This window comes from Vitis riparia, chromosome 5 (assembly GCF_004353265.1).
Source record: "Vitis riparia cultivar Riparia Gloire de Montpellier isolate 1030 chromosome 5, EGFV_Vit.rip_1.0, whole genome shotgun sequence".
NCBI classification, from domain to species: Eukaryota; Viridiplantae; Streptophyta; class Magnoliopsida; order Vitales; family Vitaceae; genus Vitis; species Vitis riparia.
In genome coordinates this window covers 4,539,525-4,683,703 of record NC_048435.1, presented here as the reverse complement: position 1 = coordinate 4,683,703, position 144,179 = coordinate 4,539,525, and the positions used below count along the sequence as shown (strand labels likewise).

At 32.6% G+C, this 144,179-nt stretch overlaps 13 protein-coding genes and 1 pseudogene across 14 annotated transcripts in view; 9 read left to right on the top strand and 5 right to left on the bottom strand.

The window, feature by feature from the left end:
- Positions 1-11,877, top strand: part of LOC117915457 (G-type lectin S-receptor-like serine/threonine-protein kinase LECRK4) — a 13,340-nt gene extending 1,463 nt beyond the window's left edge. The window contains exons 3-5 of the mRNA XM_034831052.1: positions 62-606; positions 699-845; positions 9,348-11,877. Coding sequence (XP_034686943.1) covers positions 62-606; positions 699-845; positions 9,348-11,655 — 3,000 coding nt within the window. The 3' untranslated portion in view covers positions 11,656-11,877. The remainder of the gene's footprint in view (positions 1-61; positions 607-698; positions 846-9,347) is intronic.
- Positions 11,878-13,185: 1,308 nt separating this feature from the next.
- Positions 13,186-15,779, top strand: LOC117914192 (annotated as a pseudogene).
- Positions 15,780-16,568: 789 nt separating this feature from the next.
- Positions 16,569-20,094, bottom strand: LOC117914474 (primary amine oxidase 2-like). Its single transcript, XM_034829821.1, has 5 exons — positions 19,313-20,094; positions 17,945-18,329; positions 17,726-17,839; positions 17,031-17,569; positions 16,569-16,933 (listed from the first exon to the last, which is right to left on the bottom strand). Exons 1-5 carry the CDS (start codon positions 20,092-20,094, stop codon positions 16,729-16,731), a joined length of 2,025 nt encoding a protein of 674 aa, XP_034685712.1. The 3' UTR covers positions 16,569-16,728.
- Positions 20,095-26,419: 6,325 nt separating this feature from the next.
- LOC117913983 (G-type lectin S-receptor-like serine/threonine-protein kinase LECRK2) lies at positions 26,420-28,617 on the top strand. The gene has a single exon (XM_034829129.1). It carries the CDS (start codon positions 26,565-26,567, stop codon positions 28,557-28,559), a length of 1,995 nt encoding a protein of 664 aa, XP_034685020.1. The 5' UTR covers positions 26,420-26,564; the 3' UTR covers positions 28,560-28,617.
- Positions 28,618-32,363: 3,746 nt separating this feature from the next.
- On the bottom strand, positions 32,364-35,911 carry LOC117915022 (primary amine oxidase-like). 2 transcript variants are annotated; one of them, XM_034830566.1, is made up of 5 exons: positions 35,102-35,911; positions 33,755-34,139; positions 33,555-33,668; positions 32,806-33,344; positions 32,364-32,701 (listed from the first exon to the last, which is right to left on the bottom strand). In XM_034830566.1, exons 1-5 carry the CDS (start codon positions 35,866-35,868, stop codon positions 32,503-32,505), a joined length of 2,004 nt encoding a protein of 667 aa, XP_034686457.1. In that variant the 5' UTR covers positions 35,869-35,911; the 3' UTR covers positions 32,364-32,502. The 2 variants fall into 2 exon arrangements, with proteins under 2 accessions (XP_034686457.1, XP_034686458.1); XM_034830567.1 differs by lacking the exon at positions 33,555-33,668.
- A 19,873-nt stretch (positions 35,912-55,784) lies between these two features.
- LOC117913799 (G-type lectin S-receptor-like serine/threonine-protein kinase LECRK4) lies at positions 55,785-58,451 on the top strand. The gene has a single exon (XM_034828843.1). It carries the CDS (start codon positions 55,906-55,908, stop codon positions 58,267-58,269), a length of 2,364 nt encoding a protein of 787 aa, XP_034684734.1. The 5' UTR covers positions 55,785-55,905; the 3' UTR covers positions 58,270-58,451.
- A 3,391-nt stretch (positions 58,452-61,842) lies between these two features.
- Positions 61,843-65,230, bottom strand: LOC117915096 (primary amine oxidase-like). Its single transcript, XM_034830662.1, has 5 exons — positions 64,460-65,230; positions 63,096-63,480; positions 62,896-63,009; positions 62,146-62,684; positions 61,843-62,041 (listed from the first exon to the last, which is right to left on the bottom strand). The coding sequence occupies exons 1-5, from the start codon at positions 65,224-65,226 to the stop codon at positions 61,843-61,845; spliced, it is 2,004 nt and encodes a 667-aa protein (XP_034686553.1). The 5' UTR covers positions 65,227-65,230.
- Positions 65,231-76,562: 11,332 nt separating this feature from the next.
- On the top strand, positions 76,563-79,100 carry LOC117914019 (G-type lectin S-receptor-like serine/threonine-protein kinase LECRK1). The gene has a single exon (XM_034829173.1). It carries the CDS (start codon positions 76,639-76,641, stop codon positions 78,985-78,987), a length of 2,349 nt encoding a protein of 782 aa, XP_034685064.1. The 5' UTR covers positions 76,563-76,638; the 3' UTR covers positions 78,988-79,100.
- A 16,895-nt stretch (positions 79,101-95,995) lies between these two features.
- LOC117914952 (G-type lectin S-receptor-like serine/threonine-protein kinase LECRK1) lies at positions 95,996-98,628 on the top strand. The gene has a single exon (XM_034830480.1). It carries the CDS (start codon positions 96,014-96,016, stop codon positions 98,372-98,374), a length of 2,361 nt encoding a protein of 786 aa, XP_034686371.1. The 5' UTR covers positions 95,996-96,013; the 3' UTR covers positions 98,375-98,628.
- Positions 98,629-99,732: 1,104 nt separating this feature from the next.
- On the top strand, positions 99,733-102,225 carry LOC117914473 (G-type lectin S-receptor-like serine/threonine-protein kinase LECRK4). The gene has a single exon (XM_034829819.1). The coding sequence runs from the start codon at positions 99,733-99,735 to the stop codon at positions 102,085-102,087; it is 2,355 nt and encodes a 784-aa protein (XP_034685710.1). The 3' UTR covers positions 102,088-102,225.
- A 6,365-nt stretch (positions 102,226-108,590) lies between these two features.
- LOC117913986 (thermospermine synthase ACAULIS5-like) lies at positions 108,591-111,945 on the top strand. The gene is made up of 10 exons (XM_034829133.1): positions 108,591-108,909; positions 109,622-109,688; positions 109,782-109,876; positions 109,997-110,099; positions 110,531-110,619; positions 110,714-110,870; positions 110,951-111,026; positions 111,122-111,180; positions 111,408-111,544; positions 111,628-111,945. Exons 1-10 carry the CDS (start codon positions 108,617-108,619, stop codon positions 111,701-111,703), a joined length of 1,152 nt encoding a protein of 383 aa, XP_034685024.1. The 5' UTR covers positions 108,591-108,616; the 3' UTR covers positions 111,704-111,945.
- A 9,985-nt stretch (positions 111,946-121,930) lies between these two features.
- On the top strand, positions 121,931-124,014 carry LOC117913851. Its single transcript, XM_034828927.1, has 8 exons — positions 121,931-122,070; positions 122,154-122,219; positions 122,318-122,415; positions 122,517-122,554; positions 122,654-122,741; positions 122,825-123,034; positions 123,160-123,225; positions 123,647-124,014. The coding sequence occupies exons 1-8, from the start codon at positions 122,010-122,012 to the stop codon at positions 123,818-123,820; spliced, it is 801 nt and encodes a 266-aa protein (XP_034684818.1). The 5' UTR covers positions 121,931-122,009; the 3' UTR covers positions 123,821-124,014.
- Positions 124,015-128,498: 4,484 nt separating this feature from the next.
- On the bottom strand, positions 128,499-129,340 carry LOC117913753 (photosystem I reaction center subunit II, chloroplastic-like). The gene has a single exon (XM_034828777.1). The coding sequence runs from the start codon at positions 129,267-129,269 to the stop codon at positions 128,655-128,657; it is 615 nt and encodes a 204-aa protein (XP_034684668.1). The 5' UTR covers positions 129,270-129,340; the 3' UTR covers positions 128,499-128,654.
- Positions 129,341-133,356: 4,016 nt separating this feature from the next.
- LOC117914704 (probable linoleate 9S-lipoxygenase 5) lies at positions 133,357-137,983 on the bottom strand. Its single transcript, XM_034830150.1, has 9 exons — positions 137,395-137,983; positions 136,808-137,094; positions 136,009-136,249; positions 135,541-135,876; positions 135,336-135,421; positions 135,149-135,256; positions 134,746-135,050; positions 134,386-134,649; positions 133,357-134,298 (listed from the first exon to the last, which is right to left on the bottom strand). The coding sequence occupies exons 1-9, from the start codon at positions 137,627-137,629 to the stop codon at positions 133,530-133,532; spliced, it is 2,631 nt and encodes an 876-aa protein (XP_034686041.1). The 5' UTR covers positions 137,630-137,983; the 3' UTR covers positions 133,357-133,529.
- Positions 137,984-144,179: the final 6,196 nt, after the last annotated feature.

Here is a 144,179-nt window from a genome sequence, read left to right as displayed (position 1 = left end):
TACCCACATCCATGTCATTAATTTTTCTGAAGTAAAACATGGATGCCCTTTATACTGTCAGGTTGGGCTCACTGGTGTTCTGGAAATGAAGGCCACCTCATACACAAATACAGATCAGATACGGAAGGACGTGTTTGGTACGTTACTGGCAGATGATATCGTTGCCGTCAACCATGACCACTTTCTCACCTACTACCTCGACCTTGATGTTGACGGAATGGATAACTCTTTCATCAAAGCTAAGTTAGGAACAAGAACGACAACAAGCGTTGGCATCAAATCTCCAAGGAAGAGTTACTGGTCGGTAGTCAAGAAAATGGCCAAGACGGAAGCTGAGGGTAGGATTCGACTGGGCTCGAAACCAGTGGAGTTGTTAGTAGTGAATACCAATAAAAAGACAAAAACAGGGAATTATGTGGGTTACCGATTGATTGCTGGACAGCCGGTTTACTCCCTCTTATCCGATGACGATTATCCCCAAATTCGTGTGGCTTACACCAAGTATCAAATGTGGGTGACTGCTTATAACAAGTCAGAGAGGTGGGCTGGTGGGTTTTATGCTGATAGGAGTCGAGGAGATGATGAGCTGGCTGTTTGGAGCAACAGGTAAATTGGAAATTCGATAAATAGTATCAGTAACAGATGATGACAGAATATATTTTAAGCCAATTCTTTTTAACATTTGTTGTTGTGTGCAGGAATAGAAGCATCGCAAACAAAGATGTAGTAGTATGGTACACAGTAGGGTTCCATCACATTCCCTACCAGGAAGATTACCCGGCAATGCCCACACTTCACGACGGATTCCAACTCCGGCCGGCTAACTTTTTTGAACGCAACCCATTGCTCCGATGATTTTCTTTAATAAAGTTGTAGTAGGGCTATGATGGGCCTGCTCTATGTTGTATTTTCAACTGACCACGGTTCAAGGCCTGGTCATATCAGGGGGCTCTTACCCAGTTCTGGGTCAGCAACAAATTGGGCTTCAGTTGATTCACTCCTTCATCTAGATGATGATACTAGTCTCATTTAAGTATTAGTTAATTTTAAAACTGATGCTACAAAAATGGAATTCTTAAATTAGTTAATTTATAAATTGATGTCACAAAAATGAAATTCTTATATTAAAATGTTTATCCAAGAATGGAATTCTTATAAATATATTGTATGATATGTTGTGGAGAAGAATTAAATATTTTTAGATTTTGAATATTAGAACATTTTGGGGAACAAACATGATATTTTATATGAGAAATGTTGTAAAAGCAAGTATTTTGGGGTTGTCATAACCAAGTGACACTTGACATTTTGAGAAGTAAAAGACAAGGTCATAGCCACAACACTTAATGCAATATAGTAGATTTTAAATTCGACTGACTCCACCCTTGTAATTTCAAAGTGCATAAAGCTTTACTCTCAAACCAAGGATCCCATAATAATTGTTTAATGATATATTAATGAAGTATGTGATAACATGTGTCTTTCAACAAGAAGTATGATAAAATTTACCAAATGGGTCAAACCAAGACACCATAAAAAACCTAATATTAGAGTGGGCTAAGGCATGTGTAATATCTAAGTATTTATTCATCTTACACTACCTTTATTTGTTTGTCTTTTTATTAACTGCCCATAACTCACTTGACCATTGACGAGAGGTCGGCCAAATTGGCCACCCAGCTTTAACTAGTTTTCTTTTGTATCAAGGAGGTTGGATTCTAAGATGAACCCACAATTTTTTTATAAGAGTGTAATAGATTAGTATCATTAGTAGAAACCAATGGTCATGGTGCAAACTTATACAAATGGTAGATAGTTATAGGATGACTTTGCACCTTCCATACAACTCTAATAGTGGATAAATATAATAGAAAAATAGATGAACAAAGAAAGGGAGGAAACCTCTGGAAAATAGAGAAATTGTCCAAAAAAATGAGGTGTTGGCTCAAGAAAATGTAAGGCTTAACTTACTCCACAGTCATCCATGAAAAATTGCATGCAAGAGAACAAGCAACGCAAGAGAGGGAGTAAGGAAAGATTTCACCAATCGTAAGCAATTAAGGCAAGCTAGAGACCATGACAACCTTGCTATCCTCAAGGTAGGCCTGTTTTAGGCAACCAAATGCAGGCTTGACAAAGGCCCTTGCTCATACAAGGAAGGATATGGAACCCATTCTTCATGCCATGCAATAAATCGCTTCGACACCTTTTATTGATCCTTAAAAGATTTGTTGTTCCCAAATTCAACATGTTTAGTAGGATTGGAGACCTCCTTGAGCCTATAAATGATGGTATTGATACATGATAAGTCTTAAGCACTTATCCTATCATACTCATATGAGGATTCATCGTGCTCCTATCAAATAACTTTTCCTTTATCCTAAATAGGGATGACAACATGGTGGATTCAAGATGGGTCGCTTTCATTCCAACCTTGCCCATTTTATTTTAAATAATTCTTATCCCAATCTTGTTAAAGAAATTAAATAGGATGGAATGGAAAAACCAATGTAAGAAATTCTCATGCTTGTCCAACGCCACACATTTAATTTTTTTTTTAGGAAAATTTTTATTTTTATTTTTAAAAATCATTTAAAAAATTTTAAATTATATATATTTGTGATAAATAATTAAATAATTATATTTTTTATAACTTATTTTATTAAAAAGTATTTTATTATTTTATTATTATCTATATATTAAAAATAGGAAAATAAAAATTAATTTAATTTTTAAAATTAATTTTATATATAATTAGAGCAGAACGAGACAATATTTGAACATATCTTAAACCTGTCACAAGTTTAAAAAAAAAAAAAAAATCTCAAATTCATTTATTTAAATTTCAAACTTGTCCCATTAAGGATCGGATGAAACCGAAAAAACCCATCCATTTTACTCATCAACAATATTATAAAAAGGAAAATAGATTTCATTTGAATAGTGTAAACATTAATTCAATTCATTACCCAAGATATTCATGAAAATACCTAAGCTAAATTCGAAAACTAAAACTAAAACTAGTCACGTTATGACTTCAATTAATTTTTTTTTTTTTAAAAAAAAAAAACCCAAAAACAATGCAAGATTAAATTATCTCAAGTTCATTCTTGATGCCTTCATTGTTAAGCCTATTTTTTTTAGAAAACATGTGAATAGGTATCCACATTCCTTTAACTACAGCACAATGTCGCCTAAGCATAAATGTAGTATAAACTACAACAATCCAATTTTAAGACAATGTATAAGTCATTTTTCCATCATGAAAGCCAGCCCAAATACTCACGTGTGTGTAAATAAGTGTTAGGAAATTGCCTAAGTTTCCAAAAAAATAAAAAAAAAGAAAGCATCAAATGGGTTTTAAAAAAACCAAAGGTTTCCATTGAAATCCAAAACACTTCAATAGAGAAAAACAACATGTAATGCATCCAAGAGAAATTTTAATAACCTAAACAAGCATGATTAAAGTAAAAAATTTCTCCCTAAGATGTTTCGTAGGAATCCCAACACTTGGGAATCCAACAAATGATATAGACCTAAATTTGAACGGTGGAAATCAAGTGGGAAGGTTAGAAACATGTCTTGGATGTGATAAGTAATGGGACCATTTAAGAACTGGTCAGACTTGTTAAAAATCAAAGTGGAAGAAGTGGGTACATGGGAACCACTGGGCCGCAAGACTCATTTGTGGGTAATCAAGAAAGAAATGGACCAGGGCCCAATCAAAGCCCAATATTATTTGTGACATGACTTGATGCAATATATCATTCTTTCCGTTACGGGTTCCTGATGTGGGATTGCTTTTTCAAAGCTAAATAGAAAAAAACTCCTACACATGTGGTGCCATGATCTCCTTCTGCCACTCCACCAAACATGCTTTACTACATATTTGTTTCATTGATATATTGTGTCAAAATTTTTATAAAAATTTTCTGAAATTTCCGTAAAATCTAGTTACCTATATATTCATAAAAATTGATATTTTTATTTTTGATTTGTAATAAGTTTGAAATTTGAAATAAAACCTATGAATTCAAGATATTTGAATTTAGCCACTAACTTTTCAAATTTGTAGTTTGCTTGAGTTGAAATCAAGTTTATGAATCCAAAAATTTTGAGTTTGAGCATTACCTTCTTCAATTTTCATCCTAGTCAATCTAAAATTGAAGTTTATACTCTTTCAAACTTAGGTATCAAACAAATGCTCAAGGCAATGCCCATTTACTTTGAATTTGTATGTTGTCTATGAACGGGGAAGACTTTTTTCGTGACATAAAGGCCATTGGAAAGAAAGATGTGAAACTTGGAGTCATAAAGTAGCACCTCGCTCTCCCTGCAAGATAAGTTTATTATGATAGAATTTGCTCTTCTTCCTTGCATGCCTTATAAGTTATAACTATCACAAAATTCCTTTTTATTTTTATTTTTATGTCTCTAATTCATTCAGATTATATTTCCTCTCTACCCCAACTATGTCATTAGATTTATTATAAATCTTATGTAGTTTTTTATTTTAAAAATTAAGTACTTGAGTGAAATTTATATATTTTATTATAAAGATTAAAAGTATTTTATAATTCAAACATTAAATAAAATAATAAACAAGTGTAAAATTTCAATTTACTTTCTATATTATAATAAAAATTAAATAATTAAATAATTAAATAATTTAGATTTAAAAAATTAAAGTAATTAAAAAGTACTTTAAAATAGTACATTTATAAATTTAAATTGTAAATAATTCAAATGGATTACAATCATGTTAACAAGATAGATGAGTTAGAATAGTTTAATAAATTTAACGTATTAGAATTATATTTACAAGTTATTCATCTCAATTTATATGTAATTCAACTTAATCCATTTACTGAATAAGTTATATTATGTTCAGTATTTGAAATATTGAAAAATTTTGGCTATATTTTGTTTATTGGTCGACTCTAACACAAATAATTTTAGTATTTTTATGAAAATATCATCGATATTTATTTTGCACGCCCACTACGCATCATTATTTATTTTGCAAGCCAAAAGGTTTAAGTCCAATCCCTAGTTACCATTGGACTAAGATACTCTTTGCAAATATATGTTCAATGTAAATTTGTTAAGGTTGATCATTAAAAATAACCTAATTTAAAAATCACATGTGTATCATCATTTATTTCACATTATTAAATGTATTTGAATGAAATAAATTATAGTTTTAATATTAAATGTATTATCATTTATCTTGTTAATCATATTTTAAAAAATTATTATCACTTCACTTTTAAATTTTTTATATTTACCATTTTTATTTTGAATGTTTTTATTTTAAAATATTAAAAATATAAATTTATTTTTTAAAAAAACTAAAATATAAATTATAATGATAATAATAAATTTCTAATATTTTTTAAATTAAAATTAATTTGATAAAATAAATAATAAATTATATATTAAGACCAATATATCTTTACATATAGATATTTTTCTTCATAGTAATATTTATGTCAATTATATTTATAAAATAACTTTAATATATATATATATTTATTTATTTTATAATTTTTTTCAAATATTTTTTTATGAATTTTAAATAACTTTTACTTCACGGATATTTTTGTCAAAATATTCACGATATTTCTCTTATATTTTTTTATATATACATAAAATCTATCTGTATTTACCGATGTTTCAAACCTTGAATATGTTATCCTATAATAAAATGAGAGGGTTGGCAAACTTTTATTTGCAGTGCTTTTGAAAACCTTCAATGGTTTTTTGGTAGTGTCTTGATCTGTGCTGGGGATTAGGCGCTTTATTCAAGTTGGGTAAGTCATATCGTCTCTTTTATATAGGATGTGAGCCAGGTTATAACGGAAAGGTAATAGTTCCTTATAGGGTGTCTCTATTTTTGCCTATTCACATACATAGAAAATGCATCAAACTGTGTTGAATTTCTTTTTGTTGAGATATCAAAATGAATTGTATTTGCTTTGTATTCAATTGTTTCCACTGCCCAGCCCCACATCAGGGCCTGTGAGTTTTCCAATAGGGCCAACCCCAGGCGGCCGTCCAACTTCTTCAAGGTTTGATAGTGCCTCTAACTCAAATTAGACACGTACTCTCCAATATGGGGGATGTTTTGGATTGGGTCCAAGGACAATAATGTTACCATTGACTAAAATGTTGGCATCCTAACCATTTGTCGTTGTGTCGTAAAGGCTGACTCTGTACCGTAAATGCTTAGAATTGACCTGAGGAAATTTCCACAACCACTTTCATGACCAGATGCCATGGAAAATGGCAAACGGTCCCATCCTTGTCATACCAATTAAAATTAGCGAAGGATCAAATTATATCGAAGTGGTGCTGTAGAGTTGGCCCTAGCATTGGATAAGCTCCTATTTGACCATCTAAAATGTTGGCATCCTAACCATTTGACTCTGTGCCGTAAATGCTGACTCTGTGTCGTAAGTGCTTAGAATTGGCTTGAGGAAATTTCCACAACCACTTTCATGACCAGATGCCGTGGAAAATGGTGAACGGCCTCATCCTTGTCAGACCAATTAAAATTAGGGAAGGATCAAATCATATCGAAGTGGTGTTGTAGAGTTGGCCCAACACTAGATAAGTTCCTATTTAACTATCTAAAATATTGGCATCCTAACCATTTGACTCTGTGCCATAAATGCTTACTATCTAAAATACTGACATCTTAACCATTTGACTCTTTGCCGTAAATGCTTAGAATTGACCTAAGGAAATTTCCACGACCACTTCCATGACCAGATGCCATGAAAGATGGCGAATAGCCCCATCCTTATCAGACCAATTAAAATTAGATAAGGATCAAATCATATCGAAGTGGTGCTTAGCACCGGATAAGCTCCTATTTGACTATTCTGGTACTCTGAGCCATTCCACTTGCCTTCTCTTCCTTCCTTCAAATGATTCAAATATCGACAGCTCAACAAACAAGAATTAGGATTAATTGTAACGAATGGTTTTGCTCTTATCAGAATATGTGGTAAGGGGCGTGTTTTAGATTCAAGGCTGGCAGTTGTCCAGGAAACTGGACCCACTGGATTTTCAGTTAAAAGCAATGGCGTCCATTATTCAACTTCTTCATTGAAAAAAAGGGCCTTACTGGGTTTCTCTGAATACATAATTTGAGAATATGTGGTAATTGCATCTATATGTATAATAGTCAACATCTTGCAACTTACGTATTTGTTTTTTATTTTTACAAGTTTCTTTTAAAGTCGTATTAGATTTTTCCTTATTTTGGATTTTAGTTTATGTTTGATTTTTAAAAAATTTGAGGAAAAATAAAATAGAGAAAAAAAAATAAATAAAAGAATAAATTTAAATTTAATAAATTATATTTTATATATTTTTTAAATTCATTTTTTTATTATAATAAAATTAAATATTTTAATTTTTTTTTAAATTTAATTATATTTATTTATTTTTAATAATAAAATTAGATACAAGAAAACCACATTCTTTAACAATATTTTTTCTTTCCATAATTTAAGGTAACCAAAGTCTTTTAGTCATTTAAAATCAATATCTTTTAAAGAAATCCAAGCATCTAGAGGAGTCAACACCCCTTACACGTTATAAATCACATCAGTTAGAGTTGGGGTGCTCCCTTTGAAAGGAAAAATCAATACCCCTCACACATTATAAATCACATCAGTCAGAGATGGGGTGCTGCCTTTTGAAAGGAAAAATCAAAATAAAAATCAAGGAAAGTTATGGGCCAAAATAATCTTTTTATAGAAAAAATATAAAGTTTAGCCTCTTTGTAAAATTTATATTTAAATTAGTCACTTTATTTTTTATATAAGAGTAATGTCTTAATTTTTTTTTTTAAATTTTAGTTGAAGGCACAATTGCAAAAGTCTAAGACTTTTTATTTATTAATTTTTTTTTATTGAAGTTGTAATTGATAATTAAGATTTCATTTTTTAATTGAAATCTCAATTGTCAATTGAAGTTTTTGTTAATTTTTTTTATTTTAAAATTTAATTAAAAATATTATATTATAAATTATTGTTAAAATTAAAAATATATACTTAAATAATAACAATTTTATATATTTAAACTTAAGGATATGATATTAATTTAATAAAGATAAATTGATAAATATAATAATAAATGAATATTTTATTTATCAATAAATTAATAATATTAAAATAATAAATTTATATGACAAATAAATAAGATATAAAACTATATAGTTTATTAATTTAAGATATTTAATTTATTGTATTTTGAAGATATAAAATTATATAATGTATTAATTTAAATTATATCACATATAGTACTTGCCATAGTTAGAAGAATGCGAAGGTAAGCTTGTTTTTCGAGTTTAAGGTCAAAATAATACTTTGAAAGAAAAACTAATGGCAGTGGTCTCCCCTCCCAAAATATTTATCTTTTAATTTTTTCTAACCACGTAATCATCTCCATGACTTTTTATTTTTAATTGTAAAAAACCATTGATGGTATATTTAAAATCCTAATAACAATAAAATCACAATTACTAACCTTAATTTAAAAAAGATGTTTTTATAAATTTTTTTTAAAATCATAGTTAATAATTATGATTTTAAAATTATTTTTACAAACTAGTATTATGATCTTAAAATTATTTTTAAATTTTTCTTTAAAATCACATATGGTTTCAAAAATATCTTTAAACCATAGTCGGTTGCAATTTTTCATAATCGACATTGTAATTTTAAAATTATTTTTAAAATATTCTTTATAACCACAATTATGGTTTTAAAAATATTTTCAAAATTCTCTTTGAAACCACAGTTAATAAGTGTAGTTTCCAAAATATCCTTAAACCACAATTCATTACAATTTTTCATGGTATTGTAATTTTAAAATTATCTTAAAAATCTTTTTTAGAACTACAATTAATAACTATAGTTTTAAAAATGCTTTTATAATTTTCTTTAAAATTATTTACTCCTTATCTTTCCACTAAATGCTTAATTATCGAATTATTTACTCCTTATCTTAGTTTCTTTTTTTAATACTTTCACATTTGTTTCGTTCCTTTAGATTAAAATTTTGGTGTCAGACCTAAATTTTGTCTTTGGTGAATGACGGATGTTTTGGTGAACAGTTATTCGTAAAATGTAGACACTGTTAACTAATTTGTAGACCGTGGGAAGTGGTGAGCTCCTTGTTTTTAATGTATATGGCTTTGATGCAATCACATACAACTTCCCGCAATCTTTTCTCTGCTATTTCCCTAGTTTTCTCTCGTCCCTAGAGGCAATGGTTGCTACCGGAGTTCTGGTTTGCTCTCTAGTTTTTGCTCTCTCCCTTTTTGTTTCTTCAGCTCAGACTACTTCCAATAAAAACCTGGGTTCAGGCATCACTGCCGGTACCAATTCTTCATGGAAATCTCCCTCTGGTCATTTTGCTTTTGGCTTCTACCCCCTTGCCAGTGGTCGCTTCCTTGTCGGGATTTGGTTCGACAAGATCCAGGCGAAAACACTGGTCTGGTCAGCCAATCGTGATGATGCAGCTCGAATTGGATCGGCCGTCAACCTCACACTCGGTGGCCAGCTTGTACTGACACACTCAAATGGAACTAAACTTTTAATATACAATGGCACGCTCGCAAGGTCGGCTTCCATGGAAGATAATGGAAATTTTGTGTTGAGAAACTCTTCCTCCAAAATTATCTGGCAGAGCTTTGATTTTCCAACTGACACGATCTTACCAGGCCAAGTTCTGGTTATGGGCCAGAAGCTCTACTCCAATATCAATGGAACGGTAGATTACTCGACGGGAAGGTTCATGTTGGAGCTTCAGATGGATGGAAACGTGGTTATTTCGTCATTTCAGTTTGCAGATCCAGGTTATTGGTTCACCTTAACTGAGCGAGATAAGAATATAAGCCTAGTTTTCAACGCCAGTACTGCTTTTATGTATGTGATGAATACAACTTCTATCCGATACCGTATGGGTATGGAAAGAGAAGTGCCGACTCCAATCACAGATTACTACCACCGAGCAGTGATCAATGACTATGGGAATCTCCAGCAGATGGTTTACAAGAAAGGAAGTGTCGGCCGGTGGAAGGTCGTGTGGGAGGCTGTCACGGAGCCTTGCATTGTGTATAATATTTGTGGGGTGTATGGCTTTTGCACTTCGCCTGATAACAAGACAGTGACATGTACCTGTTTGCCGGGTTATTCACCATGGGATCCAAATGTGCCCTCAAAAGGATGCTACCCCAATGAGATGGTGGATTTTTGTGCCCCAAATTCTTTGGCTTCAGATTTAATCCTTGAAGAGATGGATAATACGGATTTCCCCAATGGAGCATTTGGAGATATGGCGAAAAGCGCACCGTCAGATTTGGTTAGCTGCCGGAAGGCAGTGATGGATGACTGTTCCTGCATGGCTGGTGTTTGGGTGGAATCAGTTTGCTACAAGAAGAGGATGCCTTTGTTGAATGCTAGAAGAAGCAACTCTTCTAATAACATAGTTGCATTTCTTAAAGTTCCCAAGGTGAACAACAGTTTGGGGATTTATGACCACAATGAAAGCCGCGCCCCATCCCGGGCTGTCCTGCTTGCAGGTCTTTTATCCTGCTCCATACTTGCTGTACTGTTTGCGGCGTCCGCCATCTATCATCATCCTCTTGCTCAGCCCTACATACGAAAACACCCTCCTCCAACTTTAAAAGTGCCGGTGGAGATAAATTTGAAAGCCTTTTCATTCCAGGAGTTGCGGGACGGGACAAATGGGTTCAAAAACAAGCTAGGTGGCGGAGCTTTTGGTACTGTTTATGGGGGGGTTCTTACCATAGAGGATGAAGAGGTTGAAATTGCTGTGAAGCAGCTAGATAAGGTGATTGATCAACAAGGTGAGAAGGAGTTCATGAATGAAGTTCGAGTAATTGGTCTGACCCATCACAAGAATCTGGTTCGGCTGTTGGGTTTCTGCAATCAGCACAATCATCGACTTCTGGTTTATGAGCTGATGAAGAATGGGGCTCTATCTAGTTTCCTATTTGATGAAGGGAAGAAACCCAGTTGGGATCAAAGAGCTCAAATCGTGCTTGGAATCTCAAGGGGTCTGTTATATTTGCATGAAGAATGCGAGACACAGATCATTCATTGCGACATAAAGCCACAGAATGTTCTTCTTGACAGTAACTATACTGCCAAGATAGCAGATTTTGGTCTGGCAAAGCTTCTAAAGAAAGACCAAACACGGACCAGCACCAATGTGAGAGGCACAATGGGATACATGGCACCGGAATGGCTCAAGAATGCACCAGTAACCACAAAAGTTGACGTCTATAGCTATGGGGTTATGTTGCTTGAGATTATATTTTGCAGAAAGCACTTAGAGTTGCACCGAATTGAGGATGAAGAGACTGGAGGGGATGACATGATTTTAGTTGATTGGGTTCTATGTTGCGTTAGAGATGGGAAATTAGAAGCTGTTGTTAGTCATGATACTGAGCTTTTATGTGATTATAAGAGGTTCGAGAGGATGGCCATGGTTGGTTTATGGTGCGTATGTCCTAACCCAACCCTTCGGCCCTCTATGAAGATGGTGATGCAAATGTTAGAAGGAAGTATTGATGTTGGTATTCCTCCCCTGATCGAAACACTCATGTTTTAAGATAATTTGTGTTATTATGGGTTAATCCTTTCAAGAGACCAATTTGACATTTAAAGAGGCGTTTTGGTCGTAACTATTTCCTCTTCATTCTTTGGCAATTCTAATACTCCACTAGGTTATTCTGTAATTTGCCCTTGTCACTATCACTATTTTGTGTTGATATATATTCCATTTTCTAGCAGAGTTTACGTGTTTGAGTAACTTCATATTAGAAGAAAGATGATCCCCTTGTGGAATTATTTCATGGACAAATGCAATGCATTAGTATTGATTGATTTATGCTTCCGTTTGATACAAGAATTTTTTTCTGACTTACTTTCACGAGATCATTTTTGAAAGCTGTATTTTGAATATTGCAATCTTACTCAAGTCTTATAATCAAAAGGAAAATGGCGAAAAGAAAATCAGATTCTTGTTACATAAATCACACACAAAGTGCAGTTTTTCAAATTGGTTGATAACCATGATTTTCCTTCATAATTAATTTTGTATCGTATGAGTCGATTTTAATTTGACCTACAACTCAATTAATCAATTTCACCGGTTGGCATTTGCCAGTGGTCAATGATTTCAATTATCACGATCTCTATGTGAGGTGCTTAATTTCTTCTAATCTCGCCGCCTGCCTTGACTAAATAAAAACGCAAATATTTTTCTATCTTTTATGTTGAGATAATGGTGCAATAGCCCCAATATTTAATTCGTATGCCCGCGACTTAGGTGGTATATCCAAATTAATACAAGGCAATAAATCCAGACCAAATTTCAAGGAGATTGAAATGTCTTCTTAACCTTTCTACGGGGCATGACGTATGCTGGCTGGGAGAAACCTGGTGCAGCCTCCACCCATGTGTCTTCAACTGTTCCACAAATGGAGCTGATAAAGCGTCATCAATTCAAAGTTTTATGGGGTGGTGAGGCCTCCACTCACCGCTCTGCCCAATACACGGTATTGCTTGGTCATTCTAAATATGGCAGCCTCCATCCACGACTTGTAGTATGAGTCTATGAATTGGAGTATGACTTGTCCAATTTACTGGACCTATCTCTTAAGTCAATCCACTGCAAGCCCACCACCCACAAACTAGTTGTCCAGTTGCCTTCATGATGTAGACCAGAAAATGATCATTTACGGGTTTTTGGTCTATTCTAATATTCCATTGAATTTTCCCAGTTTTCTTGGCTCATGCTTGGTTGTTTGGGAAATTGGATTGGTGATGCTATGAATTATTTTTAATTTAATTAATTTATTTAATTATTATATATAAAGATTATATAATTAATTTGAAAATTTATAATTTTTTAATTAGTTATAGTAATTATTATTTTTTTTTGTATTTTATATTATAAAATTAAATATTAGAAAATCATTTTCTTACTTTCCCGAGCCAAACTTAATATAATATTAAAAAATATAATTTCCTTAACCTTTTTCTTGAGTTTTCCAAACCAAATCCTAAACTAATGGTTTTTTTTTTTTGTTGATAAAATATAAGTTCTACATCTTTCTCCTCCTCAGGGCAATCTGCACTTTGTTTGAATCTTTACCCAGTTGGAAATGGCCGTTGCTTTAATTTCCTGGTTTCTAGTACTGTTTTCAAGCTTCCATGGTTGCTACGCCCAAATTCCTCCAAATATAAGCTTGGGTTCTAGCATTGTTGCTGGGTCCAATGCATCTTGGCGCTCCCTCTCTGCGGATTTTGCATTTGGTTTCTATCCTCTCGCCAGTGGATTGTACCTTGTTGGAATATGGTTCGATAAAATCTCAGAAAGAACACTAGTTTGGTCAGCCAACCGTGATAATCCAGCAGAACGAGGATCCACTGTCCGGCTGACTTTGCCTGGCCAGCTTGAGCTCAGATACGTCAATGGCAGCACTCAACTTATATACGCCGGAGCCGCTGCAAGTTTGGGGTTCATGGGAAATGATGGCAATTTTGTCCTGAGAGACGCCAATTCAGTGGTCATGTGGCAGAGCTTCGACTTCCCAACAGACACTCTCTTGCCAGGACAAGTTGTGGACGAACTCACAAAGCTATATTCCAATGAAAAAGGAACTGTCGATTACTCAACTGGGAATTTCATGTTGGAAATGCAAAAGGATGGGAATTTGGTGCTCTCTGCCTATCGCTTCTCAGATCCTGGGTACTGGTATACCGGAACATTAGTCACGAATGTAAGTCTGTATTTTGATCCGAAGACTGCTCTCATGTACCTTGTCAATGGGTCCAATGTTAATATTCACGCTTTGACAAAAAATATTTCCATCCCAGTTGAAGATTACTACCACCGAGCAACCATCGATGATCATGGCAATTTCCAACAGTATGTTTACCCGAAAGTGAACGGCAGAAACTGGGAAAGGGTGTGGAGAGCCGTTGAGGAGCCTTGCTCCGTGAATTCAATTTGCGGTGTTTACGGCTTCTGCACTTCCCCTGATAATGAAACAGTTTCCTGTTCTTGCCTGCCAGGTTATATTCCATTCGATCCAAACGATCTGTCAAAAGGGTGTCATCCAGAAATCGTGCTGAATTATTGTGTAGATCCATCCATTAGGAATTTTACAGTGGAGGTGATTGATGACGCTGACTTCCCATTCGAAGGCTATGCGGATTTGGCACGAGTGAGGAACGTGGATGTGGAGGGATGCAAGAAGGCTGTCATGGATGATTGTTACACCATGGCTGCTTCCCTGGTGGATTCTAGATGTATCAAGAAGAAGACGCCTTTGTTGAATGCCAGAAAGAGTGTTTCTACCAAAGGAATCAAGGCACTTATCAAGGTGCCCATGAAGATTAATGATCCCGGTATTCTTCCAAAGAAGAAGAATTCCAACGATCGGGTTTATCTGGCAGTGGGTTTTATAACCAGCGGAGTACTAGCAGTTCTGTCTGCAGCTTTTGCCGTCTACTACCATCCTGTAGCTCGAAGATTAGTAAAAAGAAAGCACTTCCAGAACGCAAATGCCATAGGCATTAACTTCCGGCAGTTCACATTTCAGGAGCTGCATGAAGCAACCAATGGCTTCAGCAAGACGATCGGACGGGGTCTTCAGGGAAGGTGTACAGTGGGGTTCTAAGCTCAAAGGACATACATATTGAAATTGCGGTAAAGAAGCTAGAGAAAGCGATTGAGAAAGGAGAGAAGGAATTCGTGACGGAGCTCAAAATAATTGGCCGGACCCATCATAAAAATCTGGTAAGGCTGTTGGGCTTTTGCATTGAAGACGGTCATCAGCTTCTGGTGTATGAGTTAATGAAGAATGGGACACTATCTGACTTTCTGTTCGGAAAGGAAGAGAAGCCAATCTGGATTCAGCGGGCTGAAATGGCTCTTGGGATCGCAAGAGGCCTGCTATACTTGCATGAAGAATGTGAGACCCAGATCATTCATTGCGACATAAAGCCCCAGAATGTGCTGCTAGATGCCAACTACACTGCAAAAATTGCAGATTTTGGGCTTTCCAAGCTTTTAAACAAAGACCAAACCAAAACCATCACCAATATAAGAGGAACAATGGGATACATGGCACCCGAATGGTTGAGGAATGCAGCCGTAACAGCCAAAGTGGATATCTACAGTTTTGGTGTAATGCTGCTGGAGATTATTTGTGCTAGAAGGCATATAGAATTGAGCCGGGTTGAGGAAGAAACTGAAGACGATGACTTAGTAATCATTGATTGGGTTCTCAGTTGTCTGATTTCAGGGAAACTAGAGAAGCTGGTGGGGCATGAGTCAGAGGTATTGGATGATTTCAAGAGGTTTGAGAGAATGGCATTAGTTGGGTTATGGTGCGTCCACCCAGACCCAATTCTTAGGCCGTCGATGAAAAAGGTGACACAAATGCTGGAAGGGACAGTTGAAGTTGGGATCCCACCTCTGCTCATGAAAGGCTAAGTTTTTGTGTGTTGTATATTTTGGCTTTTGATAATGTACTTTTGCTCATGGCATGGTAAATCTGCCTTTTTAAACCGAAAATAAACATTGTAATTTTGCTTTATAACTGCCCACCCGAAAAGAAATTTCTGTCCTTATTTTCATCATATATCATAAATAGTATTACCGGGGTCTGGACCTCTGGTGATACCATGATACGTATTTCCAATAAAAATAATAATAAATAAAAACACGATATTCTTAGGTGTGCTTATTTTCATAGTCTATTGTAATTTACAGTACTAGGAATAATGATATATATTACCCAGAAGAAAGGATTCTCGTACTTATTTTCATTATTCATTATTATAAAAGTAAATTTTACTAATCTCCTATGATGTTTTAGTTAAATAGAACTGATTACTATGGATTTGAAATTTTATCAAATACTTCTTTTATTTTGATAAAAAAGATAATGAAAACAACAAACGAAAAAGGTATAAAAGGTATTTAATGAAATTTTAAATTAATGATAATTATATGTTTTTTGTCTAAATGACAAAGAAAATGGGTGAAATTAAATCTTATTATAAATAATATTACTGTGGTTCGGTGGTACAGCTAGGCTAGTGGAGAGGCCTGAAAGGTATTGTTTTCAGCCCTGTATTACTATCAAAGAAATTGGTGGGTGGGAGGATACCTCAAATTGGCCAAATCAATGCTGTCATTGTTGGAAATCTCTTGATAAGGAATATGGTAACCATAAACGAGTTTGCATCTCTTTCCCTCAATCTCTTAATCTCTTTTGTTTACTCCTTGCTTTACTTGTTATTTTTGGTTTCAATTGATTAATTTGAAAAAGTTTTTAAAACCTAATTCAACTCCCCTTTCCTTTTGATGATTTACTTAATCGAATTAGCTATTTTTCATACTTACGATAACTTAAAGTGAACTAATGAGAGATTTTCTAAAATAAATGTCAAAAAAAAAAAAAAGGTTTATGATGTATGAGAAAAGAAATAATTAGGAAAGGGAATTATACTATAGTTGTATTTATTCAAAATGATAAAGGAACCATAATTACACACAATCTAAAACATTTTTCAAAAGTCAAAATAATGATTGAAAAATACATATGGCCAACAAGAATATATAGCATTCTTATACTTATTCCATCATCTGTTACAAATAGTAAAACTAGGGTTTGGTGGTGCAATTAGGCCAGTGCCCATACGTAGGAGGTTTTGTTTTCAACACAGGATTTCTCTCAAAGAAATTGGTGGGTCGCAGCTCAAATCCACCGCTCAGTGTTGGCATCACTGGAAAGTCTTCTTGGCAAGGAACATGATGAAACCCTATTGTGTACCATAACACAATGTCCTTGTTTTCAATCTCCCTATTCCTGTACATATTAGCAAGAAGTTTGAAAATAATTCATAACGACCAACTTCTTAAAATGTTATTCGCACAGTTAACATATTGAATCAGAAAATATATACCTCTGGCTCCAAACGGCTAAGGTGTCATCTCCTCGACTCTGGTCCATATACAACCCTCCTGCCCATTTTTCAGACTTGTTATATGGAGTGATCCAAACATCATACTTCGTGAAGGCACCACGAATTTGTGGGTAATCATCATCTGACAGAAGGGGACTAGATAATGACCCTGGAATCAGACGATAACCAACATAGTTGCCAAGTTTGGTCTTCTTATTAGGATTCACCACTATTAACTCAGCTGGCTTCAGTCCCAGCTGAATTTGTGCATCAGATTCAGTTTTAGCAGTCTCACTCACAACTGTCCAGTAACTCTTCCTTGGTGAAATATTATCCTTTACTCGCTTTGTTTCCAGATTGGCCTTAACAAAGGAGTTGGCATCACCATCTACATCAAGGTCAAGATGGTATGTCAAGAAGTGATCATGGTTTACGCCAATAGTGTTATGTGCCAACAATGTGCCATAAACATCCTCCTTTATTTGACTTGTGTGAGTGTATGACACCCCCTTCACTTCTAGGATACCAGTTAACCCCACCTGTGAAAACCACAAAATGACATACCATTAAAACCATAGTCGACCAAATGTTAATAGTTTAATAGTTTTTCTATCAAGCTTTAATTTTTTTGTTACTGTATTTCACAACCATATCAATATCTGAGACAATGGCATAGTATGTGTGGACAAATATACCCCAAGTTTGATGGAGCCACTTGGCTTGAATTCCCAATCAAGTACGTAGTCATAGTTGCCCACTGTTGCAACCATCCTCACTACTAGGCTCACTTCTGGCCTCACCTCCCTTATCTGCAAAAAAATAAAATAAAATAAAATTATCCATATGCAACTCACATTCAACGTAAATTATAATTACATGTTAAAACCATTCAAATGTGTCAGGAAATTGCTTACCTCTTCTCCTGGAATCTCAACCTCGGTGTGACGCCACATGATTCTTCCTGCTTGTTGTTCAAATATGCAGAAAGCATTTGATATTTTCACTGGTTTGCCATCTTGGCCAGCATAGTACCCATCCATGAACGCCGCATTGGATGGGCAATCTGCTAATGGTTGAAGTGGGACTGTGCAAAGACCAAACCCAAATTCACCTAAATCGAAAAAGGTTTTATAGTACCATTCCTCAGTTGGATCCATATATGGTACAAAGAGCTCAGACAAGTATCCTCTGTATAACACTCGACGAAATGTGCGTTTTTGAAGATCATAAATTGATGCGAGTGATATGATTAGACCGGCTCGTGCATCAAAGCTTACATGGAAGTCCCAATTAGCCCACCTACGCATATAATCAAAATCAAATATTCTTGCACCAAGATGTAGAAATATAAGAGGGTAAGATCCTGCTAGAAGCCCCAGACCCAAAAGAAATATAGCTTTGTTTGATGAGCACTCTCGAAAGAGAATATCTGTGGTTTATTTACAAGGGCAGAAATTCGAACCTCTTAAATTTACTTCTAAAAAAATCGATTGTCTAACAGTATACCCAACCCAAAATATGAAGTTTTGGCTGGGTTGGGATTTAGCCCAAACTAAGGACGACCAAATACATACTCTTTCTCAGAATTGAGCCCAACCCACGGACACTGGTTCAAGCTGGCCAAGTTATTCAGGCTGCCCTGTACAACATTGGGCTAACCCAGCCCATTATCACTGCAAAACTCTCCCTACGACCAATGTTTCAACAAGGGCGAAGGCCGCAGGGGTTGACGGTCAGAACACCCATGCATGGAAAAAGCGTAGAGTCAGAAGATGTGCTTGAATTTAATCCTACATGCACCACAACCATCAATAGACCACCACCGACTACATGATGGTTACATTCTCTGTCCATCTTAACTGAACCACTGTGATGTGATTATGTTGGTATGACTTTTCACATAAAATTTGGAATTGTGGATGGTCACCTCTAATATTAATTTCTAGTTTAAAATTTTTCTGATATATCATATGACTAAACAAGACAATGTGATAGGCCTTTTGGACTTTGAGTTGCATTGCTCCTGGAATTTAATAATGATTCGTCAACAGCGGGTACCAAGCTTAACAACCAATGAATCAGTTTTTGGTAAAATAATTATAAAGTTCTTGCTTCGTTTACCTAAAAAAAATAATAATAAATTAAAGAAAAGAATAATATTGTTTAATTTATTTGATTAACGTGATATAATATAGAATATGATTTTTTTTCTCTTCTATTCGTAGTTTTTTCACAGAAGGTGCCGACCCAAAAACAAGAAACAATGAACAAGCTACACGAACCTGATATTGTGCCCATCGATCTTGAATCCAGGTCCATCTGGTTGCATGCTAGACACACCATTTAGACGAGGACCAAATGGGGGCTTCTGCTTCGACAATCGGTACTCCGTTCCTTCCGCTTCCGGCATCGGAACCGTTAATCTGTCATGGTATTCAGTTATCTTCATCTCATCGAGGTCAACTACTATTGTTACCCCTTCTATTGGCCTCATGTATAAATTAGCTGTCCCATCAGTGTAAAAACACAGTATCTTCAACACTCTTCTGCTCTTTTCTTCTCCAAACCACCCCACTGTAAAGGTAGAACAAACCACATCGGATAACTTGAGCTTTCTCTTCCTGATTGAAGCTATAAATGGTGGATAAGTTAGAGGCAGCTCAGATGCAGCCGTTTGTTCCTCGCTAGTCAGCAAAGGGTAGCCGTGTCCACTGTACACCTTGTCGGAGACGATGGACTGAGTTGATAAGTCGACAATGATTTCGTGGGTTTGACTGTGGAGTCGAGTGATAACAAAGGCTCGGCGAGGTGGAGGTAGGGTTGTAGAGTTGGGGTTCGAGAGCCATGAGAGGAGGGCGGGCTTGTCTGGCTCGTCCAACCCAACATACTGGAAGGTTACGTTGTGGCTGGAGCCAGGGTTCGACCCGTTGACAATGGCTTGAACTTGGCGGAACTCAGATGGGGTTAGAGAGTCTAGTGGGTGGTGGTGGCTGTGACAAGAGACTAGTGACAAGGGGACGAAGAAGAGCAAGAAGAGCCCCAGATGCTGTACCAGAGAAGCCATGGCTTTGTGCTTAGCTATTGCTTCTTTGTACCATTTCTAGTAGAGATTTATAGGGAAATTAATTGAATATTTGATCGAGGTGTCCCTAGGCACGCGGATTTAGAAAATTATAGTTTTGAAAGAATTTTCTTGAAACTAAACTCTTTTTACGTTTACTAAGAAAACTCATAAATAACACGTGTCACTTACAATTTTTTTTTTTTTTTTTTAAGATCCAAGAAATTTCAGGCTACCTTGTTTTATAATATAATACCCTTTAATCTTTTTATTTTTAATTGACATAGACCAAATCATCTAAAAAAATGAGGATGATGTATCGGGAATAGTCGAGGATAGTTCAACTGGTAGAACGGAGGACTGAAAATCCTCATGTCACCAGTTCAAATCTGATTCCTGATACATAATTAAATCACTTTAGTTCCAACCTCTATGATGATCGAGAATAACACCTTCTTTGACTCTTTATTTCTCAGTCATATATATATATACTAATAAGTAATAAATAACATTAAATTACAAAGAAAATCATTTTATTATTTTCATTTTTAATTTAAATTTATTTTTTTATTTTTTTCGCATATAAGAAAATTAAATATTAAAAAAAAAATAAAGGGAAGACTGAAATTGTAATATTTCATGGTGAGAGTGTGTCACACGTTTGAGGAACTTAAGGTAGAACAATGTAGCAGCGATTTTTCCAGGGACCAAGATAAGCTAAATATTCAAAGAATGAGGCGTGACTTTTGCAGTTGAAATACAAGGCACTCTCGTACTGGATGCCAAGTTCATGGCTGAATTTCTCCACATGTTTTCCTTTTTGGGTATTAAATATATGGTTCACTTAGCATATATAAGACAAGCTTAATTTTGTATCTTCCCTTACTCCTCTTTTTGTGCTTTCTTATCCTCTTTGTTTGTTCATTTATTTATTTATTTTAATTTTTTACTAATATATTTTATTTCAAATTTGTTTTTCTTTAATTTATTCAGCCTAATTAAGTAATATTAAAACTCCGGTATCAATGGAAAGAATAAATTAATTTAAAGGCAGGAGTAGGAATTGCTCTTCCTCAGTTGAAAAGTACTCAGTTATACGCTTCCAACAGTCGAACATTAATATTATGTTTGGTTCTCAAAAAATTTGAGGAAAAAATGTGAGGGAAAGAAAATAAAGAGGAAAAGTGGAAAGAAAGAAAAATAAAAAAAAAAATTTTAAAAAATTTAAATTAATAAATTATTTTTATATGTTTTTTTAAACTCATTTCACTTCATTTCCTTCATTATATAAAGATTAAATAATTTTAAAATACATAATTTTTAACTAATTTTAATTATATTTTATTTTAAAAAAAAATATAATGAAACTAAATATAAGAAAACCATTTTCCTTTTCATTTATTTTCTTTCCTTGTTACTTTTTGGGAACAAACATAACCTAATTGATTAAATGAAATAAAATACATTTTTTTTCCTTTTCAATGCTAACGACTGCATGATAGTGTTTCAACTGGGCAAGGTTGCATGTACCTACAAGGTCTTCTTTTCAGCACTCAACTTGAGAACTTAGAAAATCTATGGATCCTCTCTCCACTTTATACGCAATGCAACCCAATTCACATAGAAAGGAGAAGTACAACTGAAATTTGAGTTGCTTTTGCTTCCTCACTGACATGGTAACACTTGGAGACAAAGATTTTGGAAAGTAGCTTTGAAAAAATAGTTGTGATTATAGTTTTTAAAAATTATTCTCTAAAGAAAATAAGGAGTAGGTCACAATCATAAATTTTGTCATGGTATAATCTATAGACTAATTGTCCATACGTGAAAGACTTTATCTCCTTTTATTCAGAATATGCTAATACAATTATAAGATGAATCATTCAAAACCTATTCAATTGTTTACATCAAGCACCCAAAGGCAAGGACTTTCTGGCGTCTGTGACCTTTCTTCCGCAATATTTTATCACGCAACGAATTATCACTGCTCCACCATCATATCAGTATCGGACCGAGTTCACATTCATCCCATTTCTCATTCCATTACTGGACCTAGTACCTCGAAGCCATTCCTCTCCTCCTCAGATTTCACCAAGAGCAAATTCAAAAAATTCCTTATGAGGGTTGGGTGGGTTCCAATGTTTGATATCTGACCGATGGTCTCTAAGATCTATCCCTATGTTGAAGGACTCAATTGGCCAAGCAAACTACGACTACTTTCGTGTAATAAGGTGGGCAGGGGCTTTTTAACTTTTGCAGCAATTTTAAAAAATAATTATTAAAAAATGGTAGTTGAAAAAAAATTGATAGATTTATGACAGTTTTTACCATGTGAAAAGTGTCTTTTAAAGAGATACTTTTCACAATTTTCAAAATCATGATACATATTTAAAAAAAATTGAATTTAAGATGAAGGTGTTTCTTCTACAATTAAAAAAAAAAAAATTTATACAAAAGGTGTCTCTTGAAAAGACATTTTTCACAATTCCATAAAATCAAATATGCATTATAGGTGTCTTTTAAAGAGACACCTTCCATAATTTGATAAATTTGAATGTCTCATGAATTTGATTTTAAAGTTAAAGATGACTTTTGAAGAGACATATTTTACAATTCAAAAATTTTTTAATTTATATAAAAGGTGTCGTTTGAAGAGACACCTTTCACAATTCCCCAAATTTCAATATATATTAAAGGTATATCTTCAAGAAACACATTTTACAATTGAAGAAAATTGAATTTATACTAAAGGTGTCTCTTGAAAAGACACTTTCTACAATTCCACAAAATCCTATATGTATTAAAAATTGTGGAAATGATTTTAAGGGTAAAAATGTCTCATGAAGAGACACCTTCAGCATAAATTCGAAATTTTTCAGTGTGTATGGAAATTGTGAAAAGTGTCTCTTGAAGAGACACTTTCCACAATTCCTAAAAAATGGAATCATACTAAAGGTGTCTCTTCAAGAGACACTTTCCATAATTTTAAAAAAATTGAGTTTATATTGAAAGTGTCTCTTAAAAAAACACTTTCTACAATTTCCATATACAGTGAAAAATTTCAAATTTATCCTAAAGGTGTCTCTTGAAGAGACACCTTCCACAATTCCCAAAGAAAAATGGAATTATACTCAGGCACCTTTCATATTTTTTAAAAAATTGAGTCACTTTCCACAATTTCCATACACAATGGAAAATTTTGAATTTTGAAAAGACACCTTCCACAATTCCCAAAAAATGGAATTATACTAAAGGTGTCTTTTGTCTCCTTCCATAATTTAAAAAAAAAAAAAAAGAGTTTATATTGAAAAGATACATTTCACAATTCCCAAAAAATGGAATTATATTAAAAGTGTCTCTTGAAGAGACATTCCATAATTTTAAAAAAATTGGGTTTATACTGAAGGTGTCTCTTCAAGAGACACTTTTTACAATTTTCATACATAGTGAAAAATTTTTAATTTATGCTCAAGAGACACCTTCCACAAAAGAAAAAAAAAATACTATCACTTAATTGGTATTACCTTCTATATGACCAAATGTTTAAAGTTTATCACTTGTGTACATTATAATCAATATTTTAACATTCAATCCAAAACCAATGAAAACAAGTAAACCAAATGTCAATTAAGTCAACACCTTTCCAAAATAGTAACAATACTACTTTGTGTAAGATAAGTCCATAATAGATAGAATACTATAGAACTTATGTTAATAAAAAGTTAGTTAATCCAAAATATAACAAGTATAAATATACATCTTGAGTATTTGTCCAAAATAATGATATGCAAAATACTAACAGTATCCAAAATACAAGTCATATATAGTAACATCCTCAATGTGTACCGCACAAAGGAAATTTCCTCTTCCGTTGTGGATGTCCATGATATGCATGCTCCACTATTGGCTCTATGGGGCTAACATGTACCCCTCTATGAGTTTGACAACCACATCTCCTACCACATCCTTGACCACGATTATTCTTTTGTCTTTATTGATCATCATTTGTTATATGAACTAACTCCTCATCAACCAATGTAGCCTTTATCGATTATGGTGATGATGCAACAAGTGGTACTATAGGTGGGGTGGATGACACCTCCATAGGTGTAATAGGAGTCTCCTTAACAAGTGGCAAACTAATGTCAGTCGATGGTGCATCTCTAAGAACCTATGTATGCCTAGTCCATTCATGTACCTAAAAAGAATCAAATAAAAGATATATAAGACTGAATCAAATGAAATTTATTTTAATTTATCTAATTCAATTTAATGTATTAATTTAATACAAGATAAACTATTTAATTTTAACAAATAAAAAGATAGTATATCCATTTTTATATATGATAAATGATTTGAATATTAATTAAATATTTAAAATTCATTAAATTTAAATATCGCTAATTAAATATAATAATAATAATTTTTTAATTAAAATGATCCAATACTTCATTATGTCGCGGCCAAATCTAACCCATATTCGATTGGGTTAGTTTCATTGTTTTCTAAACCCAACCCAAGTTACACCATCCATAATCTCCAAAATCTTGTTGGATTTGGTTCCAAGTTGCAGCTCAGTGAAGAATCCTATTTTGCCCCATGAAATTGAATTTTCCACTGCTGGTAGCATTTCCTTCACTACATTGGCAACAAGCTTTACCCAATGAAGAATCCCATTTTACCCTCATGAAAAAGGCCCTATTTTCCTCTGCCACTCTCAATCGTACTAATCTAATCGGGTTATTATTATTATTATTTTTTTTTTGCAACTCCTGTTTGATTCCCAAGAAAATCCATCACTCATTCGATTTCCGGGGAAATTCATCCCTATTTGATTTTAGAGAAAATCCATGCAAAACCCCCAAGGAAAACAAAAAAAAATTGCCTTTTTTTTTTTTTGCTCCATGTGCTATCTGGATCTGTTTTAGGGGGTCTCTTTGCTTTTGTGCCATTGGATTTAAATTTCACGAACCCTAAATCCACGATTTTTGGCCCAGGCTAAAAAACACAACCTTTCCTTGCAAATCATGATCAGATTACCAAATAGCATATGTTTTTTTATATATAAAAAAAAAATTGGACAAATTTTGTATCCTATGCACGGTTGGACTGTTAAAAAATATCGGACAATTTCCCAAAAATTATCGAAATTCCCTTTGACTGATAATTGATGACGAATATTGTGTCGGAACCGGCCGATAAAAAAATGAAAACAAAATTTTCAATTTTCCCACACTTTCTTGACAACCAAACAGAATCACAAGAAGTCGAACCACAAAAAAAAAAAAAAAATGAAACCTCTCCATAATTTTTAGTCTACTAAATTTCATTGTAAAAAAAAAAACAAAAACTTTATTTTTTTTTCAATTTTCCCACACTTCCTCGATGATCAACACAATCACACCATTAAATATAACCACAGAACTTATAGAAAACACTCAGGAGTAATGGTGATTCAGATCTGTACTTCACTTCCTTTTTATTTTTGTTGAGGTAAGGATCTGCACTCCATGATCAGCGCGCGGGAAAATAGGTTTTCGGGTAAAGGACAAAATGAGTTTTGAGGTAGAAAAGAAAATAAGCTAGGGGGAAATGGGTTTCACGTCTTTTCAAATATAAAATATTATTATTATTTTTTTCCACTTTCATCCTACGTATTGAAAAGTGATGTAAAATTAGAACTATTTTTCAAGCATTTTAAAAATTACTTTCCCAATAGCAGTACATTTATCAAAAATCAAGGTGGGCAGTGGGAAAATCTAGGTGGGCAGTGGGGAACCTGCAATTAAAGGTCAACCCAACTTTTTGGTTTTGGTTCTTATCTAACCAATACCTACCCAAAAGAAAAAGGATTCTCAAGGGACCCAGAGACGGGATGATCAACATCAATACAAAGTTTCCAGGCAATTGCGCTACCATCACGACGAACTTTCATTTTCTGTGGAGACCAAGACTTCTAATTTACTTGGATATTATATTTGGGTCCCGAGAACGATGGATACCCATTCTTTCTCTACAAGTATCCATGAATTAATCAATTTCCCTTGTGATAATCATCCTTCCTTTCTGTTGTTTCAAAATTTGTCCATCTCTCCCAGGCTCAGCATGACAGTGGCAGCTACCATTCTTCTTTTGTTGTCTCTTCTACTGTTATACTCCTTGCTTGGTTCCCATGCCCAAACACCTGAAAACATATCCTTGGGATCTGGCCTCACCACCACCACTGATTCAACTTGGCTCTCACCTTCAGGGGATTTTGCATTTGGATTCTATCTCCTTGATAGCGGCCTCTTCCTTCTTGGAATTTGGTTCAATAAAATCCCTGAAAAACCCTCGTTTGGTCAGCTAATCGAGATAATCCCGCTCCAGAGGGATCCACTATCAACTTAACAGCATCTGGCTATCTCTTGCTGACATACCCCAATGGATCAGTACATCAAATCTACGCGGACGCTGCTGCAAGCTCAGCTTCCATGTTAGACAACGGCAACTTCGTCTTATGGAGCTCTGTTTCGAGGGTCCTCTGGCAGAGCTTCGAACATCCAACGGACACCCTCTTACCAGGACAAGCGATTCCTGCTGGAGACACCAGGCTTTTCTCCAACGCGAATGGAACCGTGGACTACTCAGTGGGAAATTTCCAGCTGGAGGTGCAGTCTGTCGATGGAAATATGGGGCTGTTTGCATTCCGATTCTCAGATAGTGGGTACTGGTGGTCTGGTACAACTCAACAGACAAACGTCAGTCTTGTTTTTAACGAGACTACCGCGTCAATGTATATGACCAATTTAACTTCAATCATCTTCCGGATGACTGGAGATGTGCCTACACCAGTTAACATCTACTACCACCGAGCAACCATTGAAGATACTGGGAATTTCCAGCAATACGTTTACAATAAGGTAAATGGCACAGGGTGGAGAAGCATCTGGAGAGCGATTGAAGAACCTTGCACGGTTAATGGTATTTGCGGTGTTTATGGATACTGCACTTCTCCCCGTAATCAAAACGCTACTTGCAGCTGCCTTCCGGGTTATTCTCTTATTGATCCCAATATCCCTTCCAAAGGATGCCGCCCAGATGTTCCTGTGGAACAGTGCGCAAACACCCCATCTGAGACAGAGTATCGTGTAGAAGTGATCGATGATGCTGATATTAAAAACGATATATTTGCAGAGTTGACTCGATTGTATGGTTATGATTTAGATGGATGCATAAAGGCAGTCCAGGATGATTGCTATTGCATGGCAGCTACGTATACAACCGACAATGTTTGTCGCAAGAAAAGGATTCCTTTCATGAATGCCAGAAAGAGCATCCCTTCTACTACAGGGATAAAGGCCATCATCAAGGTGCCAGTGAAGAAAGAGGATCCAATGAAGGGGACAAACAATTCAAGGCCTCAGGTTGTTGTGTTAGTATGCCTTTCAGTAGGCTCCTTTCTAGCTCTACTATTCGCTACAATTATCATCTATCAGAACCTTGTAGTGCCACGATTCAGATTAAGCAAACTAGCTCCAAGAACACAATCAGCAGACATCAACTTGAGGACATTCACATACCAGGAGCTGCATAAAGCGACAGATGGATTCAGAAACAGACTTGGAAGAGGAGCATCAGGGTCAGTTTACAGTGGGACTCTGCCCTTCGAAGATAAGGAGATGAAGATTGCTGTGAAGAAGCTGGAAAGAGTGATTGAACAGGGCGACAGAGAATTTTTGGCTGAGGTAAGGGCAATTGGCCAAACTCATCACAGAAATCTCGTCCGGCTGTTGGGATTCTGTAATGAGCAAAGCCACCGACTTCTGGTCTATGAGTTAATGAAAAATGGACCTCTGTCTAGTTTCCTATTCAGTAAGGGGGAGAAGCCCTGCTGGGATCATAGAGCTGAGATAGTGCTTGCAATTGCAAGAGGCCTGCTATATCTGCATGAGGAATGTGAAACTGGGATCATCCACTGTGACATAAAGCCCCAGAATGTGTTACTCGATCAACAGTACAATGCTAAAATTGCAGACTTCGGCCTCGCAAAGCTATTGAGGAAAGACCAGACCAGGACAAGCACCAACGTCAGAGGAACAATGGGATACATGGCACCGGAATGGCTCAAGTGTGCTCCTGTTACAGCCAAAGTGGATGTCTACAGTTTTGGGGTGATGCTGCTGGAGATTATATGCTGCAGAAGGCACATAGAGTTGGACCGGATTGAGGAAGAGACTGAAGATGATGACCTCATCCTAACAGATTGGGTGCTAAATTGTCTGAGATTGGGAAAGCTAGAGGTGGTGGTGAAGCATGATCCAGAAGTACTGGGTGATTTCAAAAGGTTTGAGAGAATGGCAATGGTGGGGTTATGGTGTGTTAATCCCGACCCAATTCTCCGTCCAACAATGAAGAGGGTGATACAAATGTTAGAAGGAACAATAGAAGCTGGTGTCCCACCCCTGGTCACTGCCCAATCATTATAAAAACTTTGTGTATTGTTATCATGTTTAAAATAAATTTCATCATACATCTTGTTTCCAAGTCTTGTTTTAACAACCTTCATAATTGAAAATATTCTTTCTATAGTTGTCATAAATATCAGAAATGTCTATATTAGACAAATCAATCTATCAATGAGGCCTTTGATTTTCTTGTTTCCACTAATCTTGACATGATTAATAGATTCTAGACATATTTTGAAATCTTGGATCATTTGGTAAATTCAATTTCCAATGTTGCAATTGATATCTCAAATGAATTCTTCTTGATCCGTAAAATCTTGAGGATAAAAATATTCTACATTACTGCAAATTTTATTGATGTTAGATGACCTAAAACCATCCTTAGGGTCCAAAGCAGAGCTAAGAGTTAGTAAATGCATTGGGTGAAAAGATTTATACAATAATGTTAGTGAAATCTTTTTGAAATAATAAAATATTATGAATCATTAAATATACTCAAATCCAATGAAAAGATTTATTTTATTCTTCAATTTTGATTGCTTTCAATACCTCAATTTTCTTGCAATAAATTCACTCTCAAATAAACTTTTGTATTTATTCTTTTGTTAAAAATTATTTTCCAAAATTTTCTCTTTTTTCTTTATATAATAAAAAACCTTTCAGTTTATGTGTTTTTTTTAGATATATTATGAGTAATTTGGACTTCAAACTGTTGCTAATGTTCTATAATGTATTAATGTATTATCCAAAAACTGTTAATAATAATCTCAATACATAGTTTAAAATTTATTAATTTTTAAATTAACCAAGGTTATGTTTGATTCTTGAAAAAATACTAAGGAAAGAAAAACAAATATAATTAAAATTAATTATAAATTTATATATTTTAAAATTATTTAATGTTTATACCATGAATGAAAATAAATTAAATAAGTTTGAAGAAGTATATAAAAATAATTTATTAACTTTAATTTTTTTTCTTTAATTTTTTTTCCTTCTACTTTTTTTCTCTATTTTCTTTCCCTTATATTTTACCTCAAAATTTTGAAGAACCAAACATAGTGTATGTGTTTTATACAAACTACACTTTTATATATGATATATTGTTAGACTTATATATGTATATATATATAAGTGAGAGTGAGTTTTTTTGGATTGAGAAGTCTGAATCAGTTTGAGTTAATGGGGATCAAGTTGTCTTATGTACTTGTGGGGGTTGAAGGGGATAGCGACCCTTGGAGATTATTTATTTATTTTTTTATTTTTTTATGATATGAATGACGAGTTTACTTTTATTATATATACCATTTTATGAAAAAAAAAAAAAAAAAAAGAACGTGGTTACAAATAAGAAATGTTTTTAAAACTTTCACCATTGTAACTCTTTTTGTTCCTTTTGATCAGTGAATTATTGAGTATTGATACATTTTGTGGACGTAATCATGTTAAAATTTTTATGTTCTTTTTTATTTTTTATTCATGTATGTGCGTGATTTGGTTAATACAGTCGTGATACTAGAATTGTGGAAGTTTATAGAGAAGAAAAAAAAAAAAAAACCTTTTTGCAATGCAATGACAAAGAGTGTGTTTGGCTTGACCTCGTTGCCCTAATTGGACAATGCTCACTTCCTTTGAAAATATAGAAACTCCCTTCACAGTTGCCTTGCCACTTTACCCTTGTATTTTTTTTTAAAAAAAATAATTTTTTTTTTTTTTTCACTTTTGCTTATCATTTTATGCCTTTCTTTACACAAATAACAACTTGGACTTGAACTTTATTTTTTTGTGTCATTTCTTTTCTTTTTTTTTTCCACTTTTTGAATTATTATTTTATTTTTGGCATTAAATGTTGGGACAGCCCACTTAAAACCATGATATGAGGGAATAATAAAAGAATTTATTATTATTTATATTATGATTTTGATTTTCTTTTTCACTATTTTATTTATGCAATTGTGAATGATGAACAGTTAGATCTACATTACTTGCATTATACATAATTTGAGTGTATTAGGAATTATATAGAAAATTTAAGTTATGAATCCCTGACAAGTTGATATTTCTTTACAACTAGTTCATATAAATATGTAATCTATTTTAAATTGTAGTGTATTATCTCCTAATTTAAGAGATGATTTAATTTGATCATCAAGATGAGTTTTTTTATAATGAATGCACTAGTGTGTATAATTAGATATAGGATATAACCTCTAGTGAGTCATGACATTTGGTATCCGGTGGTCACAACTTCATTAAACTATTATATTGCATGAATTCTTGACTTTAAGAGAGTATTAAGCTAATACTAAAGTTTTCTATGACTTTGACTTACGGATGAAATCTTAAGGTGGTCATATGTTTCCTATGGATTATGTTATTGTTGATTAAAGTTGGTAACAACATGTATTTTCAAGATAAGTACCATGATATCTCATGGATTTGAAACAATGTATTCCCTTGAATGATTCTGAAGACATTCTAATAATAAAATCTATAATCATGATAATTCCTTTAAGGGGATTTGATATATGTTTTTCGAAAGTTAAAGTAAGTCAACCAATCACATAATAAAAAGATTTGATACTTATAAATAGTAGAGATAATATTAAGAAATTGATAGCGTTTACCTCGTTAGATTATAAACACCAATTCAATGGAAACTTGTATGTAATTATTATTAAGTCCCATACCTAAATTTTATGTCTCGATCTAATATCATAAGCTTCTAGAGTATAGTTCATTTATGGTAATAGGATGTTGATTCAACTTTTTAGAATTGAATTTGGACAAATCTAGTATTTTTTTTATTTTTATGGGTCTTTGTAGTTTCCACTTGAACTCATATTTCTTGATGATACATTATATTTTCATTATCACATACATTAGGCAATAAAGATATACCAATAAAAATTTTATACGCTTTTAAGTATAGTTGCTAATAACACCAAGTAAACAATCCAATTTATAAAACAATTATAATAATGAAATAAATTAAATTAAAGATATACTAACGATAAATTAATTTACATTTCCTATATTTTAAGCTATTAAAATAACACTACTAAAGCAATATTGCCATTCAAATAATTACAATAACAGAAGGAAAGCAAACTAATTATACACTTGAATAATTAATATATCATGATCTCGTAATAATACATTACATAAAATTAATCCAATAATTTTAAATATTAAAAACCAATTTATTACTTAAGGTTGGAAACAATAAAAATCAAACAAATTAGAGCCTACACTTTCCCCAAATTGCATCTACAATAATTTAACAATAATAACATTACATAATTATAAAAAAGCTTAAACATATAAAAATTAATTAACATAGTACGTAAAAAATGTTCTATGCGAAAATTCAATAAATTAAAGTTGGGTTTCCTATTATTTTTTTTCAAAAAATAATAATATTTTAAACAATTAAATTATGTTTTTAAAAATTAAAATAAATTAAAATAAAAAATAAAAAAATATCAAATTACACCTTATTGGACTTACCCATGCAATAAAAAATAATTAAAAATTAAAAAAAACATTATAAAATAATTAAAAGTAATAAATTGAAAAGGAAAACAAAAATAAAAATAAATAAATAAAAAGGGGCATACCGAGGAGGGTTAAGGTTAATCCATCTAAACCCACGTGTCGTGAGAAAAGATAGTCTTGGAATTTTCAAAAAGAATATTAGGAAAAATCTATATTTTTCAATTTTGTTGGGAGACTATTCTTTAGCCAACCTTCGAAAATTACGTTCAAATTTTAACATAATTTTAAAATTTCTAAAATAATTATTAAAAAAAAAAAGATTAAAAGTATTAGTAATAGTCATATTTATTCATACCATGAGGGTACTAAATGCAAAATGCAAAACATTTGTCAAGACTTACGAAAGTAGCTGAATTTTTCATATTGCCAACAGGAGAAGCATTCTTGTGCATATTCCATCTATGACCTAGTGGGTGCAATTAGGCCAAGACACAGGAGTAGGCGGTTTTGTTTTCAACACAGGATTGTTCTCAAAGAAATTGGTGGGTCGGAGCTCAAATCCACCACTCAATGTTGGCATGACTGGAAAATCTTCTTGGCAAGGAACATGGTGAAATCCTATTGTGTACCACAACACAATGTCTTTGTTTTCAATCTCCCTATTCCTGTGCATATTAGCAAGAAGTTTGGAAATAATTAATACCAATTAACAACCAACCTCTTAAAATGCCGGTAACACAGCTAACAAATTGAACTAGTAAATATATACCTCTGGCTCCAAACAGCTAAGGTGTCATCCCCTCGACTCTGGTCCATATACAATCCTCCTGCCCATTTTTCAGACTTGTTATATGGAGTGATCCAAACATCATACTTCGTGAAGGCACCACGAATTTGCGGGTAGTCATCATCTGACAGAAGCGGGCTAGATAATGACCCTGGAATTAGGCGATAACCAACATAGTTCCCAAGCTTGGTTTTCTTATTAGGATTCACCACTATTAGCTCAACTGGCTTCAATCGTAGTTGAATTTGTGCATCAGATTCAGTTTTAGCAGTCTCACTCACAACCGTCCAATAACTCTTCCTCGGTGAACTATTGTCTGTTACTCTCTTTGTTTCCAAATTGGCCTTGACAAAGGAGTTGGCATCCCCATCTACATCGAGATCAAGACGGTATGTGAAGAAGTGATCATGGTTTACACCAATAGCGTTAGGTGCCAACAATGTGCCATAAACATCCTCCTTTATCTGATCTGTGTAAGTGTATGATACCCCTTTCACTGCCGGTATACCAGTTAAGCCCACCTGTGAGAGGCATAAAATGATATATCAGTAAAACTACAACTGACCATATCAATGTTAATGTATTAATAGTTTTTCTACCAAGCTTCAAACTTATATGCCCACTCATTTTGGATCTAAAACTTCCAAACCCAAAACATTACTTCGGTAGAATGTTTAACTTCCATATCATTATCTGACGACAATGGTAAGGTGTGTGTAGGCATACTATACCCCAAATTTGATGGAGCCGCTGGGCTTGAATTCCCAATCAAGTATATAGTCATAGTTGGTGAGTGCCACGACCATCCTTACTACTAGGCTCACTTCTGGCCTCACCTCCTTTATCTGAGACAAATACATAGATAATTCCTATTTAATATAAACCATAATTACATGCTAAAAACATTAAAACATGTTGGAAAATTGTTTACCTCTTCTCCTGGAATGTCAGTCTCAGTATGACGCCACATGATTCTTCCTGCTTCTTGTTCATATATGCAAAAAGCATTTGATATACCCATTGGTTTGCCATCTTGGCTAGCATAATACCCATCCATGAATACTGCATTCGGTGGGCAATCTAGCATTGGTTGAAGTGGGACTGTGCATATACCCAACCCAAATTCACCTTCATCGAAATAGGTTCTATAGTACCATTCCTCAGTTGGATCCATATATGGTACAAAGAGCTCGGATACGTGTCCTCTATATAACACTTGACGAAATGTGCCCTTCTGGAGATCATAAATTGATGCAAGTGATATGATTAGACCCGCTCGTGCATCAAAGCTTATATGGAAGTCCCAGTTAGCCCACCTACACATAATCAAATTGAACATTCTTATGTAAGGGTGTAGAAATATTGAAGAGCGAGATTCTTTTTAAAGCCCATGACCCATAAGAATTATATAATTTTAAAATTCAAATTAGACCAAATGGTTGGATCAGTTTTATCCTTCGAGTAAGACCAAATTAGAGTAATGATTTTAATTTTATATAATTTTTAAAAATAAGAACTTATTTGATCGTGTGATTCAAAAACAGTTTTTTATTTTTAAAAATAGAAAACTGTTTTTAAAAATACTTAAAATTTAGTTGTTATTTTATAAAAATCATTTTTAAAAATAATCTGTTTGGTCATATTTTTTAAATTTGTTTTTAAAAAATGTTTTTTTTTTTTAACTTGAGAACAGTTTTTTTAAAATAAATTTCAGAAAATATGATAAAATAAACCCTATTTTTACAATAAATAAGTTAAGTGTATTCTTTTTATATGAGAGTATGCTATATTAATTGCTTATTTTTCTTAGAAATTAAACTTAAATATGAACAAGATATGCAATATCCAACCGTGTTCATTTATGTTATGTTTGGTTTTTAAAAAATTTAAAGGACAATGTAAGAGAAAGAAAACAGAAAAGAAAAGTATAATGAAAACAAAAAGTGATAAAAAAAAAATTTAATAAAATATTTTTATTTGTTACTTTAAACTCATTTAATTTACTTATTTTAACTCATCAATATAAAATTAAATAATTTAAAAATATATAAATTTTAATTATATTTAATTTTATGTTATAAAGGTAAAAAAAAAAATTCATTTTTTTATATTTTTTTTCTTTCCTCGTTATTTTCGGAGAAATAAAAGTAAGCCTGTAGTATTTTATACGATCTATGCGAGTCACCAAAGCTACTTTTGACTTTTGAGCAGACATAGCATGAAGTCCATGAATTCACCCAAAACAAACAAATACAATGAACAATTAAGCTACACAAACCTGACATTGTGCCCATCGATCTTGAATCCAGGTCCATCTGGTGGCATGGCCGACACACCGTTTAGGGGAGGACCAAATGGGGGATTCTGCTTGGACAATCGGTATTCCGTTCCTTCCGCTTCCGGCACTGGAACCATTAATCTGTCATAGTATTCGATTATCTTCATATCATCAAGATCAACTACTATTGTTACCCCTTCTATCGGTCTCATGTATAAATTAGCTGTCCCGTCTGTGTAAAAACACGGTATTTTCAACACTCTTCTGCTCTTATCTTCTCCAAACCACCCCACTGTAAAGGTAGAACAAACAACATCGGATAACTTGAGACTTCTCTTCGTAATTGAAGCTATAAATGGTGGATAAGTTAGAGGCAGTACGGATGCAGCCGTTTGTTCCTCGCTGGTCAGCAAAGGGTAGCCGTGTCCACCGTAGACTTCGTCGGAGATGATGGACTGAGTTGACAAGTCAACGATGATTTCGTGGGTTTGGCTGTGGAGTCGAGTGATAACAAAGGCTCGGCGAGGTGGAGGTGGGGTTGTAGAGTTGGGGTTCGAGAGCCATGAGAGGACGATGGACTTGTCTGGCTCGTCCAGCCCAACATACTGGAAGGTCATGTTGAGGCTGGAGCCAGGGTTCGACCCCTTGACAATGGCTTGAACTTGGTGGAACTCAGATGGGGTTAGAGAGTCTAGTGGGTGGTACTGGCTGTGGCAAGAGACGAAGAAAAGCAAGAAGAGCCCCAGATGCTGTAACAGAGAAGCCATGGCTTTGTGCTAAGCTATTGCTTCGTTGTACCGTTTCTACAGATGCTGTAACAGAGAAGTGGCTTTGTGCTAAGCAATTGCTTCGTGTTACCGTTTATAGTAGTGGTACACAGAGAATTCAATTGAATATTTGGTACACAGAGAAATTGATTGAGAAATTGATTGAATATATGGTACACAGAGAATTTAATTGAATATTTAATCGAGGTGTCATAGGCCCATGCAACGCGAATGTAGAAAATTATAAGCTTCAAAGTAGTATTATTTCTGTAGTTTTTTCATAGCTAATTTATTTTCCACGTGATTTATTTTTACCATTATTATGGGTGTTTGGTACACGAGAATATGAAATAGAAATGAATATTTTGTTTATATTCCTATTTTTAGATAAATAAAAATAAATTTAGTAATTTAATTTCTAGTGTTCGAATGAAATATGAATTAGGAATTCAAGATTTGAATTTTGATTGTTTGTTTATATTCTAATATTTGGTAATAATAGAAAGGAGAATGAAAAGGAAATTATACATAGTTTAAAATAATTTTTTATTTTCATTTAAAAAAAAATCGAGATTTTTTTTTTTTTTTTTGTTTCTAAATAATAAGACTAGATGAAGAGACATCGAGCTTTGATGAATGAAATCTAAAAGTAAAATAGTAATTTAAAACTATTTTATATTTTCTTATGAGATGAATGTATCGAAATACTACTTGCTTATGATAAATTGAAATCTCAATTATAAGTGAGATTTGATTTTTAATATAATCATTTTCTATTCCATTTCTATCTTCATAAAATTTATTCAAATATAAGAATGAGAAAAAGAAGAAATAAGATGTCTATTCTCACTCCTCATTCTTACGTACCAAACACCCCCTTAAATTATTCATTCTTCCCAAGTTTTCTTGCTCATTGATATCTACTAATTATAAATAGCAAAAATAACATTAATAATTAAAATAAAAATCATGTTTTTGCTTTCATTTTTAGTTTAAACATGATTACATCATGAAGTGAAGAGAAGGATGAATACTTTTTGCAATTATGAATTTAAATTAAATATTTAAAAAAATGAAGAAAAGATTGGAAGTATTATTTTAAGTTCTAGTTACATTACAGGGTATTAATTATATCCTAATTCTATTTAGTTATATCCCTATATTTAAATTTCATTCATTTATATTCTTATTCAATTCTTACCATATATATTGAACCGTCTAAATTTTTTGCTACATCGGTACGTACACCATTGGTCGGAATGATGGATTAATTTTCAACTCATTGGCTGGAAGAATATTGGATGAATAAATAAACAAAAGGGATTTTATTCTACCAATAGCAGAAAAAAGTTTACACCAACCTTTTCAACCACCATCACCTCCTATTACATTGACCAGCCTGTATCGGACGGCTAGAGAGCTTTTGGTATGAATGATAGTAAAATGTTCATCCTCCATTGATGTATGTGCTAAATATTGTAGTGTTTCTAGTCTATCATGCTGGTGCTAGAGAAATTTACTTTTCATGATTTACTTGGATAATAGAAATCCCATCACAAAGGGAGGATAAAAACTCTTGGCCTCAACTTTGCAAGGATGGTGCATTCATAATCAATTCATTGATTTGAACCCAAGGATATGAACAAATGGGATATGGCTTCCCCATTGATGAGACTGTGACTAACCTAAGCTAAAGCTATTTTACTGAACCCAATGAAAATCAATACAATATACAACCAAATAAAAAACATTTTATAATACAAAATATAATGGTGAGAATTGCCCTAAAAATTATCATGAATGTAAAGGGATTGCGATAGGACGGGTTTTTTGTTTACCTGCCTCACCTCATCCTTAATGAGACGAGTTTAAAATTTAAATAAACGAGTTTAAGATTTTTTTTCTAAAAACTTGGGTCAAGTTCGAGGTGGATTTGGGTATTGTCATTATATATAAAACTAATTTAATTTAATTTTTGTTTTCCTATTTTTAATATGTAGATAATAATAATAATAATAAATATTTTTAATAAAATAAGTTATAAAAAATATAATAATTTAATTATTTATAATAAATATTTATTTTAGTATAATTAAAATTTTTTAAATAAAATAAATGAAGTTAAAGGGTAAGGCGGGCAAGTAAAGAATTTCTCATGTATATCCCACCTTGTCCCACCATATTTAATTTTTTTTAATGGGATGATAATAAAAATTATTTTGAGTAAACGAGACGAAATTGAGATGTGACGATCTATCCTCAATCCGCTCCATTGTCAATCTTATGAGTATCATTTAAACTTATAATGAATCTAGACAAGAGAAATAAAAACTTTTAGGGTAAATAATTCTCACAAACTCTTCACAAGATTATTACACAATTAAAAAGTTATTACTTCCAAAAGAATTCGAATTTTCTACGTACAAACAGATTTACTAAGTTGGTAAAAATTTCTTTACTTCTTCGATAAACAGAATTTTCTCCTACCTCTTCCTAAGTTTGATCTTTCTTTTGTAATTGCTCCCCACATTACTACATTACATTCTGCAAGCTTTTTCTCTGCCTTATGTCTGGTGCGCCCAGTTTTTTCCTGCCACGCTATTTTCCTTTTAGCTAAAGTTGTTATGTTGGGTAAGATTATGGGTTGTGGGGCGGATGGTGCCTCTAATTGCCCGAGGTGGAGGTCACCTAATTTTATGCACCTCTAATGATAATATAAGAAGCCTTCCCCTCAATTGTGCAAGGAGGACACCACCCTCCTAATCAATTCAATGAATTCATTGATATGGTTTTCTATTAATGAAACTATGACTAACCTAAGTTACCCTAGTCCCAATGAAAAATGAAAAAAAAACAGTCATAATTGGCAACAAGAGGATAAATTGCACAAGAAGGTAAAGAATTTGTTGTTGTTGGATTATCCCTCCTTCCTTCAACATTTCCCCTATTCATATCACGTAAGACCTCCCCGATACCTTGCTTTTAGGGTCTGAAATCAACCCATAATCCCAAACTGCCATATTATATATGTTTCATATATGGTTAAGAATTTAAGGCTAGTTTGAAAAGTCTTTTCAAAAAATCATTCTTAAAAATAATGTTCAAGAGTCTATTTGAAAACTTTAGATATTATTCATTTATTTTCTATATTTTTAATTATTCAATAATTATCTAACGACCTTCAACCTTCATGCTATTTTTTAGGAGCATTATTTCCATATTTTGAACCCTAAAGCAAATTCTCCGACCATTTCCTTAGCTATTGTGGTCTTCTTAGTTTATTCTAAGGTAATTAAATTTTGCTAAAATTCTACTTGGCCCACTCTTCTTTTCCCTTAAAAATTTTTAGGTAATTTGTTGCAAATTAACCAAATTACCCTCTTCCTTTTATCTTCTTTACTAACAAAGTGACCTACTTAGTTGAAGCCAACTAAGCTCCCTACCCTATGGCTTTATCAAATTAATCACATAAATTTCCAATAGAGTCACGCTATTTTAGAAGGGGCAATTTGGCCGATTTTGTATTTTGATATTTTTATTTATCCGAAGAAACTATAAAGCAAAGTGTCTATAAATTCAATAATCTTTAAAATCAGATTTTGTAACATCTTTAGGAGAATATGATATTCAAATGATAGATTTCATATTACAAATATCTTTCTTAACTAAACAATTTATTGTTCTATTTGATATTTTTCTAAATATGACAGATAATTGTAGATATTTAAATCTTGAGTTAACTTTCAAATACCCTCCATTAATAACATAATAGAAATAAGAAAGTTATTTTTTATTATTATTATTATGAAATCTATTACTATTTTTGAGTCATTTTCAATCTCGGTTTAAAAACCCTTTGTGCTTTGTTGCTACATCATATCTTAAAGTCATGCATTCTGTAATAATTATTGATGTATTATTATCCACATGTCTACTTGTAATCATTTTTATAATTCCATTAGAATCTCTAATAACCCATCATAATACACTTTTATTCTTTATCCTTGAACTATTAAAATTTAATTTAAATATACCATTAATTAGAAGAACCCAATGAATCTATTTGTCAATCATTTCTGAGACATTATGTCATTCATTTTGAAGATAAAGAGCCAATCACATACTCCTGAAGAAGATAACTTTCCCAATTATAAAAAAAGGGTTCGATTAGATCTTCCTAAACATTATATGATTTTTATGAATTCATACATTCAACAAGATAATAGCAATTTTTTCATAGTTGAAAATTTTGTAATTAATTTTATAGTTTTAAACATCATTTTAATACAAGATAAAAAATCACCTTCATACAAAAGAGGCATAGAACAATTAAACTTGACACAATTCTAAATTCCTTAAATAAATGAGAAATTTAAAAATATTGTCAGTATTGTTAATATTTTGATTGCATAGATGACACATGTTTATAATTTTTATTCTTTTAGCTATTAAATACTCACAAGTATGGAAGACATCTCTAATAATGGACCATAGGGAAAAAAAAAATATTTTTGGCATAAGAATTAATTTCTAAACCCAATACAAAATTTTAGATCTAAAATGCACCAAAGGCTTTGTCATTGCCCAAGTTACTAACTTAAGGGTGAACATACCATTTTCTGAGAAACACCAAAAACCTTATCTGAGATGGAAGAGAATGAGATAGGAATTGCTTTAATAATACTTTGCTTTAATATTATCTACTAAAACATTTGGAAGAAGGAATGAAGAAATGGAATAGAGATTCCACTCTTTGGAATCCTGATTTATAAAATCATGCACTTTGGCAACCTAATTAATACAATGTAAATAATTTTCGTTAAAAAAAAAAAAGGCTAATCCAACCTATGATAATCACCCTAGAGGAGAGGGGAGGGAAGAAGGGCTGAATAGGGTGATGGTTTCTTTTTTCAAATTTAAACTATGTGAATGTAAGAGACAATTATATGCAAGTATATAATAAACAATATAAAGACAATTGCATATAAATTAAAAGAGTAGGGAAGAGAGAATGCAAACACAAGATTTTATAGTGGTTCGGCGCAACTCGGCCTACATCCACTCTCCAGCTTCAATCCCAAGCTTGAGGTTCCACTAATTCAAGGCTTCCAAACCAAGCCTTCAAGCAATACAATTGGATTATGGTTCCAATCCACCCTCTTGGATTTTTGGTTCCAAGCACCCTTTATAATTCTCAAGAGATATCCCACTCTTGAACAACCCCTCAAGTGATGCCCTACACTTGAGAAACTTCCTCTCAAAGATTTACAAATAAATGATCTCACAAAATCCTAATACAAAAACTTTAAGCTCAAATAATACAAGAAAACTAGGATTGAATGGTGCACTAAAGATATGCAAGTTTTAGAACAATGGTGCACTCAAAAACACTCTTCCAATGCTCAAATATATTCAAGAAATGTTTGGGAAAGTTAAGTTTTTTAAACAATGAATATTTGAGCCTTTTTTATAGAAGATAAAAGTCAAATTAGTCGTTTGGGGGTTCAACCGGTCGAGCTAGGGGTCGACCGGTTGACTAGCCGTTAGCATTTAATGCTTGGTAGGTGACTGTTGGGCCTCAACCAGACCTCAACTGATTGAGGTTCAACCCTGACCGATTGAACAACCGTTCTGGAAGAAAGAAAAAGTTTTTTGCACCCTCGACCGGTTGAGCTAGGGGTCTACCCGGACCTTGACCGGTTGAGCTGAGGGTCGACCTGGATCTCGACTGATTGAGCTTGCAGTCGACCGGTTCCTCATCAGGTTCAACCAGTTCCTCATCCGGTTCAACCGATTCCTCATCCGGTTCAACCAGTTGAGCCATTTTTTGGCTCAACAACCAACTTTTTCAACTTAAAACCTTTTAAAACAAGTTTGAAAAACATTTAACACAAGGTTTTAGTTGAAAACATGAAATCATCCAATTATTAAAATATTTAAAACAAAATAACTCTTGGATGATTTTGGTGCATAAGTAAATAATATAATGCATGAAAATCCTAGTGCACCAACAACCTTACAAAGCGATCTTATGAAGCTTGGGTCTTGAAAAACACTTCTCTTTGAGGTGGTCTTCTTCTTCATGATTTCTCCTTGACTTGATTTGTCTTTGTGATTGACACTTTGGAAATCATCTTGCCTAATCACACGTGAAATATAATCATTAGTTTTAAACCTTGTTTTGTTATCATCAAAATCAAGATTAACCAAACATTGGTTTCACAATTTTCATTCACAAAATAAACAAAAGGCGATATGTAACCTAGCGGTATGTCGAAAAGCAAACTTTCCTACCATCTTGTATGCATCATTCTAACCCAACTCCAATTGTTTTTACGTTTCAGTATTTTGAAGTAGCCAACCACATTCCCAACAAGTTGGCATCAAAGCGGCATCACAAGGGATTTAAAGTCCTCTTTAGTCTCGCATATACCCGATATGGGCCAAATGCATGCATAACATAGCCACCACTTGGTTGCTTATATTTTATTCATCAATGTTGCAAACAAAATAAAAATATATTTGTAGACCCCCATTTTAGGGCTCAATTTTGCAGGTCATTTTTGCCAGGTGGAGGGCTCTTATAGAGGCACATGCTACCCCAAGATTGGTCTTTAGAGAATCACGTTAGTGGTTTGAAGAAACAATGAGGTGGCGACACGTGTTAGGGAGATCAGCTGAGGAGCGTATTTTTGGTTATAGAGAGAGTGAGGTTGTTAGGGTGGAAACAGACTGGTTGTTTGCTGAAGAGGAAGATATTTTCTAGGTTGTTAGAGAGAGAGAGTATGTGTGGTTGTTACAGAGAGGAGAGAGGGTATTCTTAAGCTTAAGGAAAAAGACATCCAGAGGGGCGTAGGTTTTTGGAGCAAGAAAAGAAACCAGTTGAGAGTGAAAAATGAGGAGAGCTTGAAAGGAAACGAGGGGAGACCATTTTGGGAGTTGGTGAGAACTGAGAAAATATGTGAAATAGAAAGAGTGAACCAGTAGAGAGAGATTTCAACTGAGTTTTGCTTTTTCTTTTTTTGAGAGAGTAGGAGAGCAGGGATTCTCTGGTGCGGCTGCTTTAAGGGAGGTGCAGGAATATACTTGATAGGCAAGAAATTGAATGAAAAAGGAGACCATTCTCAAGTATGATCCTGTAGACTCCCTGTTTTTTTTTATTCATCATCCTACAGTTCCATTTCTTTCTTACTATTTCTGGATGTTGTTTATTTGATTTGGATGTGGATAGTTGACCATTTATGCATTCGGCTGAGATATGAGTTATCAATGGGCTTTGATATTGTTGATCCATTTTTTTGTTCATATAAATTTATTTTGATGTCCCACCTGGTTTTCAAGCTCAATGTTGCTTACTTCATATTATTTGTCTTTTTTTTTTTTCTTTTATGTAATCTCATCTGTTCTGATTTCTTTTCTTTCTTTCCTTAGAGCTTGTTGCAACCAATACCTTTTTTGAGCTTTTTGTTTTGAGTTGCCACTACCCGAGAAGCTTCTAAACTCTCCCAGATCTGAGGACTATATATTTGTTGTCCTTCATCTTGAAGGTCTATTTCTCGGAATGAGTACATCTGAGGCTTGTTGAAATTTGGGATGTACATAAAGATTTGACAGCCAGATGTCAACTTATGACCACTGATAATGCTGCTGCCGTTTCTTGTACTGGTTTGACTGCTGCATGCAGTAGCAACATAGGATAAGAATATGGCTTTGAGGAGGGGTTTCCTGAGATGGAGAGTTTTCTACACATTATGGTCTTGAAGTCTTGGTGAGTAATTAATCATGCTCATTGTTTGCGGGATTTTCCATGGAAGACTTTGTAGTGATCAAACTTGCAGTGAAAAAGCCAGTGAATTGCGAACGTAGAACTGTCATTTGAAAGAAGTGTTTTGGCAAGTTAAGTAAGACCTTCAATCAATTAGAGATCATTATGAAGCAAAATTGCAAGGTTTCTACAACCGATTGAATTTGAAGGCAAGCCAGTTAGAATGGCCTCTGTTGGAAACTGAGCATGAATCTCAACAGTTTGAATGCCAAGAAAAGCATGAGCAAGGATTTCATGTGGTTCTCTCACAGAAGTTCATTACACCCACAACTAAGATAGAAAGGTTCCTAGAAGTGATTGATTCAGTTTCTAAACTAGTAAAATAGAATGAAGACTTGAGAGCAAAGCCGAATTATCCAGTAATGTTTATGTTCCCACTACCAGTATCGAATTATCTGATGATGCTTTTGTCAGTGGGACCATTAATTCATATAATCCTAGGAATTTGCTAGACCTAAGTATGATGATTTAGCCACGCTTGAGATAACTTCTAATGTTATCAACACTCATCAGGTCGAGTCATTCTCTCCATAGTCCATTGGTTTGGTGGCAGTTGATCCTTGCCATAGGTGTGAATTCAACCCCGATGGCATGTATGCCCTTCCGGAGGCCTCATAGATGAGCATGTTTTCCATTCTTTCTTGCATTTCCTTTAACTCAGCACCCAGTGCAACACGCAGCTTGTCACCGGCTCTAGCAGAAATAGTTTCTGACAATGCCCTTCAACAGCTCTCAATGACAGCAACTGTACTTGTAAGATCACCTTGTTCAGTAGAGGCTCTTACTTCTACCATTCCCGACTGCTGATACCAGCGCCTTCACTCGTCTTCTCATTTTCAGGCCAGAGCCACCGTGAGACCATGGCACAACCGGTGACACCGACATTGAAGGACGATCTGGGCATAGTGATTCCCACCATCTGAAACCTGGATTTTCTTAGAGATGTAGAGGTCATTTTTCTAGCCACACCATCTGATAACAGTACAAGATGGAGATCCAACAAAGATGATTCGGGTGCCGAAGGGGTTCAACTATGAGCTCTATGATCGGCATGACGTGAATCGAATCTTGGGATCCAAGACAAGCCGTATTTCCTTCAAGGACTCCGCTTGTCGCTGCTTCGACTTCCTCGTTTCCAAAATGAAGCACATCTTTCCCATTGATGATGACTGTTTTATAACTAAGGATCCGATTCGAAAAGAGATTATTGCATTTGGCGCATGGTCCTGCCAATAGGCCTACAATTGAAGTTGGCCTTGTGCAGGTTCATCCTACATCTGATGGGATTATTAGGAACATAGTTGATTCTATTCATTCAAACTCCCCCACTATTGGGCCAGCCCATGGTTCTCCAAAATACTCTACCAAACAGAGCATTCTCCCACCACCTACTTTTGGATTATCACCTAATCTTGAGGCCCTTGCAATTGAAGCAAACAATTCTCATGTCCAGGATGGGGATGGGGATGATTCTGTACATGCTAGTGCACAGTATTCTTGACCCATGCATGAAATCACATTTCCATTAGATGACAAGCTAAAACTCCTGAGTCAGTTGACTTACTTGCTTTCTAAGATTGGGCTCAACATCCAAAAAGCACATGTCTTTTCCACAGTGGATGGTTACACCTTAGATGTCTTTGTTGTGATGGATGGCCATATGAGGAAACAAAGCAGTTGAGAACTGCATCGAAAAATGAAGTTTTTAAGATTGAGAAGTAGTCTTGGCCAAATCATCATTCCTTATCTCCTATGAGTGAGCAAGAAGAAACAGGAATCAAATGCGAATTTGATTTTGTGACAATACCTAATGATGGGACTGATGTCCGGGAAATCAATGTTAGGTAGTTGACATTTGAGAATAAAGTTGCATTAGGTTCATATGGTGATCTGTACAAAGGTACATACTGTAGTCAGGAAGTGGCAATTAAAGTCCTTGATTCGTTCACAATTGGTGTCTCAGCTGATTCATGTCCTCTCAATGGTCCCTGACAATGGTGCCATTTGATTCGTGTCCAACTGGTGTCCCTTGATTTTGGTCCTCAGGGAGTAATCAACAAAATTTATAACCTATTACACCATGTACTAGGATAGCCTTAGCTAGCATAGCATAGTGGCTCTAGGATCGTTCACTGGGATGGGTTTTCACTCCACAATTGATATTAATTCAAAGCTGAATTGGTGCCTTTTCATTTCAAGGTTAGCTTTAAAAGAAAACATAAAGATGTTTGAATGAAAAATGTTTGGTTTTAAACTAACCAAAAATAGTAACTGATTTTACTTACAAAGAAAAGTGTTTCTTGGAGTTTGAATCACTAGGCTCAGGTTCCTCATACAAAAAGGAGAGTTTCGGTCACTTGTTTCTTTTCCTCGCATTAGAGAATTAACATATAGTTAATTCTCTAACTGGTGCGGTACAGATGCTTCCCATTAATGGGTTCAAACACTAAATCCATCTCACTGATGCACCTTGCAATGGCTCGTGCCTCTCACCTAGCATTTGCCATTCAAGGTGATCTTTAACTTTGGATTACCCGTCAAAAGCTCGCAAGAGATAACTAATAGATGTCTCCTTGGAGTCCAAAAGCTTACCAAGTGTTGCTATTCTAGAAAATCCTACCTCTAAACCACCTCCCAAAGGCTCGCAAGAGATAAAGAAGTGCATCTTAATGGATGGAGATCACTTGCCTTACCAAGTGTTGGCCCAGGTGATTTAAAGGCGTTTTAAGTTAACTAAAAAGATAAAAACCATTAACGGGTCACACTTCTCTTCATTAAAAACTAAAACAACAAAACTTCCAATTTATGCATGAGGAAACTTACCCGACTTTCTTCACTCCAAGAGACGAAGAGCCTAGTCTCTCATCCTCTGAGGAAAAATCCTCAGAGTTTGATTGGCTAGAAAGAAAAAGAATGAGAAAACAAAAATATGAAGGAAAAACATAGCAAGTGCTCTGTAAAATATATATCTTCCTTCCGCCGATTACATATATATCTTTGTAAAGAAAATTACAAACTATATATAAGAGGTTATTCACCCTTTGTTCTTGCTTAAAGACTAAGGAATCCTATGATAGGTGGGTTACAAGGAGAGTTTGGGGATTTAAACATCAAATATCTAAAGCAAAATATCTCAAAATGTCGGTCGCACATATCGGGAAGCTTCAGGAGACTTGGTCGTCAGTATTATCAGAGTTTGCTTTTTTATTGTGGGCGGAAATGGATCCGGCGAATCGCAAGTGTGTGACGAGCCAAGCTGTCCGGAGAATCTGAATTGTTGGCTGCGGATGCTCTCTAGGTAAGTGCTATCAAAGGATCCAGACATGTCTGATCGGGGAAGTTGAAACGTCATCCTCTCCCATCCGGCGTCAAGCGCCGAATGTGAAATATCAGGAGAAGATGGAACGTCAGCCGGACAGAATTCCGGGTATGAAATATCCGGAGAAGGTGGAACGTCGGCCAGACAGAATTTCGGATGTGAGATATTCGGAGAAGGTGGAACGTCGGCCGGACAGAATTCTTTCCCGGGTGGAATGAGCTATGTCGCACAACATTCTGCCTTCAGCTTGGAGTGATCTGCTTGAAATGGATGTAACTCCTTTATTTCAACTCTGAATCGCACACTGTTTGAAGCATTGGATTTTTGACTTCCTGAGCTTCAAAACGACATATAGCATGCATAAATTGGACTTCAGAAAGTGCTCCAAAAGTGGCTGAAATGACTATCATCAAGAATGCTTCATGACAGATTTCTCTTTGCTTCCCCTCCTTGCATTCCGGATTTGCTTATGGAAAAGGACTTTAAAGCTTCAAAGCTTTGGTTCTTCATGTTTCTGAGCTTTTCATTTGCTTTGCCATGGATTCCAAAGAACTCTCCTCAATCTCGGATTGCTTTGGTGATCAAAAAGCTATCAAAACACCAAAACTTAACACAATTTGATTAGAATTGATTGCAAGGGTCCTTAACATGTTAATTGGGTTAAAAGGTGATAACTACTACTCAAAAGTGTTTAAAAGAGTTAATTACAAGTTATCAAATAGCACTTTTTGAGTAGTAATCAGTCCTCAAGCCTGAGTGTATAAAATTAGACATACAAAAAGAGTTTGCACAAGAAGTCTTTATTATAAGGAAAGTTAGGCACAAGAATGTGGTGCAATTCATTGGCGCATATACAAGGCCTCCAAGCTTATACATTGGGACATAATTTATGTCTGGTGGAAGTGTGTATGACTATCTACACAAGCAAAAGGGTGTTTTTAAGCTTCCTACATTGCTCAAAGTAGCAATTGATGTTTCCAAGGGAATGAACTACTTGCACCAAAATAATATAATCCACAGTTGGATTTGGCCTAGCATATGGAGGACATGGTGTTGTCTTTTGGAGTTTGTTGGTAAGGATGACTTCATCATGGGTGACCCATGTGGCAGGGATGATACAGTGCATTGCTGGCTATTTTCATATATGCCTGTGCATGATGATTGCAAGTTAAAGTTCTAGAATTGAAGGCAAGAAGAATTTATCGCCCCATAGTTTTTGAGATTGAGGAGAAGCAAAAGTAAGTTGTCGTTGAGAATGTGGTGAGAGCTGCAACACTAAAAGAATCCGCAGGCCATCAGAAGTTTGCATGATTTTTTTTTCTCTGAAGATGAGCTACTGACAGAGTGAACACGGTAGCACTCCGAGCTTAGCTCCTACATGGTCATCCCTCACCATATCTCCCACTTATGCACCTATGCATGACCACCTTTGGGCCACGTGTCATCTTCTTTTCCTTTATCTCTGATTTAAAAAAAAAAAAAAAAAGTCCAAACCCTTTTTTTCAAATAATTTTCTAGATTTTAGTTCTTTAAATAATCCCAACTCCATATTTTTTTTCATCCTTAGAATTTTTAGGTTCCAAAAATCCTTCCATTTTCAATAAAATTTGCTATCATTTTCTTCTGCAAGCAATTTTCACATTTTCCTTAATTTTAAAAATGTTTTAAAATAAGCGTGAATTTATTTTTGTAATTCCAAGTGATGGAATTTACAGAATTGATTCATGCAAAAATAAATTGGGCTTTGGTGGGGACCCAACATCAATGAATGTTTACTTTGAAAATAAAGTTGAGTGAAGTGTGATATCTGATGATTTCTTACTCTTTTTAGTGGCATGTGCGACTTATTTTATGCTCATTATTGTGTATTAATCTCATGTCATGATAGTGCATTATGGTTTGCTACTAAGGTACGCACCCGCTCTCACTCTTACCATTCTCCATGTATGTTTGGCTTATAGTGTAATATCATTTCGGGTATCCATGTTTAATCAATCGATTGTTATACTTGTTTCATCTCATTAGTAGAGACCCATTTTTAGGGACTTAGAGGAGTGCTACAGTTTTTACCGTACCTTCCCGCTAAGTAACCTGATCCTTGAGCACATGCCACATTTTCCCAAATAAGGAGTCACACTTATAGTTTTCTTTATTATTTTATTTACCTTTTAAAAATAAAACAAAAATAAGTGGCGACTCCAAGTCATTTTCTTAATAAATAAAATCATTTTCAAATAAATAGCGAGTTTGTCATTGAGTGGAAGTGCATGAGCAGAAATGCGGGGTCTACAATATTCTTTACAAAAAAAATTGTAATATTTATATTTAAATAATATAAGTAGAATAATATAATATTTTTAAAAATATAAAATTAGGATATATGACTTTTAATATATAGTTAAAGTTAAATAACTCAATTTTTTTCATTTTCAATATATTTATATTTAAATATTATACATATTTTATTTAATAAAATTTAACATATTAGTACATTTATACTTATGTATGATTTAATTTGATAATATTAATGGTAAAAAATAAATACTATTGATTTTTAATCCATTTATATTTATTTTAAACTTTTTATAATTATTTTAAATTTTAATAATATATAAATTATATATTTATAATATCACCTGTTTGACCGTAGTTCAACCATTAGTTCAACAATTAAACCGTGAACTGATAACTTTTTCGATTCAATGATTACTTTGATTTTAATAACATTGCTCAATTGTAAAGTAATGTCCAAACATTGAACTGAGAAGTATGAGTTTAATATACTTTTAGTCTAGTCATCTTCTTTTTCCAAGAAGATATGTTTTAAAACGATTATTTATTCTCTAAAAAAAATTGACTAACAAAAAAATATGGTATTGTGGACCTGCGTTTTTTAGATTCGTTTTTTATTTATTTGTGAAAAAATTGATTTTTAGAAAAAGACTTGGAGTCACTACTTATTTTTGTTTTATTTTTTAAAGAGAAAACAAAATAAGAAAGAAAACTCTGTGTGACTCTTTATTTGGAAAATATGTCTATAAAAAATCAAATCTAAATTTGGGGATCAGGTTACCAATTAGGAAGGTATGGTGATAAGTCATAATACCCCTTTAAGCCCGTACGATCCCTATTAAGCAAATGACAATTAATTATAGATACTAAGAAAAATAATAACACAAATGAGTAAGTATAAATCATGGTGAACATCAATGTACACAAAAATAATGATATATCTAATTACGAGAATACATAAAATAAATTACAAGAGGATTATGCAAATTGATTTATTGAACTGATTAAAAAATGTATTTTTTTCAAGAAATTTCAAAGGAGTTTATTAATTATTTCAATTTATTTATTTACAAAAAAAAAAGAGTCAATTTATTTTCTCAATTTCATTTGTATTTAATTTTCAAAAAAATTATTTACACTTATTATATCAAAAGAATTTATTACAAAATTTCAATTTGGGAACAAAAATGATTTTTACTTACTTTTACTAAAAATGAATGAATTTTTACAATTTTATTTTAAAAAGTATTTCAATTTATTTTCATTTAAGAAAAATTACTTATACAAATTATTAAAAAAAATATGACTTTATTTGAAAAAAAAATTTTTAATTAAAAAGAAAAAAAGTAAATTCTTTATTTCTAAAATTACTTTTAATCTCATTTTAATTAAGAAAAAAATTATTTAAAAAATTTAGACAATTTTATTAAAAATTAATTTTTGGGACAACTTTATTTACAAAACAATTTTCGAACAATTATTATTATAAACAATTTTTTTTGAATTTGATTAAAAATGATTTTTTAGATTTTCCTAAAAACACTTTTCTGAATTTTTATTAAGAAAACTAACTTTTATTAAAAAGAATAATTCTCAACTATTATTTTATTAAAACATGTTTACTAAATTATTCTTCTTATTTAAAGAAAATTTATGGTTTCTTCAATATCAATTCTGTACACACTCAATAAATATATACAAATAAATATTTACAGAAACCAATAAAAATAAAATCAAATAGTAGTGGAAAATAAAATATGTAACCAAATAAGCTTATAACAAATTTAATGTCTTCCTGCAACTTTTCGAGTCTCACTTTCTTCCATGAATTTCATATTTCACGTATCATAAATTTGTACTCAGCCAACAAAATTGAAAAATGGTTCATACAAAAACAAAAATAACCTAAACACAAAAACTGGTCACTGTGCAAATCAACACAAAGGGTTTTACCCCATGTTCTTGAAATCACGTGAAGAAGGGTGGTGCAGTGAGAAAGTATCCATAGTAATCGATAGCAGCGTTGACATCACATGGTCGATAGTGGCGATGGTGATTGTCGGTGATGGAAGATGGCATGTGTGTGGGTAAGAGAGAAATGGGTATAAAAAAAAAAAGGAAAGTAAGAAAGAAAGAAAGAGAAGCAAAAATAATAATAATAATAATAATAAATAAATAAATAAGAGGAAAAATAGAAAGAAGGGTGTATGGAAGGGATATTGAAATGGAGAGAACAAGGAAAAAAAAATAAGAGGAAAAATAGAGAGAATGGTGTATGGAAGGGATACTGAAATGGAGATAACAAGAAATAAAAGGAAAAAAAGAAAAAAAAAAAAAGAATGGAATAAAAGAAACCAAGAGGAAATGGAGGAAAGAAAAAAAAAAAGATATAAGATGGATGGTTGGGTGAAGGAAGGTGTGGTCTTTAGGGTTTTGATTACATGAAGATCGAAGCAAAAAGGAAGGCAAAGATTTAATCCCACGCATGGGTATGAAAAATTAGGCCAGAACTTTAAAAGGAATTGGACATATTTGGGGTCGACGGGATAACATCTTTTTATTATTTTTAATTGTTTTTACTTGAAAGGTTGTTTTAAAAATAATTATAAGAATATGAAGAATGATTAAAATAAAATACTACAAATAAAAATTATTTTTAAAACATGTTTAAAAATATAAGAAGTTAAAAATATTTTAAATAGGCTTTATTCTATAAAATATAATAAGATATTTTTCACAAACAATTTTTAAAAGTTATTCAAAAAAACTTTTTAGAACTGTTTTCGAAAATGCTTAAAAAAAATGTTGTCCTTTCTTTGCTCCTCTTTAATTTCTCTTTATTTTTATTCCTTTAATTTTTTTTTTCCTTCTTATTGGCCTAACCACTATTTCTCATTTCACTTCTTCCGACAATCACTCCGAGAACAAAAGGTCTCCTTTGATGGTTGCCATCATGATTCCCACTATACATGTCAAGCTTGACAGGACCCTTAAATAAGTTGTGCAATACTTTATAGTTTATACTTCAGACAATTATAGAGCATTACATAAAATATTAGTAATTAATAAATAAATTATTTTATCTTTATTACCAATATTTACATAAAAATATTTAATATTGTACATAATAATTAATAATTATATTATATAAAAAATTCATAAGATTTTATTATATCACAATAACATTACCTTAAATTTTTCAATAATTTTTTTTAGGATTACAATTTTTTATGCATGAACTAATTACCAATTGTTAAGGCTACAATGAATTATTTAAGAAAAAATATTGTACATAATATAATAATTATTTAAGAATATTATTGAAGTTCAGTTTGGGTGCTCAAATAAATTGACTACACCCAACCAAATAAATAAAAGAAATAAGGAGAGTAACTACGGAAAATTTTAAAGCAGTTCAAAAACTATTACTATTAAATAATAAAAATAAATTCTCTTTCAATTAGAACTCTTTCTCCCTTAAATAAATTTAAAAGAGTAAAAAAAATATGTTTTATTCTTTCCCTGAAAATAAAGAAAAAATAATTTTTTTCTTTCTACAAAAACCAAAGTTCTTTTCTTTTATTTATTTATTTATTTTTCCTATCTTCTTCCTGAAAACGATGTTAAAGACTTGTAAAGTGAGAAAATGAACTTTTCTACTTACAAGTCAAGGTCAAAACACGCGTTTGCTCCAGGACCACACTATTACTAGTCCTTTAGAGTAATGTATACGTTGTACGGAAGTTGAATAAATCCTTTTTCACACTTGTAGCCTAAAGTGGTTGTTGGTAATATTTTTTAAATATATTTTAAAAATAATTTTTATTTTTATTTTAATTATTATCCAATTTTTAAAATATATTTTAAAAATAAATAAAATAATTAAAATTACTTATTTTTAAATATGTTTTAAAAATCATTTTTATATACAATGTCTTTATATTTAATTATTATTCATATTTACATGATTAATTTTTAAAATATTTTTTAAAAAATAAGTAAAAATAAATTAAAATACTAAAAATAGATGTATTTGCGAATATTGATGGTCATGTCTTCCTATTTTATTGTTTTGAAGTGAAAAAACCCATTTTTAAAATTAAAAAATAGTTTTCAAACAGGATCTTCTTATATTCTCCATTTCCTATTACATCTTTTCCAACTTTGGGAACTATGTGGTCCTGTCTACATCTTTTCCAACTTTGGGAACCATGTGTGGGGCCTACAATGACATTCATTGTAAATTTTCCATGTTCCTACCCACAACTTTATTTTCAAACTTTTTGGAAATTTTTGTTCCTCCGCGTGGAAGACTAAGTCTTTTTGTGGACATATTCTAGTTCCGTGTATGGACTTGCGTCCCATATGCGAAAGAGGATGATTCTGATCGTAGACCTTTTCAAAGCTGGAGATATTTTATATCAATGAATTCTGTGGAAATTTCATTGGGAAGGTTTTTCCTACATATAATCATCCCATCTGTTTTTCTCTCGTACCAAATTTTCCTATCTTCCCCGGCATAAAAATGTAGCCTCTATCGATTGTGGTGATGATGCAACAAGTAGTACTATAGGTGGGGTGGATGACACCTCCATAGGTGTAATAGGAGTCTTCTCAATAGGTGGCAAGCTAATGTCAATCGATGGTGCATTTCTAAGAACATATGTATGCCTAGTCCATTCATGTGCCTAAAAAGAATCAAATAAAAGACATATAAGACTGAATCAAATGAAATTTATTTTAATTTATCAAATTCAATTTAATGTATTAATTTAATACAAGATAAACTATTTAATTTTAACAAATAAAAAGATAGTATATCCATTTTCATATATGATAAATGATTCGAATATTAATTAAATATTTAAATTAATTAAATTTAAATATCGCTAATTAAATATAATAATAATAATTGTTTAATTAAAATAATCCAATACTTCATTATGTCCCAAGCCAAATCTTACCCATATTCGATTGGGTTAGTTTCATTGTTTTCTAAACCTAACCCAAATTACACCATCCATAAGCTCCAAAATCTTGTTGGATTTGGTTCCAAGTTGCAACCCAGTGAAGAATCCCATTTTGCCCCATGAAATTGAATTTGCCACCGCTGGTAGCATTTCCTTCACTACATTGGCAACAAGCTTCACCTAGTGAAGAATCCCATTTTACCCTCTTGAAAAAGGCCCTATTTTCCTCTGGCACTCTCAATCCTCGCAGGTACTAATCTAATCAGGTTATTATTTTTTATTTTTTTTGCAACCCCAATTTGATTCCCAAGAAAATCCATCCCCCATTCGATTTCCAGGAAAATTCATCCTCGTTTGATTTCCGAGAAAATCTATGCAAAACCCCCAATGAAAACAAAAAAAAATTGTTTTTTTTTTTTTTTTGCTCCATATGCTTTCTGGATCTATTCTAGGGGTATATTTGCTTTTGTGCCATTGGATGTAAATTTCACGAACCCTAAATCCACGATTTTTTAGCCAGGCTGAAAAACACAATATTTCCCTACAAATCATGATCAGATTACCAAATAGCATCTTATGTTCTTTTATAAAAAAAAAAAAAAAAAAAATAGACAGATTTTGTATCCTGTGCATGGGCTGGACTGGTAGGAAATATCAAGAAATTTCCCAAAAATTACCGAAATTTCCTTCAACCGATAATCAGTGACGAATATTGTGTTAGAGCCGGCCGATAAAAAAATGAAAACAAAATTTTCAACTTTCCCACACTTTCTTGGCAACCAAACAAAATCATAATAAGCTGAACCACAAAAAAAAAAAAAAATGAAAACTCTCCATAATTTTTAGTCTACTCGGTTTCATTGTAAAAAAAAAAATGAAAACTTTATTTTTTTTTTTCAACTTTCCCACACTTTCTCGGTGACCAAACACAACCACACCACCAAATATAACCACAAAACTTATAAAAAACACCCGAGGGCAATGGTGTCTGAGATCTGCACTTCACTTCCTTCCTATTGGTGTTGAGGCAAGGATCTCTACTCCATGATCAGTGTGCGGGAAAATGGGTTTTTGGGCAGATGACAAAATGAGTTTTGAGGTTGAGAAGAAAACAGGCTGGGGGGAAATGGGTTTCCACTTCTTTTCAAATAAAAAATATTATTTTTTTCCACTCTCATCCTACGTGTTAAAAAGTGCCGTAAAATTGAAATTATTTCCCAATCTATAACATTTTAAAAATTACTTTCCCCGATAGCCCATACATTTATCAAAAATTCAGTGGGCAGTGGGGAACCTGCAATTAAAGGTCAACCCGTTTTGGTTCTTATCTAACCAATACCTACCCAAAAGAAAAAGGATTCTCAAGGGACCCAGAGACGGGATGATCAACATCAATACAAAGTTTCCAGGCAATTGCGCTACCATCACGACGAACTTTCAATTTCTGTGGAGACCAAGACTTTTAATTTACTTGGAAATTATATTTGGGTTCCGAGAACGATGGATACCCATTCTTTCTCTACAAGTATCCGTGAATTAATCAATGAGTTGTATTGGCAAGTCTTTCCCATGTGATAATCATCCTTCTCTTTCTTTTGTTTTAAAATTTGTCCATCTCTCCCAGGCTCAGCATGACAGTGGCAGCTACCATTCTTCTTTTGTTGTCTCTTCTACTGGTATACTCCTTGCTTGGCTCCCATGCCCAAACACCTGAAAACATATCCTTGGGATCTGGCCTCACCACCACCACTGATTCAACTTGGCTCTCACCTTCAGGGGATTTTGCATTTGGATTCTATCCCCTTGATAGCGGCCTCTTCCTTCTTGGAATTTGGTTCAATAAAATCCCTGAAGAAACCCTCGTTTGGTCAGCTAATCGAGATAATCCCGCTCCAGAGGGATCCACTATCAACCTAACAGCATCTGGCTATCTCTTGCTGACATACCCCAATGGATCATTAGATCACATCTACGAGGACGCTGCTGCAAGCTCAGCTTCCATGTTAGACAACGGCAACTTTGTCTTATGGAGCTCTGTTTCGAGGGTCCTCTGGCAGAGCTTCGAACATCCAACAGACACCCTCTTACCGGGACAAAGGATTCCTGCCGGAGACACCAGGCTTTTCTCCAACACGAATGGAACCGTGGACTACTCAAAGGGAAATTTCCAGCTGGAGGTGCAGTCCGTCGATGGAAATATGGGGCTGTTTGCATTCCGATTCTCAGATAGTGGTTACTGGTGGTCTAATACAACTCAACAGACAAACGTCAGTCTTGTTTTTAACGAGACTACCGCGTCTATGTATATGACCAATTTAACTTCAATCATCTTCCGGATGACTCGAGATGTGCCTACACCAGTTAACATCTACTACCACCGAGCAACCATTGAAGATACTGGGAATTTCCAGCAATACGTTTACAATAAGGTAAATGGCACAGGGTGGAGAAGCATCTGGAGAGCGATTGAAGAACCTTGCACTGTTAATGGTATTTGCGGTGTTTATGGATACTGCACTTCTCCCCGTAATCAAAACGCTACTTGCAGCTGCCTTCCGGGTTATTCTCTTATTGATCCCAATATCCCTTCCAAAGGATGCCGCCCAGATGTTCCTGTGGAACAGTGCGCAAACACCCCATCTGAGACAGAGTATCGTGTAGAAGTGATCGATGATGCTGATATTAAAAACGATATATTTGCAGAGTTGACTCGATTGTATGGTTATGATTTAGATGGATGCATAAAGGCAGTCCAGGATGATTGCTATTGCATGGCAGCTACGTATACAACCGACAATGTTTGTCGCAAGAAAAGGATTCCTTTCATGAATGCCAGAAAGAGCATCCCTTCTACTACAGGGATAAAGGCCATCATCAAGGTGCCAGTGAAGATAGAGGATCCAATGAAGGGGACAAACAATTCAAGGCCTCAGGTTGTTGTGTTAGTATGCCTTTCAGTAGTCTCCTTTCTAGCTCTACTATTCGCTACAATTATCATCTATCAGAACCTTGTAGTGCCACGATTCGGATTAAGCAAACTAGCTCCAAGTACACAATCAGCAGACATCAACTTGAGGACATTCACATACCAGGAGCTGCATAAAGCGACAGATGGATTCAGAAACAGACTTGGAAGAGGAGCATCAGGGTCAGTTTACAGTGGGACTCTGCGCTTCGAAGATAAGGAGATGGAGATTGCTGTGAAGAAGCTGGAAAGAGTGATTGAACAGGGCGACAGAGAATTTTTGGCTGAGGTAAGGGCAATTGGCCAAACTCATCACAGAAATCTCGTCCGGCTGTTGGGATTCTGTAATGAGCAAAGCCACCGACTTCTGGTCTATGAGTTAATGAAAAATGGACCTCTGTCTAGTTTCCTATTCAGTAAGGGGCAGAAACCCTGCTGGGATCATAGAGCTGAGATAGTGCTTGCAATTGCGAGAGGCCTGCTATATCTGCATGAGGAATGTGAAACTCGGATCATCCACTGTGACATAAAGCCCCAAAATGTGTTACTCGATCAACACTACAATGCTAAGATTGCAGACTTCGGCCTCGCAAAGCTATTGAGGAAAGACCAGACCAGGACAAGCACCAACGCCAGAGGAACAATGGGATACATGGCACCGGAATGGCTCAAATGTGCTCCTGTTACAGCCAAAGTGGATGTCCACAGTTTTGGGGTGATGCTGCTGGAGATTATATGCTGCAGAAGGCACATAGAGTTGGACCGGATCGAGGAAGAGACTGAAGATGATGACCTCATCCTAACAGATTGGGTGCTAAATTGTCTGAGATTGGGAAAGCTAGAGGTGGTGGTGAAGCATGATCCAGAAGTACTGGGTGATTTCAAAAGGTTTGAGAGAATGGCAATGGTGGGGTTATGGTGTGTTAATCCCGACCCAATTCTCCGACCAACGATGAAGAAGGTGATACAAATGTTAGAAGGAACAATAGAAGCTGGTGTCCCACCCCTGGTCACTGCCCAATCATTATAAAAACTTTGTGTATTGTTATCATGTTTAAAATAAATTTCATCATACATCGTGTTTCCAAGTCTTGTTTTAACAACCTTCATAATTGAAAATATTCTTTCTATAGTTGTCATAAATATCAGAAATGTCGATATTAGACAAATCAATCTATCAATGAGATGATGGGCCTTTGATTTTCTTGTTTCCACCAATCTTGACATGATTCGTAGATTCTAGACATATTTTGAAATCTTGGATCATTTGGTAAATTCAATTTCCAATGTTGCAATTGATATCTCAAATGAATTCTTCTTGATCCGTAAAATCTTGAGGATAAAAATATTCTAGATTACTGCAAATTTTATTGATGTTAAATGACCTAAAACCATGCTTAGGGTCCAAAGCAGAGCTAAGAGTTAGTAAATTCATTGGGTGAAAAGATTTATACAATAATGTTAGTGGAATCTTTTTGAAATAATAAAATATTATGAATCATTAAATATATTCAAATCCAATGAAAAGATTTATTTTATTCTTCAATTTTGATTGCTTTCAATACCCCAATTTTCTTGCAATAAATTCACTCTCATATAAACTTTTGTATTTATTCTTTTGTTAAAAATTATTTTCCAAATTTTCTCTTTTTTCTTTATATAATAAAAAACTTTTCAATTTATAAGTGTTTTTTTAGATATATTATGAGTAATTTGGACTTCAAACTGTTGCTAATGTTCTATAATGTATTAATGTATTATCCAAAAACTGTTAATAATAATCTCAATATATAGTTTAAAATTTATTAATTTTAAATTAACTAAGGTTATGTTTGATTCTCGAAAAAATATTAAAGAAAGAAAAACAAATATAATTAAAATTAATTATAAATTTATATATTTTAAAATTATTTAATGTTTATACTATGAATGAAAATAATTTATTAACTTTAAATTTATTTTTTATTTTTCTTTAATTTTTTTTCCTTCTACTTTTTTTCTCTATTTTCTTTCCTTTACATTTTACTTCAAATTTTTGAAGAACCAAACATAGTGTATGTGTTTTATATAAACTACACTTTTATATATGATATATTGTTAGACTTATATATATGAGTGAGAAGTGAGTTTTTTGGATTGAGAAGTCTGAATCAGTTTTGTTGCACTTCGCTCGAGATGTCGGGAGTCGAGTTGTCCAATTAGATCACAGGCGTCGAGCTCCCTAGTGAGTTCATGGGGATCAAGTTGTTTGATCTGCTTGTAGGGGTTGAAGGGGATAGCAACCCTTGGAGATTTTTTATTTTTTATTTTTTATTTTTTTTAATGAGACGAATGACGAGTTTACCCTTATTATATATACCATTTATGTTTTAGGGTTTTTTTTTTTTAAAACGTGGTTACAAATGAGAAATGTTTTCAAAAGTTTCATTATTGTAACTCTTTTTGTTCCTTTTTATTATGGATTATTGAGTGTTGATACATTCTGTGGATATAGGGATCACATTAATCGTCGAATCATGTTAAAATTTTTATTTTATTTTTTATTTTTTATTCATTTATGTACGTGATTTGGTTAATAGAGTCATGATACTAGAATTGTGGAAGTTTGGACAATGCTCACTTCCTTTGAAAATATAGAAACTCCCTTCACGGTTGCCTTGCCCCCTTACCCTTGTATTTTTTAAAATAAAATCTTTTTTCACTTTTGCTTATCATTTTATGCCTTTCTTTACACAAATAACAACTTCAACTTGAACTTCACTTTTTTGTGTCATTTCTTCTTTTTTTTTTTTCCACTTTTTGAATTATTATTTTATTTTTGGCATTAAATGTTGGGACAGCCCACTTAAAACCATGATATGAGGGAATAATAAAAGAATTTATTATTATTTATATTATGATTTTAATTTTCTCTTTCACTATTTTATTTATGCAATTGTGAACGAAGAATATTTAAATCTACATCATTTGCATTATACATAATTTGAGTGTATTAGGAATTATATAGAAGATTTAAGTTATGGATCCCTGACAAGTTGATATTTCTTTACAACTAGTTCATATAAATATGTAATCTATCTTAAATTATAGTGTATTACTTCCTAATTTGAGAGATGATTTGATTAATTTGATCATCAAGATGAGTTTTTTATAGTGAATGCATTAGTGTGTATAATTAGATATATGATATAACCTCTAGTGAGTCATGACATTTGGCATCCGGTGGTCACAACTTCATTAAACTATTATATTGCATGAATTCTTGACTTTAAGAGAGTATTAAAATAAATAATACTAAAGTTTTCTGTGATTTTGACTTACGAATGAAATCTTAAGGTGGTCATATGTTTCCTATAAATTATGTTATTATTGATTAAAGTAGGTAATAACATGTATTCTCAAGATAAGCTAGTACCATGATATTTCATGGATTTGAGACAATGTATTCCCTTGAATGATCCTGAGGACATTCTGATAATAAAATCTATAATCATGATAATTCTTTAAGGGGATTTGATATATGTTTTTCGAAAGCTAAAGTATGTACTTAATCAATCACATAATAAAAAGATTTGATACTTAAAAATTGTAGAGGTAATATTAAGAAATTGATAGTGTTTACCTTGTTAGATTATAAACACCAATTCAATAGGAACTTGTATGTAATTATTATTAGGTCACAGACCTAAATTTTCTGTCTCGATCTAATATCATAAGATTCTAGAGTATAGTTGATTTATGGTAATAGGATGTTGATTCAACTTTAGAATTGAATTTAGACGAATCCAGTATTATTATTATTATTATTATTTATGGGTCTTTGTAGTTCCACTCGAACTCATATTTCTTGGTGATACATTATATTTTCATTGTCACATACTAGGAATGGCAACGGGGTGGGTTCGGGATGGGTCGCCCCCATCCCAACCCCGCCCAGTCCCATTTAACTTTTTGTTTTATTTTTTTATTTTAAATTACTTTAAAATTTTTTAATTACATTAAAATAAATATATTTTATAAATAATAAAATTATTATATTTTTTATAACTTATTTTATTAAAAAATTTTATTATTATCCATATATTAAAAATAGTAAAATAAAATTTTAAATTAAATTAATTTTAAAATTTAAATTAAATTTAATTTTAAAATTAATTTTATATGTAAACGGGCGGGTTAAGGTTAAGGTTAAAAATATTAAAAGTAATAAATTGAAAAGGAAAACAAAAACAAAAATAAATAAATAAAAAGGGGCATACCGAGGAGGGTTAAGGTTAATCCATCTAAACCCATGTGTCGTGAGAAAACATAGTCTTGGAATTTTCAAAAATAAAATTAGGAAAAATCTATAATTTTCAATTTTGTTGGGGAGACTATTCTTTAGCCAACCTTCGAAAATTACGTTAAAATTTTAACATAATTTTAAATTTTCTAAAATAATTATTTAAAAAAAGGGATTAAAAGTATTAGTAATAGTCATATTTATTCATACCATGAGGGTACTAAATGCAAAATGCAAAACATTTGTCAAGACTTACGAAAGTAGCTGAATTTTTCATATTGCCAACAAGAGTAGCATTCTTGTGCATATTCCATCTATGACCTAGTGGGTGCAATTAGGCCAAGACACAGGAGTAGGCGGTTTTGTTTTCAACACAGGATTCTTCTCAAAGAAATTGGTGGGTCGGAGCTCAAATCCACCACTCAATGTTGGCATGACTGGAAAATCTTCTTGGCAAGGAACATGGTGAAATCCTATTGTGTACCACAACACAATGTCTTTGTTTTCAATCTCCCTATTCCTGTGCATATTAACAAGAAGTTTGGAAATAATTAATACCAATTAACAACCAACCTCTTAAAATGTCGGTAACACAGCTAACAAATTGAACTAGCAAATATATACCTCTGGCTCCAAACAGCTAAGGTGTAATCCCCTCGACTCTGGTCCATATACAACCCTCCTGCCCATTTTTCAGACTTGTTGTATGGAGTGATCCAAACATCATACTTCGTGAAGGCACCACGAATTTGCGGGTAGTCATCATCTGACAGAAGCGGACTAGATAATGACCCTGGAATTAGGCGATAACCAACATAGTTCCCAAGCTTGGTTTTCTTATTGGGATTCACCACTATTAGCTCAACTGGCTTCAATCGTAGTTGAATTTGTGCATCAGATTCAGTTTTAGCAGTCTCACTCACAACCGTCCAATAACTCTTCCTCGGTGAACTATTGTCTGTTACTCTCTTTGTTTCCAAATTGGCCTTGACAAAGGAGTTGGCATCCCCATCTACATCGAGATCAAGACGGTATGTGAAGAAGTGATCATGGTTTACACCAATAGCGTTAGGTGCCAACAATGTGCCATAAACATCCTCCTTTATCTGATCTGTGTGAGTGTATGCTACCCCTTTCACTGCTGGTATACCAGTTAACCTCACCTCTGAGAGGCATAAAATGATATATCATTAAAACTACAACTGACCATATCAATGTTAATGTATTAATAGTTTTTCTACCAAGCTTCAAACTTAATATGCCCACTCATTTTGGATCTAGAACTTCCAAACCCAAAACATTACTTCGGTAGAATGTTTAACTTCCATATCATTATCTGACGACAATGGTAAGGTGTGTGTAGGCATACTATACCCCAAATTTGATGGAGCCGCTGGGCTTGAATTCCCAATCAAGTATATAGTCATAGTTGGTGAGTGCCACGACCATCCTTACTACTAGGCTCACTTCTGGCCTCACCTCCTTTATCTGAGACAAATACATAGATAATTCCTATTTAATATAAACCATAATTACATGCTAAAAACATTAAAACATGTTGGAAAATTGTTTACCTCTTCTCCTGGAATGTCAGTCTCAGTATGACGCCACATGATTCTTCCTGCTTCTTGTTCATATATGCAAAAAGCATTTGATATACTCATTGGTTTGCCATCTTGGCTAGCATAATACCCATCCATGAATACTGCATTCGGTGGGCAATCTAGCATTGGTTGAAGTGGGACTGTGCATATACCCAACCCAAATTCACCTTCATCGAAATAGGTTCTATAGTACCATTCCTCAGTTGGATCCATATATGGTACAAAGAGCTCGGATACGTGTCCTCTATATAACACTTGACGAAATGTGCCCTTCTGGAGATTATAAATTGATGCAAGTGATATGATTAGACCCGCTCGTGCATCAAAGCTTATATGGAAGTCCCAGTTAGCCCACCTACACATAATCAAATTGAACATTCTTATGTAAGGGTGTAGAAATATTGAAGAGTGAGATTCTTTTTAAAGCCCATGACCCATATTATATAATTTTAAAAACCAAATTAGACCAAATGGTTCGATCAGTTTTATCCTTCGAGTAAGACCAAATTAGAGTAATGATTTTAATTTTATATAATTTTAACAAATATAAATTATATTTATGAAGTCCCGTTAACATCACGATTGAACAACAGTTAAATTTTTTAAAAAATGAGAATCTATTTGATCGTGTGATTCAAAAATAATTTCTTATTTTTAAAAATAGAAAACTGTTTTTAAAAATACTTAAGATTGTTTAATTGTTATTTTATGAAAATAATTTTTAAAAATAACCTGTTTGATCATATTTTTTAAATTTGTTTTTTTTTTAAAAAAAATCTTTAACTTGAAAACAATTTTTTAAAATAAGTTTTAGAAAACATAATAAAAAAACCCTATTTTTTCAAGACATAAGTTAAGTGTATTCTTTTTATATGAGAGTATGCTATATCCAACTTTGTTCATTTATGTTATGTTTGGTTCCTAAAAAATTTAAGAGAAAATGTAAGAGAAAGAAAACAAAAAAGAAAAGTATAATGAAAAAAAAAAGTGACAAAAAAAAATAATAAAATATTTTCATTTGTTACTTTAAGCTCATTTTACTTATTTTAACTCATCGTTATAAAAATTAAATAATTTAAAAATATATAAATTTTAATTAATTTTAATTATATTTAATTTTATTTTATATCTTCTAGTGGTAAAAAAAAAATCATTTTCTTTTATATTTTTTTTTCTTTCCTCGTTATTTTCGGAGAAATAAAAGTAAGCCTGTAATATGTTATACGATCTATGCGAGTCACCAAAGCTACTTCTGACTTTTGAGCAGACGTAGCATGAAGTCCATGAATTCACCCAAAACAAACAAATACAATGAACAATTAAGCTGCACAAACCTGACATTGTGCCCATCGATCTTGAATCCAGGTCCATCTGGTGGCATGGCCGACACACCGTTTAGGGGAGGACCAAATGGGGGATTCTGCTTGGACAATCGGTACTCCGTTCCTTCCGCTTCCGGCACCGGAACCATTAATCTGTCATAGTATTCGATTATCTTCATATCGTCAAGATCAACTACTATTGTTACCCCTTCTATCGGTCTCATGTATAAATTAGCTGTCCCGTCTGTGTAAAAACACGGTATTTTCAACACTCTTCTGCTCTTATCTTCTCCAAACCACCCCACTGTAAAGGTAGAACAAACAACATCGGATAACTTGAGACTTCTCTTCGTAATTGAAGCTATAAATGGTGGATAAGTTAGAGGCAGTACGGATGCAGCCGTTTGTTCCTCGCTGGTCAGCAAAGGGTAGCCGTGTCCACCGTAGACTTCGTCGGAGATGATGGACTGAGTTGACAAGTCAACGATGATTTCGTGGGTTTGGCTGTGGAGTAGAGTGATAACAAAGGCTCGGCGAGGTGGAGGTGGGGTTGTAGAGTTGAGGTTCGAGAGCCATGAGAGGACGATGGACTTGTCTGGCTCGTCCAGCCCAACATACTGGAAGGTCATGTTGAGGCTGGAGCCAGGGTTCGACCCCTTGACAATGGCTTGAACTTGGTGGAACTCAGATGGGGTTAGAGAGTCTAGTGGGTGGTACTGGCTGTGGCAAGAGACGAAGAAAAGCAAGAAGAGCCCCAGATGCTGTAACAGAGAAGCCATGGCTTTGTGCTAAGCTATTGCTTCGTTGTACCGTTTATACAGATGCTGTAACAGAGAAGTGGCTTTGTGCTAAGCAATTGCTTCGTGGTACCGTTTATGGTAGTGGTACACAGAGAACTCAATTGAATATTTGGTACACATAGAAATTGATTGAATATTTGGTACACAGAGAAATTGATTGAATATATGGTACACAGAGAATTTAATTGAATATTTAATCGAGGTGTCATAGGTCCATGCAACGCGAATGTAGAAAATTATAATTTCAAAGTAGTATTATTTCTGTAGTTTTTTCATAGCTAATTTGTTTTCCACGTGATTTATTTTTACCACTATTAGGGTGTTTGGTACACGAGAGTATGAAATAGAAATGAATATTTTGTTTTCATTTTTATTTTTTGATAAATAAAAATAAATTTAGTAATTTAATTTCTAGTATTCAGATTAAATATAAACTTAGGAATACAAGAATATTGATTATTTGTTTACATTCTAATGGTTAGTAATAATAAGAAGGAGAATGAAAGGAAATTATACATAATTTAAAATAATTTAAAAAAAAAATTGAGAGTGCTTTTTTTGTTTTTAATAATAAGACTAGATGAGGAGACATCAAGATTTGATGAATTGTTTTTAATAATAAGACTAGATGAGGAGACATCAAGATTTGATGAATGAAATCTAAAAGTAAAATAGTAATTTTAAACTATTTTATATTTTCTTATGAGATGAATGTATCGAAATACCATTTACTTATGATAAATTGAAATCTCAATTATAAGTGGGATTTGATTTCTAATATAATCATTTTCTATTTCAGTTATATCTTCGTAAAATTTATTCAAAATCAAATATAGGAATAGAGGAAAGAATAAATAAGATGTCACGTTCTCATGTACCAAACACCCTCTTAGATTTTTCATTCCTCCCAAATTTTCTTGCTCATTGATATCGATCTACTAATTATAAATAACAAATATAACATTAATAATTAAAATAAAAATCATGATTTTGCTTTCATTTTTAGTTTAAACATGATTACATCATGACGTGAAGAGAAGGATGAATATTTTTTTGCAATTATGAATTTAAATTAAATATTTTAAAAAATGAAGAAAAGATTGGAAGTATTATTTTAAGTTCTAGTTACATTACAGGGTATTTTTATATCCTAATTCTATTTAGTTATATCCCTATATTTAAATTTCATTCATTTATATTCTTATTCAATTCTTACCATATATTTTGAACCGTCTAAATTTTTTGCTACATCGGTACGTACACCATTGGTTGGAATGATGGATTAATTTTCAACTCATTGGCTGGAAGAATATTGGATGAATAAATAAACAAAAGGGATTTTATTCTACCAATAGCAGAAAAAAGTTTACACCAACCTTTTCAACCACCATGCACTTATTAAATTGATTACATTGATCACCTCCTATTACATTGACCAGCCTGTATCGGACGACTAGAGAGCTTTTGGTATGAATGATAGTAAAATGTTCATCCTCCATTGATGTATGTGCTAAATATTGTAGTGTTTCTAGTCTATCATGCTGGTGCTAGAGAAATTTGCTTTTCATGATTACTTGGATAATAGAAATCCCCTCACAAAGGGAGGATAAAAACTCTTGGCCTCAACTTTGCAAGGATGGTGCATTCATAATCAATTCATTGATTTGAACCCAAGGATATGAACAAATGGGATATGGCTTCCCCATTGATGAGACTGTGACTAACCAAAGCTAAAGCTATTTTACTGAACCCAATGAAAATCAATACAATATACAACCAAATAAAAAACATTTTATAATACAAAATATAATGGTGAAACTTGCCCTAGAAATTATCATGAATTTATAGGGATTGCAATGAGGCGGGTTTTTGGCTTACCCGCCTCGCTTCGTCTCTAATGAGATGAGTTTGAAATTTAAATAAACGAGCTTAAGATTTTTTTTCTAAAAACCTTGGTCAAATTTGAGGTGGGTTTGGGTATTGTCATTATATATAAAACTAATTTAATTTAATTTTTTTCCTATTTTTAATACGTAGATAATAATAATAATAATAATAATAATAAAAAATATTTTTTAATAAAATAAGTTTTAAAAAATATAATAATTTAATTATTTATAAGAAATATTTATTTTAGTATAATTAAAAATTTTTAAATAAAATAAATAAAGTTAAAAGGTAGGGCGGGCGAGTAAAGAATTTCTCATGTATATCCCACCTCGTCCCACCATATTTAATTTTTTTAATGGGATGAAAATAAAAATTATTTTGAGTAAACGAGACGAGATTGAGATGTGACGATCTATCCTGAATTCGCTCCGTTGTCAATCTTATGAATATCATTTAAACTTATAACGAATCTAAACAAGAGAAATAAAAACTTTTAGGGTAAATAATTCTCACAAACTCTTCACAAGATTATTACACAATTGAAAAGTTATTACTTCCAAAAGAATTCGAATTTTCTATGTACAAACAGATTTACTAAGTTGGTAAAAATTTCTTTACTTCTTCGATAAACAGAATTTTCTCCTACCTCTTCCTAAGTTTGATCTTTCTTTTGTAATTGCTCCCCACATTACTACATTACATTCTGCAAGCTTTTTCCCTGCCTTGTGTCTGGTGCGCCCAGTTTTTTCCTGCCACGCTATTTTCCTTTTGGCTAAAGTTGTTATGTTGGGTAAGATCATGGGTTGTGGGGCGGATGGTGCCTCTAATTGTCCGAGGTGGAGTTCACCTAATTTTATGCACCTCTAATGATAATATAAGAAGCCTTCCCCTCAATTGTGCAAGGAGGACATTACCCTCCTAATCAATTCAATGAATTCATTGATATGGTTTTCTATTAATGAAACTATGACTAACCTAAGTTACCCTAGTCCCAATGAAAAATGAAAAAAACAGTCATAATTGGCAACAAGAGGATAAATTGCACAAGAAGGTAAGGAATTTGTTGTTGTTGGATTATCCCTCCTTCCTTCAACATTTCCCCTATTCATGTCATGTAAGACCTCCCCGATACCTTGCTTTTAGGGTCTGAAATCAACCCATAATCCCAAACTGCCATGTTATATATGTTTCATAGTTAAGAATTTAAGGCTAGTTTGAAAAGACTTTTCAAAAAATCATTCTTAAAAATAATTTTCAAAAGTCTATTTGAAAACTTCAGATATTATTAATCTATTTTCTATATTTTTAATTATTCAATAATTATCCAACGACCTTCAACCTTCATGCTATTTTTTAGGAGTATTATTTCCATATTTTGAACCCTAAAGCAAATTCTCCAACTATTTCCTTAGCTATTGTGGTCTTCTTAGTTTATTCTAAGGTAATTAAATTTTGCTAAAATTCTACTTGGCCCACTCTTCTTTTCCCTTAAAAAATTTTAGGTGATTTATTGCAAATTAACAAAATTACCCTCTTCCTTTTATCTTCTTTACTAACAAAGTGACCTGCTTAGTTGAAGCTAACTAAACTCCCTACCCTATGGCTTTATCAAATTAATCACATAAATTTCCAATAGAGTCACGCCATTTTAGAAGGGGCAATTTGGCCAATTTTGTATTTTGACATTTTTATTTATCCGAAGAAACTATAAAGCAAAGTGTCTATAAATTCAATTTAAAAATGACTCGCGATAATCTTTAAAATCAAACTTTGTAACATCTTTAGGAGAATATGATATTCAAATGATAGATTTTATATTACAAATATCTTTCTTAACAAAACAATTTGTTGTTCTATTTGATTTTTTATAAATATGAAGATAATTATAGATATTTAAATCTTGAGTTGACTTTCAAATACCCTCCAGTAATAACATAATAGAAATAGGAGTATTATTTTTATTATTATTATGAAATCTATTACTATTTTTGAGTCACTTTCAATCTCTAGGTTTAAAAACCCTTTGTGTTTTGTTGCTAACACATCATCTCTTAAAGTCATGCATTATGTAATAATTATTGATGTATTATTAACCACATGTCTACTTATAATCATTTTTATAATTCCATTAGAATCTATAATCATTTTTATAATTCCATTAGAATCTCTAATAACCCATCATAATACACTTCTATTCTTTATCCTTAAACTATTAAAATTTAATTTAAATATACCATTAATTAGAAGAACCCAATGAATCTATTTGTCAATCACTCCCGAGACATTGTGTCATTCATTTTGAAGATAAAGAGCTAATCACATACTCCTGAAGATTTTGAAAGTTTAAGATAACTTTCCCAATTATAAAAAAAGGGTTTGATTAGATCTTCCTAAACATTATATGATTTTTATGAATTCATACATTCGACAAGATAATAGCAATTTTTTCATAGTTGAAAATTTTGTAATTAATTTTATAGTTTTAAACATCATTTTAATACAAGATAAAAATCACCTTCATACAAAAGAGGCATAGAACAATTAAACTTGATACAATCCTAAATTCCTTAAATAAAGGAGAGATTTTTAAATATTGTCAGTATTTTTAATATTTTGATTGCATAGATGACACATGTTTATAATTTTTATTCTTCTAGCTATTAAATACTCGCAAGTATGGAAGACATCTCTAATAATGGACTATAGGGAAAAAAAATTATTTTTGGCATAAGAATTAATTTCTAAACCCAATACAAAATTTTAGATCTAAAATGCACCAAAGGCTTTGTCATTGCCCAAGTTACTAACTTAAGGGTGAACATACCATTTTTTGAGAAACACCAAAAACCTTATCAGAGATGGAAGAGAATGAGATAGGAATTGCTTTAATAATATATTTGCTTTAATATTATCTACTAAAACATTTGGAGGAAGGAATGAAGAAATGGAATAGAGATTCCACTCTTTGGAATCCTGATTTATAAAATCATACACTTTGGCAACCTAATTGATACAATGTAAATGATTTTTGTTAGAAAAAATAGGTTAATCCAACCTATGGTAATCACCCTAGAGGAGGGGGGTGAATAGGGTGATGGTCTCTTTTTTAAAATTTAAACTATGTGAATGTAAGAGACAATTATATGCAAGTATATAATAAACAATATAAAAATAATTGCATATAAATTAAAAGAGTGGGGAAAAGAGAATGCAAACACAAGATTTTATAGTGGTTCGGCACAACCCGGCCTACATCCACTCTCCTCTAGCTTCAATTCCAAGCTTGAGGTTCCACTAATTTAAGGCTTTCAAACCAAGCCTTCAAGCAATACAATTGGGTTATGGTTCCAATCCACCCTCTTGAATTTTTGGCTCCAAGCACCCTTTACAATTCTCAAGAGATATCCCACTTTTGAACAACCCCCCAAGTGATGCCCCACACTTGATAAACTTCCTCTCAAATATCTACAAATAAATGATCTCATAAAATCCTAGTACAAAAACTTTAAACTCAAATTATACAAAAAAACTAGGATTGAATGGTGTACTAAATATATGCAAGTTTTATAACAATGGTGCACTCAAAAATACTCTCCCAAGGCTCAAATATATTCAAGAAAGGTTTGGGAAGGTTAATTTTTTTAACAATGAAGATTGGAGTCTTTTTATAGAAGAAAAAAATCAAACTAGCCATTTGGGGGTTTGACAGGTCGAGTTAGGGGTCGATTGGTTGACTAGCGTTAGCATTTAATACTTGGCAGGTGACCATTGGGCCTCAACCAGACCTCAACCGGTTGAGGTTTAATCTTAACCGGTTAAACAACCATTCTGAAAGAAAGAGAAAGTTTTTTGCACCCTCGACAAGTTGAGCTGGGGATTTAGTTCTTCAAATAATTTTCTAGATTCTAGTTCTTTAAATAATCCCAACTCCACATTTTTTTCATCCTTAGAATTTTTAGGTTCCAAAAATCCTTCCATTTTCAATAAAATTTGCTATCATTTTCTTCTGCAAGCAATTTTCACATTTTCCTTCATTTTAAAAATGTTTTAAAGTAAGCGTGAATTTATTTTTGTAATTCCAAGTGATGGAATTTACAGAATTGATTCATGCAAAAATAAATTGGGCTTTGGTGGGGGCCCAGCATCAGTGAATGTTTACTTTGAAAATAAAGTTGAGTGAGTGTGATATCTGATGATTTCTTACTCTATTTAGTGACACGTGTGACTTATTTTATGCTCATTATTGTGTATTAATCTCATTTCATGATAGTGCATTATGGTTTGCTGCTAAGGTACGCACCCTCTCTCACTCTAACCATTCTCCATGTATGTTTGGCTTATAGTGTAATATCATTTCGGGTATCCATGTTTAATCAATCGATTGTTTTACTTGTTTCATCTTATTAGTAGAAACCCAGTTTTAGGAACTTAGAGGGGTACTACGGTTTTTACCGTACCTTTCCGATAAGTAACCTGATCCTTGAGCACATGCCACATTTTCCCAAATAAGGAGTCACACTTATAGTTTTCTTTCTTATTTTATTTACCTTTTAAAAATAAAACAAAAATAAGTGGCGACTTCAAGTCATTTTCTTAATAAATAAAATCGTTTTCAAATAAAGAACGAGTTTACCATCGAGTGAAAGTGCATGAGCAGAAATGCGGGGTTTACAATATTCTTTACAAAAAAAATTGTAATATTTATATTTAAATAATATAAGTAGAATAATATAATATTTTTAAAAATATAAAATTAGGATATATGACTTTTAATATATAGTTAAAGTTAAATAACTCATTTTTTCATTTTCAATATAATTATATTTAAATATTATACATATTTTATTTAATAAAATTTAACATATTAGTACATTTATACTTATGTATGATTTAATTTGATAATATTAATGGTAAAAAATAAATACTATTGATTTTTAATCCATTTATATTTATTTTAAACTTTTTATAATTATTTTAAATTTTAATAATATATAAATTATATATTTATAATATCACCTGTTTGACCGTAGTTCAACCATTGGTTCAACAATTAAATTGTGAACTAATAACTTTTTCAATTTAATGATTACTTTGATTTTAATAACATTACTCAATTGTAAAGTAATGTCCAAACATTTTAATATACTTTTAGTCTAGTTATCTTCTTTTTCCAAGAAGATGTGTTTTAAAACGATTATTTATTCTCTAAAAAAAAAAATTAACTAACAAAAAAATATGGTATTGTGGACCTGTGTTTTTTAGATTTGTTTTTTATTTATTTGTGAAAAAATTGATTTTTAGAAAAAAAACTTAGAGTCGCCACTTATTTTTGTTTTATTTTTTAAAGGGAAAACAAAATAAGAAAGAAAACTCTGTGTGACTCTTTATTTGGAAAATATATGTTTGCAAAAAATCAAATCTAAATTTGGGGGTCGGGTTACCAATTAAGAAGGTATGGTGGTGAGTCATAATACTTCTCTAAGCTCGTACGATCCCTATTAAGCGAATGACAATTAATTATAGATACTAAGAAAAATAATAACACAAATGAGTAAGTATAAATCATGGTGAAAATCAATATATACAAAAATAATGATATATCTAATTACGAGAATACATAAAATAAATTACAAGAGGATTATGCAAATTGATTTATTGAATTGATTAAAAAATGTATATTTTTTTTTCAAGAAATTTCAAAGGAGTTTATTAATTATTTCAATTTATTTATTTACAAAAAAAAAAAAGAGTCAATTTATTTTCTCAATTTCATTTGTATTTAATTTTCAAAAAAATTATTTACATTTATTATATCAAAAGAATTTATTACAAATTTCAAATTGGGAACAAAAATGATTTTTACTTACTCTTGCTAAAAATGAATGAATTTTTACAATTTTATTTTAAAAAGTATTTCAATTTATTTTCATTTAAGAAAAATGACTTATACAAACTATTAAAAAAATATATGACTTTATTTGAAAAAGAATTTGTAATTAAAAAGAAAAAAAGTAAATTCTTTATTTCTAAAAATTAATTTTAATCCCATTTTAATTAAGAAAAAAATTATTAAAAAAATTTAGACAATTTTAAAAATTAATTTTTGAGACAACTTTATTTACAAAACAATTTTTGAACAATTATTATTAGAAACAAATTTTTTTGAATTTTATTAAAAATGATTTTTTAGATTTTTCTAAAAACACTTTTTCTGAATTTTTATTAAGAAAACTTACTTTTATTTAAAAGAATAATTCTCAACTATTATTTTATTAAAATATGTTTACTAAATTATTCTTCTTATTTAAAGAAAATTTATGGTTTCTTCGATATCAATTCTGTACACACTCAATAAATATATACAAATAAATATTTATAGAAACCAATAAAAATAAAACCAAATAGTAGTGGAAAATAAAATATGTAACCAAATAAGCTTACAATAAACTCAATGTCTTTCTACAACTTTTCGAGTCTCACTTTCTTCCATGAAATTTCATGTTTCACGTGTCATAAATTTGTACTCAGTCAACAAAATTGAAAAATGGTTCATACAAAAACAAAAATAACCCTAACACAAAAACTGGTCACTGTGCAAATCAACACAAAGGGTTTTACCCCATGTTCTTGAAATCACGTGAAGAAGGGTGGCGTAGTGAGAAAGTATCCATAGTAATCGATAACAGCGTTGACATCACATGGTCGACAATGGCGGTGGTGATTGTCGGTGATGGAAGGTGGCATGTGCGTGGGTAAGAGAGAAATGGGTATGAAAAAGAAAAAAAAGGGAAAGTAAAAAAGAAAGAAAGAGAAGCAAAATAATAATAATAAATAAATAAATAAATAAATAAGAGGAAAAATAGAGAGAAGGGTGTATGGAAGGGATATTGAAATGGAGAGAACAAGAAAAAAAATACATAAATAAAAGGAAAAATAGAGAGAATTGTGTATGGAAGGGATACTAAAATGGAGAGTACAAGAAAGAAAAAGAAAAAAAAAATGGAAATAGAAGAAACAAAGAGGAAGGGGAGGAAAAAAAGAAAGATATAAGATGGATGGTTGGGTAAAGGAAGGTGTGGCCTTTAGGGTTTTGATTAGATGAAGTTCGAAGCAAAAAAGAAGGCAAAGATTTAATCCCAGACATGGGTATGAAAAATTAGGCCAGAATTTTAAAAGGAATTGGGCAAATTTGGGGGTCTACAGGATAACATCTTTTTATTATTTTTAATTGTTTTTACTTAAAAGGTTGTTTTAAAAATAATTATAAGAATATGAAGAATGATTAAAATAAAATACTACAAATAAAAACTATTTTTAAAACATGTTTAAAAATATAAAAAGTTAAAAATATTTTAAATAGGCTTTATTCTATAAAATATAATAAGATAATTTTCACAAACAATTTTTAAAAGTTATTCAAAAAAAACTTTTTAGAACTGTTTTCGAAAATGCTTAAAAAAAAATGTTATCCTTTCTTTGCTCCTCTTTAATTTATCTTTATTTTTGTTCCTTTAAATTTTTTTTTCCTTCTTATTGGCCTAACCACCATTTCTCATTTCACTTCTTCCGAGACAATCACTCCGAGAACAAAAGGTCTCCTTTGATGGTTGCCATCATGGTTCCCACTATACATGTCAAGCTTGACAGGACCCTTAAATAAGTTGTGCAATACTTTATAGTTTATACTTCAGACAATTTTAGAGCATTAAATAAAATATTAGTAATTAATAAATAAATTATTTTATCTTTATTACCAATATTTACATAAAAATATTTAATATTGTACATAATAATTAATAATTATATTTTATAAAAAATTGATAAGATTTTATTATATCACAATAACACTACCTTAAATTATATTATTCTTTTCAATAATTTATTTTTTGGATTACAATTTTTTATGCAAGAACTAATTACCAATTGTTAAGGCTACAATGAATTATTTAAGAAAAAAATATTGTACATAATATAATAATTATTTAAGAATATTATTGGAGTTCGAATTGGGTGCTCAAATAAATTGACTACACCCAATCAAATAAATAAGAGAAATAAGGAAAGTAATTAGGAAAAAATTTTAAAACAGTTTAAAAACTATTACTATTAAATAATAAAAAAAAAATTCTCTTTCAATTAGAACTCTTTCTCCCTTAAATAAATTTAAAAGAGTAAAAAAATATGTTTTATTCTTTCCCTAAAAATAAAGAAAAAATAATTATTTTTGTTTACAAAAACCAAAGTTCTTTTCTTTTATTTATTTATTTATTTTTCCTATTTTGTTCCGGAAAACGAAGACGAAGACTTGTAAAGTGAGAAAATGAACTTTTCTACTTACAAGTCAAGGTCAAAACACGCGTTTGCTCCAGGACCACACTATTACTAGTCCTTTAGAGTAATGAATACGTTGTACGGAAGTTGAATGATTCCTTTTTCACACTTGTAGCCTAAAGTGGTTGTTGATAATATTTTTTAAATATATTTAAAAAATAAATTTTATTTTTATTTTAATTATTATCTAATTTTTAAAATATATTTTTAAAATAAATAAAATAATTAAAATTACTTATTTTTAAATATATTTTAAAAATCATTTTTATATACAATGTCTTTATATTTAATTATTATTCATATTTACATGATTAATTTTTAAAATATTCTTTAAAAAATAAGTAAAAATAAATTAAAATAACCAAAAATATATGTATTTGCGAATATTGATGGTCATGTCTTCCTATTTTATTGTTTTGAAGTGAAAAAAACCATTTTTAAAATTAAAAAATAGTTTTCAAACAGGATCTTATATTCTCCATTTCCTATCCACATCTTTTCCAACTTTGGGAACCATGTGTGGGGCCTACAATGACATTCATTGTAAATTTTCCATGTTCCTACTCACAACTTAATTTTCAAACTTTTGGAAATTTTTGTTCCTCCGCGTGGAAGATTAAGGTGGTGTTTGGTTTTTTGGCTTTTTACTGAAAGTAATTTAATTTTAAAATTTAAGTTGTTTGTTTTTCTACTTTTTTATGACTTATTATAAATATTTTACTAAATAGAAAAAGCCAAAATATATGACTTTTTTTAAATAGAAAAAATAACATATTGGTTTTTTTTTACTTTTTAATACTTAATAGAAATAAAATACTACAAAAACAAATAACCTAACATTTAACACTATTAATCATTAAGGTTCTATTTAGAATTAAGTAAAAAAACAAACACCACCTAAGTCTTTTTGTGGACATATTCTAGTTCCGTGTATGGACTTGCGTCCCATATGCGCCACCTAAGTCTTTTTGTGGACATATTCTAGTTCCGTGTATGGACTTGCGTCCCATATGCGAAAGAGGATGATTCTGATCGTAGACCTTTTCAAAGCTGGAGATATTTTATATCAATGAATTCTGTGGAAATTTCATTGGGAAGGTTTTTCCTACATATAATCATCCCATCTGTTTTTCTCTCGTACCAAATTTTCCTATCTTCCCCGGCATAAAAATGGCAGCCACCATACTTCTTTTGCTGTCTCTATTACCGGTACACTTCTTGCTTGGCTCCCATGCCCAATTGCAGGAAAACATAAGCTTAGGGTCCAGCTTCGACACCAACACAAATTCGTCCTGGCTCTCACCCTCAGGCGAGTTTGCATTCGGGTTCTACCGTGTCGCTGGTGGCCTGTTTCTTGTTGGAATTTGGTTCGATAAAATTCCTGAGAAAACCCTTGTTTGGTCAGCAAATCGGGATGATCCAGCCCCTGCTGGATCCTCCATCAACTTCACGGTCGCTGGAAGCCTTGTGATGACGGTACCCAACGGAACCGTCACCCAAATATACAACGGCGACACCAAGGCTGCAAATTCAGCTTCCTTGCAAAACAATGGCAACCTTGTCTTAACGAGCTCTTCAAGTGTGGTGTGGCAAAGCTTTGATAACCCAACGGACACTCTCTTACCGGGCCAGACAGTTCCATGGGACCATAGGCTCTACTCCAATGCTAACGGAACTGTGGACTACTCTACCGGAAAATTCATGCTAGAGATGGGTACTGATGGAAATTTGGTCCTATCTGCATTCCGATGGGCAGATAATGGTTACTGGAATATTGATACTGAACAGTCCAACGTTAGTCTTGTGTTCAATGAAAGCACAGCATTGATGTATCTTACCAATTTAACTTCCATCATTAGCCAGTTGACGACGAATGTGTCAACACCAGTTGACAGCTATTATCACAGAGCAACTGTAGAAGACACCGGAAATTTCCAGCAGTATATATACCCTAAGGTAAATGGCAGCGGATGGACAAGTGTTTGGAAAGCGGTCACTGAACCTTGCTCTGTCAATGGTATTTGCGGTGTTTACGGCTACTGTACCATTCTCGATAGTCAAAATGTTAATTGCAGCTGTCTTCCAGGTTATTCTCTCATGGATCCTAATATTCCTTCCAAAGGATGCTATCCAGATGTCCCACCCCAACAGTGCTCCAAGAGCTCATCTGCTGTGACAAATTATACCATACAAGTGATTGATAGTGCGGATATTGTGAACAACTTATTCACAGAAATGACTCGACTATACAATTCTAATTTGGAGGAATGCAGACAGGCAGTCATGGATGATTGCTATTGCATGGCAGCAACCCTAACAACAGACAATGTTTGCCGCAAGAAGAGGATTCCTTTTATGAATGCCAGGAAGAGCAGCCCTTCTACTGATGGGATACAAGCTATCATCAAGGTGCCAGTGAAGACTGATGGTCAAATAGCGGGGAAGAAAGAGCCTCGTTCTCAGATGATTCTGAAGGTATGCCTTTCCATAAGCGCCATTCTTGCTTTCCTATTCGCTGCCGCTGCAATATATAATCACCCTATAGCTAGACGATCCAGAGCAAGGAAAGTCCTTGCAAACGCTGCAGAGATCAACCTGAACAAATTCACATATAGGGAGTTGCATGAAGCAACCGATGGGTTCAAAAACAAAATCGGAAGAGGATCATTCGGGACAGTATATAGTGGGATTCTAAATTTAGAGGATAAGCAGGTAAAGATTGCTGTGAAGAAGCTGGAGAGAGTGATGGAACAAGGTGACAAAGAATTTCTGACAGAGGTGAGGGTAATAGGCCAAACCCATCACAAAAATTTAGTCAAGCTGTTGGGTTTCTGTGATGAGCAAAGTCACAGACTTCTAGTCTATGAGCTGATGACAAATGGGACTCTGTCTGGTTTTCTATTTGCCGAGGGTGAGAAACCATGCTGGGATCATAGAGCTCAAATAGTTCTGGCAATTGCACGTGGGCTCTCGTATTTACATGATGAATGTGAAACCCAGATCATCCACTGTGATATAAAGCCCCAGAACGTGTTACTTGATAGTCAATTCAATGCCAAGATTGCAGACTTTGGCCTGGCGAAGCTACTGATGAAAGATCAGACTAGAACAAGCACCAATGTGAGAGGAACAATGGGATACATGGCACCAGAATGGCTCAAAAATGCTCCAGTAACGGCCAAGGTTGATGTCTACAGTTTTGGGGTGCTGCTGCTTGAGATCATATGCTGCAGAAGGCACATAGAGCTGAACCGGGTTGAGGAAGAATCGGAAGAAGATGACCTTATTCTCGTAGATTGGGTTCTGACTTGTGTGAGAAAGGGTAAGCTAGAGGCGGTGGTTAAGCATGATCCAGAAGTGTCGGATGATTTCAAAAGGTTCGAGAGAATGGCAATGGTTGGTTTGTGGTGTGTTCATCCGGACCCAGTTCTACGTCCAACCATGAAGAAGGTGATTCAGATGTTGGAAGGCACAGTGGAGGTGGCCGTCCCACCCCTGGTCCATGCCCCAACATTCTGAATTCTACATCTTTGAATTTTAAGTCTTAGCCAGCAGCCCCTGTATCACATTTGAAGCTTGGAATTTATGTCTTGTTCTTCTTTTCATTCATAATGGTTTGTTTTTCGTTAGGATATTCTGTCAATTTTTCTTTTTCTGTTTTTTTTTTTTTTTCCTTGGATGGCTAAAAAAATTAATTTTGAGACAACAAGATCAGAGGTTTGCATTTAGATTCCACCCTATTCTAATAAAATCAAGGAAAATAGGTTAAATTATATAGCCATTATGAACCAATTTTTATCTATAAATATTTTATATTAATAAGTTTATTATTTGAGTTTTAAATTATTTTTAAAATTTAATAAACTTATTAATGAATCCAACACATTAAGTTTTGTTTAATTTGAAGTTCATTTTCCTAGTAAAAAAAATTAGAAAATAATGATTTTATGTAAAAGAGAAATAATATAATTATTTTAAACTAATTTTTATTCATAAATTTTTTTTATATTGATTGGTTCATTATTTGAGTTTTAAGTTATTTTTAAAAATTATCAAATTTATTAATGAATCCAATATATTAAGTTTTATTTAATTTGAAATTCATTTGCCTAGTACAAAAAATTGGAAAGTAATGATCCTATGTAGAAAAGAAACAATAAAATCGTTATAAACCAACTTTTGTCCATAAATTTCTTATATTAATTGGTTGGCTATTTGAATTTTAAATTATTTTTAAAAATTACTAAATTTGTTAATGAATCCAATGCATTAAGTCTTGTTTAATTTGGAGTTCATTTCTCTAGTGAAAAAAAATCAGAAAACAATGATGTTATATAGAAGTGAAACAATAAAGTTACTCTAAACCAATTTTTATCTATAAATTTCTAGTATTAATCAATTCACTATTTGAGTTTTAAATTATTTTTAAAAATTATTAAACTCGTTAATGAATTTAATGCATCAAGTCTTGTTTAATTTTGAATTTATTTTCCTAGTAAAATAATAATAATAATAATAATAATGATTTTATATAGAAAAAAAAACAATAAAATCATTTTATACCAATTTTTATCCATAAATCTATGGTATTAATTAGTTCATTATTTGAGTTTCAAATTATTTTAAAAAAAATATTAAATTCATTAATGAATCCAAGGGATTAAGTATTATTTAATTTGAAGTTTATTTGTCTAGTGAAAAAAAATCAAAAAATAATAATTCTATGTAAAAAAAAAACAATAAAGTCGGTGTACACCAATTTTTATCCATAAATTTATGGTATTAATGTCAATGCATAAAAAGGATAACAAAAAGATAATTAAGTTTAACTTTGTTATATTATGTCTTACTTTTAGGGGTTTAATCTAAACAAACTCCTATTAGCCCCAAAAGTAGACTAGGCTTTGTAGAAATAATATGTTTCACAATCACATCACTTTTCTATATGTTTTTTTTTTTTTTCTAGTAGTACTTTAGTTCTTTAAACTATGTCACTATCCCATAGTTATAAAAAAATAGGAACTTGGATGATACATCCAAGGAAACTATCCTTTATTCTAATAAGAAACATCTTAAGCCAAATGACTTCCTTTGTTCCTTCAGAAGTAACAAAAACCACTTAGAGTGTACACATACCTAGAGGTAGACCTGTGAGAGTCCTCATCAAACTGAAAGTCTAATTCCCAGTACCCAAAAAATACCAACTCATCGCAAAGAATCACAAGTATATATCACCTCATTCTCCTAAGATACTTGAGTATATGTTTAACATTCATCCAAGATTTTAATCATGGATTGGACCGATATCCACTCACCATTCCTACAACAAAGAAAATATATGGTTTAGCACAAAGTCTAATTCCCAGTACCCAAAAAATACCAACTCATCGCAAAGAATCACAAGTATATATCACCTCATTCTCCTAAGATACTTGAGTATATGTTTAACATTCATCCAAGATTTTAATCATGGATTGGACCGATATCCACTCACCATTCCTACAACAAAGAAAATATATGGTTTAGCACATAGAATCACATACTTAAAGTAACACATTACAGAGGCATAGGATACTGCTTTAATGTAATATTCCTTCTTAGATGTCCAAAGACATTAATCCTAAAAAAAACAACTTCAAACTCAAAAGGTAGCAAACCCTTGGAATTTTGCATCATGCACTTAACCAAATGCTTATCAATGTAAGTGATATAGTAGAATTTCCCTATTCTTATAGTCCCAAAGGGTCTTGGGTATGATGGTATCTCTATTGAGAATACATGTTGCCATCAGTGATCATACAGTATAGTAGCTTGGTGAATCATGACAATTGATAGCCTTACGTCATTATTCATCATAGGTCTTATCTAATGTTCATTACATACACTAGTGCACTCACCATGAGAAACTCATCCCGACGGTCAAGACAAGTCATCCCTTCAATTCAGATGTGGTGCATGAACTTATTATGGACAATGTATCTGCATTTACAAAGAACCCATGACTTATATCTTGTGTGCAACTCCTAATACACCCAAGTTATGTACAATGTAAGATATATAAGTTGAATGCGTTAATTAATGGAAATACATAAAAATGATAGCAAGGGGACAATCAAGTCTAACTTAGTTACATCATGTCTTGCTTTTAGAGACTCAATCTTAACAAATTCCTACTAGCCCAGAAAGCAGACTAGGTACTAAAAAAAGAATCTATTTCACAATCACATCACCATTCTTAACTGTTTCACAAGAAAATAGTACTTTATCTTTATGTGTTTTCTCTTCTAGTGGTACCTTGGTTGATCTAAAGAACATGCGATCATGAAATCTATTACTATAGTAATTTATTTAATGGAATTTAATATATGCTCCTTAGAGTTATAACATGTTAGTTGATGACATAATAAGTGAGATTTGTAACTCAATGATTTGAGAGGTTATTTTAATAGGTGATAACACTACCTTGTTATATTACAAACACTAGTTCATAGGAGGTCTACATGCAATGGATGGTAAGTCATGGATCCGAGTTTCGTCTAATTGTTATTTACATTAAGTACTAAAGTGTAGTTAATTTTTTTATAGTGGGATGTTAAATCAACTTTAAAATTAAATTCTGAGGGAGCTAATAAGTATATTTTTTGTGTTATGCCAATTGGATGCAAACCCTTCTAGCTTCACCAAAGTTAGATAGATTGCTTTCCTGCACAAAAGAATGTCCGAACAGGTGGTCCAAGCACGCCCCTCCGAAACTTAAGTCAGAATCTAGTGAGAGTGAATCCAACTTTTTTTAATGACTATGTGTATGTACATTTTTTTATGCTTTTGGAGGGGTTTTATAGAACATATGGCGTCATCGTCGCAGCGTTGATCATGCATTCATGCCTTTCTTGCACTGATGATTGCCATCGTGGTGGATACTATCCTTAATAAGGTAGTCAATGTCATTATCTTAGCGCGGATTCGACAATCATACCAAATAAGAGTTGTTGATTGGCGCCATTTGTTGTCTGTTATGCAATAATCTCAGATCATGTCATTAACTATGCATTTACGTTTGTCAATGTCGCTGATTGTACATAACAACTTAGGTACATTGATTTTTGGATGTAAATATTGTTTTTTTTTTATTGTCGCTTAGGCATTGGTGGCGGTAAATCATCCGCCCAATGCTTTGAATTTCCGACTAGCTTGGTTTGCCCATTTGGAAGTTCTCAATCGGCTCGGTCTGTCTATTTCGTCTGGCATTGGGAAAGAATGAAAATTTTCTTTCCTTTTGCGCTAGACGGAGCTTGTCTTAGTCCAGAAAAATTGCTTTCCTGCACAAAAGGATGTCCAAACAGGTGGTTCGGGCATGCCCCTCTTAAGCTTAAGTCAAAATCTAGTGAGAGTGAATCAAACTTTTTTGAATGACTATGTGCGCATGCCTTTTTCATGCTTCTGGAGGGGTTTTTATAGAACATATGCATCATCGTCGCAACGTTGATCATGCATTCATGCCTTTCTTATGTTGATGATTACCGTCATGGTGGATATTATACCTTAATAAGGTAGTCAACGCCACTATCTTAGCGCAGATTGGGCAATCATACCAAATAAGAGCTGTTGATTGGCAACATTTGTTATCTGTCGTGTAAGAATCTCAGACCATGTTGTTGATTGTGTATTTACGTTTGTCAATGTCATTGATTGTGCGTAACGACTAAAGGACATTGATTTTTGGGTATAAATGTTATTTTTTATTGTCGCTTAGGCATTGGTGGCGGTTAATCATCTGCCTAATGCTTGGAATTTCCAACTAGCTTGGTTTATCCGTCTGGAAGTCCCCAGTCGGCTCGGTTTATCCATTCTGTCTTGCATTGGGGAATAAGGAAATTTGTATTTCCTCTTGCGCCAAACAAAGTTTGTCTTAATCCAAACGAATTGCTTCCAGATCGATTATCCGTTTATCTTGGACAGCCAAAGAGTCTTGAACCTATGAAGGACACGTGGAGGAAAGCTTCCCACGTATATGAGTCCCAATGTTCCCCACTCTAGGTTCATATAACATGTTGGCATGGTTTATAAGGGTTGAAGTGGCTCTTAATTCACTCTTATGCATAAGGGTGTTTTGATAATTATACAAGCTTGCATAGAGGACTGTGAACAAGGTTTCTGGATTTGGTTAATTGATTAATTACATGGTTGTGTGTGGTTAATCAATTAGGACCTGTTTTGGGTTAGATTAAATGAATCAAACCCATGTGGACTCAAGTCACTTAAACTTAATAGGGGAACCCTATAAATACCTCTTAAAGATTAAAGTTAGTGTTTCCATGACTTTAGTTAGTCATCTTCCACCTTTAAAGAGAGAAATCCAAAGTTTTTTCCCTTTCAAAGTCCACTTTTTACAGTGCTATGGCCAAGGTTTGAGTTATCGGGAGGAAGAGTTTGGGTGTACAAGACTTCTAGGGTATTCAGGCACATTCATCGAATGGATTCCGATTTAGAAACATTCAAATCACAAGTATAAATTTTAATTTCTAGATTTGTATTATTCTATGATTTTTGAAGTTATTTATTTTTGTTACGTTAATTCTAGAGATCACAAGGGATAAATACATGCATCTTATAAGATCGAAGGCATGAGAATAAAGTAATTGGGGTTCCTAGTAATTTATAATAATTTATTAAAAACATAAATAAGAATTCATATTTTTTTTAAACTGATTTTTTTTTTGTTTAAATAATGAACTCGTTGCCTTTTTTTTCTTTAAACTTTTTTTAACTAAGTCCATAGTATTTTACTAAAATATAAAACATTTTTTTAAGTATATAAAATAAAATTATGATCTCATTTTGTTAATATGTAGAATTTTTTAAAAAAAATATTAGTACTTTTTATTTATTTATAATAAATCTAGAACCAATTTGCTTAAAATATATGAAATCATCTTTTTTTAATAATAAATTTGAAACCATTTTCCTAATAAATAAATAAAAACTATTTTTATAAAATTGAAGTAATTTTTATCAAATAAAGTAAACTAAAGTCATCTTTATTTTTACAAATTCGAAAGCCTTATCCCTGAAAAGTGGAAGTTTTGTTTTTAATAAATATCTTCTTAATTTTTAAATAACGAATCAATTGAAATCAACTTTCTTTTTTATAAAATTAAAATTTTACACATGAATTAATTACCAATTGTTAAGGATACAATAAATGAATTATTAAGAAATAATATTATTGTAACTTTAACAAATATAATATTGAATGTTTAAAAAACAATTATTGTCAATGTGTAAAATTTGTTAATTGATAGTGCTAGTCTAAAATGTATTAATAAAAACTATTATTACAAATATTTTTACTTAAATTCAGTTCAAATAGATAAATGAAAGCACTTCTTTAAAAAAAAAATATATTAAGAATTGATTTAAATGGTAAAATTGTAAATTTAATTAAACATTCATTTTGAACGCCAATCTGCAAAATTTTGGTTAAAATTTTAATATTCTTATATATTTTGGTCACTGTTCATGTGCATAGTAATTTTACAATTGTATCAAACACTTAAGATGTGACTTTTAAAACTCACAATAATTTTTAAAATCATAATTTACCAAAGGCTTAAATGCTTTAAATCAAAAGTGAATTTTCTTTTAACATAATTATAAATAAATAAATAAATAAATAAACAAATTTGTCTATAACTTGTATTTTTCTTTGAGGGGAAATAAATGTTATGTTGGGTTCTGAAAAATTTGAGGAAAAATGTAAGAGAAAGAAAATAGAGATGAAAAGAGGAAATGAATGAAAAAAAAATAGATTTAAAATTAATAAATTATTTTTATTTATTATTTAAAAATATATAAATTTTTAATTAATTTTAATTATCTTGCTGTAATTGTTCTTGACACAAGTTACTGTTGTTGGTAGGCATCATGAGCAGTTCGGAGAATATATAAAAAATAAATCCCCTAAATTTAAACTATGCATATGTCACGCCCCAAAACCCACTCTAAGGGCATGACGGTCATTTCACACTTCAAGCCCAAGGGCTCAATATACAAATAATACAAATATTTATATTGTAATTGAAAATTTACCAATTGCCAAATTCTTGTTCAAAGTAGTAGAACAAAATTTTAAAATCTCCAAGTATCAACTTAAAAAAAAAAAAAAAAAAAAAAAAAAAAAAAAAAAAAAACTAACACATCAACTAGAGTGTTATTGTCCAAATAACTCCAAATTCAAATAATTTAAACGGGAATTAAATCTTAACATCTAAACAATGTCCAAAATAAAGTTTGAACCAAAATCCTAACAAAGAAAAATTCCCCAACCTAGCCATCACTCCTCGCCCGAACTGAGAGTACCTGAAAAATTATCAACGAATGGGCATGAGCTTAAAGCTCAATAAGGAACATCAATGCAGTTTCATGGATCAAACATTTTCAATCATGCTTGCAAATAGGATATATAACATATACTTATTTTCATAAAAACTTTTAAGTTCAAAATACTAATACATTCAAACTTTTCAACAAAATTTTTTCATATCCATTTCAAAACATTTTTTCATCAAAACCAAATTGAATACATTCAAAATAATAAATGGTGTCCGGTTAAGTGGGACTTTACAAATGAGTTACTAGTTTCAAATTTGTTTCATTTAAGATGAACAACACCAAATGTCAACAATTATAATCCATTGACTAGGATCATAAGGTCAACTATTATAACATGTTGATTAGGGTCAAAAATGTCAACAATTATAACCCATTGACTAGGATCATATAATTCAGAGTTGTACACTTTATTTCATTAATTCAAACTTACAAAACAAAATATCATATCTTCTCAATTTTTCACTTTTCATAAATAAACAAAGAAAATTCTCAAAAAAAAAATACTTTCCATACAAAACACATATTTGATCCATGCGAAAAATAAAAATTGTTACAAAACAAAGTGAGAGAAGAAGAAAACAAGAAAGAGATAATAGAATGCACGGAAAAACCCTCTTGAATTTCATTAGGGGTCTCTTCCTTTTAAAGGGAGTTACACAAGATATTTATGGATGATCATCCATAAGTTACCACAGTGGTACAGAATCTCATATTTTATAACACTCCCCTTTGGATGATCATAAGATTATGTCTCGTTAAAACCTTACTAGAAAAAACCCTATGAGAAAAACCCTAGTGAAGGAAAAAGAGTACAATATTCTTTTAGATTACTATAACTGCCTCATTAAAAACCTTGCCAGTAAAACCCAATGGGACAAAATCTGGACGAAGGAAAAAAGAGTGCAGTATAATCATATTATCATTCTCCCCCTCATGTAAACATGATTATGATTTCTTCAACATTTCAAATGGTAGACCTCTCAATCTTCGTATTCCAAAGTCATACCTTAACTTTTCAATGTGGTCCAAGGTAACACATTTGTGAATAGATCTGTTAGATTATTACATGACCAAATTTGTTGAACATTGGTCTCACCTTTCTTTCAAAGCTCATGAGTATAGAAGAATTTAGGGAGATATGCTTAGTTCTATCACATTTTATGAATCTTCCTTTAATTTGTGCAATACAAGCAACATTATCTTCATGTAACTTGGTTGCATTGCCTCTTATGGAAGGTAGTCCACATGTTTCTTGAATATGTTGGATCATTGATCTTAGCCATACATATTCACTATTTGCTTCATGAATTGCTAATATTTCTAAATGATTTGATGATCTGGCCACCATTGTTTGTTTGACAAATTTCCATGAAATAACAATACCATTGCAATTAAACACATACCTTGTTTGTGAATCTAAAAGATATCCTGCATCTGCATATCCAAGCAATTGTTACTTTGATTCCCTTGAGTAAAATAAACCCATATTAGTAGTTCCGCGAAGATAACGCAATATATGTTGATATCATTCCAATGTCTTCGAGTTGGAGCGGAACTATATCTTGCTAATAAATTGGCAGAAAAAACAATGTTTGGATGTATACAATTGGTAAGATATATAAGTGCACCAATAGCACTAAGATATGGTACTTCAGGACCAAGTAATTCTTCATCTTTTTTCGCAAGGACGAAATGGGGTCATTTTTCACATCAAGTGATCGGACAACCATTGGAGAACTTAAAAGATAGGCTTTATCCATATAAAAATGCTCCAAAACTTTCTTAATGTATGTTGATTGATGTACTAAAACTCCATTTCGAAAATGCTCGATCTATAGGTCGAGACAAAATTTTGTTTTTCCAAGATCTTTCATCTCAAATTTTCTTTTTCAAGTAATTTGTTGTTCTTGTGAGCTCTTAAGGAGTTCCAACAAGATTTAAGTCATCAACATACACTGCAATAATTGCAAATCCGGATTCTAATTTCTTAATGAAGATGCATGGGCATATAGGATTATTCATATACCCTTCTTTTAGCAAGTATTGGCTAAGGCGGTTGTACCACATGCGTCCAGATTGTTTTAATCCATACAAAAATCGTTGTAACTTGATTGAGTATATGCTACAAGGCTTTGTACAATTTGCTTCAAGCAATTTAAATCCTTCAGGGATTTTCATGTATATATCATTATCCATGGATCCGACAGATCTACCACGCTTCAAGCGTATCTTAGATTAATTTGTTAATTGTCTTACAGGGACATCAATCCATGTTGGAGTATTTGTAGTCGGGATATATGACTTTGTCACTTTCTTTGTATCAATGAATGCATCTTGTAATTGATTTGCAAGATTTTGGAAATGAATGATTCTTTGAACTTCTAGTTCACATTGATTTGTATGAGGATCAAGATGAGTCAAAGTCAAGGCATTCCAAATAATTTCACGTCGTTCTTCTGGAACGGGCTCTTCTCCCTCTAACGGCGAGAAAATTGTCTCATTAAAATGATAATCTGCACAACATGTCATTCTACCTTTTAAGTGTATAGGTGATTGGAGCCAAAATATGTGCTCTAATGGCACATATTCGATATGATTTGTGCACCAAAGGACATTCAAATCACCCAACTTGACCTAAATCAATTCTAAGGCCCTAGTCATGAGTTTAATCTATACTTTGGAGATTTATCTCAGGTTCAAGGGAAGAAAATTGTGCAAATTGAATGACTTTAGATTTTGAAAGATCAAGAGAGGGCTAAATGAGGAAATAAGTGAGTCAAGACTCATTGAACGTAAGGAAAGGCAAAACAAGGATATCATGAGGTTGGAGGATGATAAATGACCATTATGGAGTAAGAAAGAAGGCAAGAAAGCATGGGAAATGAGGCATAAAGCAAGATTGAGCTGCATGGAAATTTATAACTCAAAAATCTGATGGCATTATATACTCTGACTTTGAGGACAAATTTGGAGTACTTTCTGGAGTCTATTATATACATACTATATATCATTTCGAAGCTCGGGAAGTCAGGAGTCCAACGCTTCAAACGGTTTGCAAATCGGAGCTAAAATGAAGAATTTATGGCCATTTGAAGACAACTGCACCAAGCTGGAGGGTCATTTCGAAATGCTTTCGAAATTCAACTTATGATTTCGAAATTCAACTTATGAATTCGAAATCCACTTCGAAATGACACCAATTTCGAATTCACCCACTGCCACTTTGATGTTCCGCCTTCTCCACTTCGAAATGACACCAATTTCGAATTCACCCACTGCCACTTTGATGTTCCGCCTCCTCTACCTCGGGAATTGCATCTAAAGCACTCCATCCGCCCTAGGTGGACCCCACACGACTAGAACTCACCATTTTATTATTTTTTAATCATTTTTAGGAAATTATTTTGTAAGAAGTGGCCAATGAGAGTGTGCCACATGTTAGGTAATTGAGAATATTATATAAACTCTTTCAATTCTAGGTTTTAGGAATCTTGGATTATTTTCTAGAGAGTTTGACATTGAAGGTGGAAGAAGATGAGAACTTTGGTTTTTTCTTCTTTATTGAATATATTGTTTTTAGTTTCTTTTGATTCAAATTATGGATTTTTACCCTATTATGGATTGTGAATGTGACATCACCCCCATGAGAGGCTAAGAGCCAACTTGGGGCTTGAAGCATGAAAACCTAAGGGCTAGGAAACCTATAGGGACAATGGGTAAATTACTATAACAATGAGATTAATTATTGGTTGGGTGACAATTTATTATTATTTTTATCCTATCCTTGTGAGTTCGTTTAGGGAATGATACGGTAGGTTATTACTTGATACTAGTGATTCTTGATAATTCTTGATCATTAGTTATCCTCGTCTTACCTACCGTTATTTGCCCCTAAACAAAGCTATAAGGAGTAGGAAGTATTAAAAAGTCAAATCTTAAATTGCTAATCAATCTCATTCATTTGATGGTTTTAGGAATCTGTTTTAAAAAGGAAAAATTAGGTTTCGGATGCAATCTTGAGTTATAGTACTCAACTTGATCGCGAACGGCCAAGGATCCTAAAACCCTAAGATCATATTACTTAAAATACCCTTGTTTTCTCTAATTTCTGTACCCTAGGTTGGATTGTGGAAAGCCCCAAACTTGAATCAATTGAATTTAAAATCAATATTCATTTTCTCTTATTAATTTAATTTCTTTTAATTAGTTTCACATTATTCACATATTGTTTTTTCACTTAAGGATTTAAACAAAAACAATTCATTTATTATAGTATTGACAATTTTTATAAGCCAGTCCTTGAGAACGATACCCGGAATACTACAAAAGTCGTAGTGACTCTTTCTCTAGTTTTTCTTGACCAGAGTTACTACGTAAAAAGGCTAAGTATTTTGGTACAATAGAGAAAATTCGGTCAATAGGTAGACTAGTCACTAAATAAAAACTTCTAATTTTGTAATGTACATCCATATAACCTTTTACCTCGAGGGACCAAGTTGGTCTTAAAAGATTCTTCTGGATCTATCATCATATAAAGTGTCATTCACATGGAATCAAATACCACTAGTGACATAGTATAAGCTCTTCTGGAGCCTTTAATTAGGTTTCTATCACCTGATGTAGTATTAACATTGTTTGTCATCAATGTTGTGCAATTAATGAGACAAGAGTTTCATCAAAGTAACAAGTCATAAAACATTGTCATAAAGACTTCATCTTTGTAGAGTTTAATAAATATTATCATAGAGAAAAAGTTAAAATCAATGGAAAAATATTAGTTATCGATGATAACTTAATAAGTCGTGTAAAAGCAATGAGAACATATATAACACAATAAAATAAATATGAAAAGATAATTTAAAGTTATATATTTCGTAAGTATCTCACACATCTGATTTTGTAAGTGTATAGCAATTTATACATGAAATAACTAGGAAGTATTTCAATAATCAAACTAATTGTAGTGATGGATCAAGGTATGAGAGAGATCCATGTATCTTCAAGTATAAATAGAGAAAATAATTTAAATGATAAATAATAAAATGTGAATTAAACTATAAAAGATGAACAATAAACAATGTGTTCAAAGATGATAACAAAATAAACCTATTTCAAATAACTAAATAAAAACATAATGTTTAATCATAACAAACATTTTCATCACCAATTAGATGGTCAATTTTCCCATTAGGATTCTCAAAGAAATCTGAAACATTTAAATGGGTTAGATCCACTTGGCCATCACTATCAATGAAGTTCATGTCAACTTTCTTTCCTTTTATTGATGCTTGGTAAAGGTCAATCAAATGTTTGGGCATACGACAGGTACTCAATCAATGTCCCTTCATACCACACCTATAACACTTATTCTCATGGTTCTTAAGAGGTTTATCTCGTAAACACTTCCAATTTTCTTGTTTTACCTTAGTATTATTCCACTTTTGGTGGTGCAATGAGGTTTTCCTTTTATGAGAATTTAGTGAATTATTACTATAAGAACCATGGTATTGGGGATTTCTTCCACGACCATAACTACATCCTTGTCATCATCCATAAGTTTGGGACAATATTGCATTCACTTCAGGGAATGATTCATATTCAGTTGGATGAGACGGGTGATTTTTCATCAAAAGCTCATTTTGTGTTAAACCTTCATGGAGATGATGACGAAGGAAAATCAGTGTTTTTGCACGATCTTGTAGGGATGCTTGACTTCCTTCTTTGATCATAGCTCCAAGATTCATTGACAATTTTGTTTTGAATAACTTTTGGTTATACAAGGGAATTAGAAATTGTATGCATAGCTTCTGGCTATGAAACTATTGTTAATAAAAATTGTTTTCCATAATTCCTATTGTGAAAAATAAGTGAGTACAAAATAAAAAAATTAAAAGCCAATATTTTCCATAACTTTGAATTATGATCATTTTGTCAAAAACAAGAAAATATGCAAATTTGTACATAGCTTCAGGTTATAAACTATTTATGTATAATTTCTAGTTACACAATATAATTAAAAGAAATTAAATAAATTAAAAGTTAATATCTTTCATAACTTCAATTCATGATTATTTTGTCAAAACAAGAAAATATTTAAATTTGTACATAACTTCAGGCTATGAATTGTTTATATATATATATATATATATATATATATTTGTATATAGTTTCAAGCTATGAACTATTCATTGGGTAGATTTGTGCATAGTTTCAGGCTATGAACTTTCATTATGTAGATTTGTATATAGCTTCAAGGTATGAACATTTATTTATTTATTTACTTTATAGCTTCTGGCTATAATATTGTTTGGTATAACTTCTAGTTATACCATATAATTAAAAATAAATAATTAAGGATCATATACATAACTCCTGCTCATGTATTTGTAATTTTATAATTTTCCCTATAACTTTTGGTTATAGGGATTGCATATATTTTTCATAACTTCTAGTTATGAATTTATTTAATAATTTATAATTTATCCCATAACTTCTGGTTATAGGGATTGCACAAATTTATATATTCAAATAAAATAAGTGAAAATAGAGAGTCAAATGGTGATAAAGTAGAAAATCATGATATAAGTTTATCACATTCTTTTTGTGAGAAAGAAAATAGAAGATTTTTTTATTTCTCTAAAGAGAATAACATCTTTCTATTTCTGTAAAGAGAATAACGTCTTTCTTATTTCTTTGAATAAAGAAAAATCTTTATATTTCTTTTGTAGAGACTATTAGTAAGAAAGAGATAACAGAGTGTACAGGAAAGCCCTCTTGAATTTCATTAGGGGTCTCTCCTTGGGAGTTACACAAGAAATTTATGGATGATCATCCACAAGTTACCATAGTAGTACATAATCTCATATTTTATAACAAAAATAATATTTTTACACATTTCAAAATACAATATAAAAAGATTTTTTTATTTTTTATTTTTATAAAAGTATGCATTAATTTCCTTTACCTTGAAGTATTTAACTCTAAAAAAATTTCTCTTTCACATATCATACACAATATTGATTATTGATTATTTATGTAAATATATAAATTTGAAAATCCTAAAAATATTTATTTAGTATTAGAGATCCTAATTAATTTCTCATACTAATACTAATACTATTACTACCCAATATTATTTTTTAACTTATTAAACAATAATAAATTAATTAGTGAGTTTTCAAATTATTATAAAATTCATTTTCTTTCATAATCTTATCCTTACTATTTATTTCTTTATATATTTAAATTAAATTAAAACCTATACGATAAACTATTATTATTATTAATATTTCATTTATTAGCTTAAAACTAAATATTATAAATTTTATTAATTTTCAAATTCAATACAAAACCAACCCATTACCCTCCTATCTTCATTACACACAAACCCCTAAGAATAAAATAGCAAGTTTCATATTTCTTCTCATTATTTATTATTATAATAATATATTTACATATACAATCTTTTCTAATGTCTAAGTCAACACTTGGGCAATACAGACGTCCAATTTTTTTTCCCACAACATTGAACAGAGCCACCTACATGCCTCTCATTATATTTATTTATTTATTTTTATTTTTATTTTTATTTTTATTTTTCACACAGTACATATATCTACACATTTTTTTTTCCAAATCTAAAGCCTACACAAACAATTTATTTATTTATTTTCTAAATCTAAAATTTCTTTTCTTCCATTGATTTTGTTTTCTATTTAATTGAAATTTTCTAAATTCTCCTATTTTCATCACAAATTAATCTACATTCATAAATTTTCAGTCTTTTGATCTAAAAATTAATTTAACAAACCCTAATCTAGATTGAGATCTTTCAAAGATTATCTAAAGTTTTCTTCCATGGGAATTTTTTTTATTTTTATTTTTATTTAATTTGGGAATTTTTTTTTTTTTAAAAATAGTTTTTTTTAAAAAAAAAAAATTTCCCATGGGAAACTCGTCTCTTGAAGAGACGAGTTCCCCTTATGGAATTCTTTGTTTGTTTGTTTTTTTTTTTTTAATTTGGGAATTATTATTTTTTTAAATATTTAAAAAAAAAAAATTCCCATGGGAAACTCGTCTCTTGAAGAGACGAGTTCCCCTTGTGGAATTGTTTTTTTTTTTTTTTTTTTTTAAATTTAGGAATTTTTTTAAAAAAATATTTTAAAAAAAAAAATTCCCATGGGGAACTCGTCTCTTGTGGGATTTTTTTTCTTTTTATTTATTTTATAATTTAGGAATTTTTAAAAAAAATATTTAAAAAAAAAAAAAATTTCCCATGGGGAACTCGTCTCTTGAAGAGAGGAGTTCCCCTTGTGGGATTTTTTTATTTTATTTATAATTTAGGAATTTTTTTAAAAAAATATTTAAAAAAAAAAAAAATTCCCATGGGGAACTCGTCTCTTCCCCTTGTGGAATTGTTTTTTTTTTTTTTTTTTAATTTAGGAATTTTTTTAAAAAAAATATTTAAAAAAAAAAAAGAATTTCCCATGGGGAACTCGTCTCTTCAAGAGACGAGTTCCCCTTGTGGGATTTTATTTTTTTATTTTTTTTTATTTATTTTATAATTTAGGAATTTTTTTAAAATATTTAAAAAAAAAAAAATTTCCCATGGGGAACTCGTCTCTTGAAGAGAGGAGTTCCCCTTGTGGGATTTTTTTTTTATTTTATAATTTAGGAATTTTTTTTAAAAAAATATTTAAAAAAAAAAAATTTTCCCATGGGGAACTCGTCTCTTGAAGAGACGAGTTCCCCTTGTGGAATTGTTTTTTTTTTTTTTTTTTTTTTAATTTAGGAATTTTTTAAAAAAAAAAAAAAAATTTCCCAATGGGAAACTCGTCTCTTGAAGAGACGAGTTCTCCTTGTGGAATTGTTTTTTTTAATTTGGGAATTTTTTAAAAAAAATATATTTTAAAAAAAAAAATTTTCCCATGGGAAACTCGTCTCTTAATTTCCCTTGTGGAATTTTTTTTTTTAAGGAATTTTTTTTTAAATATATACCTTGAGGAATTTTTTTTTTTTTTATATATATTTTTTCATGGAACTCGTCTCTTGAAGAGACGAGTTCCTTTGTATTCGGGAATTTTTTTAAATACTATTTTTTTTTCATGGAACTCGTCTTTTGAAAAGACGATTTCCCTTAAAGATGATTTTGGTTTAAAAAAAAAATTATCCGCTGAACCTCTCTCCTCTCTCCTCTCTCCTAAGTGGCAAATCCTCTTTCCTAGGTGGCAAAAACTACCGTATATTTGTAATAACTTCTTCTACTACAGTAATTTAAGCATAACTTTTTTAAATTACCGTACTATTGAGAAAAATCCATTGTTAGTCCATGAGGATATCATTTCATCTCCATACGGAAGTTGTACTATTTTTCTTTCGGACTCAGACCAAATTACCCGTTGTTGACCCAATTTTTTATGTTTTTAAATAAGTTTTTAGAAATAATTTTTATACGTGATATTTTGTTTTTAATCATTATCCATATTTTTATAATTATTTTTTTAAATATCTATTAAAAAATAAATAAAGTAACTGAAAATCATTTTTTTAAATATATTTTAAACATATTTTTATATATCGTGTTTTTTCTTTTAATCATTATTCATATTTATATATATTTCTTTAAAATAAATGAAAATAAATAAAAATAACTAAAAACGATGTTTTTATGATTATTGAATGTCATGTCCTTCTATTTTATTGTTTTGTAGAAAAAAAACCATGATTAAAAATAGTAAATAGTTTCCAAACAGCATCTTAGATTCTCAATTTCCTTTCTACATCTTTTCCAACTTTGGGAATTTTTTTTCCCATGTGTGACATGTGAGTGGACCTCCAATGGCATTCATGTCTGTTGCTTAGTTTCTCAGGTTCCTATCTATATCTTAATTTTCCAACTTTTGGAAATTTCTGTTCCGCGTGGAAGACTTAAATTTCTGTGTACATATTCTGGTATATGGACTTGTCAGGGGGTGATTTGGTCGAAGACGTATTCTGCAGAAATTTCGGCGAGAGTGCCATTTTGAATCTTTCGACGGTCTCTCCACGCTCCTTTATTCGACATTAAAAGAAAATTTTGCAAGGTTTTTCCTATATGTAATCATCCCATCTGTTTTTCTCTTATTTCAAATTTTCCTATCTTCCCCGCAAAACAATGGCAGCCACCATACTTCTTTTGTTGTCTTTACTACTGGTATACTTCTTGTCTGGCTCCCATGCGCAATTACAGGGAAATATAAGCTTAGGGTCCAGCTTCGACACCGAGACAAATTCCTCCTGGCTCTCACCCTCCGGCGACTTTGCTTTCGGCTTCTATCGTCTCCCTGGCGGCCTGTTTCTTCTTGGAATTTGGTTCGATAAAATTACTGAGAAAACCGTTGTTTGGTCAGCAAATCGGGATGATCCAGCCCCTGCTGGATCCTTCGTCAACCTCACGCTCACTGGAAGCCTTGTGCTGACGTTCCCCAACGGAACCGTCATCCAAATACACAACGGCGCCACCAATCCTGCAAATTCGGCTTCCTTCCAAAACAATGGCAACCTTGTCTTAAGGAACTCTTCAAGTGTGGTGTGGCAAAGTTTTGATAACCCAACGGACACTCTCTTGCCGGGCCAGACAGTTCCATCGGACCGTAGGCTTTACTCCAATGCTAACGGAACTGTGGACTACTCTACCGGGAAATTCATGCTAGAGGTGGGTACTGATGGAAATGTGGTTCTAGCTACATTCCGATGGGCAGATAGTGGTTACTGGTGGACTGATACCATACAGCCCAACGTTAGTCTTGTGTTCAATGAGAGCACAGCATTGATGTATGTTACCAATTTAACTTCCATCATTTACCCGTTGACCACGAATGTGTCAACACCAGTTGACCGCTATTATCACAGAGCAACCGTAGAAGACACCGGAAATTTCCAGCAGTATATTTACCCTAAGGTAAATGGCAGCGGATGGACAAGTGTTTGGAAAGCGGTCACTGAACCTTGCTCTGTCAATGGTATTTGCGGTGTTTACGGCTACTGTACTTCTCCCGATAATCAAAACGTTACTTGTAGCTGTCTTCCAGGTTATTCTCTCATGGATCCTAATGTTCCTTCCAAAGGATGCTATCCAAATGTCCCACCGCAACAGTGCTCCGAGAGCCCATCCGATGTGACAAATTATACCATAGAAGTGATTGGTGATGCGGACATTGTGAACAACGAATTCGCAGAAATGACTCGACTCTACACTTATGATTTGGAGAAATGCAGGCAGTCATGCATGAATGATTGCTATTGCATGGCAGCAACCCTAACAACAGACAGTGTTTGCCGCAAGAAGAGGATTCCTTTTATGAATGCCAGACAGAGCAGCCCTTCTACTAATGGGATACAAACCATCATCAAGGTTCCAGTGGTAGAGCCAGGGAGGACTGATGGTCAAACACCGGGGAAGAAAGAGCCTCGTTCTCAGATGATTCTGAAGGTATGCCTTTCAATAAGCAGCATTCTTTCTTTCCTATTCGCTGCCGTTGCAATATATAATCACCCTATAGCTAGACGATCCAGAGCAAGAAAAGTCCTTGCAAACCCTGCAGAGATCAACTTGAAAAAATTCACATATAGGGAGTTGCATGAAGCAACCGATGGGTTCAAAAACAAAATCGGAAGCGGATCATTCGGGACAGTATATAGTGGGGTTCTAAATTTTGAGGATAAGGAGATAGAGATTGCTGTGAAGAAGCTGAAGAAAGTGATGGAACAAGGTGACAAAGAATTTCTGACAGAGGTGATGGTAATAGGCCAAACCCATCACAAAAATTTAGTCAAGCTGCTGGGTTTCTGTGATGAGCAAAGTCATAGACTTCTAGTCTATGAGCTGATGACAAATGGGACTCTGTCTGGTTTTCTATTTGCCGAGGGTGAGAAACCATGCTGGGATCATAGAGCTCAAATTGTTCTGGCAGTTGCACGTGGGCTCTCGTATTTACATGATGAATGTGAAACCCAGATCATCCACTGTGATATAAAGCCCCAGAACGTGTTACTTGATAGTCAATTCAATCCCAAGATTGCAGACTTTGGCCTGGCTAAGCTATTGATGAAAGATCAGACTAGAACAAGCACCAATGTGAGAGGAACAATGGGATACATGGCACCAGAATGGCTCAAAAATGTTCCAGTAACGGCCAAGGTTGATGTCTACAGTTTTGGGGTGCTGCTGCTTGAGATCATATGCTGCAGAAGGCACATAGAGCTGAACCGGGTTGAGGAAGAATCGGAAGAAGATGACCTTATTCTCGTCGATTGGGTTCTGACTTGTGTGAGAAGGGGTAAGCTAGAGGCGGTAGTTAAGCATGATCCAGAAGTGTCGGATGATTTCAAAAGGTTCGAGAGAATGGCAATGGTTGGTTTGTGGTGTGTTCATCCGGACCCAATTCTACGTCCAACCATGAAGAAGGTGATTCAGATGTTGGAAGGAACAGTGGAGGTGGCCGTCCCACCCCTGGCCCATGCCCCAACATTCTAAATTCCACATCTTTGAATTTTATACCTTAGCGAGCAACCCCCTGTATCACATTTGAAGCTTGGAGTTTGTCTTGTTCTTCTTTTCATTCATCATGGTTTGTTTTTCGTTAGGATATTGTGTCAATTTTTCTTCTTCTTCTTTTTCTTTTTCCTTTTTTTTTTTTTTTTGTATTTTTGTATACGTGGGAGATCATCACCTTGGATGGCTAAAAAAATTAATTTTGAGAGAGCAAGATCAGAGGTTTGTAATTAGATTCTACCCTATTCTAATAAAATTTAGGAAAATCGGTTAAATTAGAGCTTGAAACTATTGTGAAAAATAAGATATTCCAATTAAGAAAACAAAACGAGGAAATTAATTAAACTCCTCAAATTAAAATAAACATCAGAAGCACAGGGCATAGGTCCACCATATGAAGCCCAATCTACCACACAAGTCGACAAAACTAAGACCATAATTTTCAACCTTGGCATACAGCCAACAAGGCTCAAGATTCAAGAAGCAGGGCCTACCCACACTATTCTGGAAAAAGATATCCTTAAATTGTGAGAAAATACTGTTCAAAGGTTGACGCAAGTTGAATACTTCTCGGTGATGTTTCTGTGCAGAAACTACTAAAAAAGGAAAACCATGTTAGAGAAAATAGTTTTTTTTTATATTTTGTTTTATTATAAATATATATAAAAGAGAAAAGTAAGCAAAATAAATTTGAAAAAATATATAAAAATAATTTCTTCTTGGGTGGACCTATAATGACATTCACATTTGTTGGATAGTTTCTCATATTCCCATCATGTACATCTTTTCGAACTTTGGAAAATTTTCTTCCTGGGTGGACCTACAATGACATTCACATTTGTTACTTAGTTCTCATATTCCTATCTAGATCTTAATTTGCCCAACTTTTGGAAATTTTTGTTCCGCATGGAAGACTTATATTTTTGCGTACATATTCCGGCACTATATATGGACGAAACCATACACCAAAGAGGACCACACCACTAATTTCTATCGCTCTCTACCATTATTAGTCCATAGGGGTATCATTAGGGACCGCACCATTAATTTGACACTTACCCATTCATAATTAATATTTAAAATTATTTAATTATTTAATAATAAAAATAAAAATACCATTAATTATCTTATAATTTATGAATGAAGATTATAATATAATATTTTTGAGGTGGCCCTAACCGAAGTCTCCGAGTCCGCGCTGCTTAGTGTCTTTCTGTGGTTGGGTGAGTCATTGCTTTCTGTGGTCTCTCCACGATGTGGAAGTTTTGCAAGGTTTTTCCTATATACAATCATCCCATCTGTTTTGTTGTTGCGAATTTTCCTATCTTCCCCACATAACAATGGCGGCTACCATACTTCTTGTGTTCTCTCTGCTACTGCTACACTTCTTCCTTGGATCCCATGCCCAAGTGAAGGGAAATATAAGCTTAGGATCCAGCTTCGACACCCACACAAATTCCTCGTGGCTCTCACTCTCAGGCGACTTTGCTTTCGGGTTCTACCCTCTCCCTGGTGGTCTGTTTCTTCTTGGAATTTGGTTCAATAAGATTCCTGAGAAAACCGTTGTTTGGTCGGCAAATCGGGATGCTCCAGCCCCTGTTGGATCCTCCGTCAACCTCACGCTCACTGGAAGCCTTGTGCTGACGTTCCCCAACGGAACCGTCTCCCTAATATCCAACGGCGCCAGTGCTGCGAATTCAGCTTCCTTGCAAAACAACGGCAACCTTGTCTTAAGAAACTCTGTTTCAAGTGTGGTGTGGCAAAGTTTTGATAACCCAACGGACACTCTCTTGCCGGGCCAGACAGTTCCATCGGACCGTAGGCTTTACTCTGCTAACGGAACTGTGGACTACTCTACCGGAAAATTCATGCTAGAGGTGGGTACTGATGGAAATGTGGTCCTAGCTACATTCCGATGGGCAGACAGTGGTTACTGGTGGACTAATACTATACAGCCCAACGTTAGTCTTGTGTTCAATGAGAGCACAGCATTGATGTATGTTACCAATTTAACTTCCATCATTTACCGGTTGACCACGAATGTGCCAACACCAGTTGACCGCTATTATCACAGAGCAACTGTAGAAGACACCGGAAATTTCCAGCAGTATATTTACCCTAAGGTAAATGGCAGCGGATGGACAAGTGTTTGGAAAGCGGTCACTGAACCTTGCTCTGTCAATGGTATTTGCGGTGTTTACGGCTACTGTACTTCTCCCGATAATCAAAACGTTACTTGTAGCTGTCTTCCAGGTTATTCTCTCATGGATCCTAATGTTCCTTCCAAAGGATGCTATCCAAATGTCCCACCGCAACAGTGCTCCAAGAGTCCATCTGATGTGACAAATTATAACATAGAAGTGATTGATAATGCGGATATTGTGAACAACTTATTCACAGAAATGACTCGACTGTACAATTATGATTTGGAGAAATGCAGGCAGGCAGTCATGGATGATTGCTATTGCATGGCAGCTACCCTAACAGCAGACAACGTTTGCCGCAAGAAGAGGATTCCTTTTATGAATGCCAGACAGAGCAGCCCTTCTACTAATGGGATACAAACCATCATCAAGGTTCCAGTGGTAGAGCAAGGAAAGACTGATGGTCTAATAGCGGGGAAGAAAGAGCCTCGCTCTCAGATGATTCTGAAGGTATGCCTTTCAATAAGCACCATGCTTGCTCTCCTGTTTGCTGCCTTTGCAATATATAACCCTATAGCTAGACTATCCAGAGCAAGAAAATTCCTTGCAAATCCTGCAGAGATCAACTTGAAAAAATTCACATATAGGGAGTTGCATGAAGCAACCGATGGGTTCAAAAACAAAATCGGAAGCGGATCATTCGGGACAGTATATAGTGGGATTCTAAATTTGGAGGATAAGCAGATAAAGATTGCTGTGAAGAAGCTGGAGAGAGTGATGGAACAAGGTGACAAAGAATTTCTGACAGAGTTGAGGGTAATAGGCCAAACCCATCACAAAAATTTAGTCAAGCTGTTGGGTTTCTGTGATGAGCAAAGTCACAGACTTCTAGTCTATGAGCTGATGACAAATGGGACTCTGTCTGGTTTTCTATTTGCCGAGGGTGACAAACCATGCTGGGATCATAGAGCTCAAATAGTTCTGGCAATTGCACGTGGGCTCTCGTATTTACATGATGAATGTGAAACCCAGATCATCCACTGTGATATAAAGCCCCAGAACGTGTTACTTGATAGTCAATTCAATCCCAAGATTGCAGACTTTGGCCTGGCGAAACTACTGATGAAAGATCAGACTAGAACAAGCACCAATGTGAGAGGAACAATGGGATACATGGCACCAGAATGGCTCAAAAATGCTCCAGTAACGGCCAAGGTTGATGTCTACAGTTTTGGGGTGCTGCTGCTTGAGATCATATGCTGCAGAAGGCACATAGAGCTGAACCGGGTTGAGGAAGAATCGGAAGAAGATCAAGATGACCTTATTCTCGTGGATTGGGTTCTGACTTGTGTGAGAAAGGGTAAGCTAGAGGCGGTGGTTAAGCAAGATCCAGAAGTGTCGGATGATTTCAAAAGGTTCGAGAGAATGGCAATGGTTGGTTTGTGGTGTGTTCATCCGGACCCAGTTCTACGTCCAACCATGAAGAAGGTGATTCAGATGTTGGAAGGAACAGTGGAGGTGGCCGTCCCACCCCTGGCCCAAACATTCTAAATTCTACATCTTTGAATTTAATGTCTCAGTCAGCAGCCCCTGTATCTCATTTGAAGCTAGCTTGGAATTTATGTCTTCTTCTTTTCATTCATCATGGTTTGTTTTTCGTTACGATATTCTGTCAATTTTTCTTTTTTCCTTTTTTGTATACGTGGGAGATGATCACCTTGGATGGCTAAAAAAAATAATTTTGAGAGAACAAGATCAGAGGTTTGCGTTTAGATTCTACCCTATTCTAATAAAATTAAGGAAAATCGGTTAAATTATAGCTTGAAAATATTGTGAAAAATATGATATTCCAATTAAGAAAACAAAACGAGGAAATTAATTAAACACCTCAAATTAAAATAAACATCAGAAAGCACAGGAACATAGGACTACCATATGAAGCCCAATCTACCACACAAGTCGACAAAAATAAGACCATAATTTTCAACCTTGGCTTACAGCCAACAAGGCTCAAGATTCCAGAAGGACTTACTCCGGAAAAAGATATTCTTAAATTGTGACAAAATACCAATATTTTCAAAATATGAGTGATTATTGAAGCAAAAAAGTTACCATTATGATGTCATAAATATATAATTTATATTTTATTAAAATTAAAAATAATTTTAAGAATTTTATATAATATTAAAATTATAGTATTTTATTTTTTTATATTTGATATGTCTATTAAATAATAAACATAAATATAAATGTATTAATATATCAAATTTTATTAAATAAAATATGTATAATATTTACATCTGAGAAGAAAATTATAACATTTAATTTTATCTACATATCTATACATTTTATTATTTTAAAATTTTAAAAATATTATATTATTTAATTTATATTATTTAATTTATTTTCATATTTATTGTTAATAATTATTATAAAAATAAAATGAATATAAATATTTATATTTGTTTAAATATTTATATTATAAAAATTTGTAAACAACATTAATATAAAATATTGTTACCTATATCTATCAAAGGAATTGTGCACCATAATGGTTGACATTTTTCTTTTGACCGGTGGTCCGATTTAGTGTACTAAAGAAAAAAAAACAATAATAAGAAAAATAATTTTCTTATATTTATTATATATATATAATTTATATATTTTAAAATTATTTGATCATTTTATAACGAAGAAAAATAAGTAAAATGAATTTAAAGAAATATATAAAAGTAATTTTTTTTACTTTGAACCTTTTTTTTTCTTTTACTTTTCTTTTCTATTTTATTTCTCTCAAATTTTTTGAGAACTAAACATAATCCTAAGATTTTCTAATACTCACTAAAATGCTTCCCTAAATAAAAACATTAAAATTCATGTCATTTTATTTTTTTTATTCAATAATTAATATAAATTTACATAACAACACTTTGACTAATATTGGCAAAAAGTTGGATAGTGATAAATGAAGACAAAAATAAAAACAAGTTGCTCATCTTTTTTTTTTTTATCTTCATCATAAAAATAAGTTGTAAATCATTTTTTTTTTCATCCATGAGAAAAAACAAAATTACTAAAATTTAATTTAACAGTATTTTCAAAAAATATTTCTAGTCTTTTTAATACTTAAAATAATATTTTTAATAAAAAAAATTAAGAACTAAAAATATTAGAAATGCTTCCAAAAAACATTATCAAATGGATTTTAAGTTTTTAATAAATACAAAATTTTATCAAATCCGGGTCCAACACATTTAAGAAAATTAAAACTTTTTAAAATATATGCATCCAAAGTCCAAACAAACAAGGTAAAAATATGTACTTTAAGATATCATGAATAAAATGCTTTGAATTATTATCTTTAGTTTTCTTTGTAATTGTGAGGGCTGACCCCCTTCTAGACCTCATCTTGTAAGAGTTTTATATACTTGTGTTGATGGCTGTAGTGTAACATGTGTCGAGTTTCTATCATTTAGTCTGAACGTAGACTGACCTCCAATCACCTCAAAATGGATTGGTGCATATGCCTCTATAGTTGAACGACCTTTCAGCCCATTAGAAAGGACAAGGCCCAAGGAGGACGAGTGAAAGAAAAAAAGTGTACTGAAAGTTCAAATTTTTTATGAAAACCTAACAGATCCGTAGGTTTAAAATGTATAAGATGTATTTTTTTCTCCAAGAATGTATTTTCAGCTGCCAAAATAGATTTCAAGCATTGAAGCCTGAAAATATTTCTCATTAATGGTCTAATAGAGTTTTATAGCTTTTAGGAATTACTTGATCATTTCTCCATTGGAGACTATTAGAGTTATTTATTTATTTACTATATTAGAATTACTATCTTTCTCTTTTAGTAGTAAAGGTAAGTTAATCTTTTTCTTTTCTTTTTTTACTATCTTTCATTAGGTCTATTTAAATTCTATTTGCATGGTACCTATTTTTAAGAAAATTCATAAGAAGAAACCCTAAATTTTCTTTTCTCCCTTTTCTCTCTTTGAATCTTTTTGGATTTCATAGAGTTAAGTCACTTGCACATGATTAGATCAATGAGCCTTGATTGTTCTCCTCAGTGCCTAGGAAAACTATTCAAGCAAACTTGTAAGCAGGCATTCCAAGCATCAAGTAAACTATGCGTAAAGGGTTTCAAGAGGCTAATTACGTGTCCTTGTGATGCTCAAGTCACACGCAGTTAATCCCATGTTTGCTTATGCAAACTACTTTTGTTGGTGAGGATGCTTATGGGTACTGCTCATTTTTCACTTCATCTATGCATACTCAATTTTTGGCTAGCTTTGCTCAGGCATTTTCTACTTGGCTTGAGTGAAGAACCCTTCGGTTCACTACCTATAATCTTTTTTCTCACACATACTGTCATTGTTCTTTGTTTCTCTCACCTATAATATACTCCAACGATTTCTTTTGTGTATTGTGCTCCTATACTTTAGAGTGAACTCCTTTGTCTCCTCTATTACTTGCATTCAAACTTTAAGGTCTGATTTGATAATTATTTTCAAAAATAATTTTTAAGAATAATTTTTTAAAATTATTCTATAATGTTTCATAAAATAAATGTCTATTTGTGAACTTTTAGTGTTTTTAATATGTTTTCTATGTTTTTAAATATGTTTTAAAAATGACTTTTACATATAATGTTTTATTTTAAATCATTCTTTTTATTTGTATAATTATTTTTTAAAACAATTCTAAAAAGATAAATAAAAATAACTAAAAGATATTCTTTGAAAATATTTTATTTTCTATTTTCTTATAGTTAAATATATTTTTCTATATTCTGAAAAATAAAAAAAAATTATTTTTGAAAATAGTTGTAAATTAAACCCTAAATCTTTTTTAAAACTTTTTAGTCTTATTTTTTCTGACTTTGATCTCTTGAAATACACCTGAAGACAATTTTTTCCATCTCTTCTATTGTGTTTTTCAATGGTTTCCACCATTAGTCCCCAATAGAATTTAGCATACATCCAACCAAAAAAAGAAAAAGAAAAAAAAAACTGAGAAAAAAAAGGTTACTCCAAATGAGTTATAGCCCCTATTTGAAGTAGAAAATTCCTCAGCTTTGAGTATTAATTAATCAACACCCTTTCCCCCATTTGATAAGACGCACTCAAATTAAACAAAGTCCGCATTCGATAACACTTACCCAAATTAAACAAAGTCGATGGGTTCCCTAGGATTGCTTCTTGGACTATATATTATTAAATATATAAAATGTATAATTTTTATATACTAATAAAAATATTTAAATATACAAAATATATCTTTTAGAGTTATATTTAAAAATATTATATGTTATTAAAAATGTTTAAATATTTAGAATTATATAATAATAATATTGATTCATTAAATACAATAATTATTTAAAAAATATTAACATAGTTTTATTTTAGAAATGCATTATGGTAAATGTATATATGCATTTCATTAGGTTTCTATCACGAATGAATCAGTATTATATATACATTTTTATATTTTATTATTTATACCTTAATTCTACTTATTTATAATTTAATTTCACTTATTTATATTCTTATATCTTAATCTCATTCGATTGTATCCTTATTTAATAATATAAATCTTATCATATATATTAAATAGTTTGGAATCTTTTGATTGGTAGAAACAACTTCGGTAGCTAATTAAGCATTTTCCTTTTAATTTTGGTTCAATTATTTTATTTTTTTAAGGTTATGTTAGGTTCTAGAAAATACAAAGAAAAGAAAAGAAATATTAAAAAAATATTTTCTCATGTTTGGTTGTCTTATAAAATATTTTAAAGAAAATTAAATATAATTAAAATTAATTTAAAATTCATACATTTTAAAATTATTTAATTTTTATATTGATAAATTAAAATAAATAAAATAAATTTGAAATAATAAAAAAAATAATTTATCATCTTTAATTCTATTTTTTATATTCTTTCACTTTTTTTTCCTTTATATTTTATTTTCTTTGCCTTCTCCCTCAAATTTTATGAGAATCAAATATAGCCTTAAATAAGAAAATGTAAACTCAGGTTACCAAGCTTCAGCCGGTTGGCTACCGTATGAAAAACCCAATCCAAAGAGAACTTCATAGATTATGACATTTCTAAATAAATAAATAATAAATATTTTCAGATAGTTTGTAAATTGATTTTCAAGTACGTTAGCGCCGCAGCATGGTCCGAGTCTGTTTATACTCAGGTACAAGTCTCCAAATTGCAACAGCCTGACGTAATTTTTAGTCGCTCTTAAAACGAGGGTGACAAGTCTAATAGGCCCGAAGCCAATCTCTCCCATCAAGCATCAGATACAGTGGAACTGTGGAAGAGCCAGTTGTCTGCACTGAATTAAAGACCTGAAAATTTTTAAGACTATGTCATGCATAAGCCAAATTACGGTACCACCCTGGGGAACGAAACGCATCTCAATGACTCATACCAAATTGAAGGGATTGAAATCCAAAAAGAAAAAAGAAAAGAAAAGAAAAGGTTTGATGAACCAAATTCATGATTTGATGAGTAGGTTGAAGCTTTGGGCAGTATAATCATTTTTCACAGGTGATGATGAATAAGGGGAACACGAGAGAAGCAAGGAGGATTGGGCATGGGACCATCATAACTTTCCAAAACAAGAGGTGGGTGAATCCATCATCACCACCAAAACCCCAAAAGGATGCATTCTTTTTGTATTCATAGTTGGCCTGGCATGAACAAGCTGAAAACACATCCCACACCCAAAACCATAAACCTTTTCTCTAGTGCCCACTAGCTTCATCACCCTTGGGTGGAAGTGGAACCAAGAGGAGAGGGCACATCACGCTGATGGCAGTCTGACATCACCAGTTCTTCCACTGTGGTGATGGGGTTGCTGCAGGCCCCGCAAAGTGGGTTCATGTGGGGCCCATCACCTTCTGACACGTGGCTAAAAACCCATGATCGGTATTCAGTGGTGAGCTCTCTCAACTGGGCTTTTAGGGTTTTAGGGTTTTAGTGTTCTCATGGTGGGGTTGAATTCTTTTGTGTGTTGTTGTTGGGAGGATTGATGACGATTGTGATGGTGATGATGAGTGCGCCTGGCATGGCACGCCGTTCATCTTTTGGAGCAAGAGAATATGATGATGGTTCCCACTGCACGCTCTCTTCCAAGACTTTGCACAAGTTTCCGAAGCACCCCAAAAATTTTTAAAAACAAAAAATTACAAAGAAAGAAAGAATAACCCTAATTTTCGGTATTTGTCACCCAACAATCATCATCTTTTATCCCTTTTCTTCCTCTGAAAATCATTTCTATTTGATGCATGAATTCCCTACTGTGCACCATCATCACACATGCCATCTCTTTTCTCTATTTTTGTTCAACAATTTACTTTGTCTCCAAAACTTAAGCTTATAATCAACATCTAGATCCACTCACATCTTCTTATACATTCTTTATTTTAATTCAAATTATTCTATTTACAACCTGTTGCCAGTCGATTGTCATGACTTTGCACCTTCATCCTCTTATGTATTTCAAATAAAATGATTGTAATCCAGTCTTGCTGACTGTTCTTTGTCTCAACTTCGGCTGATCTAAAACTCTAATGGAATGCTTGTCCCGAAGAACAAAAACTTCAGATACTGACTAAAATTTTACAAGTTTATTAAGTTAAAAGTATTGTAGTATATATAATTCGGCTAATACTAGACAATGATAGGCAATTGGACCTTTACAAGGGTTTTCAAGTCGCCAATTCAATCACGTAATGCCCACCAAAAGCTTTCAGTCTGATGACTTATCGCAATAGTCTGCGGAGGCACATGCTAAAGAATATCACGTAGGTGTGCTCCCCCGAGAGAAGAGTATGATAAAATATTGAGTAGAGGGGAAGGAAAACGACATGGCTGAAATTAATATGATAATATCACAGAAATCACGCGCCCAAATCCACCTTAGAAATCGCACTTTGTCCTTCCACTTTTTTTTTTTCTTTTTTTTTTTTATGGTAACAGTTGCGAAAATCCATGAGGATTTTATCTGCTCTTTTCAGTGTTGAAGCTAGCACACTTCCACTTGAATAGATTTCCAACTCTTCCATGCCCAACTCGAATCATAGTCCTTTTCGATTTCCCTGCCACCTTCCCCTTCTTATATTCTGCGCCCAACCCCCTGCTCTCTCCACCACTTGCCTCTTCCTCATCTTCCTCTCTATCTCCAACTCTCTCTGTGTAGGTAGTACTTTTGAGTTATATAGGAAAATGGGTGATATTTCATGCTCCAATGGCAATGAAGTTAATGGAAAAAGCCATTCACTGGCTGGTTATAGGAAGAGTTGTTGGTATGAGGAAGAGATTGAAGAGAACTTGAGATGGTGCTTTGCGCTCAATAGGTATTAATCTTCACATGTTAATCTTTATATCCCATTTATGAGAAGGTTTTCCATTTCAATTAACCCTTGTTTCAACTGAGATCAGTCACAAAAAGTCAAACTCTTCTTCTTCATTCTCTTGTTAATTCTAACGTTTATCAATTGCTCCATGTCTCAGACCAAGAAGTATTTGAGGAAATATTTTCTCTCTCTCTCTCTCTCTCTCTCTCTCTATGATTTTTTTTTTTTTATCTTTGTATTAATTTTTTTTCTTTAGGTAGTGTTGGCACAGGTATTGGCCTGGTTTTAGGTAGTGGGTGTCTGGGGAGTTATCTTGCTTTTGTCTTATTTATTTTTTTGTTTGATGAAAAGATGTGTGGACAATATCTTGAAGAAGCTTCACAAGGAGGCAAAAGAAGTAACACCTTTTATATGGGTGAGACAAAACTAAAGGCCTAGCTAGCTGTCTGCTGTGATGGGCTTCTAGGTTTTGGCTGTGCTTTTACACCTATATGGCACTTACAGAATAATTGTGTTGGTGGAGTTCCTTAGAAAAAAAAACATTATCATTCTTAAAAGCGCAAAATCTCTATGCCACTTGCTAATTCAATCTCATGGTCAGTGAAAAGTGAGACAAGATTTCATAATATAATATAATTACAGTCTTTTTTTTCCTAGCTTAACACCTCCATCATTTGAAAGATTAAAAATAACTTTTTCCCTTCTATGGCAGCATTTTGCATACCGGAGCTACGCAGTACCAGGACATTGCACTGCTGGACACGAAGCCCTTTGGGAAGGTCTGAAATTTTATATACGGGGTATTTTCAAAAGCTATATTTCGTATCATACCCATGTAAGTTTCTGAGTATTTTCCCTGTTTTCTACGACAGGCTTTAGTCATTGATGGAAAGCTTCAAAGTGCTGAGATTGATGAATTCATCTACCATGAATCCCTTGTCCATCCTGCACTTCTTCATCATCCAAAGTACTTCTTTTTCTCTTGTATCGATGGTTTGAGCGGCTGAGAAAGCTTAAATCCCATTTCTTTTTATCATACAATGGTGAAGATTCTCCATAAGCTGATCATTTTTGTATGCATTTTCAGTCCAAAGAGCATCTTCATCATGGGGGGAGGTGAAGGTTCCACTGCAAGAGAAATACTGAGACATAAGACTGTAGAGAAGGTTGTCATGTGTGACATTGATGAGGTAACCTCCTTTTTTGCTCTTTTTATTTCAATCCTAGACTTTCTTTTCTCTCCTTTTCATGCATTGCTGATTCTTTAAGATATTTTCTATCATTAATTTTCTTTCTAATTCCTGTAGATGTGAACAATATCTTATTTTTCCTCGTTTTCTTTGAGACTTTTTTTTTTTTTTTTTTCCCTTTGACTTCATATATCCACAAAAGATAAGATCAAGAACAGTGAAAGCAGCTAATGTAACTTTACTAGTAACCCTTTCCGGGGCAAACATGTGTGAATAGCGAATACTAAAGTGAAAACAATTTCTTAAAGTTGCCTAGCATACATACACAAGGAAATGAGTGGAAAGAGAAAGGTGGGGGAGAAACCAATCCTCTTGACAAATGTCAAAATACAAGTTTTGTATTACATACTTAATATTGTTCCATGGAGCAGGAGGTGGTGGATTTCTGCAAATCATACTTGGTGGTAAACAGAGAAGCTTTCTGTGATCCCAGACTTGAGCTTGTCATCAACGATGCCAGGTTCCTTCCTCAGCCCATTATTAGTTGATGTTATTGATATTGTTAGTGATGATGATATTGCTGAATTTAAATTATTTGTTTTGGTGAATGGCAGGGCCGAGCTAGAGAGCAGAGAAGAGTGTTTCGACGTAATCATAGGTGACCTGGCTGACCCAATAGAAGGAGGCCCATGTTATCAGCTCTACACCAAATCCTTTTATGAGTCCACTGTCAAACCTAGGCTAAGTCCGGGTGGCATCTTTGTCACACAGGTATGCAACAGAGGGAGAGGGAGAGAGTGAGAGAGGAAGAGGGAGGAAATTAATCTATTCATGTTTTGTAATCTTTGCAGGCAGGACCAGCAGGGGTTTTCAGCCATACAGAGGTTTTCTCTTGCATTCACAACACCCTAAGGCAGGTCTTCAAACGTAAGTAACATGTGAAAACAAAAGTATGTATGCCTCTTTACAGTTTTCTTAGATTGGGAACTCAACTTGTTTGTCTTGTTTCCTCCGTTGTGCAGATGTTGTGGCTTATTCAGCCCATATTCCTTCCTTTGCTGATATTTGGGGATGGGTTATGGTATAGTAACCAATACACTCAAAGTGACCTTTTCTTTTTCACGGAATCTTCCACTTCCCCTGTTTGGAGCACAAGAAAATCCATCACTTTTCTACAACTTCCCCACCATCCAATCATGCAAAACATTTTTTCCCTAGAAAATAGGGCACCTATGCATGTCACATCGATCTATTCTCACGATATGCATTCATTCAATAATGGATCCTAAGAATATTTCCAAATGACAGGCATCAGATTCGCCATTTTTGCTGAATGCTGAAGAGTTGGACCTGAGAATGAAACAGAGGATCAAAGGGGAGAACAGATACATTGATGGGAAGACATTTTCATCAGCCTCTACCCTGAGCAAAGTTGTTCGAACTTCGTAAGGCCAATCCCATTTTGTTCTCATCTATATACCCAATTATAATTATTTTTCAGACACTAATTTGAGATGGATATTCACAGATTGGACAATGAGACTCAAGTGTACACAGAGGGAACAGCAAGGTTTATATATGGCCATGGTACTGCCCTCAAATAATATCAGGCTTGAGCAAAATGGCAGATAAGGGAGCCCCTACCATAAGCACATAATACTTGGAAGACTGCAACTGCAACATAGTATTGCTCTTTCTCTTTTTCCATTTCTCTTGGTTGTCTCAGCTTTGTATTGCTCTTTTTCTTTTTCTTCACTCTTTCTGCTGATGTAGTTACTTGAGACGAATGATATATAATGGTAATGGAATCTTGTTTGTGTTTCTCTGAGGAAATTTATGGTCTGAATCTGAAATTGAGAGCGAATGTTCTGGTTCACAATTCATTGATTCTCAAGGAGTAGAAAGTCATATCAAGCTACAATTAGGATTTGAAAGATACCATTTTTTATATTGATTGAATGTCTTCATTGTTTCACAGAGTGGTTAGAATTTTTATATAATTAACTCTTAATTATGAATATGCATTATTTTTACAATCATATTTGTTAATCAAATCAGACACAAGCAAAAATAAAGAAAAAAAAAATAACATGATTCGATGATTAATATGATCACAACATTCACGGCATGTATTAATACTTAAAAATTTACTAATCAAATGAAAAATAAGGGATACAATAATGAAGGCTCCCCTTCTCCTCTCAATTGCAACTACACTCTAATTTTTCTCTCTAAAACGAGCACTTAAATCACAAGAGGATTAAAAATATAATATGGACAAATTCATCTTTTGATAAACAAAAAGATTTTTCAAAGGTGTTGCCCCTTAAACTCCTGCAAAGTAAATGGACAACTTAATCCCTATGAACTCAATGGGAAACTTGACCCCTAACATCCCTTGCATAATGCAATAAGGCTAATTCATGTTTTACAATTCAACATTTCAATTATCAAAATTCTTTTTATTTGATCCAGAGAAAACTTGTCTTACTTTAGTAGTAATCTTGACCCGGCATCCCTGTATAATACAATAAGACTAATTCATATTTCATAATTCAACATTTCAATGATCAAAATTCTTTTTATTTGATCCAAAGAAAACTTGTCTTACTTCAATGGTATTTGTACAATACAAGACTTCATTTTTTATAAATAAAAAAAAAAAAAAAAACAAAAATCAATGCCTACTAGCATTCTTTTTACTTGTGTATGATACAGATTTTTATTTTGCTATATTATATTAAAAAGTTATTTGACTAAAAGGCTTGTAAAAATTCCAAATTTAATTCATAACTCAAATTTTGAAATTTTATATTTCATCTTAGGTACTTTTTGATAAAAATGTCCTCATTTTTTTTTTGTATATTTTTTTTTTAAAAAAACTAATGTGTAAATAATCGAAATGATAAAGCATATTTTATATCAAAATTGAGTTACTTTTCAGAAAAAAAAAAAAAAAAAAAAAAAAAAAACCATAGAAAGCATAGAAGAAATTAGATTTACAAATATAAAAATTATTTTATTCCTTTTAGCCAATTAATTCTATATTAAATAAGACTTTTTTTCGTGTACTTCTATTTAAACAAAGAAAGAAACACTAGTTTATCTGGTCAGGAAAGACATCTTGTGCGGTCCATTGAAGAACAAAATTTGTGGGTTGGCCTAGTAGGGGGAAGCCATGGGCTGTTGGATGGTACCCATCCGGATGGTTCGGAATTTATAACTGAAGTCAAGCCTTCGTCTGTCAAATGGCAGTGATTGCCACCCCAAATTAAAGCTTTGGGTAAAGAGTCTGAATTTGAAGTAACTGAGGCAAATTGGGCTTGTTGGAGATGTGATGGGCCAACATGACTTAAGCCATGTTGAACTGCCATTCGTCTCAAAAATTCAAAATCATACTGATCTGTATCCGCACTACGACTAAATGACTAGATGCACCAAAACATACACATCAGATCAGACACACAAATACACTAAAATTGAAAACGCAATCATCCAAACTCACCACCCCAGACAGGCTCTGCAGTGGTGGATGACAAGGACCCAACCTGTTACCACTCCCACTGTTGGGCGTTGGCTAGGACAGACCCCCCACTCTTCTTCATATGACCAATCTACACTATCAAACTTTTTTTATGTTTTTTAATTTCAGTCTACATTAATTAAGTTCATCAAGTCATCATACATCCAATAATCGTAGGCCTATGAGGTGGTCTGGCTCTATCATGTAATGTGGTGGGCACCACACCCCATCGCCCATCACCATCCTCCAAGGAACCAGTGGTGGTGGATGATGAGGACCCAAATATATATATATGTATCCATGAATGATCCTTGTGTACTTGTCTTTCTTATTTGTATATGTTGATTGTGGGGTAGTCGTGTTTCACCATTTCATGGTGGTGGGTACCACTCTCCATCACCGTCCATAATCAAAACCACCTCTGATTGAAATATGTTGGATAATAATTTTCTATGAAACGTATCAATATTGTCTTTCGCTTTTGTTTCTACAGCTGTCATGTGTAACCATCCAATGAATTGCTACAACATTCCGTAAAATGAAGGTTGGCAAAAGAGCGGCTCTTCCAAACAAAATATAATTAAATACAAAAGACGAAATACCATGGGAAGCATTTGCTAGTTTTACGGTCAACTAAAGCATTATTTATGGAATATGGATAAAAATATAACAAAAAAATAATTATCATTTCATACATTCAAATGATGCCGACTTTCCATCATATCAAAATGCCTTGACATGTGATATGGTATTAAGCTAATATTGTTTTAAACTTAAAATATTTGTTTTTTTATTTTTAAATGATATGTCATCGTTATGTCAATTGAATTGACATATAAAGATATTTTTGGATAATATAAGATAAGACATTGTTATAATATATAAAATGAAAATTATTTTCTTCAAAATGCACTCCACATATAATTTTTTTAATATTCTTTTCATCCATATTTTATAAATAGTATATGTTTATATAATTTTCTCAACTAAAAAAATAGTCATAGATCAATCGCCCTCATAATGCATTCTAACTCCCTTTTTTTAATTAGCCTTGATATTTAATTTTTTTAAATATCAAAATATTTATAAAAAATAATGAAACCATTCTCATCGTCTTTCTTCTTACTCTATTTGAACTTTTTTTTTCATCATAATTTCATTTTTTAAATAAAATTAAAAAATAAATTTTGATATAAAGGTTTTAAAATAAAATAAAATAAACCATGAATTTAGTCGCATATGTCATGCTACTGACGGGTGCAATTGGAAGCACTATCCTTTCCAAACCTGCTTGGTTTTAAATTCATCGTAAGAATCACATGTCTTAAAATATTAGTAACTTTAAATTCGTCTTGTTTTTCACGTGCCTTGGAATATTAGTAACCAACTTCACCACCAGCTTTTAATTATTAATAACTTTACCTATGTCCCATTTGATGAAAATAGGATTACTAAAGTTATGTGGATCCCCTCAAACAATAACTAATTTCAATAAAAAATTTATGTATTTACATTAAAATCCAACGTGGATTGTTAAATATTTTAGTATTAATTTTAACTAAAATCCAATTATAAACGTTAAAAAAAAAAAGAATATTAACTCTCAATAATTGTACACGTAAATATTATTTTATTATCCCACGTGATTCCACAATATGAATATTTCAAAAAGAGCATCTTTAAAGTGATAATTTAATGTGTCAATATTCCACAAAACATCACTTTATCTTGGTCATAGTAGTCATTCTATCGGGAAATTATTAAAGTGGGGTCACATATATTGATTAATCATAAATTATTAGCTATCATTTTCGTTTAGTCCATTATTATGATTTGATAAGGTTTTTTTTATTGGGCTTAGGCATTTCATTAAATGTGACCCTTAATGTGAAAAGTCCACTTAATTTTATTTTATTTTTATGATGGATAAAAAATAAAATAAAAATATAAATGTAAATAGGTTAAGTTCCCAACTAAACAGATTTTTTTAGAAAATGTACGTATATCTCATCATTGAGTGAAATAAGACTTTTCTCTCTAGAGAAGAAAAGTTTTGATGTAAAAGACTAAAACTTCATTTTACTACATTACAATGGATCCAAGTACATTTCTGATTTATTTTTCTTAATGATTTAACATGATCTTGATTTTGGGTTATAACATATGATCTTGATTTTGGGTTATAATATGAAATTATTGTTTTTGGGTTATAACATGATCTTGTTATTTTTGGGTTATTAATATGAGATTTTGAATAAGTTACAACATGAGATATGATGTTTAAGTATTCCTATAAGTAGTTTGGGTAATCCCTACATACTTGAAAAGTTTTCACTGAAAACATTTTTTTCATTAAAAACTTGTTTGACAGTAATTTTAGTAAATATTTTTAACTCTTCTAACACTTGAAAGATAAAAAAATTTTCAAATGTTAGAAGCGTTTCCTATATTCACTACCAAACACACTCTAAAAGTGCGTTTGATAATGATTTTATGAATTATTTCTAATTTTTATAACACTTGAATTTCCATCCTTTAATCATTAAAAATGTTAGAAACATTTTATATAATCATTGTCAAACGCACTCTAAGTATTTGTAAAAGAATCATTTATCAAGTATTTTTTTTCAAAAAAATGTTATAAATGATTTTTTAAGTATTTTTTCAAGAAAAATGTTATAAATAATTTTTCAAATTTTTAAAAATGTTATTAAAATTTTATCAAACATCTAATATTTTTTCAAAAAACATTTTTTAACTTAAAATTGTTATCTATAATCACTTCCAAACACACTATATATTCTTAATTTTCAAACTCAATTAATATAATTTTAATGATATTAAAAATTTTATGGGTAAAATTTCAAATATCAAAATATAATTTAATATTCAAGAGTCAATGAAAATGATATTAAATCAATCAATATTCAATTTGATGTCTCTTTTTTATAGCCTTCCTTTGGCACTCATTTTTCTATAATTACCTAAATTGGTTATATCTTAGTTAAAACAATACTATAAATAGCTAATATTTCAAATCCCTTGTTAGTAACCTCTTCAAAATTATTACCATATTTTTTGTTCTTGAATTTAGTGTTATGATGATAAAATATTTTTTAAAAATGGATGTTAGGCCTTGTGATAATTATTAACTCGACTAACTCAATCAATCGAGATTCATATTTGTTAATTGTGTTTAAAAAAAAGTTTCCAAAAACAACCTTGAATTGGACTTGAATTAAACAACATAACTTGAACCTTGGTTTGGATTGGGCTTGGGTGAGTTTTATGTATGGGTTAAGCTTAGGTTATTTGTCAATGGATTGGAAATACCAATAAATCTCATCGAACAAAATCCTTGTCAAAGCATATATTTGGATCTCAATATGAAATCCTATTTTATTGCAAGACCCATTCGGATAAGGGAAAACTTCAGAGATTGCTTCGAAGTAAGATCCTTGCATTGACCTTTTCCTAAACCACACTTCCTCCTTCCCAAGCTAGTCTTGTCAGGTACGCTTGTGGATATAGTTGGATCAGTATTACCCCTCGTGGACTCCCTGATTATTGTTTGCGTTGAGAGCGAGGCTTGATGAAATTAAGAAACAAGCACATAACTGCTTAACTAAAGCAGTTAGATGAAGAGTAGTTGATAAGAGAAGAAAGTAGGCAATCGGCTGGTTTGCTCAAATTACACTTTTATAACTAACTTATTTCTACTAGCTAATCATTTACATTAATAAATAGGAAATTTCAAATAAACTTTAATGTTGTAGATATAATAAATTTTTTCTCACCATTAATCTCAATATATTTCTTTCTTTTAATCATCTTAGATTATTTCACTTCCTTTATGTGTCCCTTGTTTCACTTCTTATTTATGAAGAATGTTTCTTATAACATTTTCTAAGTATTTAATTCACATTTCAAAAAATTAATTTGAAGAGAACAAGTACATTTTTTTAATTAGATTAAAACAAGTATGAAGGTTCTATTTTTGTCTTTATTTTAAAATTTTATTCATATGGTATCCATTTTATGCATTTAAGAAGGTTCAGTACTTTTTACTCAAACCTTTTACAACTTTTTCCTTCCACAGCAACTTTTATAGGTAAGTGCGCCAACTTTGACCACCATTGAACCATCTGCTTCCTGCAGACAAAAGGAAATGTTGATATTGTTAGTCAAATGAATCCCGCTCCAAGAATCGGTGAATTCTCTTTATTACAACAACACCAAAAAAAAATTTAAAATAAAATAAAATAAAATAAATAAGAGAAAATATTCTTAGTAATAGACTTATTTGGCACATTAGCTTCAATTTAATTACCTACATTTAGTGAAAGTGCAACTTGGGTAAGTTGACTCAACCTGACTTGATCCAATCCTAACCAAATCCAACTTTTGGATGGGTTTTAACAATCATGTTTAATATATCTATATTTTTTTTTAGATTTTTAAGAAATATTAAATTATATTTATATCTTATGTTCTATTTTATATGAAAGTATAAATTATTTTTATTTTTTATTATTATTTTGAAATTTTATCTCATTTATTATTTAAATTTAATATAAATATATTAAAAAATATCATGGGTCAATTTTGAATCATACAATCAATCAGATCAATCCAAACAACCAGAATCAAATATAATTAATCCAAATTTAGAAAAATAAGATTAAGTTGAGACTAAATTAAATGCCCCGGATCAAAGATCAAATTGCTTTAGACTTAAATTAATTATTTCTTAATTTAAATTGAATTAGAGTTACCCACCAATCCAACCAATCCGTTTAAATTGTAGTCCTACTATATAATTATGAACTAACAAAACAAATAGGTTATTGAAATGTTGGTTTATTCCTCTTGGACATGAAAATCATTATTACATAATTGCTTATGATCCTCATTGGATAGTGACATCCTAACTTTCACATATGCCTTTATGAATTGAGGTACAAATGAAGAGCTTATTCATTCTATGCAAAGATAGACCTAAGTAACAACTAAAATACTTGTTGTGACATCTTAACTTCCGCACATGCTTCTATGAATTGAGGACAAATGAAGAGCTTATCCATTCTATGCAAAGATAGACCAAAGTAATAACTAAAATACTTGTTTGTCCTAAAAGGGACAAAGTGATATAATAATGATTTTGCTCGAGTCACTTAATATAAACATTAAACCAATTGACCTAATGATAGATGAGGAGATTCATCCTATGTATTATGTTCAATTACGTGGATCCGTATTTTTCATGTGTATCTCATTCGATGAGGAGACTCATTTTTATTATAAAATTTTTATTTTTATTTTAAAAGTTGAGTTTTCACTTATTTTCTTATTTTTTAAAAGAAAAAATAAAATAAAATTTAAAAGTAAGTTCATATTTAGAAAAAGACAACCCTATGGATCTATAATAGCTTCTAGATCAAATTCAATCTCATTTCTTATTGTTAGGATGACAGGGAAAATCTTTCTATATGGAATAAATAAAATAAATAAACAACATAACCTCATGATACAAGAGATCATTATCTAAATTATCAAACCCAATCTCATTTATACAAATTAAACCATATAACTTTTGAACAGTCTAATTAATTACAATACAACAACAAAGATACAAATAAAAATAAAAACAATTAAACAAATAGATTTAACAGAAAGTATACCTCTCTAATCCATTAAATTCTTCTATCGCCCAATATATATATATATATATATATATATATATATATTCTCTTCTTGTTCTCTTACTAGTCTTCTCTCTTCTTTTTATAATTTTTTGGAAATCCAACTTCTTTTCCAACATTGGCCTTTCCAAAATTGGAGTTTTTTCTTAATTATATATGGTTCCCGGAAAATACTAAGAAAAGAAGAAAAATATAAAGGAAAATGATTTTTTTTTCATGTTTGATTGTCCTATAAAAAATATAAAAGAAAATCAAATATAATCAAAACTAATTAAAAATTTATATATTTTTAAATTATTTAATCTTTATAATGATGAGTTAAAATAAATAAAAATGATTTTGAAATAATAAAAAAAATAATTTATAAACTTTTAATTTATTTTTTATTTTCCTTCACTTTTTCTTTCCTTCTACTTTTCCTTTATATTTTCTTTCCCTTGCATTTTCCCTTAAATTTTATGGGAACCAAACATAGCCTAAAAAGAAAAAGATTTTGTACCTTTCTCTCAAAATCTTAATCTTCTATTTTAAAAAATTGTTCTCTTTATATTCTTTTCTTTTCTTTTAATAATTTTTTGTGAAATCCAACTTTCTTTCCAATGCACTTTCCATAATTGGAATTTTTTTCTTAAATATATATATATATATATATATATAATCCTATCTTTTTCTCTCAAAATCTTAGAATCCGTTTAATAGTGATTATAAGAAACGATTTTAATATTTTTAACACTTAAAAAATTTTATTTTTAAGTATTAGAAAAATTAAAAATATTTCTTAAAATTTTTATTAAACATGTTCTTAGTTTTCTATTTTTTTTTTAAAAAAAAAACGATTTTCCATTAAAAATTATGATTTTACCCTAAAAAGATTATAATTTTCTAAAATAAAACAAAAACAAAACAAAATAAAATAAATAAAAGGTCGATGGGTCTAGAACAAGGGACAAAAATGTTTCTAATTCAATGAGTTTAAACAAATGTTAAATAAAAATTGGAGTTAAAACTTTGAATAAAAAGACCTTAAAACAAATTTTGAAGTCTACAAATTCACAATGGACGAATTCTACTTCCCTCATGATATATTTGAAGTTTTAATAAACCATGAAATCATAAGATATCTCCAAAGTTACTAATATCATTATATAAAATATCAAAATTAGCCGAAAGTCACTAATCCGGATTCCGGTATAACTGCTTACAGCTCATAAACTTCTTCCCAAATGGTTAATTCAAAAAAGGAAAAAAAAAAATTGTCACTAGAAAATGTGCGACCACAGTAGGTGTTATGTGCTAATATGATTCCTAAACCACCTCATGGAAGAGGGTAGCTTTAGGTCACCGAAGTATGGTGTACAGTTGGATTCCATCGATGACATGGATGAGGTGGTGCTAGAAGTGATAACCATCAATGATACCAAAATAAATAAATAAATGAAATTATTTTGCTAAGGAAAACAAGCTCCATACAGTAAAGAACATGTCCACGGTCGAGTTTAACTCAAAATGGTGTGGCGTGGCCGGTTATTAATTATCTCAATTGTTATTTGTAACATTATTTTTATTAATACAATATTTTATATTCCTAAACTACCATCCATTATTTCTTCCCCATCTCTCTCCTCTTTCCTCTCTCATTCCCAACCTCATGGCCAATTGCATCCCTTTTTTATTTTTATTTTTCAACCCCACCCCACATTTTAGCATTTTTTTTCTTTTATTTTTATCTTCCTTTTCATCTCTACCCACCCAACCCCCCAACCCCATGTAAACTTTGTTTTTATTTTTTTTTTCATTTCTTTTATTTTTTCACACTCAATTGTTTTTCATATTCTTCTTATATTTTAAAATAAAATAATTTCTTTAATTAATAAATTATAAAATGATTTTTTTCACCAAAAGTATATTATGTAAAATGATTTTATTATATTCAATGTTTTAATGTGAAATTCATAACTTAATTTTTTAAATAAAAATTATTATTAAAATTTTAAAATAAATAATATTTAATCGGAATGGTTTTTTTAAAAATATAGTTATAAATCTTACTTGAAAATTGTCATTAGATGATTGAATTTCGTCATTTATTATATTTTGTATGTAATTTAGAACCTTAATTAATTAGAATTTAGGTTTAATATGTTAAGAGGAGGTTAAAGATAGTTCTTTATTAAAAATGATATATGTGAAAAAAAAAATATAATAAAAAAATATTATGTTTAATGAAAGGGATATTATTAATAGCAGCAACCTCTTAATTATAGCCTTCCATAAGGACTTTCTGATTTGTGAAAAATGAAGTTGGTATTATCATTATAGGACATTATCTTCTTACAAAAATAACATTAAAGGTATGTTAAGGTTGCCTTATCCACAAACGTGTGATAAACTAATCCCGATTGGCACATGGAACGGGCAGTCAAATTCACCATTCAGCGCCCCTATGTCACCACGTTGGTGTCATGCCCATTTTCGTCGTCCCGCGATTAGCAACTCAACGTGTGGGTCCCATCTACACGCCTCGCACCGTCAGACGTCCCTTTCTTTGGAGGAGCCCCTCTCTGCCTCTCCTGCCTATAAATAACCCTGAAACGAGGTTCCAATGCCCAATTCCACCACTCTCTGTTTCAGGCTTTCAGCTCTCTCTTCCTCCCAAATTCACACGTCTTCTTCACGGCTTCACACATGGATTTCTGCGGCAAGTCTCTTCGAGATTCCACTTCTCCCTTTGATTGCCTTGTTTTCGGTGCGTTTCTCTCTCTCCCCCTCCCTCTCTCTATCTCTCTAACACTGTAATGTATATTGATCATCTGAAGTCGTTCGAAGCAGATTTGGACGATACATTATACCATTCAAAGACAGGAATTGCCGAAGCTTGCAAACGAAACATAGAAGGTAAAGTCGATTTCCTTAGAAAACTATGCACAGAAGGTACTTCTGTAGCTCGCCATGTCTCAATTATTGATGTTCTTATTTTATTTTTCTTTCTTCAGAATTTCTAGTTCAGAAATGCGGATTTGGAGAAACAAAAGCTTCAAGTCTCCGAGTCGAGCTCTTCAAAAATTACGGCAGCACTCTAGCCGGTTTGCGGGTAATTACTCTTGAGACTTTAAAGCACAGCAACCTAACCTTTACTTTTTCCAGAAGTTTCTGTTTAGAGTTTTAATTTGAGCGATTTCTCTGTCGTTTCAGGCATTAGGCTATAACATCGATGCTGATGATTACCACAGGTTTGTGAGTTCGATTCGTGTTATGTCAATAGATTTTCATAAGCTTGTAAATGCTTTGACTTTTGTGAATTTAATTTAACAAAATCTGCTTGCTATCAGTTTCGTGCACGGAAGACTGCCGTATGAATTGATCAAACCTGATTCACAACTCCGTAGCCTTCTGAGAAGCATCGCTCTCAGAAAAATTGTAAGTTCAAAAAGCAATTTTCAAATTCAACTTCAAATACAATGATTTCAGTTTTGTAATCCTTTTCTTTCTCATTTATACAGATTCTCACCAATTCCGATCGAAACCATGCGATTAAGGTATTGGACAGGCTGGGATTGCAAGATTGCTTCGATCAGATCATTTGCTTCGAGACAATGAATCCGAACCTCCCGAAATCGACTCGCCTTGATGAGTTTCCGGTTATTCTGAAACCATCATTGGACGCCATGAAAATCGCCCTTGATGCTGCCAATGTCAATCCTCCTCGTACGGTATGCTGAGACACAGATTTTTTTTCTCTCTCCTTATCTTATCTGAGCTCGCTGCGATTTTAAAAAAAAATCTATTACAACTAGGATTGATTGATCGATTGATGAGTTTTGTTTTCTTCTGGCAGCTGTTCCTTGACGACAACGTCCGCAATATTGCTGCCGGAAAAGCTTTGGGCCTACGAACCGTTTTGGTAATTTTTACCTCACTTTTACATTTTGTTGCTATTCATGACGATTTGTTATGCATTTATTGATTTGATAACATCTCCAAACAGTATTAGGTAGAAAAGCGTGGCTTTGGCTGCTAAATTTGGAAAAATCAATTAGGAGATCAATTGTCTTAAGTAATTCCATTCTCTTCTATTGTAAGTCGAGATATTATTCCCTTTTGTGCATGGTGTCTGCTGCCATTCCAACACCTAGTCAATATGATTGGGTTCACCATTGTTGATTAAATCACCGGATCTTAAAATCTTGGCTGTCACATGTGACTTTTGTTACCCACCTCCCACATGGAAAATCGACACCCAACTCATAGTCGCAAGTGTTATAACTTTTTCTGATCATCATGTGGTGATAACTATTAATTTAATTTCTCCTTTTGTACCCAAGGTCGGAAAAACAATGAAGACCAAAGAAGCGGACTATGTACTGGAGACGGTGCACAATCTTGCGCAAGTAATTCCTGAAATATGGCTAGGTGGGAAAGACAGCGAGGATCAGAGAATCAAGCGTACAGGAAGCGAACTGGATGCCACTCTCCCAACCACCCCCGTCGGTGCTTAAGTGTTGTGCTGGGTCCTGATTATACCCTCTGTAGTGTCCATAATGTCCGTCCATTGTCCAAATGATAAAAGTAATGCTGCATGTATCGTTGTACTTCCACTAATAACAATAAGTTCCTTGTACTTGTAATTATAATATTTATTATGGTTATAACTTATAAGTGCTTCAGCGAGATTATGTATTGACCATCCACGGATGCCAGCTTGTCAATGCTTTTGACTTTTGAGGATTGTGGATGTGGGTGGCAGATAAGATAGGTGCCAACGTGTCATTTCCATTATTTAAGATTGGCTTGAATCACGAGAAAAACACACACTTGGTACACTCAAAGGAAACTTGGCAGAATGGATGGATGTTGTCGGGTGACTTTTGATTCTTTGAAATATTATAAGTAATTTGATTACCTCCCTAAAGAGTTATTATCAAAGTAAGATTCGTTTTCGAGACAAGGCCATTGCTTCCAAGACATTGTCATTATCTCATAGGTATGCTTTTCATGTGGTGCGGTGAACTATTTGTTTTTAAATGCAGAAGTCCAATTATAATGGCCGGTATGGATAGACAGTACAGCATCCGGAATTTAAAAGGACTGATCTCAAGATTCTCGACGACCAATCCTTGGGAGCTGTAGATACCAATTTCAAATGTTTTTACATTAGTAAAGGGTTAAAACTGAGTGGTTGATGCGGGTTACGAATAACCAAATTATGAGTTCAATGCCGACCCGGAGAACATCCGGTAGTCAAGCCTGGATGTAGAATTCAAAGCGTGCCCCCAAAGTCAAATGATCTGGGCCCAAGCCCACTCATCCTGGCCTTCGATTTGTCACCAAGCCCATCTCTGCCTAGTCGCTGCAATCAAATGAAGTCAAGTCCTCGGATCTTTCGTCATGGTGTTGCGTTGAAGCTTGACAAATTTTGGAACACAAAAGAAAAAAAGTTCAAAGAGAGGTCCAATCAGTTCTGTGAAAAACCAATCCATATGATCAGCCAACGTAAGCGATTGAGTCACGAGTCCTTAAGTGATTCAGCGTTAAAACAGCCAGAAAGGATATTCAAGACCGATGATCCAATCAATGGATCGTTTAAAACATTGACAAAACTAATTTTTTTGGTGGAGAAAAATTTAGGGCATGCTTGATTGCTGGTTTTGAAAACTATTATGGAAAATAGTTATTGAGAATAGTTTTTAAGAATAGTTTTAGAAGAAAAAAAAATTTGTTTAGGAACTAAATTTTGGAAAACGGTTTTTGTTCTCAAAAAAAAAAAAAAAAAAACATATTAGTTGAGTTAATAAAAAAGTTTTTTAGAACAAGTAAAACCAAAAACATGTTTGAAAGATGTTTTTTTTTTCCAATTAATAAAATGTTTTTTTCAAGTAACTTTATATTATAAATTTATAAATAATTTTTATATACACAATTCATTTAAATTAAAAAAATTATTTCATTTTAAAATTTTTATATAAGTTGATAAATTATTAAAAATAAAATAAAATATGATGTATGTATCTCACTAATATTAATATAATATTTTTTTATATATATTTTTTAAAAATCAAACATGATAAAATCATTTTTATTAACATTGTTTTCTTGATTTAATCTTTAATTTTATTAAAAATTATAGTATATTCTATTAAGATGAGATAAAAAGTTTTAAAAAGAATTAATTTAATTTTTATAACTAATTTTCACCTAACAAGCTTGTAAATAAAATAAATAGGATATGAAAATAAATGCAAGTAAGGTCAAGTTTGAAGATGATTACTTTCCAAGGGATCCCCTGAAAATGGTGTTTTGTTTGGGTTGACCAATAGATTTTACCAACTAATATGCTTTGATCAATAGATTTGCACTTTATGTATGAATTTTTTTTTTACCAACCATGTCCCTTAAAACTATCTCTGCCCATTCTACTATTGAGATACATATTACTACCCTTACCCTCAACATCTCTCATCTTCTTCAAAACTGAGAAAAAAGTCATCCGCAAAACCCTCTCAAAGCAACTCATTTTCTTTCTCTTCCATGTCCTTAAGCAAACTTTTTGTTTTTCTTGAACAAATCAACTCAAGAAAAATCAAAATAGAGAAACGGGAAAAATCAGGAATTTTTTTTTTCTATTTTCATTCTCGTTCCTTACTTTTCTCAGCATCCAAACGGGAAAATATAAACGAGAAAAATAAAAAAACTAACAACACATGATAAAAAAAAAAAAACTCAGATCTCATTCGAATCACATAACTAATATCTCTTTGCCCAAATCTAACATTTTTCTCAACAAATGTTACTAAAATAAGCCTATTTTACTAGATCTACCAAAAATAACTTCAACATATGCGGAAATAAAAGGAAAACACAAATGTGTTGGTGGAGTTACCTTCGTTTCTTGCCATTGGAGATGCCGCCACTGTGCTGGAGAAGAGGAAATATGAGAACAGGAAGAAAAAAAACATGGAAAACAGATGTTCTTTTTATGACTTTTTTTGTTCTGTAAACAGTAAAAAAACAGAGAAAATAACATTTTTTTTTGTTATCTAAAAAGTGTCATTTGGAGAACAAGAAAAACAAAAACAATTTTCTCAACCAAACAAGTTTTTAGTAGTTTTGTTTTCAAGAACAGAAAATAATTCTTAAAAACACCAATCAAACAGACCCTTAATTATTGCCCTCAATGATCATAATTTACACAACAATCAATAACCAATCTCACGCAAGTCTCCCTCTTTTTCTTAGGCTTCATAAAATATCATGAGATAACACAACGACAAATGTGATGGCCAATTAGGTTATACTCTTTACCCATTCATACAGAACAAAGTTTAGTCTAATTTTTTCAGTGGTAGAGCTTCCAATCATTTAAACTTCAAGTCTGGTTTGTAAGTGACTTACAGTTGTATTGGGTAGTTAAGAGCACATCCCTAGCCAATATGTGGCTCAAGGAGGAAGTAATAACTGCGCTCCACTTTGGATTCATTAGCCAGTAATATGATTTTTCTATGATATTGTAACTAACTAGTTTCATTTTTATATCTCGTATGACACAAAAAATACAAATATCTATGATCATTTATGTGAAACACAACTGAAGAAGAATTAACAGCACATAAATCTATTAAGGATGTTGATGTTTTCAATATTTGGATTGAGGGAGTTTAGCTCCGCGGGGTTTTAATATTCTTATAGATTTGTAAGTCTCTTTGTGGAAAAGGAGGGATGCAATTAGTTCATTTGTTTGAACTTGACTATCCTTTTTGGTATTAAATTTGAATTGGGTTAAGTTTTTTCAATTTGAATTCAATTTAGATTTGGCTTGATGGAGCAATAAGTTTGAACAATATTTATAGTTTAATATTTATAATTTATTATTATGTATAACATAATATTTATTTTATATAATTTTTAAAATTAAGTAATTTTAAAGAAAAAAAATATCAGACCACGAGTATATTATGTACTACTTCATTTCTCTAGGGAAAAAGAATCAATAAATGGATTATAATGCAATTATAAAATTTGGTGTAAATGTATAAAAATAAAGATTAGGGGAAAAAAAAAAACATTGTAGGAGGCTTCGTATCAACTAATCTAACTAACTCAAATTTTGATATAGAATCCTTTATTTTAACTAGATTGACCAAGCCTAACCTAATCTGATGTCCAATTGAAGTAGAACATATTGGGCTAAAGATAAAGTTTTATCTAGTTTAGATTGAGTTTTTTTTTTTTTTTTTTAATTTGGATTAGGTTTAAATTGATTACAAACATAATCGGGTTTTACCTTATTTTCATTTTTTGATCTTCCAATGGAGTAAATCATAAAGCTTTTACCAATATAACTTACTTCAAAAAATGGTATTATCTTATTATATCAATTGATATAATAAAGTAGAATAATTTTGGTACCAACCATTGTAAAGAGAGATCCACAAGTCAAAGGGTCATAATGCCCTTTTGAGAGCATTGGATGGAATGACATCAAAAGTAACGATACACAAGCTTATTAGACCTAAGTTGTTAGATAGTAGACCTAAGTTACTCATGGCATAAGTTAAACAAACCAATAATGAAGTTCAAACTCACCTAGTATGAGCCAAATTAATCTAAAAGGTTAAATTAAGTACTAGTAAGTGAAGATCGAACTAAAGTAATGAGAACAAAATAATTAGTAAATAATGAGATTCAAACTCAAATAAATTAGTAAGGTTTAAACTCATGATCATTCAATGGAAGCTAGACAAACAAATCACAAGATTCATGCCCTCTCATAACACAAGGCTCACAAGTTTAGACTATTAAAAGCAAGAATATATAGAGGTAATTTCAATAGAGCCTAGCACTAGGGAATTAAGGTTGATCATAAATTTATTTATGAGCATATGTCACACAACATTAAGCATGATTCAATTCCTCGATCACAAAGAAATTTACAATTACCATTGCCTATGTAGCATTGGTTTTGGGAGTTGGGACTGCAGTACAAAGTGCAGCTTCAAATGTTCCCAAAATCAAACAAAGAACCCAATCTTAATTAAATTGCAGAAGTCAGCAAATATTATGAGAAGGTAAAAGAAGAGTAATGGAAGCCCAAGCCAATCTAATTGGGGTTTATGGCCTGGTTGTGAAGAAACCTAAGGAGGACATGATCCTCTTGTGAGGGGTTTCCTCAGCTGCTTCTAATGGAGAATTTGTATGGACCATTCAGATCAGATAAGAGTACACAATCAATATTTCATGTTTATGGAGTAGCATTTAAGAAAGGAGAAATACAAATAGAAGAAACAGCACAAAATACTCACATAATTAATCTCACACACAACACCATCTCTCTCCTCACAAATCATACACTTGCTTCCCAGTGAATTTGACCTCAATGGGGTTCACGTTCTTCCCAATGGACCTGAAATTCACCCCAACCCCTTGGCGACCTGGGTTCACCTTCTCGGGATAGACCCCATCCTTGGGGTGCAAGTACTGCACCTCGCCATTGGGGAACACCCTGTAAAACTGGTACTTGATCTTGTACTTGGACCTCAGCCTTGTTCCAAGCGCCAAGCACTGCTCCTTCCTGGCCAACTTGAGCAGATTGGGACCTTGCCTCATTATGGCGGCACCACCAGTGGGCATTTCAAATATTTGTTCCTTGGGAGAGTCCCATGTGATGACGTAGAACTCTTCCACTTGGGCCTTGCGGAGCAAGCCTCCGGTGCTGCCGCCGAAGATGGGAGAAGGGGTGTTGGGATCCAATTCAGGCGGGGTGAAGCCTACAGGGGCTTCTTTTGTCGGTGCTTCCTCCGCCATGGCCCTTATAGTGGTCCTGGGCGCAACGGAGGATTTGGGTAGTTTTGGGGTGGTGAAGGAGAGTGAAGACGATGATTTCCATGGGACGGTAACACGGTCGCCGGAGAGGGTGGGGGTGAAGAGGGAAGCTTGGGTAGCCATGGCCATGAGAGAAGGTGGGTGGTGGTGCTAAGGATTGTAGTGTGAGTTGAGGATCAGGATCATGAGAGAAGGCTTTTGAGTCGGAGAGTTTTGTAGGATTTTGGATGAGTGGCGGAGAAGTGGGTGATGTAGGTCTGGTGGATAAGGGAATATGCACTGGACCAATTAGAATGCCTGATTTTGATACGCCCTCTTACCCATACCTTACCTTTTTCTTCATATATCTTCCCTAATTGGTCAAGGTTTATTCCAAGGCTATAGTGTTTTTAGTTTTTACATTTTATTGTGCTACAATATTGTATTTTATTTTTATCCATTCAGCAAATGCCGAACTTTTCTACAATAGTGGTTGCACAATTTTTTTTTTCTATCATTTAACTTTACCACACATATCGGGTTATTAACAAAAATAATTCTTTTTTAAAAAAAGGAAATTCTAAATCTAAATTACTTCTAAAAATATTCACCAAATTAGTATTCCAATCATATTAATACCCACTTTGTTTCTTCTTTTAATTTTTGGCTTCAAAATCATAGTTTGTTATTATAATTTTAGGTTTAATGTCGAAACCTACAATTTTAACATGAACAAAACAAAGAAGTAAAATATATTTTTATCGATGTGGCAAGGATGTACTACTTTGAAGAATATTTTTAAGATAAATATAGACTAAGATATATATATATATATATATATATACCCATTTTAAAATAGAGTTAATTGAGTACAAAACGGATAATATTTATATAATGAAAAAGTGGATCATCATAAATAATATTAAAGTCGATCAGTCTCTATCACCACACAAAGTCATGGAATGCAAAGATCGTAATAAGTGATATTACAACTGAAGATGCATGAAAATTGATAATATCCATCTCAAGTGCTCAAGGGTATCACTCTCTCTTAACAACTAGTAAAACCACTCGACTTGGTGACTTATGCTAAAAGAAATAGAATGCACCTAACAAAAAGTTAAACACTACAAACTTATAATTGAAAAAAAACACATAAAAAGTGAAAAATATTATTCCTAACAATACGTAAAAAAAAATTGGCATTAAAAAGGGAAAGCTACCCCCATGTAATTGAAGGAGAAATCCTTATTTTTAAGAGAAGTAAAAGTTTTTTTATATCTTTAAGAATTGACATATATTATTGGGCTTAAAATAGATAATATTCACACGAAAAATAATGAGTAACTTTAAAATAGTATCAAAATCAATCTCTAATCCTAATGTGAGACTTTGTATATTTTACCTAGCTACAAAAAGTGTATGTCGGTTTGAGTGATTCTACAATCCCATGAAATACAACGAGAACTTTGTATTTATATCAAAAGATGAATGTAAACCCTATATTAATTAGGAAGAGAAGTTTATAACATCTTATATGCATACTATAGAGGACTACCCTAATTCATATAAGCTCATTTTAAAATCATATGAACATATCGAGTCTAGAATGAGCATTTATTACCGTACAATCTCTATATGGAAGGGAATGAGTATTTACAATAAATGTCTAGTTGACTAACTTCGATAACGAAATTCTCTTTTTATTTTAAAATATTTTCTTAAATAAAGTTTCGAGTATTTAATTGTACACGAGTAATATATAAAAGGTATTTTAAAATATTGATCAATTTCATTTACTAAGTTTGATCACTTTAAACAATTTGACACGTGAAATATAACTTTTGCTTAAAATTACTTTATGATTTTTGGTTTAATCATAAGTCCAAACTGCAATTAATAACTATAATTTTAAAAAATTGATATTATAAAAGTTTTATTAATCATAAAATAATTCCTACATAATTAGAAAATTAAAAAAAAAAACCTTATAAATTTTATGCCTAAAACTTGCATAAATTCAAATTAGGAAAGAAAAGGAGAAACCGAATGACTCATTGAGCAGACTTGCAAGCTTCCAAAGTCAATGAATACCTTCTCACAATTAGTCGAGGAAAACTTCTATCTGTCACACAACCAATCAACTGGTTGTGCAATCGGTTGAGTTGGTTGCTTCCATGGTCAACTGTAATACTTCAATAACTAACTTTTAGTCCACCACCCATTCGACTAGTTAAATTAAAATCATGTCTAGCAATTAGTTACAGTCTCAAATTCCTATTTAAAGTTGTCACAATTTATTCTCAAGTTTATTAACTTCGTGTTAAAGTATATGGAGTATACTTAACTATTTACTTTCTAATATTAATTAAAGGTTAATTTTATTCACCGCCTTCAAAGTTTTGGCTTAATACAAAATTTGAATGCATCATGCACCTATCTTATTTTAAGTGAAAAAAGAGATGAGTAAAAATAAAAAATGACAAAAATAAAGGAGATATTTGATGAAATTTCACACTTATGAGACTAATGGTATTTAATCAAAATTTCAAGGGAGGTGAATGAAATTAATCTTATTAATTAATGTATTTTGATCATAATTTATTCTTGTATTTGTACTTCATCCAAAAATAGAAATGTTAAATTTTGAGTGAATCTATTCTTATTCTTTTGAGAATTTTGTTTGAGTGTGAGGAAAAAAAAGTATTTTTTATGTTAGGTTTAATTCTTAAAAAATTGAAAGGAAAATGTAAAGGAAAGAAAATAGAAGATAAAAGTATATAAAAAAAAAAAAGTGAAGAAAAATAAAATTTAAATTTAAATTTAATAAATTATTTTTATATATTTCTTTTACTTATTTTTATCTATTATAACAAGATTAAATAATTTAAATATATATAAAATTTAAATTTATTTTAATTATATTTAATTTTTTTTAATGAAATTAAATATGAGAAAACTATTTTCTTTAATATTTTTTTTCTTTGATATTTTTCGACAATCAAACATAGTTAAAAAAAAAAAGTTTTTTTTTCTTTTAATAAAATTAAGGGAAATTGTATCTAATAAACAAGAGAATGAGAGTCTTTTTGTGTACTCAAGCATTAAAATAAAGTTTCTTTCTTGAAGAACAAAATGGATTATAATATTAGTAAGATTTTTTTTTTTTTAAGAACTCACACTTATAGGAATGGAAATAATCCTAAAACATCCTCAAATAGAATCAAACGACGCCGTTTTGGATTTCTAGGCATAAATCCAGGTAGGACGCGGATAACAGTGACAGAAGGCCAGGGCTTTGACACCTGTCGCATGCACACAATGAGAGAGAGAGAGAGAGAGAGAGAGAGAGAGAGAGAGAGAGTTAGGTTTTACTGTGATGCTGGGGTGTCATTCAATTTTCAGGTTATTTTGATGGCGATGGTATTGGGTTGGGGGGTTTTAGTTTTGTTCATTGCAACAGGTAAGTCAATACTGATGTTAACCTTTTGATAATTCTTCTCTATATTTTTCTTACATTCTGTTCCCTTAAGTTTCTGATTAATATTCATCTTGTTATTCTTGTTTCTCATTTTTAATTTTCTGTTTTCCATATTTACCTCTTATTTTGTGCATTCAATTTGGATTTTCTATGCTCTTTTTTGTACTCATATTGTGTTATGTATTTTGCTTGATAATTTTAGAATGTGGGGATTCTTTACAATTGGACTCAGGTTGGATCAAAGATCAAGCCAATTTTAATACGGTTTGAGTGTGGCAATCTGTAGAAGCATTTTCTTTACCAAAACGTTTCTACTTTCAGTGATTTAAGTTTGAATCATGGATGCAATCAATTTATAGAAAAGCCTCTGTTGATAGTCAAAGCCCCTGCTTGAAGGGTGTTGGCCAGTGAAGGTGGTAGAGACCTGGGATGAAATCCCACCTTCCCCTGTATTTTCCCCTTTTGGGTAGGGGAGTGCGGTTTCAAGGGCTTCCGGTAACTAATGTATATATGGGATGGACAAAATCCAGGGAAATGCTGCAAAACTAGAGAGGATGCAGATTCTAGAAGGAAGCTAGTCCGGCCAAGAAAAATGACCATCAAGGATATCTTGTCAGGTTTTCGATTGCATTAGCTGATTGTTGTGCACCTTAGTCCTCTGGATTCTTTTGGTTGTCTTTTGGGATACCATGTGTGTGTGTATATGGAGAACATGTATGCAAATCTGAAAATACAATTTTCATATAAGCATACATAGTTGCAAAATAACATTTATGTGGCATGTGGATGATTGCATTGCATGTTTGAGAATCTGCATATTTTACTTGCCTTCACTATGTGATCAAGAAAGTTCGAAGATACAAAGATTTTGAACCCAAGTATTTCCTTGCTTCACAAACAAACACTCACTAATCATTTCAACAAAAAATTTAGATTGAGACACTATTAGGAATTCCCTTGCCAGCGAGGCCACCCTGTCTTGAGTAATCTGAGGTGTTGGGATAGAGCAAGGTGTATTGCATCTCAACAGGCCCAAATCGGTTATTCCATCTCCTGTCTTGGTTCATTTGGTTAATTCTTGTTTCAATGTCCCTCAGCCTGCTGCCAAATCTCTCAAATGCAGCCAGGGGCTCAGCATCTGAAGTCCATTCAGGAGTGTCTCTCTGCCCAAGGTAAATCTCATCAGTAGAATGCCGAGACAAAATCTCTATTAGGGACACACCAAGAAGGGTTTGTAGCTGGGCTGTAATTGTTTTCAGGAAGGCTAAGTCAGGGTTTCTCTCAAGCTCTTGATACTCCGGAGTGCCTGGCTCAGGCATGAAGCGGCGGCTTATGGTTGGGCGGTTTGGAAGGTAGCCAGCATAAGGGTATTGCCCAAAATTGACAGCTGCATGGAGGGCAGAAGCCACCCAAATGATAATTGTGCATGTTTTGGTAAGATCAACTATTGTCTGCATCTCTGACCACCATGGCTCATCTTTCTTGTCACCATGACCCTCGTTGCGGAGCTCCATCCACCATGACTGCAGTTCGGTGTCACATCGAATCAAGTCATCTGTGGGGTAGTAGAACGAGCAGTATTCAGTGACCCAAGTTTCAATTGCAGACCAAACTTCTAGCCCATCAACAGCATAGGGGTAATCCTCTATCAGAAGCCTGAGCCCATGGCGGTAGTTTGGGTCCTCAACTGCTACACCTCTGAAAGGAAATAGATCAAATTAAAATTGATTTCAACAAAGAGCAATGGAATGGACAATATTCTTTGTGTGCAGCTCTTCGGATTACCTCTTGAGTAAATCAGCAGGAAGCCCCTGCTCAGTGAAATTCCAGTTCTTATAAATCACAGCAGACATTTCCAGTGCATATTTACCAGGAAAAACTGTCATCTCAAGAAACCCACCTGCATTGATGAGAATGTGCCTGGCCAAGGCATTTATGTTCATTGTATCACGGAAGTGAGGATGCAGAAGCTTATATATGGGGTGAAGCACACTCAATTGTCTGTTTGTTGCAATCACAAATGGTTCTATTACTGCATGGGTGTTCAACCTGCAACCATAATCAGAAGTATTGAGGCACCCATTCTAAACTGGAGCCAAAATTCTTGATTTGCCACCATCCAGAATTTTAATCTCATAAACATACCAGTGACTAATGAGTTGATGGTAGCCAGAATCATTCACTGCAGCATAAGCTTTGGCGAGCTGCCAAACTGAACCTTCAACACCATCTTCTGCTGGAGTGTAGACTTGGCTGGTGGCTCCATAACTTTCCCCTTGTGGATGTGGTAAGCTTAACTCAATTGCCAACGGTTTCAATGTCCCATCTTCTTTCAGGAAAAGGAGTGTTCTTGTGGCATATGTCTTTGTGCTAGTTGAGTTTATCCGGCTCAGGTATGGCATCAATGCATCATGATAATCTAATATGAACAGCTTGTCGTTCTTAATTGCCTATGTTTTTTTTTTTCCAGAAGAAATGGTTGTTAGTGTTGACAAGAACATAGTAGGAATTAGAATTAGTGACAAAACAAATAAAGCAGGAATAGTACTTGATCAACAGTGAGACCATTCATGTTTTTCTCGATATGCTCTTTGGTTATTGTACTGGTTTGATTGCCATATTTATTAATATCTAGTTTGCTGACCGGGGGAAACTCCTGCACATAGCATACTAGTTAGTCACTGAAGCAAGAGAACCATAAAATCCAAACTTATCGGTTGGAAATTCAATTTTACTTCTAGGCGACGGATCATAACAGGGTTTACTCCTGCCAGCATTTCTCGTCCAAACTCTTCATCTGTCCTCCAAGCAGAAGTATTTTCTGCAAGTATTTGACAGTAGCCTCATAATTAATATGCAAGATGATTAAGAATATTAGTAAATATTGAAGTCTCCAAGCTATTGAAAGCCAAATGAGATACCTAAACAAAATCTATTTACCTTTTATTACATCAGGAATTGGAAATTTATGGAATCCTACATCTGAATGGGCGAGTTCCCTGATAAACTCCCATGATATGCAGTCCCTAACTGTACCGTGTGTTCCTCCATTTTGTCCATTAATCCCTACTTCATAGATGTTCAGTACATCTTGAAAGGAGTCAAATTCGTTGACAGTCTTGTCGAATAAAGATCTGATCTCCGGGATCAATACCTGAACAAGGGATTTGACAGCATAGGCAAGGAAATCTGAGAACTTCACCTGACTAAACCGTTCATCCTTTGGAACATAAATATCTAAACGTAGGAGTGACAATCTTTTCTCGCTGCAAGGATCTGTTATAATGATAGTAGGAAAAAAATTGTTAAATAGAGATGATCAAAACTGAATGCCACTCATATATATATATATATATGAACCTATGAGGATCACTATTTTTACCTTGTCACAAGGTTTAGGTATCTTACCGGTTTTTGTCCTTTCCCGCCCTGTTCTTCCTCTGCGGGGATAAGGGTAATCTTCAGATCCACCCAGAATAGGGCGTGCATGGCTTGGACCCTTATCTGGATTTCCCAAATCATTGTAGACATCATAGTCATAGATTCTTTCCCATGTTTTGCGCTCACCTTGTCCATTTCCACGAAGTTTCACCAGTTCTTCTTCCCTGTACTGGCGTAAAGGCTCTGGTGTATGACATGGAAGATAGGCCTGTACACAAATCTTGAACTTGCTTATTAGCATATATTTACTCAATTCACACAATGTTGATTGTGTAAAATTCACATTCGTTAAGTTTCCCTTTTCCTTTCTAGTGACTTTCACCAGCCTACATATACCATCTTTGCCTTAAATTAGCTTTTGAACCTGTAGGAGCCAAGGAGGCATATGCACACCATAAAAACCTGTGCTAGCTTTAAAAAATCTGAACCCTGTCAACTAAGTAAAGGATATTTTGGTAGTGGGAAAGATAAAATATGAGTTTCCGACTAAAAGAAGAAGAAAAAGCTTTCAGTAATTACCATGGAAAAAAGAGAGAGATGGAAATCATGACAGAGAGACGGGCAATATGGCCCAGGATGCTAAATCAAATCCATAAAGTTAATGTCTGGAGTTTTGGGTCTTCCCCTGTAATGATCTTGATGGATTTTCAATGATCTCTAATGATTGAACTGGGAGAATCATCTTGGCAATGGGCTACAGGTGAATTATAGTGGAAGTTCAGATATAGCTTTATCTCACACTTCAGATGATCTAAAAACACATTACCTTGTTTGAGAAGAACACCCGCTCATTCGTGTATCGCACGGGGAAAACCCAAGAATTGCACACAAAATGGATCCGACCCTGTCCTGGAACATCTTCTAAGGTGACTGAACTTAGGTAGAACTCACTGTGGTGATGGTTGCTGACTCTGAGAGCTCCAGGAACACCCATCCCCTCTTCCCAGTCAAATGTAACTGCAAATTCAGTTTCTCTGGCTGTTATTGCTGGACCTGTGCAATTCCATTTCTGCAAACATGTCGCCTTCCCAAGTTTTCCTCGCAAATTGTTTTCTGAATGTACACACAATTTACAACTACATTTTAGTTAAATCAAACCAACATTTCTCAAGCCATTACTAGAGCTACTATATGATCTGGAATTTTCCTTTTCAGAACATTAAATAGAACTGAAAAGCTTTGCTTAATTAATTAAGCCTGTCTGCAAGATATAAACAAAAAATTGGATTTTTTTTTTTTACTTTGATTGGAGAAGGAATACAATACTTCTTTAATTTTCAATTCAAAAGAAGCCCTCGTCTTCTTTTACAGTCTTAGGCTATTCCAGCTAGTTTTAGATGCAGAGAAGCTGACCTGGGTCGGCATGAGTAGCACTGATTAGCTGCAGAGATACGTGTTTGCCCACCAATTCATAAACGCTGTCAATCAAGGAGGCCTTGCTATCATTCAAGTCCATCAAATTCTTCTTCATCAACACCACTCTCCCTTCGATCTTCTGGCTTTTATCCTCCCTGTCCTTCGACTTCTTACTATTACTTCCACAAACTTTCTCAAAAAATCCCCCTATCGTCTCTGAAGTGGACGCCATTGAAGCTTCTCTCCTGGAGAGACTAAAAGGGGTGTTGAGAGAACTGCAATCAAATACAAATTTGAATGAGGGTTTCTTCAATGGGGATGCTCAAAACTGGACAATGCATATTATAGATGCAAACAGTATTTTTCTTTGATATCTTAACATCTGGTACGCTCTGACTTTTCATTGACGACCCTTAAAACAGTCACAAGCGCTGGTAGGGTCCTAAAAGGAATTTCCCTCTTTATCTCTTTATTAAAGAGAAATCAAAGGACCTGATTCCACCCATGTTTGCCCAAACATAATTTTCAAGTTCTTAAATTTTTTTTTCCCTGGCGGGGTTCGCTGGTTCATACACTCTCTCTCTCTCTCTCATTCACACATGGTCTCATCTTCATTCGTGGGAAGACTTTTGATTCCTCTTTTAGCAGCCCATGTTAATCGTCTTTATAGTCCTGTAATCATATTTAAAAATCAATTTCCTTTTCTTGGCTGCTTCTTCTTGGTTCTTCATCCGTTGTGTGAAATGGAAGCTGGCTGGTTGTGCTGCTTGTGGGTCTTTCTTTATAGCTGTTTATTTCACATGAAAGAGACATATTTGGAGTATTGCAACTTGTAAATTACTTCAAGTAGCCCAGGGTTTTCTAATCGGACATTTATGAGAGTGGCGAGATCCAAGAAATGGTAAATTTTTAAAGGTGGGAAACAGTTTAGGGAAGGCGGATGCTAATCACGTTAGCATCTAACCCAGCCAAATGATATTGACTTGAGAGTAGACGACGAAGACCTGTATGGATCACTCCTGGCCAACTTTCAATCACAGATTTTAAAGTTCTTGGCTTCTTTTAAGTGGAATTCTGGTACATACATGCTCCTGCAATTTCAGTCATGCGATAATTGATAATCACTTTGCATCATGGAATTTTAACTTAAACGGTTGATTTTCAAACATTGAATAATGACAAAATGAAAATATTATGGTGGTTTAATTTGAAAATACTTATTTAACTTGGAAAATACTGTTGATAAATTTTTGACCTAAAATGATTTTTTGAACACCTTGGTATAAAAACAAATTATTTTTTAGAACAAATTTTAGGTTATTTAATTTAGAATATGAAAAATGTTTTGAAAATTTTTGTAAATGTAAAACTATTTTCATAGAAAATAAATTTAGAAAACTGTTTGTATGTTTTTAAGAATTGCTTTTATTTTTTTGAAAACATTCCCAAATGAGATCATGATATGGGATTTTTTTTCTATTATTTCAAGCCCACTTCACTTATTTTAATTCTTCCATTAAAGATTAAATAATTAAAAAATGTATAAATTTTTAATTAATCTTAATTATGTTTGATTTTGTTTTATATTTTTTCTAGGATAAATATGAGTTAACATTTGTTTTCTTTCTTTAATAAGAAAATTTGAGAAAAAAGAAAATAAAGAGGAAAAATTAGAAAAAAAAATTAAAATTAGATTTATAATGCGTTTGACAACGGTTTTAAAAAATATTTATAATATTTCTAATATTTAAAAAAAATTATTTTTTAGATATTAAAAAAATTAGAAATACTTCTTAAAATCACTGTTAAATATGTTTTTAAATTATGTTGAGTTTCAAAAAAATTTAAAACAAAATATAAGATGGATAAAATTAAAAGTAAAAATAAAAAATGATAATAAAATAAATTTAGAATTAATAAATTATTACTTGTGGTTTTCGGAACATAGCTTTAATGAATGAAACAACCATCACATTGTATACGCGTGACGAATTATTGTACTAGGTCTCATCCCCATTGTTTTAAATTTTAGATTTTAATAAAAGAAACTAGGGGTACGTTCGTTATAACTGCGATGTTGAAATGAGAGGCGGACAATGTCCTTGGTGAGCAGCATCATTCATTTGGGGCCTGGGCATTAGCCACAAGGTGGTTGGTCGGTGGCTGGTGGTAGAGATTTGGAAAGAACCATATACCCACTTTCATGGGTTGCTTACTTTTCCACACTAAAAATCCGAGGGTATGAAACCAGACAGATTGAATATGCGACGCCTATGTCTCCGTATAGCTAAGCTATTGCTCCAATCACTTTGCCTACTCTGGAAGCCAATGATCAAATTAAGGCATTTGACACAAGTACCTTCCTGAAAGTATTCCTTTGCGTTGAAAAAGTGCTCTATACTCTACAGTCTTGTAGCGCTTTCCCTTTCTAGCAAGGAATATCGGCTTATTCGCCCTTGCCCATCCCCTTATCATTCAAGGTGATTGAAGTTGGTGATAAAACTAAAAATTTGATATTCAATGACTAAAACGCCGTCAACTGAATTACTTCCATTCGTCAACCAAAATGTTTGGAAATATCTTCATAATTCAAGTCAATGCGCTTGCTTGTATGAATTCTCATTTGGCCTAAGAAATTGGCATTTTAACAGCTAGATCCACATTTGTACACGTATGAAGATTAATATTCTGAAAATTTTTAATGGGGGAAAGGGGACATTTCTTTCTCTTTTCCTCCTCCTTCCTCGTCTGTTCTCATACACGTGGGTATTAATCAATTATATCTCCCCCCATGGGCCATGACCCAACCACTCATGGGTCATGGCCAGATGAGTTATGACTCACAATATTATTGCAATGTGGTTGGCCCCCACACACGTACAACTGCCAAAATAAAACAGGAAGATTTGCCACACTATTGAAGGTAAAAAGCTTGGATCCTGCTCAATGATTGTGTAGGTTTGTAGTTGTTTGCCGAATGTATTTTGTCCAACTTACGATTGTACAACTGGTTAGGTGGAAGTAGTTGCTATTTTCCTTGCCTATTTTATTAATACAAAGTATACCGCCTCCACTTTGGTCTAGGATCTCATCCCCTCCAACTATGAACTAAAACAGAAGGGCAAAATCCTACTTTTAGGCTTTGCATTCCGGGCGGGTTGATGATTCCCTGCTTGTGAGCCACGGAAAAGAATCTGAATTAAAGAGAGAGAGGGAAAAAAAAGGAAGAATAAAAATAAGAAAGATAAATTAAAGTAATCCTTCTTGCGCTAGAAAGAAAAAAAAAAAAGGCCGAACCGATTCAAAAAGATCAAAAGGTGAGGAAGAGATTATGCTAAAATTTATTTTCCACTTTTGAGTGTGAAAAATTTAGAGTGTCTTTGAAGTTAGTTTGAAAAATAGATTAAAAAAAATAGATAATTAGGAATATTATCAGTTTTTTAGAATAATTTTTTAAAAAACACATTTTTGATATTTTTTTTAAGTAAGAATTTGTTTGAGAATCTAAAATATTTTTTTTTATTTTTAAACATTTCTTAAAAATAACTATTATGTATGGTGTTTTATTTTTAATTATTTTCAACATTTGTATAAGTATTTTTTAAAACAATCTTAAAACATCTTAAATAAATTAAAATATATTTTCAAAAAATACAGGAGAAAATACCTTATTTTTATGAGAACAAGAATTTATTTGGGAATTATTTGTTTTTTTAAATCTATTTTTATTTTTTTAATAGAGAATAGTGTTTTGATATTGGCTTTGAAAGCTGAAAATATATTTTAATTATTTTAAGTTATATTGATTTATTTTATTAGATTATTTTTAAAAATAAAATATTATACATAAAGTTATATTTAATAAATATTTAAAAATATAAAAAACAAGTTAAAACTATTTCAAATTTTCAAACGATATTTCCTTTTAAAAAACATCATAGAAAAGTTTGAAAGATTTTGAAAACATTCACAAATTCAAGAAGATAAAAAACAAATATGCAAATTATGAATAAGTGAATCATATATTTTTCGTTAAATTTAAATTTAATATCATGTTGAATATTCATTTAATTAGAAGCTTAAACTTGTAAAATTTAGGTTTAATTGATATAATTTGGGTAATTTTGAACCTTTCAACACAAAATTTGGAGAAGAAAATAATTAGAGGTACCAAAAAGTGCATTTTTAATATTATAAAATTACCCTGACAGAGAAATGTAACAAGATTTTTAAATTCGCTTTTAGGGTGTCACCTCCGAGCTCCGTGGTTCACGAGGCAAGGACAACAATGACATTACCTTTGGTTCCACATGACACCTTGGCTCAACTCACGGTCCGAATTTCTTTGCATGCCGGTGGGCTTCCAATTCCAAATAAGCTCATATTATAAGCCATCATTGCACTGAAAATTAAACTTTACACCTTGGAATTACTTTTAATGCATGAAGAGGTGCAGGTGGATGTGGGCTTTTTGGATTAAAATGAGCCTTTATGATCTGATAAGGACCCTTGGATGTCCTCTAATAATTTGGGTCGGGGTTAGGAGACAGGCAGTCATGGTTTGTCAGCCTCTGGGGTGGTGGGTTCATTAATACTGAATCACTGATGAGCTACTCCATGTGACACAACCCCGCCCGCCGGGTCTCTTGGCATTGAATGGAAAATGATACTCCTCTCCAAGTCGTGGTTAAAAAATCCAACATGTGATCATTATTTTATGAAGGTGATGTCTTTGGTGGAGTTATTTTCCTGTACGTTGAAAACAGGGCACAGTGTGAAGTAGGGTCCTTGTGATAAGACATTGGAATTCTCGTAAAGATTAGGATTCCAATTTCCACTATGCTTAAAGAAAAAAGTACTATAATGCTTTTTTATTATAGTTTTCTAGTGAAACAAATGATGCTTTTCTTGTGTGTTTGTCCATGGCTAATGCCCTTTGGTGGCCGACCATATCCTTTGGATGTACGTATTGTATTGGATATTGTTTCGGATTGGTAGATCGATGGTATGAAGGTTTACTGTATATAGAAAAATGGTTGTGTATTATGTTGACTATACTATATTTATTTACAAAGGAAGTCTTGATAAGGCAAGACAACTGTGCATGAATTATAATACAATTGTATGGATCATATTTCAAATTTCTCTCCAAAGAATTATATTGATTGTATGATTTTTTCTATTACCTAGAAACCGCTCCATGATTGTGAGATTTTCTCCATTACCCTATAATCGTTCTATGATTATGGGTGAGAGTATGATTTTCTTTGTTACGCCTCCACAAGATGGTGATTTCATTGAGAACACCAATCTTGGATTAAAAGTGAAAGAATCTTTGTCAAAACAGTGGTCTAGTAAGATAGTTAGCAAGTTGATCCGTTATACCAATGTGAAAGACACAAAGAGAGCCCTTACCATCTTGATCTCTAACAAAGTGAAAATCCAAAGGAATATACTTCATGCAGGAATGAAAGACGAGATTTACACAAAGATATATTATACCAACATTATCACATTAAATGATAGGGGAGGTGGGTAAAAAGATATGAAGCTCTGAAAGTAAGGCTTGTACCCAATTTAGTTCTGCAGTTGCACTGGTAACTACACAACATTTAGCTTCAATAGAGGAGTGGGCTATTGTTCGCTACTTTTTGGAGCTCCACAAGATAGGATTGGAACCCAAATAGAGGACGTAGACGCTAGTTGAGTTTCGATCATCCCTTTCACCAGCCTAATACAAGGATGACAATGAAGTGGGTTTGGGATGGAGCACCCCTACCCAATTCCTATCCTAGTTTTATAATTAATTTCCCATCATCATCCCAAACCCGGGGCGAGGTGGGGTTGATGTACCCTATTCCCATTTACCAAAAAAAATGATAATACCATCTTCGTCTCAATTATGTTTTTGAGGCAGGTCAAGTCAAGTCATGAAGAAAATCAACAAACAAAACCTAACAACAAATCACAGATGAAAACCAACAACAAATCTTGGAAGAAAATTAGTAGCAAATTTTGAGCAATTGTAGAGGGAAAAAAAAGACATCAGTTTGGAATGAAAACTATAAGAAATGTGTTTGAATATGTTTAGTTAATCCTGCGTACATAGTAAGGAAAAACAACAAAGGGATTGGATCCCATATGGGGGTAATAGTATCAAAGTCGAAGATTTTCAAGAGCCTAGGTCAAGGAAATTACATAATTACTCTACAAATAGAGGTTCAAAGACACAACTTTCCGAAACACATTCATAGAGAGACTTAACCACCATCACATACTATTCTTTCCTTTTCCTTCAAACTATTTGCTAGTATCCTTCTACCAATGCCAATTCAAGATCCAGTTTCAAAAAAATAAAAAATAAAGGAAATTGTCTAAATTCTCAAAGCCCAAAACTCAATAAGATATAACACAACACTGAAAAAGGTGTTGCAAAGAGAAAGAGAGGGAGAAAGAGGGTTAAAAGTCAAAATTTAGGATTCTCTTATATGAAAAAAAAAATCCACACAACCCTAACAATATGTTGCCTACGATCTAGTTTTAGAACACAAAGTATGGTTTTTAGAGCAACAAAAATGAGAAAATCTAGAGCTTTCACATGATTGAAGCTATGAAAGGAACCATAAATTTGTAAAAAGAAGTGATTATTTATACAAAGGAGATTCTTGGTATTATGTAACAGTATAAGGGTAAAATGGTAATTATACATTTGGGACAAAGCGTGGTGAGGTAGGTTACTAGAAAATCCATACCCGATCTAAGTTTTTAATAAACCCCCTAAA

Coding starts and splice junctions, on each gene's coding strand:
- LOC117914474 (XM_034829821.1), bottom strand. CDS start 20,094: ATGGCTTCTCTGGTACAGCATCTGGGGCTCTTCTTGCTCTTCTTCGTC. Junction 18,330..19,312: donor ATCGATGGGCACAATATCAG/GTTCGTGTAGCT, acceptor TTATATGCGTAG/GTGGGCTAATTGGGACTTCC. Junction 16,934..17,030: donor TTAGCCGTTTGGAGCCAGAG/GTATATATTTTC, acceptor TAATATGTACAG/GAATAGGGAGATTGAAAACA.
- LOC117913983 (XM_034829129.1), top strand. CDS start 26,565: ATGTTAGACAACGGCAACTTCGTCTTATGGAGCTCTGTTTCGAGGGTC.
- LOC117915022 (XM_034830566.1), bottom strand. CDS start 35,868: ATGGCTTCTCTGTTACAGCATCTGGGGCTCTTCTTGCTTTTCTTCGTC. Junction 34,140..35,101: donor ATCGATGGGCACAATGTCAG/GTTTGTGTAGCT, acceptor GATTATGTGTAG/GTGGGCTAACTGGGACTTCC. Junction 33,669..33,754: donor CTGACATTCCAGGAGAAGAG/GTAAACAATTTT, acceptor TATTTGTCTCAG/ATAAAGGAGGTGAGGCCAGA.
- LOC117913799 (XM_034828843.1), top strand. CDS start 55,906: ATGACAGTGGCAGCTACCATTCTTCTTTTGTTGTCTCTTCTACTGGTA.
- LOC117915096 (XM_034830662.1), bottom strand. CDS start 65,226: ATGGCTTCTCTGTTACAGCATCTGGGGCTCTTCTTGCTTTTCTTCGTC. Junction 63,481..64,459: donor ATCGATGGGCACAATGTCAG/GTTTGTGCAGCT, acceptor GATTATGTGTAG/GTGGGCTAACTGGGACTTCC. Junction 62,685..62,895: donor GCGGCTCCATCAAATTTGGG/GTATAGTATGCC, acceptor TGCCTCTCAGAG/GTGAGGTTAACTGGTATACC.
- LOC117914019 (XM_034829173.1), top strand. CDS start 76,639: ATGGCAGCCACCATACTTCTTTTGCTGTCTCTATTACCGGTACACTTC.
- LOC117914952 (XM_034830480.1), top strand. CDS start 96,014: ATGGCAGCCACCATACTTCTTTTGTTGTCTTTACTACTGGTATACTTC.
- LOC117914473 (XM_034829819.1), top strand. CDS start 99,733: ATGGCGGCTACCATACTTCTTGTGTTCTCTCTGCTACTGCTACACTTC.
- LOC117913986 (XM_034829133.1), top strand. CDS start 108,617: ATGCCCAACTCGAATCATAGTCCTTTTCGATTTCCCTGCCACCTTCCC. Junction 109,689..109,781: donor ACACGAAGCCCTTTGGGAAG/GTCTGAAATTTT, acceptor TTTCTACGACAG/GCTTTAGTCATTGATGGAAA. Junction 111,027..111,121: donor CCTAAGGCAGGTCTTCAAAC/GTAAGTAACATG, acceptor TCCGTTGTGCAG/ATGTTGTGGCTTATTCAGCC.
- LOC117913851 (XM_034828927.1), top strand. CDS start 122,010: ATGGATTTCTGCGGCAAGTCTCTTCGAGATTCCACTTCTCCCTTTGAT. Junction 122,071..122,153: donor CTTTGATTGCCTTGTTTTCG/GTGCGTTTCTCT, acceptor CGTTCGAAGCAG/ATTTGGACGATACATTATAC. Junction 122,220..122,317: donor TTGCAAACGAAACATAGAAG/GTAAAGTCGATT, acceptor TTCTTTCTTCAG/AATTTCTAGTTCAGAAATGC.
- LOC117913753 (XM_034828777.1), bottom strand. CDS start 129,269: ATGGCCATGGCTACCCAAGCTTCCCTCTTCACCCCCACCCTCTCCGGC.
- LOC117914704 (XM_034830150.1), bottom strand. CDS start 137,629: ATGGCGTCCACTTCAGAGACGATAGGGGGATTTTTTGAGAAAGTTTGT. Junction 137,095..137,394: donor TGCTACTCATGCCGACCCAG/GTCAGCTTCTCT, acceptor GTGTACATTCAG/AAAACAATTTGCGAGGAAAA. Junction 135,051..135,148: donor ATGGTCTCACTGTTGATCAA/GTACTATTCCTG, acceptor AAAAAAACATAG/GCAATTAAGAACGACAAGCT.